This window comes from Ixodes scapularis, unplaced genomic scaffold (assembly GCF_016920785.2).
Source record: "Ixodes scapularis isolate PalLabHiFi unplaced genomic scaffold, ASM1692078v2 PGA_scaffold5__190_contigs__length_132052651, whole genome shotgun sequence".
Lineage (NCBI taxonomy): Eukaryota > Metazoa > Arthropoda > Arachnida > Ixodida > Ixodidae > Ixodes > Ixodes scapularis.
The window spans coordinates 72,055,391-72,178,094 of record NW_024609880.1 but is presented as its reverse complement, the minus strand read 5'-3'; the positions used below and the strand labels follow the sequence as shown (position 1 = coordinate 72,178,094).

The 122,704-nt window shown below is 45.7% G+C and overlaps 1 protein-coding gene across 1 annotated transcript; it reads left to right on the top strand.

The window, feature by feature from the left end:
• The first annotated feature begins 1,629 nt into the window (after window positions 1-1,629).
• On the top strand, window positions 1,630-101,283 carry LOC8032675 (zinc finger protein ZIC 4). Its single transcript, XM_042293901.1, has 2 exons — window positions 1,630-2,619; window positions 96,766-101,283. The coding sequence occupies exons 1-2, from the start codon at window positions 1,638-1,640 to the stop codon at window positions 97,287-97,289; spliced, it is 1,506 nt and encodes a 501-aa protein (XP_042149835.1). The 5' UTR covers window positions 1,630-1,637; the 3' UTR covers window positions 97,290-101,283.
• Window positions 101,284-122,704: the final 21,421 nt, after the last annotated feature.

The window sequence follows — 122,704 nt, the reverse complement described above, 5'->3', positions numbered from 1 at the left end:
AATCGACGACACGTGACCCATAGGTTAACTCAGTTTCCCTGCTCAATTTAGAGCAAAAGGTGACGTCTTGTGGCCAAAATAAAATTTCAGTTTCCCCTTAAAGTTAGCGGGAAATTGACGTAACGGGACCATGTACACCAATTCAGTTTCCCACTAAATTCAGAGGGAAAAATTTACGTTACGTGAGACACCAATTTCCAACAACAAATTTCATACATTGTAGGACTTCAAAAATGAAAGGTCGCTGTCATTAATTTTTTTTTTCTTTTTCTACTTGACTTTGCCCGAGAAAAAAAAAAAAGGAGGGGGTGAGGGTATACGCTTTGAGCCGCACTTGGCCACGCGAAGGGCCCCAAGCGATTCGCGAGTCGCAGTTTAGTAACCCCTAATTATAGACGATAACGACTGTTGCACACAGCTAAAAGAGGAATGCGATCCTGTGCCAGCCCCGGTTTCAGCCATAGGTAATCGAGGAATGCGAGGTTGTTTTTTTCATACAGACTATTTCATTATTTCACTTCTGAGGCGTAGCCATCATTCAGGAGCCCTATACGCTTGATCTATCCGTCCCGCAAATCTCTGTGTGCTGGCTCACACACACTTCGTTCGCACTTTGTTATCTTCATATGTGCTAATAGTTCACACACTTGCGTGTGTTCGACCGAGTGTGACTGCAACGGCTTGCGACGATAATCCCTTTACGGGGTGCCATGGCAACGGGGTTTTAAGCCGCTTACAAAGCGGCTTCCGCAAACGTAAGCCCACGCAAATGACAACCTTTAGCAAAAAGCAACTCACGGAAATGTGTGGACCAACCTTTAGTTTCCTACTCTACCGCAGTATGCATTCGTGTGCATCGCCTTCGCAAGCCGGCACAAGAGCGTAGTTGTTCAAACACCTTTATTGGCGCGAACACTCGCTCGAAGAAAAGGTGCTCAAAAACTAAAGAGACACGTTAGACAACGCAGCGTTTCATACCAACGACGAGTACCACAGATCGTCGCCACATCGGCCACTCTTTGAAAACGAGTATCCGGCTTAAATCGAGAGTTGAGACTTATTCTCGGCGACCTCGCTAAGACGTCCTAATCACTGCCGAGGTCTTTTGTGTAGCCATCAAACAATCAACCGAGCAGCGACCGTGTCTTTCGGGCTATTAAGGATGATCCTCGATACGTCTCCTTCGCGCTTCCAGCTTCCGCATCGTCTACTCCGCGCACTAAAGTCGCAATCAGGAGCGTCCCATAGCGCGATACGACGAGACTCCTTTCTCAACAAGTCGGTCTCCGCCCGAGCCCCAAGTCGGGGCAACAAGCGAGACGGCAGTCCGAGTGGCGACGCGGACCCGTTTTTCCTTTTCATTCCGTAATTCCCGGTCACACGAGTGCCGTCGTAGTAATTCTAATCCGCGCAATAGCACCACCCCTCCACAAAAACGACGCGCTAACGCAGCGCCCAGCAGCGTGCTCGCGCAACACCGCAGCACTCCGCCACGCACGGCCGAGCGGCGCGTAAGCGCCAAGGGGCGGAGCTCGCGACGTCAATCACGCCGAAATAGGCGGTGCCTTCTAAAGGCTCCGCCACCCGAAAGGCTGTTCCCGCTGCGGGCAGCGCCCCCACCTCGCCGCGCGGGCTCGATGGTGGCGGTGGGGGGAGTTGGACCGGCTCCCGGCGGGGGTGCCTTTAGTATTCGAAAGAGCAGCGCCCGCGATGCGACGACGCCCCGCCGCCGCCGCGCCGACGACGCCGACGCCGACGCGATGATGGAAAGCGGCAGCAGCCTGGGCAGGCCTCGCGGCGCCGCGGTGTCGAGCTCGGCGGCCGCCGCAGCGGCAGCCGCGGCCGCCGCGGCCGCGGCCGCCCGCCTAGACCCCTTCGACCAGGAGATGAACGCCGCCGAAGCGCCGCACTTCCAGAACGGCTTCGGGATGCACCACCATCACCCCAACTACACGGCCGCCGTCGCGAGGGACTTTCTGCTGCGGGGAGCCACGGAGCTACCGCCTCCGCCGCACCACCATCACCACCCGACCCCCGAGAGCATGTTCGTTCACCACCATCATCACCATCACCATCACCCGACGGCCGGGGAACTGTACCCTTCCAGGCTACCGCTGACCGCGGCCGACGTCTACCGGGAACCCTTCCAGCCGAGGCCCGAACCTGTGTACGCGTCGCCGGCCATGGGGGGCCACCCCCACGGCGCCTTCTTCCGCTACATGCGGCAGCCCGTGAAGCAGGAACTCACGTGCTTGTGGGTGGAACCGCACGTGCACCATCCGCATCACCCGCACCACCCGGCGCTGCACCAGCAGCACGTGCATCACTCGATGGGCGGATCGCTGAGCCCCCGGAAACCGTGCGGCAAGAGCTTCTCGTCGATGCACGAGATTGTGACCCACCTGACCGTGGAGCACGTGGGGGGTCCCGAGTGCACTAACCACGCGTGCTTCTGGCAGGAGTGCGCCCGCAACGGGCGGCCCTTCAAGGCCAAGTACAAGCTGGTGAACCACATCCGCGTGCACACCGGCGAGAAGCCCTTTCCCTGCCCGTTTCCGGGCTGCGGCAAGGTGTTCGCGCGTTCCGAGAACCTCAAGATCCACAAGAGGACGCATACAGGTCAGTGCCAACCCATGCGCGGGCGAACCGATCGCCGAGGGAATATCTTGTGTCGAAGGGCCTTGCTTGCTCTGTTGTTGACGTGGGCGGGTCAGCGGAATGGGCAGGTTAACCGGCCCCCGGGAGACAGCAGGTAGTGCGTGCGCGTCAAAACACAGGAGAGCTTTGAAGCCCGGCGATCCGCCGCTACATCTCTGCAGCATAACTCCGACCACGAAGCGAAAGAAGTATACAGTATCTAGTTATTTTGCTGGGATCTTAAAGCTTGGAAGATTTCAAGCTTTCTAAACTAGGATTCCCGCCTCGTGAATGATCACCACATGGGAGACACTGAGCTTCACCGCACATCGTAGGTGACCGTTGATATATTTTTGTTATATTGTACTTTAATTAAAACAATTATTGAGGCAGCGCCTATGGGCTTCAGCGAATGTCATGCGTGTCGTTACTAGAGACCTCGTGAAATGGTTGAACCGAGCTAGCCTATACAACGACAGTTCTTTTTTGTTGCAAACGTCATACGTCCCGAGGAATGCTCCCGCGTGTGTACTTTCCCGCAGAGCATTCGGTGAACCAATCAACGTTGTGCTCAGTGTTACATTGCAGGCTTAATTTTTATGTCGAAACAGATTTCCGATTGCTCTGATTGGCGCTCCGAGTGCTCTGCAGGAAAGCTAGACGCAGAGGCATTGTTTAGAATGCAGTGATATTGCATGTATAGCAGTCAAACTAAACCAAAAAATCGCTTATTCAGAACAGGAACCAGCCTAACATAATCTCAGGCCGGTCCCTCCACCCCCCCCCCCCCACCCCCCCCCCCCCCCCCCCCCCCCTCCGGCCCGCCAATTGACTAAACATTCAACTCTATAGTTTTTTTGTTTTTTTTTTCATTTGTAAAGTCGCATAGCTAACTGAAGGATTACATACATGCACGGTCCTTACTATACAATGCGTTTTGCTATCTTCGTTTTTTTCTATTTATATTATAAACAATGCTATTACACGGCGGTACTTACTTTCCACACACCCTCATCCACCTTTTCATGCACACTAGATTAATGCGGAGTATATTCGCTTGATGCACAAAGTGCACCGTCATTAGAAAAAGACCCTCTTGGCTTGGTGCTCCGCACTCACCCAATTTCGATGACGTTTGTGACTGTGAATGATACACAATTTTTTTTTTAGAGCGCAGCTCTTAGGCGCTCGTTTCTGGCTTTTTGACTGCCTGATATAGTGATGCAATCAGAATATCAAGAGCTACAGCTTTCTAAGATTCGAACAGTTGTCATATATTAGCTTGAGACTGTATTTGCAATGTTATACTATCGAGAAGAGAAAAAGACGAGAAAACGCGGGAATCTGAGAACGTCGAGCTCTGACTGGAAGGATCTTTGTGTATCCATCTTTTCCACAAGGGCGCAGCCATCTTGAATGTCGTCACTTCTGGCATGCGTCAAACATCGTTTTGGCCGCTGGAAGGTGTTCAGCGAAAAAGGCGTGACTGCCACACACTCTTGTTTCGCCTCACCTTTATTTTCTTGCAAATTCCAGGCTGAAATGTTTTATTGTTTTTGCGTTTCGCACACCAGACAAGGAACCCACATGGCTGAGAACGAAAGAGAACGAAAAACGTCTATAGACGCAAAGCTATAGCTGCCTCTGTCTCAACCCGGTGTTCGAAAGCGTTCTAACACGAACGCCAAACGCCCAACGCCAGCGTTCGGCAATCAGACGCGTTTGAATAGTGAGTAGAGAGAGACTAGAACAACAAAACATGCTTTGCACTGACGTCACATCGTTCATTTCGCATCACCACGGAGACGAGCGAGAGGGAAAAGCTGCTTTTGTACGAATATTAAGTGACGGGTTCATTGTCTATATATAATTTTCTTGAGGAAGAATAGCGACGTTTGGGCACGTCTGGGGCACACAAACGAGTCCCGTTGAGGGGAGAGTTCCTCCTTCCCCTCTTGTTTAGTGGTGGCCGGAGAGCTGACGCGATGACGTCAGGTGCAAAGCATGCATAGCTTTGCACCTACCCACTAATCATTCCAACCAGAACACGGCGTTTCGGCGCTTTCTCGTGTCCTCCTGTGCACGACATGCACGTCTCAACGGCGCCGAATAAGGAAAACTGCGTGTTAAGGATCACCGCGTGACCCTCCATGCAGCTGGCATCCAAGGTTTGGAATTGCGCGATACCATACCGGCGCAACAAATCCTTGAGCTCCTCTCAATATGTGTATACACGAGTACTTCTATAGTCATTGTCATGTCTTAGAAACGGCAGGGCTTGGCGAATGCCTTATTATCATGGCTCTGGAGTCCACAGCCAATGAGATCCCGCTATTAGGTGACTAGGACGCCGAAACACAAATTACGAAGAAAAAAATAAAGGAACACATTACACGCCACGATCTGCATTCCTGTATTTGCTGTCAGTGTACTATAGTGGCCTACATACAGATATGGAGGCATTAGTCAAAAAGGTGCTGTAATTACATTGGCACGTAGTATGGGACTCGCTACGAAACCTCCTCTCACATCTTGGCTAGATGCACCCGGGGCTAGGGGAAGGGGGATCTTTGAAACACTGCCATTTTAACTCCCCCCCCCCCCCCCCCTTTCAAGAAAAAGAAAAAAGAAAAGGGTTCTGTGGGAATTATGGGTAATCAGAAGAGAGGAAACCCTACAAATTGCTTCGAGGATTAACCCATGTATTGCGCAGGGTCCTAGACCTTGTCCATACTCTCCTTTCGGGCAAAACGGAGGTAAGAATGCCAGAAAGAGGGGTAAGGCCGACACTGGGAAAAAGCATTCTGCTGGGCATAAAACGATCTCGCTGAACGGTTCATGTATGCAATAGCAAAGAAAAAAAAAAAAAAAACGATCATGGTGAGTGCACGTTTGTGTCAGGTCGATCTTGTAATGGTTGATTCCGATGGCGGCTTCAACATGGAAGATTAAAACTTGGGTTTGGGCAAGTTGGTTCATACTGATTTAAAAAGTTTTAAAATTCGCAAACAAAACAAGGACCATAAAGGCACAAAAACGACAGGACGCGTTAGAACGCGGAACGCTGGCGCCCGGCGTTTGACTTTCGCAATCGAACGCGTTAATTTTATACGAATGCAATGCAGACAAAAGCAGCTATAGCTTTAGGTCTACCCACTAATCACTCGAAGCGGAGCTCGGCTTTCTGAAGTCCCCTCTCGTATCCTCCTCTCCCTCAGGTTCTTATCGCATAGCACGCTCATGGTGGCGTAGAAAAGCTACCACCAAATTCGAAGACCCCGAAAGCATAGCATATAAACATCCACTTGTATACGTCACGGCAGGGCGGTGGCGCTGGACTCTCAGGCGATGTAAAGGCGCAAAAGCTTCGTTCTCTAAAAGCTATGATAACTGCGCATGCCTCTTATTTGCGGCTGCACGACACCAGATTTTCTTGTTGTATAAACAGTTAGTATCGTATACGCGTTTCTGTAGGTGGTTACGCTCCATTTCAGCATAACTTGGGAAAGGGCGAAAACTACGACCCTCGAGAAACAATGGAGGTAATTGTGCGTGAGAGCTGTCCCCATGCGCTTTGATGGAATCAGACTTGTACGTAACACGTTACAAGTCATGGATTACTTGTAATCGATTACATTTTAATGTAATTTTGTAACGCTTCAATTACTACCTTTAAGGAGTAACGATCCTTGTTATTCAATTACTTTTTTGCGGTAATCAATTACAAAATTACGCATTACAATTTTTCTCTTGTAATTTATTTAATTATTTTGGGGGGGGGGGGGGGGGGGCGGCTGGGTACGTATCCTGGATTCACTCAGATCTAGTAAGCAACGGTCAATTTTTTTTTTTTTTTCCTTTTTCGAAACCACTAAGCACGGGACCTCGAGGATTAGTAAGCCACTCTACAATGTTTTGTTTCCTGGGTACATTTTTTTTTTTTTTTTTGCAGACGGGAGTCTATATCCGGGTATAAAAAATGACCTTATCCAGCCTCTTGTGAGTAATGAATTTAAATAGCGCTCTTTTTTATTTTATTTATTTATTGACGAGAGGAATTGGGTGTGTTTGCGTAACTCACTCAGCTCTAAACAAAAACGGTCTAGGCTTTTTTTTTTTTTGTTTCGAACAACTGAGCGCGAGATTTCAAGGATTATGCTACAGTAATAAAAAAAAAAAAAGTTAAATGAAAAGTAACGTGGGCAGTAATCGATTACTCTAGAGTAATTTTTCAATTACGTTTCTGAGGTTGTAATTGTAATTCTAATCGGTTACTTTTTACAGTGAAGTAATTGTAATTGTAATCGGTTACTTCTTTTCAGTAACGTCTACAAGTCTGGATGGCATACACGTTGTCACGTGCATCGCTGTAATGCTCTGATTGCCTCGCTGGTGGTCGTAGCTCTCACCGCCGTTCGCCAAGTTAGCCTGAAACGAAGCATGCTGCGAACGCAACTTACAATTTGCAAGAGGGCGCACGATGCGAGTAAAACAGTGATTTAATAGACCTTACGTCTCATGAGTGGTTGGAATACCAAAGTGCATTCTCGCGTTTGTGTTGTCACACCTAGAACCTATTTGCGCTTATAACACTGGGAAGGGGAGGAAGGGAACCAAGAACACATGTAACTTCGCACATACACTTATCAGCTCCCTAATTGAGTAATTTACTCGAAACCTTACTTAAGGAGCTTACATGCCGCGGGTGAGCATGCAAGCCCAACATGCTTCTTGAAGCTCCTTTCATCTAGCCAAAGGTCGAATTGTTATTATTAGTATACGCTTTGCTTTGAAACGTATTGATTAATTGACCAAAGCAGTGGGCACCATTATTAGTACGAAAATGCTAGTTTCTCTGACTGCAACTTTATTAGTGGCCTGTAACTTTTTGAAACGATCTATGTCGGACTGGGTTCACTTAATAAATCAGATGGCGCGGTCGCACACATGCGGAATCCCCATTCGCATGCATCGTTCCGGTTTTGTAACTCTCTGTCGACACGCCCGCGCTACCGTCTGATGAACGCAGCTGCGCTACATATACATTGGTGACTACTTAGATTTATTTTATTAGGAACTAAACGGTAAAAAGCACGCACATGTCACCACACTAGTTCAAGCTCACGGCCTCGCAACGACTGTGTGCGTGTTGTCGGAAAAGGACGAAGGCGAAAAATTCGAGGAAAAATCGAGCAACGCGGATTTAATGTGTGGTACAAACCGCACTCGTTATGAATTCGAATTTTCGATGTGACTATGGAAAAATTGAGGCTTAATAATTGAATGATATAATCTTTAGTCCCTCACAGCGCAACATTTATTATAATCGCGTGCTACACAATACAACGGAATCTCCCGTGTTCGAGCGTGAAGCTCGGGAAAGCTATTCAGTAAGGGTGCGATTTCATTTCAAATCGTGTACGAAAAAGAAATTATGTCTCGAAGACCTTTGGAAAAAAAAAAAAAAAAAAGTAGGTATGGTGGGCAAATTTTTACTAGGACGAAACTGAAAGCCGTTTTCACGTCATATTTTTAGTTTTCAATTGTTTTTGATACACACAGGCCGCGTATTTAAGAGCTTCTCCAGGCTCAGATACCTTCCGCACAACAACAAAATTTTTACACTGATTTTTAAGCTACATTAAAAGAGCAAGATATCCATAAAATGTATTGCTGTTTTATTTATTGATGTAAAAAAAAATCCCGAACCTTTCCTTTTTGAAGGTAATTTATCAGGTTTGAATTATGATAACGTTAATAACAAGGAATTTTATGACAGAAGCTAAACATCAAATGGAAGCTTAAATAAATACTTATTTAACAAGCACGATATAATTATAATCAAATGCGGTTATTTTCGCGAAAAACGCCTTTGAATACAAGAGAAAACTCTAAAAGTACAAATTTGACCGCCAATTTTCTCAAAAAAGTATTATTTTTTTTAGATATGCTCGTGTTTTTTTTTGTATGAAGATCCCTTGGTATAATCTGAAACATGATACATCCAATAAAAATCAGATGTAATATATGTGGTTTGGACATACAAATCCACACATTTAAAAAGACAAAATGTTTCAAGTTCTATTTTAAAATGAGAAACTTGGTCGTTGTCATTTTTATGCCTATTTATTTATTAATTCTTGGTACTTTGTTAGAGTATTTGTTGACTTTGATCCAACACACAATTAAATAAAGTAAGACTGATTCGTAGACGGAACGTTATGTTTAATATATTAGGCTTTTCTTACACATGTCCAATTTATTCACTTTAAGAAGATGAGAATCACAATCAAATTAATTCCTCCAACCAACTCCTTCAAGAGACAGCTCGTGTTGCCTCGTGCTTTGCTCGCGCAGACCCACGGCGGGATCTTCGCGCGTGCCGAAAGACTACAGTCCCCACGATGTCTGTAATACTCACCCTAACACTTTATGGAGGGAAGTATCTAAGATATTAATTCTCATGGTCTCTCATGAAATTGAAAAGCTTATAAATGCTTCCCTCCAAAAAGTGTTATATTATGAACGATACGAAAAAGTTGCCTCTTATGGACGATATGAGAGGCACAGCGAATTGTTATGCCCTGTGCTGCACTCGGTATCTGGTGAGGCTCTTGGGACCCACGGGTTCTTTCTCCATAATTTTCAAGGGCACACAATTCTCACTCCAACACCCAAAGACCCAGGCAAACTAAAAGCCGTCAGTTCAATTGCTCCAGCCTCCTTGTAATGATGGCCTACAAGATTTGTACTAAAACTTCGGACCAGTCACACGGCCAGAATCTTTATAATAACTTATGCCCCCGTGTGTGACAGAGATTGTTGGAATTTACAGTGGTAAAAAAAACGTGATTTTGAACAGTAATTATGCTGTGTGGAATGACCAATTAATTATTGCTTCTCAATGCATCACTTTGGTGAAGAATTACTGTGGATAGGTGATTACTGTGAACGAGCATAAAAAACTGACCCCTCGTGTGATGTTTCAGAATTAATACGTCGGGTGGCCGGTTGCAGACCCCTATTATTGTACCATACTGAAAGTTCTAAAAAAGAAAGAAAAGAAATGAACTTTTTTTTGAAGTTGATGTTGAAATTTTTGTTTCTAGAGTTTCCTCTTGTATTCAAAGGCGTTTTTCACCAAGTTAACTATTTTAATGTAACGATATTGTGCTTGTTGAATACGTATTTGTTTAAGCTTGCATGCAACTTATCATCTATGTCATAAAATTTATCGTTAAAAAAAGTTATCCCTCAAACCTCGTAAATTATCGTCAAAGATCAAGTTCAGGATAAAAAACAAAACAAAAAACATTAGGTAAAAATATTGCGTTTTAATATAATTTAAAATACAATGTAAAGAGTGATTTAAATATTTTTTTTTCTTGCGTGAAATTTGAGTTGAGCCTGGAGAAGCTCTAAGATACGCGACCTGTGACGATCGCCCCACCCCAACCACAAAATCCGTATTTGGTTCTTTAAACGACAAAAACGCGAAAACTAAAAACATGGCGCAAAAATAAAAGGCTTTTTCAGTCTCTTCTTAGCCAAGAATTTGACAAGCATTTATATTTTCTTTCCTCAGCTTTCTTGTATATATATATATATAACCCCTTTTCCCTGCTCGATTTGAAATGAAATCGTCCTATGGAAATCTACTTTAACCTACGATCTGGCGCATTAATTTCCACTAGATTTTACTTCTCTCTTAATAGTTTTTCGTCTCTCGCTCTCTCTCTATATATATATATATATATATTCACAAAATATTTGCCCTTAAAGGAGATGGTCGTCCAAGGTCGCCAAAAAAGTGATCTGCAGATACGTTTCGAGCCTGGTAGGCTCTTCGACAGTCAAAACGAGAACACTTCGCTTCCCTTTTCTTTCAATCAAAGAAAAAACGGCCGAAAAGATGAAAAAGTAATTGGAAAAATGCTTACCATTTAGCGGGTATCTACTCAACTAATTTCTCGCTTAAAAGTTTAATATATATATATATTGGTGAGTGCAGGTAGTTTCGCCGAGTGCATTCCTCATGTCGCTAAGATGTAATAATAATAATTAAAAAACTCATGAATGTTGTTATGAAGTATAGTAACGAACATGTTGGCTTCCCCGTTTTTAAGAATTTCATTCTCTCTTTCCCTCTTTATTTCTCCCCTTTATTTTTATCACCAATTCAGCGCAGCACCTTTGATATTATATTATCCCTTCCAGTTTGTTTATTGTCTGTTCGTTTTCCTTAGCCTCTTAATTAATAAAAGATCGACATAAAGATCTGCACGTACACTTCCCCGAGCAAGTCGCGCCACTGATCCCATCTCTGCCCCTTTAGGGTCCCGACTTTCGCATTACATCGGTGGTTCGGTATCTATATTACACATCTTCCCACACGTTCTAAACTCGCTTGCTCGCCCATATAGGCACCCGCACGCTGAAAAGAAGAAACAACAACAAACAAGACAAACTGGAGCGTCCTAGTTCAATTAATTTATCTTTTTGTTACGACGTTTAATAGCATGGTTTCCATTGCACGGTGGGAGCTTTTTTTTCTGTCTTATATCTTGCTTTCGCGTAGTATTCTGAATTTTAATACTGTACCTGCTGGAAACCAGTCGCGTATTTACTGCGGTGTTTCTATCGGTCACGTACGGTTGCTTTAAATTCCTTGATGATTATGAATAGGTCATTAGTTAATAAACTTCAGGAGTCACTCGCACGCACGCTGTTTTCATATAGTAAGTGCAAATCAAGCTGCAAGAACAAACAAACAAACAGACAAATCAGGTTCCACGTGTATAATGTTCTCAAAATGCTCATCAGCAAAGTAAATTGTCAAGAGAAAGACTGATTTTCTGTTTATTAATCTTTTTGGCGACCTTTAACACTTCAGGCCCTTTAAAGGAGTCAGACTTTATAAACGTTAAACCTTCAAGAGGAAAAAACTTTTTTTTTTTTTTAATATTTTCTTTAAGAGAAAACTGCATCATCCATGCTGTGGAATGAAAGTAGGGTCTGGAGGTATAGTCGAGGCTATAGTCGAGGCCTTTGCTGCGGAAACGTATCGGTCTGTTTACATCCGTAAATTGTAAACAAAGACACACACACACACACAAAAATAAAACAAGAATCATGTCGAATGCAAGAAACGTGATACATGCCCAACACAATAAGGTGCAGAGACGTACGAATATTACCAACTACAGATGAGATAATGCGCAGCACGTAGTGACGACAGTATCTAGTGACGACGTATACATTTATAGATGGCGCATTGTTAACTCATTTTTGCATCACGAGTCATATGTGACACACATCAGTGAAGTAAATATAAAGTATTTCTCCAATTGTTTTCGCTCAAACTGCATGAAGATCCAGATATGGCACAAATATACACTTCCAATGTCAGGCAAGAAGTGCCAGCTATCCTTTGTGTTTTCCAGTTTGAGCCGAATCATTTCGGTTTTCAGTTTGCCTCTCACGTGAGCTTTTTATGCCAAACTTCATTGGAAATACGAAACATTCGTCTATGTAACTTACTTCCGAAATTCAGAAGCTGTGTAATATTTTTGGGATGTCCCCGGCAAGGAAAGTGTTATGTTTTATCACGCATGTTGTTTGCATTATACTCATTTGAGTATGCGCCCGATGTGGTGCAGCATACAGTCTGCTGTAGATGGTAAAATATTGTAATCAAGCTTAGAGTCAGTCAAGTATCATAGAGCTATCTCATGGGCGAAGACCTTCTTGACTTAATGTTGCGTTTTACAAGGTCGATATAGGACCAACGAAGAAATATAATGATATTCTTTCATCCCCTAGAGGTCACATTATACCAAACTCCTGGCTGCTTTGCAGGTGAAGTAAGCAGAACGTCAGCCAGTAGCTTGAACACAGCTGGACAATCTGCTGAAATGAACTGAGGACGTTTCAGCAATCGAGTAGCTTAGCTCGTTAAGAAGAATTGCGACTTAGTCCAGAAGCTGCAGATGCTAAAAAAAAAAAAATTTACCTGAAAAAAAAAAAAAAACACTTGCCATTTTTTTATTTTGAGCAGATCTTTGACACGGTGCAATTTCCCAAAATCCAAAGTGAAATCCTTTTTCGCATGTCAAAAAAGCAACAACGCTTTCTGCCCTAAATGAAAAGAGCTCTTTGGATTTCTTTTTGTAAAATGTTCCGCATTATACATTTTATGGCATGTTATTTTGAACAGGAGACAGTCATTCAAGGCAGTGGCTTCATCTATATGAACTTATAAAAACAATGTTGGCTATACAACGCATATAGTAAAAAATATATAAATTTAATATAGATTTTTTTTAAATTGAGTTACCATTGCGTGTATATGTATCGTGCGCCATAAAAGGCACAGATTGATGTTTGATAGAAATCTCACATTTCCCAGTGAAATTTAGAAAACAAATTTTAAGCACCAAAACCTATATATGGTGAAATTATTTTTTTTTTTTGTGGTCAAAGTAGAAAAGAAATAGTCATTCGTTAGAGGTGTTATTATTTCGTATTTCGCGAGCCGCACATTTAAAAAAAAAGGAGAGATAGTGGGCGTGTAGAAGTTGCTAATCATGCACTGTAAAGAAAAAAGAGAGAAAGAAAAACTGATGCGTTAATTTTTTGGCAAACCACGTGGGAGTGTGAGTTGCAGTGAGAGAGTTCGGCATGCGACGAGGATGAAAACTTGTTTACCACTAAAACAACAAACTACGCTGTAACACTCTTTCACAGGCTTATGTCACGTAGGATGTCACAGCACTGGCTACATATTTTTTGGGGTCTGAAAATACTTTGGGCTTCATCCTTCGCCGAGCACCCTCCATGTAAGATCGCAGCGGTTGGCTCTCCCAAATTTCTTTATGGGGGAGTAGACGTAATAGATTTCTCAGAGCCAGGGAACTCTCTAATGGGCCTTGTATGTACAAATAGTTGACACTTGAACCAATGCCGCCCCATTTCAAATATGTTGGGGAGACATACGTTTCAATACTGTTGATTCATTCCGTTCATTATGTCAGCGACCGAGATGGAGTCGTCTTTTTTTTTTTTTTTAAGGCAGACAAAATTGTTTTACAACCCTTGAAGGGAAATTAAAACAACAACCGCTAAAACCGGTTATACTCGTAGTTATTGCACTCTAGAAAGTGACACCTACAATCCCGTATATAAAGCGCGGGAGCTCCAAACAAACTCCAAAAAATCATTATTGAGCTAAATCTTGAAAGACAGAGTATAAAAAAAATCGTTGGTTTGTTTCGTCGCTCACACTGACGAAAATTACGAGCTATACACTTAATAAACAGAATCCCGTCGTCCTGGGATCAGTTTGATCCCTGTTCATGGGTTCCCCCGTGGGTTCCCCCGAACTAAGGACCGAAATGGTCCCGAAACGTCGGCATAGCGTTAATAAAATATATGGTTAGTGTTCGTAATTTCGTTCTGTACGTCACTTCAGTTGGAAGAAATCCTACTTAAAACGTTAATATGAAAGTTTCGCCAATTGTGGAAGGTCAATCACAGCGACGCGTTTGGTTGTGAACGTCACCAATAGCCGCAAATCGGCAAACGCGTAAGCAGACACACCAGGGTCGCCAATAGCACGACGCAGTTGCACAGCGTCGCAAGCGAACGCGCGTTTAGTTCACCTGACTATTTCTCTAAGGCAGTGGTTCGCAGCCATTGATGTTTCGCGAACCCCTTGTGGGTCAGCAAAGATGATGAGGGACCCCGTTCGTGGTGTTGGCAAGGGAGAGGTATATAGGGTAATTACGATAATGATTCATTAAATGGATATAACGAAGGGCTAGTGTGAAGCAGATTTCTCTCATTGACATTCACACGAAAAACTCGCCAGAAAATCAAAACGTTTCTTCTTAAGGCTTATTCACACTGCCTTGTTTTTTTAGGTTACTTTACGTTACGGAATCTTACGTGCAAGTCACCGGGACATCTGTGCTTCATATTAAGCCAGGCTACCAGTTCAAGGAGAAAGCATGACACGAGACATTCGAGACACGAATGTTTCGGTGAGTTATACGTAACGTAACTTAACGTACGAAAATATGGCAGTGTAAACCAACCTTCATTCCGAAAAAAAGAAAAATAATAATTTTAATTGCCGAGCTTGACTGATGACGGAGGCTTCGCGGACCCCCATTCGAGAGCCAATGCTCTAATGCGTCCTTCTATTGACGGCCGACGAGATGTTTTGATGGCGCTACCTCGCGGGCGCTCTCATGTGACACAGCGAGTGCGATTCGAGCAGACGACGTGCTAAGTAATTGAACGGAGTGGTCACCTCAGTTCGCTTCTCAATTCATAGCATTACATTTTTTTTTTAACAGAAGTACGGCGTGTTTAGGAGTTTTTTTTTTTCCTGCTGAATAACGGTATCTCCGAGTCACTTTTAAAATATACAATAGGGGGTTTTAAGGAACCGTGCTTGCACATCCGATACGGTGCGATGGGCCCTCCGGTACGAACTGAGCATGCGCGGACTATACTTGCTTACAAGTTAAAAATTTACCCGCTGCAGGCTATCTGCAAGAGCGGGCGATACAAGAATATTATTTTCTAGATACTTCACTGTGACAAGACCAGATGGATTTGATGAATAAGAATAACATAGTATATTAATGCTGACTTATGCATGATGCAAGCTTCTTTGTGAGCTAATACACCATACATTTGTGAAGGAGTGCTGTGCATGATAATTGTTACGTTCGGATTAAGCACTGAGTCCATATACTATGCGCGGCGTGCGGACTACGCACCGGGTGTAGACTATCTAAGCAAAATTATTTATTTTTGACCCCAGATTAACCCTTGCGGACTATACACAGGGTGCGCACTATTCACCGGAAAATACGGCAATTATTCTTTTGCAGCCAGCTTGTCTCTCAAATGGAATGTGTGGCAAAGAAGTTTGCGGCATCGCAACTGCTGCTCGCTGGACTTGCTGAAATTTCCGGAACGTTTTGAATATGCCGGGTTTGGTCCGACAAATTGGGACAGTTAAGTAATTGGTTTTCTCCGATCTTTATTAAGGATGGACTATAAATTTAAAAGTTCTCGGTCAGAAGCGCACCACATACTCTGCACAAATATTATTTTGGTCCCCAAAAACAAACATACTAAAATTCGTAATCCATAACAGGTGTTTAACTTATTTTGGGACGTCCAAGTGTCATCGACTAATTAGATTTTACAGGTGTCGATTGCGTGGGGGGTTTTGCCCGTTTTGCGTCGTACGGGATAATAAGCAGGCATTTAGTTGAAACGACTGTGGGAGTCAGCCACCGCCTCTTCCAGCCAGTTGATAAAGAAAACATGCTTATTAGTCTGCAAAATACTAAAAAAGTCAACTTGCAACTTTAAAGAGACCATAACTCACAGAACACAATGGAACCAATGGTGTGCACGATGTCATTTTCATTAAAGTATTTCCTACATGCGCGATAGGTTTGCGAGTTTGGTTTGCCGTTTACAGCTCGACGAGCCATTCCTTCCTCATTTTCCTCCCTGTAGAATAGCATAAAAATTACTCCCTGTTCCGAAGTAACCGTTGTACCCAAGTAAAGCGCTGGATATTATATCTGTATTGTCTATCGCTTCAGTACTGGGATAGAGAAAAGTATACTTTCACCATTCCGGCGCTTCGACACTTTAGCACCAAAAGTGTGTTTGCTTCGCAAGCTATGATAGCTATAATAAAATGTCACGCCACAAATATCATTAAAAAAAAAAAACGCGTGAAGCAGCGTGAAGCATGCAAACAACGCAAGGAGTGAGCTGATGAGCCGAGGATTCTGATGCTCCGCCGTCTGCTCTCCCTCCTACCCGCTACGTCAAAGACGATGATGTTGATAGCCATGCAGGAAAGCTCCTCTACATAGTTAGCGCGCGCAACCACTATACTCCACTTCACTCCAAGTCCAAGCCTGCAGCCGACGCTACCGTCCGACGGAGCCAATGAAGCAGCGCCAAAACTGTGACGTCATCAACGACGTCAAAACTGTGACGTCACTGTGGCGTCACCTTTGTGCGTTTGATATATACGCTTTACGCACGCGCCAAGTTGAGCCGCCATTGCTGACCTTCTCTTGTCTTACCGAGATGCCGAGCCACTGAAGCGGACGTTGACGAGCCTCCACAAAGGCCTATGCTGAGAAGAAGGACATAGTAGCACTTAAAGTGGCAATAACCTGCCCTGCTGTGGTAACGATGAAGTGAAGCGAATGGAATAAGAGGGAACCAAAATTGAAGGTCGGTTATGGCGGCGCCCATGCACAGCTGCCTGAGAGCGTCTATATCACCGACTGAACCAGTCACGCACAGCAAAAGCCTTCACGGCGCATTCATTGTGTACATGATTTGTTTAGCCGTTGATTGCGAACGCACACGAGGGCCGTTACAATACACTTTTAATTAGCACTACGCATTGATTGTCTGTATCAGCTCGTAGCGTTGTGGCTGCACAGGGGCTTAATGTGAAACGGAGTCGGTCATGATCGCGTACAGAGAGATTATTACAGACGGTAGTTTAGCGAGCGGAGCGCGCAACACTGTCACGAATCGGCGCCGTCCGTGCTGCTACAATGTACGGGAGTGTCTATAGAAACAGCTGCGAAGCGACGCGCTACTGCATACGGGCGACGCTGAGGCCGACGTCTGAACAGCGACATAAATCTGTCGGCTGCAAGACAATGCAAAGCTCTCTCTCTCTTAATCTTTCTCTCTGGTTCGCAGTCGGAGAACAGCTTTCGAGGCCAGTTTGTATCGGAGTGTCTTTTATTGGCTTTCTCCGGGCTAGATGTTGCCGCCGAGAACGGCGAATGGCGCGGGGGAGTTGGGGGTTCTTTTCTTCTGCACGCCGAGTCCGTATAACGTGTTGTGTATTTCTGCCTCGATTGTCGCTCAGCATTCCGCTGTGCGTGGCGCACAGGTAGGTACGATGGTGGCATTACGGGACGTATTTGGGGACATCGCAAACATCCGGTGGTCTAGGGAAAAAGAAAAGAAAAAAAGAAAAAAAAATGACCGCATCTCCACGTGGTGAATGATGTTGATTGGGGTGAAGCTCTGGTGGTGCTGATGATACTGATTTTGTTGTTCACGGGTAGTGCTGATGGTGCTGATTTTTTTTTTATTGCTCATAGGTAGTGCTGAATTCCGGGTTGCCGTTTCGACTTCATTATTACTGCTTTGTGGTCGGTGAAATGCAGAGCCAGTGGTTCTTCTAGCGGATGAGCTTGGATCCGCTAGAAGCCATGGGAACGCCTCTCCACCGCTTAAGTCAACGGTCCATGTCAGAAAGAGAATGTGGGCTATGGATCGTGATTAAATACGCAGTTGAGCATTTGACCGCAGCGCCCTCTCGTCTAAAACGTTGAGCCAATGCATGCAAAGTTTAACGCGATTATGTACGCATTTCACCGCAGCGCCCTCTCCTGTATAGACGTTGAGCGGCTACATGCAACGTTCCATCCATGACAGAAACCCCAGCTCTTGAGTTACTGCCACATCTCAGAGCCTCCTACTCGGACCGGAGTCGTGGCCGAGTGGTTAAGGCGATGGGCTAGAAAACCATTGGGGCCTCCCCGCACAGGTTCGAATCCTGTCGACGGACGGACGGACAGGCGGACAAGGCTCGACCCTAAAGAGCTACGCCCTTTAAAAAAAAAAAAAGGAAAGGTTCACATAGACGTTTGCAAGTATACGGCATCGGAGCGCCGGCCATTTTGCTGCTGATCAAGCACTGCTGAAGCGTACCCAGGGCCTCAGCAATGCGAACCGGCCATGGGTATGCCTCAGCATTGCTGAGGTGTACCCACGACCTCAGCCCTAGATATATATTCTATAGATCCTCAATGTCCGCAAAAGCGTGTTCTGACTGCCAACAAATGACATGCAGACTTATGTGCACCGTAATATTTTTGCTTTGAAGAACAAACAAAAAGTTCCTAAATATTCAATATGATGTTTATTTTCTCTTGCATTTTATAATTTATATTACTGTAAATCATTGTACATATGCTTTCATCGCGCAATCGCTAATTCTGTAAGCACTTGTGATTTCTATGTCTACGTCAATAGTTCGATCATTGGTAATTGTAGTTGATATATTGTGCATACCATCCAATTTTTGAGTTTGAAGTAGCCGGTCCCAGAATATTGGAGCACTTTCTTGACTTCGTCAAATAAACATTAAATTTATGTTTTTGAATTTATCAAGTTTGTCAGCTTACTGGACATTGCAACGGACGGGAGGCCAGTCAGCCGTACAATGGACTCTCTTCCCAGGGACAATCTGGCAAAGTGTGCGGTACTGGTGCTAACACTGCGACAATGGAGTGTCATTAACCTGCTCCATGATTACACTGCCACGCGGGCACAGCACCATTCATATTTTTCGTCAACTGGAAACGGCGTACAAATAACGAAGACAATTGAGGTGTAGACAGGACAAGCGCTGGACTTCAACTGAATATTTCACGGATGGAAAATCATCGAACTAACAATCCACATCACTGTCGTTCCCGCACGCGCTTCCAGAAAGCCACCTCATTTTTTTGTAAACAAACGGAAGTTTGACCGGCGCACGTTGCACCTTCCTTTCCTTTCTCACAAGCTTCCAGAGTTCTCGTGCAGTTCTACCAATCCCTTTCCCCAAAATCGTGCGATACAGTCAAAATGTGACTTGCACATGCAAGTCATACAGTGAGAAAAAGGTAGGAAAGGATGGCACAACACGCGTCAGTGAAAACATCGGCCTGTTTACATAAAAATGAAATATCTTTCTTTTCTTTTTTTTTTTTTGAGGCACGTGTCGGCGCGATAGTGATGTGGATTGTAAACTCGATTGTTTTGTTTGTTGTGGATGGTTAGCTAGAGTTGAAGTCCAGCGCTTGTGCTGTCTGCACCCGCCTTGCCTTCGTTATTTGTGCGATGTTTCAATCGCATCATTAACCTACTCGCCTGCATGGCCACTTTGATCTATATTATCCTAGTTCATATAATTTTTCTTTGTGTAATGAAGAAGGAAATTCGTTTTTATTTTAACTTCATCATGTATTCAAGTTTGTATAGAGCGCAATTCAGCTATATGGTCCGCCTAGTTGGCAGTACAGAATCAGAATTTGTACCGCATGTTACACAGACGGAACCGAACAGCACGGTCTGCGCGCTTCTACTCCGTGTATACTGGTACTAGCACATTGTAATTCTTTCGCGAACGGTTTGCACGGCCATCACTGACATCGGGGAGAAACTTACGGAGATGATAAAAAGCCGGACCAATAAATAAAGATGGAAAAAAAAAAAAAAACCGACGTAAAAGCACCTCGGCAAGTATGAATGCATTCGTTGTCCAAGCGCGCGCCCCTAGGAAAGCAAGAAAAAGAGACAAACAAACACACCAATACACACCCTTCTCGTAGTTTACGCTACGCATGCAAAAGTCAATTGACGCAGCTGAACGAACACAGCGATTCATACACAGACAACAAAACAAACCGAGCAAGTATATAAAAAAAAAGAAGGCTAAGGCGTGTCCGAGAGAAACTTCCATTCATCTGGACGAGAAGCGAACCAGCGTACAAGTTATTTTGTTTTTCTCGTATTTGTTTCCCTCTCGCCCCACACCCGTGCAAGCGGTCGGCGGCGTGCCTGCGCAGGAGCGAGCGGGCCTCCCCATTTAATGGGGCGCCAAACCGCAGCGCGAGACAGGACCCCTCAATTTGGCCATCTCCGCGCTGCCCGGAGCGAGGAACATGGCGCTCGCACGTGGACGATCGAACGACGTTCCATTACACACACCTCGGCCCGTCCGCCCCTTCCGGCCCCACCTGTTGCTACCGCGGTCCCCCCGGGGCCTCGACGTCGGTCCCTCCCTCCGCTGATCAGTGACCCCCCGCGCCCACTTTAAAACTTGGGGGCAGGGGAGGAGAGGATCTGCGTGTCGTCGTTGTTGCCGCTTGAGGAGAGCCCAAACTTCCCGTTTGCTGGGTGTCTGCCCCAAACATTTGTGATCGGTATGCGTTCACTATATGTAGATCATGTGAGAGAGTGGTCCCTGCAGTCAGTAGCTTTTGAAACTTTGCGAGGCTCCGAGTTGCGCCTGAGGCGTATGTTTGCTTCGTAAATAGGTAGGCTTCGAAGATGTCGGCAGAGATGTATTTTTGCATGACCAATGTGACCGTCACACAGGGAAGAAACGCGCCTAAGACATTAGGGAGTTTTAGGGAACCGTTTTCGCACATCCGATATGGGATGCGATGGGTCCTCCGGTACGAACTGCGCATGCGCTATACCACAGAGGACTCCCATATGTGCACTTCGTACCGGAGGGCCCATCGTGCCGTATCGGATGTGCAAAAACGGTTCCCTGAAACTCCCCAGTGTCTGCAGACTGTTTCTCGTATGTTGTATGCGCAGTGTGACCGCTTCTTTAGGGTCCGTGTATCTAACGGTTCCAGCAAGTGCGCGTACGACATTCAGTGTAATGGTTAATGGTTCAGTGTAGTGGCACTTGTAAATGTAACGGTTTTCTCTTGGCGGCTTGCCGGCTTTCCGTAATGCGTTTCGCGCACGATGGAAACACCCAAGGGTTTCCAGCATGATGGAAAGCTGGTAGTTTCCATCGTGACGGTGAAAAACGTACGATGGAAATCTGACAGTTTCCGTTATGAGCGCGAGCATGGGGGATTTAGCAAATTTCGAAGCGTATATTTATTGACGCGATGCTTTTTGCTCCTAGGCTCACCTTGCGACTTGGTACAGCTATACGTCTGGTATAACTATTGATACTTGATATGACATTTCCCGGAGCCGAGTGTCCTCAACTGTTTCCTTACTGGTGGCATGACAGTACGCACAGTTGTGGTTCGGCATTGGGAGGTTCATGCAAGCGGATCAGTGTCTTTTTCTGCTCACTATACATTATTCCCCAGCAAATCTGAGACTCTACAATTATTTTCGCAAGTTGTAAGACTCCTAATGGCAGCAACTTAGGCTGCGTTTCAGTGTGCTACACAAAGGCGTTCTCAGAAGTCTGCGAAGATATATGAAATAGACGTTGTATGCCTGTGCCTCAGGGCAACCCTACTTGTGTATACTCAGTGGCATGGCACTGATCTATCTTTATACTGTTCATGTAGGTTAACGGGATACTGCAGACAACATGTGTCACAATAATCCTCAGCCAAATGAGGTTACGTCCACTTATATATTCACCTTTCCATCGCGTATCACCCAGGCTAAAACTGCCGAGTCACTGTGTTATGGACGCATGCTCGGCGTCTGCTATTCCGCAGAAGAGAGCTCTTGCTGCGAATGTTCAGAACACGTTCCACAGTGCAGCAGTGAGAGATGGCAGCGCGCTGAAATTGAATAGTGGAACGGTCGAGACTAGTGCTTTCCAAACCCTGTTTGTTACCTTGCGACCCATCAAAAATGTAAAACATCGCTCCGGGACCTCCCACCCACAGCTTTCCGCGACGACACGAGCTTTAAAATTCACCTGACTGAGTAATACAAAAACAAAATGAGTCAGAAATTTTATTTGAAGGTTAACATAGTAAGAATGAATCAGATAAACTAGAAAGAATCGTAAAGAGAGAGAGCGAGAGACGCGTGTTTGGAGACATGACTGTTTCTAGTGGCTATAGAAAGTGAGCATGAACCTCTCACGGCCCCCTTATGGGGTCGCGACCCACAGTTTGGCAAGCACTGGTCTACTCTACACTCAAACATTCGTTCCCGATATTTTTGAGGAGTCCGTGCGGCTTGTCGCGCTGGCACCTACGGCACACGCGAGCCACCGTATCAACGCCGTGTCGTAACACTTGGACCCGGTCGCTCTGAACGAGACGTTCACTCTCAGCTGTGCCGCGTTTGGGCGTGTACACAGTGACGGGGACGAACGCGCGAGCAGCCACGGCCAGACTGGTTCCCCCCTAGAGGACCCGCAGGAGTGCGGCTACCTGGCGGACCACCGGGCTGTCACTCACACGCTCCCCTTGGCGTTTCTCCCTCCTCCCGCCCGTCGCTTTCTTTTATGTCTCCGCGGAAGAAGCCACAGGTGACTTGCCCCGGGCAACGGCGGACGCGCGCACCCGCTTCGCGCTCTCCTCCGGGGGATCGAACTTGGTGACCCTCCGACGGGGGCTCCCGTAGTACCGAATTTTCTCTTATCTACGGGGAGGCGCTCGAGTGTAATTCCTCATCAGCAGCGCAGAGGTGTGCGCGGTCTTATCTCGAAGACACGGGAGCGAGAACGCGGTTACGCGTTACGGGTAGATTGCACGAGCAAGGAGCGGAATCGAAGCTGCCATGGTGGCTTCTTCCCATGCGACAGACAGGGCCGGCCTTGACACCATCAAGCGCCCTGGACAAACTCCGGCCGTGGCGCAACCCCCCCCCCCCCCCCCCCCTTTCCTCCCTTTTTATACGCGCATAATCTACTAGCCACGACACCACGTTGTTAACAAACATGTGAGAACACGAGCGTTTGACAGCCGAGAACCGGATTCCAAAACGAACGGCCATTGAGAATATAGCGTCGTATCGAGCACTGTGTTAAAAAACAAAGGGGGTGGGGGGGGGGGGGGGGGGGGGGGTGGGGGGGGGAGGGGGGGATAGGTAGTAGGTATTCAGTGCGATTGCCCAGTGCGATCGCCCAGGGCGCACCCACCAGTAAAGCCGGTACTGGCATACAGACATAGTAGATTTTGTTTACATTTAATTAGATTTGAAGTTTTTTTTTTACACGCACAACGAACCCCCATTCTTCCCCCCCCCCCCCCCCTCTCCCTCAGGAAACAGCAACACACACATAAAAAGCATACGAAACACTCACAAAAAAAGAGGCCTTATTATGGCGTCTCCTTGTGTTTTTGTTTTGTTTTGTGTCAGCAATATTTTGTAAAAAGCACATTGTTGATGCGCTGTTTTCAGTGCTCCAATAAACAGGGTGTCACAAAAAAAAAAAAATTACAGTTTTTTTTTTTTTATTGCAAAAATCAACTAGGCATCGCCGAACGCTCATTCTCCGCCCATAGGTAGCGCGATGCCGAAGTTTCAGCCCGATTTGATACCTGATTCAAAAGTATAAGTTATTTTCTGAAAATTTCGATGGGAAAATGGAGCCCATTTTTGCCCGTTTTCGGTTTCTGGTACCATAGAGCCCCATGTATTCGAAAACTCCGTCGGCCGCCATTTCTCCATTGAAATTTTCAGAAAATCGCTTATAACTTTTGATTAAGTTATCGGATCGGGGTGAAGCTTTGGCATCTGGTTGTGACCTCTAGCGCAACCTTTGGGCAGAGAATGAGCGTTCGATGGACGTCTAGTTTATTTTTGCGGTAAAGAAGAGCCTGTAAATTTTTTTTTTGTGACAGCCTGTATATATATTATTCTAACAATGATGATAACTTATAAACCGTACGCTTTTTTCACAATACTATATTGGAAAAAAAAGTGAGTTCCATAATTTAATATTTCAGCGTACCATGAAAGTTGTAAAGGTGATATTTAAATCTATCACTGCGGACTTTATATAATGGAGACTTCCTAGTATTCGTGACTGTCGAGAAAAATTAAAGAAAAAAATACACACACATTTCAACGGCCCGATAAACTGCGCGCGCGCAGGGTCACGCAGATACAAATCTCACGCAAACTCGAAACAGTGGCGATTTTTATCGTCTCCTCCAACCTCCCTCCTCGACAATTAAAGAGGAAGGCAAACAGAGTCGGGAGCAGCGACGCGCCCCGAACGAAACTTTCCGGTTCAATCTATTGCTGGCCGGCCGCAGCGATCAGAGCAAACGAAGCAGCCTCCGCCCCGCATGTGGTGCGGTAGGTCGGCACAACTCTCGGCGCAGGGCGAGCGAGCGACGGTTCAGTGTTTGTCTTTCGCGGTCGCCTTCCCCTCCCCTAATTTCAGGGTCAAGTGATTTGGTCAACAAAAACCGCGTCGTGCTCCGCTCTTGTGGCGGGACCCCACGGCAGGCTCAAAGATTACTACACAAAAACGTCGAAGCGAGCGCGGCGCTCCAACTATACAATCATGTATCGTTAATACGGACTCCGTTAATACGGATTCCCCGCTCTGTACTATGCAGCGTGCACACTAACGCTTCGATCCCCACTTGGGACGCTCTTCATAAACCGGGTTCTTAACGTGTCGTGCTTAGTTTTTACTACAGAGGTTTCCGAAGGTGGTGGAAGCTTTCACTAAAATTGTCGAAAGAACACTAAAATTGTCCATTCCGCACATTATATTTCTCCTCGAGCCAATCATTCCCGTAATGTACAGCAATACCAGTCAGACATATATTCCTTTCTGTTTTCACCCTTAATATTATCGATTACAGAATGGAATAACTTGCCAGACCAGATGGTTGCCAACAAAAATCCCGTTGAATTTAAAGCAAAGTGCGAGCGCCTATGGTATGAATAGTGCACGTACGTGCTTATGTCTTGTGTTCACTTCCTGTTTCCCCATATAGAAATTATTATTTTATACATAGTTACTTCCAGTTCAAAATTGATATTGTGTACGTATACATCGCGACACTGTTAGCGCGAACACGACATCGGTGCATTTTCGCATTTTACGTCAAAATAGTATTAGCGAGCACGAAATTGTATCGCTTTAATTATAGAAGTAAATGAGCTCTTTCCGTAGCAATAAGAACTTAGATGACACCCCTTGGTTTCAAAGAGGAAAACGGGAAAAACCGGCGATCGCTTGTTCCCGTTTACAATGTCGCCCTCTGTACCATGTCCCTTCTCTTTTGTAAGCTATGTTGGACGGATTGCGTTTATTTTGTTACTTTGCAATATAATGACTGTGATTGGAAAATTGAGGGATTATGTTTTTACGAATGCACGCACCACCTACCCCCCCCCCCCCCCCCTTTCTTGTAATGCGTCCTCAAGGACGCCCTTGAGGTAAATAGATGAGAGAAAAAAAAAAAAGAAAAAGAAATGAAGTTGGCTAACCGGAGTAAAACAAGAAATAATAAAAACAATGTCTTCCCTATACTTGGCATGTACATTTTCATAAAATTTGCGTCAATCTGTCGCGTATTTGTGCCAAATGGAGTGAAAAATAGGTAAGCCAACTGTACTTTTTTTTTCTTTTCATTTCCCCGATTTTTTATTCTAGTGAACGCCACAATAGCCCAAAATAATTTTAATAATATAAAAAAAAGGCTTAACGATAATTCTTTTAAAAACAAAACCAGCTTTTATTTTATTTTTCTTTCTTTGGCTCCGGAGGTTTCGTACATTTATACTCTCAATTAACGAATGCTCCACCTTTGGGAACTTCTGTAGTAAATCCCGTGGCGCGATACGTTGAGAAACTGATTTTTGCGGACCATCCAAGGTGGGATCCAACTCAAAAGCGTATAGTGTACTCGCGGAACGAAAGCAATAGGGTGTGATAGAATCGGGGGCCCCTCTCCATAACATGTTGGAGTGTCGCACTACGCATGCGCGGAATCATTGCGCATGCGCAGCGCGACGCCCAAAGCCCTTTGCGGCCTCATATTATAAAACTCTCTATTTCTGGGGATGAACTGCGCGAATGCACGCATTTTGGTCTCGTTATTACGGACAACTCACATTATGCACGCTTTTCCGGGGACAACGGACGTGTCTGTATTAACGAGACATCACTGCGTGTACGCTCAGGAAAGTATGGGCTGCCGCATAAGCGGTGGCGCGATGTAACGAAACGAAAGCGCAGCAAGTCAAAGCGTATTTCTTTTCTGTTTCTCTTGGACGTTGCGATGCGCGCACTTGGGGCCGGAGAAAGCAAGTTTGCGCAACTTGAACTTAACGTTTTCTTTTGTGCGCTCTGCGGAGGTTATCTTTTAATGATGCGGTTGTGCTTGCCACCATTCTTTTGAGAAACCTTTTTATGTTATCATTAAGCAAACGTTTCCTTTTTCTCCCTCGCGTGCACTCGCAACCAGTTTGTTATTGTCTGCTCGAAGTCTATTATTCGTGCGGAGTTTATCTTTCCGTTTATTTTCGTTATTCAGAGTCTTTTGTGGCGTGTGGTACCCCTGTGCCACCCATCGCTTGTTTGCACTTGAAGCCGTTCAAGCGAAACTTAAATAACGAAAACAATATATATAAAAAAAGGCCGTCGTAAGAATGGCCAAGGGCGCGCATACCGCGCTCTTGTTGAACACTTCGGACCTCCCGTTTATGACATGGGAGGAAACGCTCCACGCAGATAGCAATGAATGAGTCTCCATAAAAGAATAAAAAATTAAAAAGTTGCGCAAAACTTAGTTTATAAGCGGGGGCTTTATTTTCCTTAGTTCCGTAAAGGCTTTTTGGTTAGGTTGAGCAGGTAGACCTTCAGCCTTAATTTTTTTTTTATTATTTCCAGGTGTAGTCAATAAGCAATTACGGAATCTAGTTATATTTGATATACTTAATTCAGAATCGCCGTGAAGCGAAATCAATCAGACAATTGCGTTCAAGCCATTAAAAAAAGATGTTTTGTCAGACAAAATATCAAAAGTGGCAAGAAATCAAACGAGCGCAGCCACAGAACGCATTTGCACTCGCATGGCGCTAAAAAGACAAACCTAGCAGTAAACAAATGGTGCAAAATCATACTCATAGAGGATCCTTCTTGCCTAGCGGTCAAGACAAGTACAAAAGGTGTACGTAAAGTATGTTCTATCGTAATGGCCCGGTATTCTAGTTTTTTTGTAGGAATTGACAGTACAGTTGATGGTCCACACGTCTTTAAGGGCCAGCCACTCGATTTCTTTCTCTTCTCCCTCCCCCTTATCTTTTCCCACAATCTTTTTCTTTCGTTAATATATATATTTTTTTTAATACCTGCCGATGTGCACGTTTATACGTTCCCGGCGCATTTCAATAGACTTCAATCCGCTCTCAAGGTTCTTGTGTGGGCCGCTGTCCTTGCCAAACAGAGAGTAGCCACAATCCATAGTCTGCTAACTGCGTGTCGTTGCACCAGCACCGAACCTATATTAGTTTCGTTCGTATTTCATTTTAATTTTTTCCCCCTATACTTGGCAGAGTTTCAACGGCAAAGTTCACCTTCGATCGTAGCACAATGTCATCTGCGCTTCTTTTCGCAGCAACAAATTTATCTTGCATCTCTGTTCACGAATGAAGCAGCTTAGATTACATTGTCTCGTACTTGACCATCAATTTATCAATAGTAAGCGTACACAATGAGGATTGCTCGTTTGAATAAATTGGCGATGACGTGTCGGTTACAAGTGCACGCGGTGTGAATTTCTGCGTTTTACCTTTTCGCCGTGGGCTGATGAATAGACGCCGTACCTTACGCTTTTGTGCATGCTGCCTACGCGTCCTAAAATCGTTTTTTTTTTTTTTACATGGTGCTTCCGGAAACACTTGCACTTAACAAACTCAATTGATACAAGAAGCATTCAAGGTTAACGCAAAGTACGGTCAGCTCTGCCAAGTCGTTTGCGAAATTCTCCTTGTGTGCAGAAGGCATGTGGATTACCACGGAACTCATTTAATAGCGACGACTGGAAGCTGACCTTTCGGTCGATGGTGTACGGCGAAGCTACACGTCAAACTGGGCGGAGGAGTGAACAGTCAAAAGGAGGTAATATGTCCTTAGCTTTTGGTGTACGTATAAGTACCCAACGGGTTGGCGCGGATCTATGTACGTATTGTGTTGTGTCTTGATGTGTATATTTCTATTCCAGCTAACCAAGGATATGTTCATAAGCCATAAGCACCCGGTGCTCTATGAAGAGGACTTGTTAAAGTGAGACGAAAGTTTAAAGCGAAACCTCGCAATATTCATGACATGCACCCCTGTCTGACATTGTAGAGATCCGGAAAGATTTTGCACGACAGTGAAATGAAAATTTGGGAAGCAATCATACTCGTACTTTTGTGGTGTGCTGGCACGCCGAGGTTTTGTCCAATTCTGATAGTGAACTCCGTCCAGATGCAAGTTTCAGCGAGCAGGAAGCTCTAATTTCCTCGTTGGCAAGTGTCCCTTAAATTCATTCATTTACAAACCCATCCAATAACAATTACAATATGCATACACTGGGTTCAGTTCGTAAGCAATTACTTGAAATTAAGGACTCTTCTTTTCTTTCAGTATGGTTCAAGTTGCCTCAGACGGCGCGAGGCGCCGCCCGTGAATAAGTTTCACAATATTCCAACCTAATGAAAACGCTATACGTTTAATTGGCATGAAAATGCCTCTCATGGATACTGTGGGTCATACTAACTTGAAGTGCAGGTGTCAAAGCTTGGAACTTTTTAAATATTCAGATAATAATTTATAATTTTAATTGTAATTGTAATTCTGTTGTGTGTATGCTTATACAGCCGAAAGTTAGTCACACCTATGGGCGTGTATGGTGTCTCAGTTGTAGATGAGCAATTTAGCCAGTGCAGTACAACCGCGAGCCTGGGGGTCCTTATTTTTAACGTGCACCACGCAGAGTGATACACGACAGCACGCCGGTACGATGCTCATCCAGATCGAAACGTGCAAAGGTGGGGATTGAGCCCAGGACCCCAGGGTTTCGTAGCGCGAGTTCTCGCACCACGTGCTCCGAGCTGGTGTGCACTACCCACTCGGCCACCGATCTCCCAGATAATCATTTATTTCATACATATATGTTTATATAATATTGAACTAACAAAAAAAAAAAAAAAAGGAACAGGCGAATTTTGGGAGGGCGTGTTTGTATTATATCATATAAGAGAAACACTCCCTCCTAAAGGGGTATTCACACGAGGGAGAAATCCCGGAGATTTCTCCACGGCACTCGCATCCTGCGACGAAAACGTCAGGCTTTGCGATGTGCAAAAGCCTCGCGTTTTCGTGTTGTAATGCGCGCGCGCCGGGGAGCAATCCCCGGGATTTCTCCCTCGTGTGAATACGCCTTAAAGCCCTTTTTTTTTTTTTTTAAGAATAATTTATATGCATTAAAATTCTGGTCGTATGTGAATCCTGTGCGGGACATTTTAACGGAACTGGAAAACCCAAGCCCAACTGTGAAAACATGATGCTGACAGCGAATTAGTTATATTCTTACATGGAAATACAGAACCTTGTACCGACAACCCCAGCAAAACACAATCCTCGCGTCAAAACGTTTCCTCGACAACGGTCGTCAATAAACGACGGTGGCAAAACACAAAGCAAAACCAGAGTAAAACATAGAACAGGCCTGCCGCGAAAACGAAACAGAAATGTATTGAAGGGCGGCGCGGACCCACGCCCAAGTCGTCCATATTTTACGATTCTCGACCTCGCTTCCCCCACCTTTTTCCTTCCACCAACACAGGCACACTCGCACACTGGCATACGTGTGCTGCACATACACGAGCACGCGCAAACTTCGGCAGAAGAGCCAAGCGGAGCACCAACAGGTGTACACGTATGCATGCAGCAAGGCAGTCCTTAGACTCCGCTCCTCCGCACTGAGCTGACAGTGCGACGAAAGCTGCGCGCTGGGCGAACCAATCAGCCGCCTTCCTTTCGTCTCCTTTCCCCGCTCTCCCCACGCGCTTGGGAATGGCCAGGAGCGTGATCACGTGGCGAAAAGATAGACGCATGACTGGTGTAACGGGGAACTTACACCTTCCACCGCACTGTCAGTGTGGGGCTGGCAGAGAATAGCACGAGAAGCCGGTGGGGAGGGCGAGCGAAAAGAGCTTCAGCTTGGAAGCGTGCACGCGGAGAGCGGCGAATGACCGCCGAGAAAGCGGGTTAAAGGGATCACGAAAGGGGGGGAAAGTGGAGTCGTAAAAAGGAGGAACGTTTCACGGACAACGCTGGCGGCGTAAGTTCGGTGTTTCCATTTTGTGGCATGCGCGCGCGCGAACGCCGTGTGGCACGCGCCTGAAAGCACGCGATGGGGGGTCCACGCTCCTGGAGCTACTAAATATACACGCTGCGACTAGCGAATATTTGAAGTCACGAGAATTGTGACGTCATCGGGGTGAGATTGAGGACGACGCTGATTGGTCACGAATGCTGCTTCGGCGTTTGGCTGGGTCCTCGCGTCCAGTCAATGCGGAGATGGACGCTCGGCATTGCGTTCAATGGAGGAAGAGGAGGACGATCGCAGGCATTAGCTCTTCCATACTCGTGTTCAACCCAAAACCGTAAGAAAAGATAAAAAAAAAAAAGAAGTTTCGCTTTTTGCGGAGTGTTACAAATTTCCCCCTTCATGTGATGGATTAAGATTTTGTAAAACCCTTTATTTTCGCGACCCCGATTTTTCGCGAATTGGACAGCGGAGTCATATTCGCGACCATATATATTCCGCGAATTCTAAAGGCTTGAATTGGCCTCTACAGACAGTAGAAATATTCGTGCCCACTAAAGTTCGCGAAATTTACAAGGGCTCGAGAACATTAAGCGTTTTACACTATGCAGGTTCATCCATGTAATCTTAATACCATTTTAGTCGTGCACGCTCAAACACAAAAGAAAGAAACATTGTTTCTTCCGTCGAAATTTTGTGAGAACTACTTCGCCAGCGCATTAATAATACGCCAAATTTAATGTTTTTTTTCATAATGTGACTACGAGTATAGGTGATGTTCGTCTAGAGCGTGCCTAATGTGCAATATTTATGATTCGTTAATCCGACTTCTTGAGCTTCAGGTACGGTATTCTGAAAAATCGAGCGATGTGGTTTTCGTCCGTCGCGAACTGCATTTAAATATCTTTGGAGGACGAAAGAGCGGAATACTAGAGAGGCTTTAGGGGAGTCTCGGCTCATTTGCGAAACTCCTTAATTTTATGGTCACTGAAAAGATGAGAACGGCAGGGCGTCTGCTTTGGATGGCCGGCCTCCATCATGCCCTCATAGCCTTAGATCGTGCTTGGCTGCGAGTGCACGCTCGAAGATCACGAACCGCCGAAGCGTTACCAAAGGCAGAAAGCTCGTATCGTTCTAACCCTATCAGTAAGAAGGTACAGTCAATAGCGCATAGAAGACAAAGCCTGCGCATCACGTCATCGTAACTCATATTCATATAGTACACTCGAAAAATAAAAGGAAAATAAAAGTTATCAAAATCTTTTTCGTAATCTCATGTATATGATTCCTCACCTGTTTTCGTTCAACATCGAGTAAATCTGAGACATTATTGTCAACTGACCGGAATGCAATAATACACGAACGAATTGCCGTCCCAAAAAATACTTTTCTTGTTTTTCCTTTAGGCAGATCAGATGAGGATACGGAAAAAAAGATTCTGCGAATCCCGATATAAATCATCGAGCGAAAGACCTGGGTCGAGCTCTTGTACCTCCTCCATCTTCGCCGAACCCGCGACCTTTTTGCTCCTCTCGTATTCCTTAATGGAGTTCCCTTCCTCTCCACTCAAACGGCGCACGCACGCACGTACGACGCTTTCACACTGAAACTGGAACGCTTTGTGATCAAAGGCAACTTTTCATCCCGTAAAAAAAACATAAAAAAAAAAAGACACGGCTCTCACCGATACCGGCAGCAGCGACACGTAAACGGTCCGACGGCGAACGCACGCTCGAACGCGACGACGAAAAAAAGCGATAATAATAAAAGGAGAAATCCGGAGATAAAAAGCGAACCGCCCCTTCTTATCTCAAACGCGCATCGCATTATGCTAAGTCGTCATTCCCAGCTTCGCCCAACATACGCTCGCACCTCGCTCCGTACACCGCCGCCGGGACCAGCAGCACCGTTCAAGAACGAAAGCGAACGAACAACACCAACAAAAATCGATAACGAAACAGAACACAAGAAACACCGAGATCAGGCGTTCCCCCAATCCACCCAACCAGCGGAGAGCAGCCAGCGATATCGATCCAAAGCGAGATTTCGGCGCCCGATGCACCGCACTAACACAACTGCAGCAGAAAGCAGAAAAAAAAAAAAAAAGGGCTTCGTTGGTGCAACGTCCGGGTCCTCCATCCGTTGGCCGGCGCGCACAGCGCGGCTGGCCTCGGGCGCAAAGTTGCCCCCCCCCCCCCCCCCCCCCCCCCCCCGAAAAACCAGCGAAGGAACCCCCGTGTCCGTGTGTACACACAGCAGCGACTTGTCGCGCGCACGTGTGTGTGGACCACTCCGCGAAAGTCGCAAAGGTATTCGTGCGATACGCGACGCGATAAGCGACGCGACCGCGCAAACTACCGACCAACCAAGTCCTGCGCACGTGCCACCGCGCAACACTCCCGACGGCGGCGTGCGCCGCGCGCTCTCGATGGTGTTTTTGTGTCGGGGTACCGCGTTTATCGCGACATCGAATTCGTCTATAGGGTCGATAGTGGAACTCCCCCCCTCCCCCCTTTCCCTCAATATAAAAAAATAACAATAAAGAAGCATGGCCTGTCTGACTTTTTGCCATCGAATACAGACATATATCCGGGGGCTTGTGGAGAGATATATGCCTTCGCAGACCAAATGCGGGTGTTCGCTCGTGCGTTGAGTTTGGCCTTATGGTTGGTGCGCCGTGAGTCTGCAGTGTCTTCGAGATGTAAGGATAGAAGCGGGTTCGAGATGCTCGTCGCTTCGATAAGTGTGCTGATAAGAGTTGCTCGCGGTGGCTTTAACGCCGTGCTTGAGTATGTTCGCGTGCGCACTGCCGTGCGCTTTCGGCTGGCGGGTTTGCGGGGATACTGGTATTCCATTCGTCACTGAGGCGCATAGATGGGGAATGCCGATAACGGGTATGACAAGTAAGACGTATGGTTCTCGGTAAATTGTAATGGCGAAGTCCAGAAGAAGTATATCTGTGTAGAGTCGTGGAAAAGGGCCATAAACAATTCCAAGTATTGCAGTTTTTTTTTGTCAATGTTAGAAACGAATTTGTTTTTGCATTTGTGTTGTTGTGGCCCCTTTCCCAGAGTTGTTTTTGTGGTTACGATGTGCTTGCCGATGTCATCGATTTTGTTCGTTCTCGAGAAAGAGACGAGAAGTGCGATGTTATCTTAAATCGTGGAAGAAAGTAGGCTGGAAGCTTCAAACAATCATATAAAATAAAACGGAACGTTTTGAGCCATGTCTTTTCAAGAACTGCACTACAAACCGCTTCCTTGTTTCTGATTTGGTGCTCCAGCATGGAAAGAGAGGTAAACAATTAGAAAATGTTGACGAATCGTCACAAAGGTATCGACTTTTAGAGCGTCCCCACCCGCGTGTGTGTAGACTAACAGAAAATGGTTTTCACATTTCTTTTCATATTAGATAGCGGACAATGCCGAGCGCAAGCTCGTCTGCATCTTTCACAGGGGCAGCGATGATGTCACAATGCCAGACTCTTATCGGCCGATTGAAAAAAAAAAAATATAGTGGGTAGATGTTAAGGCATTTAGCATGGAGATCTGCCCACTATCCTTCCAATCAAAACTAATCAGAACTCAGAATCGCTGTGACGTCATTGTAACCCCTCTACGCAAAGAGCAGACGACTTGCTCTCCGTATAATTTGACCCAAATAGAATATTTTGCCCTTTTTGTGTTCCATTCGAAATATCCTAAACCCCGCTCTCGTGATTATTATTTTGCCGAATTTTGGATTATTCGGAAAGGGAGGACGCGGCGAGTTCGGAGATTCTTAATATCACTCTATAGCCAATCAGGTTAGGGCGTTGACGGATCAAAAACGCCGGAAGACCAATCACAAAGCGCGAAAAAGCGTTACCATAATTAGCCACGCCCCGCGCTTCTTAAGTCGCCGATGACCATGTGCACATGCGCACCCGCGTAAAGTAAGACCCATGTACACGCCGGAGTGTACACAGTGTACAACACGCAGACTCCGTGGTTCGCGGCGTGTAGAAGACGGGAGAGCGGTTGTCACGGGAAACGGTGCTCCTTTCTTACCCTTTTTTTTTTTCCCCATCCTTCTCCAAAACGGTTATTTCCTCTTCCCCACCCCGGAAAGGCTTTCCCTCGGCCCTGCTCTTCCCATCCTCCACTCCGGCGCTTTAGCAAATCCTTTTTTCGGCTTTCCCCTTTTCCATTCACCGGGATTGACTGCTAAAAATAAGCAAAGAGGCGTCGTTTTCGCCGGCGCGGACCGTCGTCGACATCGACTGACAGTCGCAGGAGCTCCCCTCCCTTTTACTTTCCCCTCTTCCCTTTTCCTATCCTCCCCACCAGCGCGCACTCCTTGCTTCGTAAAAATGGGGTCCGAACCCTGGTCAGAAAACTCAGTCTTGAAGGGTCACGTTTAGTATATATAAAGTCTGCGGATGTGTTCCTGCGATGTAACGAACGGTGTTTAAAGTAACGAAATTAAAGGGTTAGATCTTTACCTAATAGTACCGCCCAATATTTTTATGTAGTGGTAGCGCGTTAGATTTTTATCTAATGGCAACGCATTAGGCCTTCCTCTAATAGCAACGGCTGAGATATTTATCTAATGGTAACGCGACATGTATTCATTTGTTGGTAACGCGTACGTTCTTTTTTTTTCGTAGCGCTTTAGATATTTATCTAATGGTAACGCGTTAGATCTTCATTTAATAGCGTACGCCTTACATCTTTATGCAGTGGTAGCGCGTTACATTTTTTTTATAATGGCAACGCTTCAGATCTTCCTCTAATAGTAACGCGTTAGATATTCCTCTAATGGTAACGCGTTAGATCTTTATCTAATGGTAGAGCGTTTGATCCTCATTTATTGGTAATGCGTTAGATCTTTAGCCAACATACTTTACACAAGTTAGAATACTTTATGACTAACAAACCCCATATTGCCGTTACCATTTTACTGTACCATATATTAAATTACCCACACCAATATTATAAAGTGGGATCGACCGTTGTCAGCGAACGTAGTATCCGTTCGATGATGTATGCTCGGCATAAGTTATATCCATTCCACCTGTGCCCCGGAAGAGATGACATAAAATAAAACCGACGCAATGCAGCTGCCGCACTTGACACTGTCTTGCTTCCAGCGCAGCGATCGAGTCGGCAATGCATGCAGTGACCGCGACGATCTTCCGCTTCGACCTTCAGACTGCACAAAAGTTGGCTTTTACAGAATTTATTTTTATGCTCGGTCCCATTTGGCATTCTTAATGGCTCTCAACTGTCCAGACTCGCTTACTCCGAATAATTCGACCCGAAGGGTATATTGCAGAGAGAATGTAAACGTGCATATTAAGATCCTGCCAAGCTGTCCGCATATTGGTATTGGACTGATTTATTTGCTTCACTGATTACATAAAAACTTATTCAATCGATATCTTTTGTTTTATTTCTGTTTCTCCGTTCCTCGCAACATTTACCGCATTTCTTTGCGGGCGACGTGCAGCTCTGTATAGTTTGGCTCGTCTTTGTTCGCCCGTATCGACGACAATTATTTCAGAGATTCAATTCGCGACTGGCTCCGGTGGTATCATTATCAATTTGGCGGTCAATCGGGCTCCAGTACAATCCGACAACAGAAAGCGGCTGAATCTATGACAAGCGTCTGATTTTCCGCAATTTTCCGATTGGTGCTGTCTAATGAGACAACTTGGCGAACGACTGTCTACTAGACCAAACTCACCCCTCTGACGTCACTCCACTGCGGTGGCGTTACTGTCGGCACTGCGCATGCGCAGATGCTTCGCCTCAGGCGAATCTGGTTTCTGCGCACCCCTCTTTTCTCTCTCAGTTTCTCGTGACTCGATAGCGCCGCACCTTTAGTGTCACGCACGCGTAGAATGCGGAAGCGCAATATGCGCGTCGATGCCGCCATGTCGTATATTATTAGACCGCAAAACAATTCCGTTCAAAAATAAAGTTTTCTTCGCGCTATTTTTTGGCACGTTCCTTTTTTTTTTTTTTAATGGATTTTTATGTTATAAATTAGGTCGCACGATTCTGCGCGAAGGACCTTCTTATTCCATATTTTCATTTTCTAGTTTTCGTCAAAAACTACTAGTAGAAAGTTTTAGGGTAGCATTGCTACACAATACTCAAGGGTATTGGGCAGGAGATCGAACTATAGGGGGCGCTCTGACCCGTTTGTTTTCCCCACGCTTGGTGTTTACTCAACACAAGGCCTGTGCACGTGCCGACAGGCCTTATGGGCATGGCCATGTCATCTTCTACAATAGAGCGCGGGGCGCAGTTTAATGCAAAAAATACTAACAATCGACGAAGCGACGTTAAGTGCCGGATCTATCCTCAAAGAATGCGAGCTTGACCCACTTCGGCTTTTGTGCTGAGCTGGGATCGTGCATGCTGCATTGTTCATGCAGGCCGAGTGGAAACAAAAGAGCCCCTCCTCCCCCTCGCCGGAGAACACGAACTCCAGCCGAACGCTGACGCCGCGTTCGGTTATGTCGGCCGAACGCTGCGTCATTGTATTTGTTGTCCCCATCCATGTAGTTGTTAGGTTAACCGCTTGGGGCGTCACGGTCTGTCCTCCTCCCCAATAGCGTACGCTAATAAAGACCTGCTCGGACCGACTTTAGTTGTACGCTACGTTGCTGAGTGAACACCTCGCATGATCTCGGTTAAATTCGCCAGAGCCGTAGAATTCCACGTCTTTAGAGCGCGCCCATGTTCCTCAAAAGAAGTATTGAAAATGAAAACTTTTCTAATAATCTTATCTTAAATTAAACCAAGCCGCAGCTGCCTGGTCGAACACGCTTTTCTGAGGGGTACGGAGGCTACGAGTACAAGTGCGTATCCAAGTCCGATCACGGAGCCTCCGTCAATTGTCCCGTGGAAACGGCACCTTTTGTCTATGTTATCGAGGGAAGAAATCCATCATCTACTGATGTCCAGTGCACAGCGACAGCTTGGGCGATTTTTTTGAAGAGGTGTTCGTCGGTCGGGCGATGAACTGCGCGAACAGGCTAAGCGTTGAGCTGCTCGCAGTGTTCGCGCGCATTGCGAGCGGGTAACCATTTTCACTGTGCACTCATTCAGCTGCACGGCGATTTTACTCGACCGCCGTATCTCGGAAAAAATCGCCGAGCTGAACAGCACGCAATTTCACGTAACACTGAACTCCGCGAACACCACGTCGCTCTTGCTACGGCTTTCGAAGTAACCGCCCTGTTCAAACTGGTCCTCTCGCCGGGCCCGAGATCTCTCGAGAGCGTCCCGCAAAGCCCGCTAGCCCGCAACGCAAACTCCCCAGCGTTGCGTGCGTGCGCAATACGCTAGCCATCCTTGTGCGTTCTGCGCATGCGCACTCCCGATCCGCAATTTCTTTGCCTGCGCGAAGCTCTAGCGTACGGTCCAATAAAACTGTCTAATAGCTGGTTAAAACGCAAAAAAGAGCTAAGTACCGTCACCAAAACTATTGCATTAAACTAATTGCGCTTTACATAAAAAAAAAAAAAAAATTGGCAGTGACATTTTCCTTCAAAGTCTTATAATGTGCAATGCAGTTTTTAGGACCGATTACTATTTCAATTGTTTGGAAGACAGTAGGAAGTTTTCGTAGTTGGCAACGCACTCCTCAACCCTTCACGATGCCCGGAACCCGACGGTCAAGGCCGTCGGCGCGCAGGCGCAGTAGCTGCTACTGCGCCTGCGGTCTACGCGGTCTACGAAAACTCTCCATTAAACAGTCGTTACGGTAGTGAAGAACCTGTACTTTTATAAATTTGAGGAAACTAAACTTTTGTGTTGCGTGACAAGGAGGGGGGAAGGGCACTGTAGGAGGAGGAAGGAATGAGGAGAGGGAAAGGGGTGAAAGGGAGGAAGGAGGATGAGGGAGGGGATGTGGGGCAGATCGGGAGAGGGGAAAGATACGGTAGGGGGGTCAGAAGAGGGATTGGGAGAGTGGGAGAGGGAAAGCGGGAGAATGTAATAGGGAGAGGGAATTTGGGGTCATAATGTATATCTCCCCGCTAATTTAGCGGAGAAACTAAATTGGTGTCTCACATGACCAAGGATTGGGAGGGAGAAGTGCTCCGTAGGAAAATGGGAGATGGATGGGGAGAGAAGAAGAAGGAGAGTGGAGGTAGGTGGGGAGGGAGGGTGAGAGGGATGGGGAGGACGCACTAGGAGCAAGATCACCTGTTGGTGACAGGTTAAAAGTTCAGGGGAAACTCCTCCCACCTCTTTCCACTTTAACGGAGAGGACGCTGGAGAGGAGCACGAACTGTAGGGTTATCTAGGAGGCGTTGCGAAGAGGGGCGGGGGGACTAAAAAAGGTGGGGGGGGGGGGGGAAGGGGGAGAGGGATGGGTTGAGAGAATCGTGTTTCACGTGACATACATTTGCACGCCAAACCTAGAAAAACTAAGTCTAGTGGAACTTTCCGCTAAATCTAGCGGGAAATGCATTTCATATAAAAAAAAATATACAATGCAAGGTTTGCTATTGTGAAAGGTGCGATTAGCCTGGTTTTAACAAACATAGAGTTAACTTTCCAAGGGAGCAGCTACTGTGCTCGAGTATGCGCAGATAACCGAATCGAGTTTATTAACAGAGCACCACCGAACCCCTAACGCTAATGCTACATGGCTCTCACAGATGGCGCTCGTGGCGGCGCACGTGACCCGCAGTCACCATCGCAATTATCATCATCACCACCTCGTATTTGAAACCAGCGCGAAAGCGAAACTGCGATGGCGATCAACTCAAGCAAGCACCGTTAGCCCTGCCACATGCGGCTTTGCTTCTCTTTTTTTTTTATATATATACATATATATGCAGCTTTGGCCGGTAACGACGCGCCGAAAGAAGCAATGGGGTGTAAATATAAATTACTGCCGGCTGTTTTTCGGATCGACTAACCGAGCCGCTCATTCGGTATACAGGGGGTCGCGCGCTCGGCCGCGCGATAACGACGATTGTTTTTTAACGAGCCACGTTTATCGAAGGTCGAATCAGTAGTTTGGCAGTAGTGTTTATGGCACGGGGCTACCCCCACGAGAGTGGGTTGTTCTACTTGCGTGCTGCCGTCTGCGAAGATAAATAGGAAACCGCTAAATCATTATCAAATAGAAAGAGGGGGTGGGGGGGGGGGGGGGGGGGGGGGAGGGTGGAGGACTTCGTCTATAGTTCAGAGCGAGCTGTATGCGCGTTATATTACGCCATTATGTTGACTCGTAGCCTTCGCTCTAAAGAAACTTGGTTCTACTTTTTAAGAATGTTCGGATAGTATACTGTCACTATGTACGTCAAAGGCCGAACGGGATAAAAACCGTGCCGTAATTCCAAGACTGTACTTTTTTTTTTAATGTACTGATTACCAGAAGTGTGACTACAGTTAAGTGATCTGCCTTCTAAACAAATAATTAGACACAAGACGAAGAGAGAGAGAGAAAGAAAGAAGGGGTGGGGATGGCTGTAGAAGTAGGCTATGGTCTCCGACAGCTTAAAAAAGGCAGGGCGTCATTAATTCGCAACTTTAACGGCCTATAGGGGGCGCACTAATTCCTCTCAAAATGGCTGCCATCAGGATGATCGTCGTGGAACAGCCGTACGGGGTTAGGTCTGCAATGCGTGACTAGTTCGAATTTTGTGAAACAAGAGGGATGTAAGAGCCGTACCTGACACTTCCACGTCAGGAAGGGATAAGCAAGCACCTGCATTCGGAAGCCCAGGAGCTGGGGAGCCTGATTCTCACACCGCGGTACCACCACCGCTGAAAGAGGCGAACGCAGTTAACCCATCTTAGTACTTGATGATTTGTTCATCTGCGTTCTCATAAGCTCATGCCGACACCTCCTTGGCGAAGCTGTGATTATAAACCCGTCCAAAATCCTCCCCAGCGATAAAAGAGTGGGAAATAATAATCTCAAACGCAGGCTCTTCCAAAGAAAAGCGCTGCACACAAAACAAGATCTTTGCATGGCACTCTTGGCATCAGTGCTGTTCTTGGGGGTTCGTGGCTATGCACTTCTGACGTTCTTTCACTACAATACGTGCAAAGGTTTATAAAAAAGAATCGGAGTTTTGCAAAAATTGCAGTTGCCCCTATTGTGTCAGCATAAGCAAACATGGCCGGCGCCCATGAAACAGCGCACACACTTGTATATAAAATGATAAAGACTACGTTCTGCGATTTATTTTATTTTTTTGTTTGCTTGTTTTGATATTGATTAATACAGATAAATGAAAACTAGACATTTTTTAGTCTGGAGTTGATCACCTGTTCCTGTAATCAGTTTGTATATACCGTAAATCAAGCATCTTCGAGAGAAAAAAAAAGATTCATCTATAGCTTACAGGAGGTAACACTAAGCTGTGATTGAAACCGAAATGATAGTCCGAATATTGGACTGGGTTGCTTTTTGTTGGCGGTTAGCATGTAGTTAAAAGTTGGCCATCTATTTATGGGTCGACGATCGTGATTTGAAATGGGGTAGGTCGTTACCGTGGAAGCAAAAAGAGATCGTCCATAATGTAACATGTATAATCGTACCCGTAACAAAAAAAATAATTGAAAGCAGGAGTAAACAATCATCTTGCTGGCTAGAACATAGATGGGTGGTTATTGGTATTCCATGTGCAAACCTCGCGCAGTAACCGAGCGGAGATGAAAAACGTCTTCTCCGTGTTTGCTAGGGAGCCCCCCGGAGCGATTTATTTTTAGGTTGTTACTCTTAGCGTCTGCAAATTAATTGAGTTTTTTTCTAAATTCTTGTTTGTCGTTTAGTGAGGAACGAGCATTGCTGATTTTCGGCACGTGTTTCCGAACACGAGCTGCTTCCTGTTTTAAACGCCAGGCGTTGCGAACATAATTCATGCGACCGTGGCGAGCGAACCTACCAGGTTAGCTTTGTGGTCTACTCCCGTTCATTTGGAGGTAGACGCTATCTTTACGTGTTAAAGTGTTTGCACTGAGCTACAATTTCAACGCGACGTCTATATTGAGTGGACGACTTTTCTGTGTGTGGTAGCAGCTAAACTACAACTATGCCCTAATTTTGCAGTCACCACCGATTTGTTTTTTACAGTGCGATTTATTTGTAGTTCTACGGCTTAATTGGCAAAATTTATGGAGGTGTAAAACAGACTTGTATCATCCGAAGGGGCTTGTTTACTCTGTGTCGGGGAAGAGGCGCATTTCATCTTCCTATATATTCGTGTTTTTCACAGATTGGAGTGTCTTGTTTGTTTTCGTGCTTTAGGTGTTTTTCTTTTCTAGTAATATTAGGTTAAGTTAGGTTGGTGTTACGGCAGCATAATAAAGAGGGGGTAAATGTTATACTGTCAATTATTTAGCGCATCTTTCCTTGTAACGACATAAAACAGATTGATTCACTGAATCACTGATTTGAGAATTTGGTGGTTTTGATATTTTGACGCATGCCACTGCACCAGTCGGCATGATGACACGTTCCAGAGAAGAAAAAAAAAGATAAAACCGAAACGTTTGTTATTGCATCCCTCTTTCTATTTTATTTATTCCTTACTTTATAATAAAAGCAATATTTACACGAAACGTTTGTTCAAAACGTCACTAAACTAAAATTACTTGACACTGCGCGTTCACAGCAAGACACAGTGTCTTGAAACCATCACAGGAAAAGAAAAATTAAGTTCTAAGTTAAGGGGGTGCTGCAATCCATTACCTTTTGTAATACCGAACGCCTGGCAATGGAGTCATCGCACAAAACAGCCACCAGATAAAAAGAAAAAAAGAAAATAGAGACATTTTTTTTTGGCACCACACATTCTTTTTTTTTTTTTGGCAGGTATGACGGTACAGTATAATTGTCCTAACACAGAAACTAAATCAACAACTGTGCAATTTGATGCTATACAGCATCGGCATGCTCCTTCCCTACTTATGTACTTGCAACGTCCCCGTGTACTCTACGTACACGTGTGCCAGGCAGAAACTCCGACGGCAATTAAAAAGCGATGGCGGCGAACTGTGACGCGACGCATGCGCGAAGCACCGACGCTGCCTCGGTTGTTGCCGCGGAGGCACAAGACGTGTGATTGACGTCTGCTTGTCTCGGCGTGACGAAGCCCCTTGTTTGCGACAGTCTCGAGTCGACCGCGAACGGGCCTCGGGGCCTGTATACTCCATTTCGCCTTGTGAGGGACCGCGGGCGATGCTACGAGCCACCTGAGGCAATCCAGTGCCGTGTGCAGTGTCACGTGGCCTTAGGGAGGGTGCAGCAATGGACGGGGTCCATAGTCACCTGATGCGTTCACGGCGTTTGATTGGCTGGGATGGCTCCTAGCGTCTACTGCGGTCCATTGTAAAGTATTCTGCCCCCCCCCCCCCCCCCCCCCCCCTTTTCTCCCCTGGGCGTCGACATAATTTTGTTTCTGCATGTGTATGCGCGACGGCCGCCATTTTAAACTCAACTCGGAGGTAAACGGAAGGGTGGTTTTACGTTTTGCAGTTGAGGCAATGTTACGGCGAGCGATAAGATAGCGACGCAGGAAGAACGATCCAATGTCAAGATTCAATAGTCAAGAGCTCCGATATAGGTCAAAAGGTCAAACGAATTCAGAGGTCCTTATGAGTCAGGAGACTCAACGAGCCAATAGCTTCAATATTTGATCTTTTGACTCGGTGGATTTTTTGACTGGTTCCCTATAATGACTATAATTATATATACGTTTGTAGTACCATCGTTGACTCGTTGTATGAAGATTCTTTCGTTGCTGTCGCGATGCCCGTTGAGCAGATCCAGAGTGTTCGTTTTTCTTTTAGTGATGAAGGCTGATGCAATAACTCAGACGTGTATATATATACATATATACGTCTGAGTTATTGTATATCTCTGGTACACACACACACACACACACACACACACACACACACACACACACACACACACACACACACATATATATATATATATATATAAACACTCTTCATTCTCATAAGCTATAAGGCTTCTGCCCTAAGAATATCTAATCGGTTCTCAACTTAAACTCAGTTGCTGAAATATCACTCTCGGTGTCACTGACTGGAAATCTCACCTTCCAACTCCCCTACTTAAACTCATAATGCTTCTCTATGAAGGTATGTCGCTCGACTCTCTCTACTCATTCTCCCGCTCAGAAACTTCGTCTGAAGTTCCTCCCTGGAGTGACTCTTCGGCTCCAAGTCTCCTTTCTCTCCCAACGCCTCCGTGTTTCATTTTCAAACTCTATCAGCCGAAGGCCTCTCTTACTCTCCCTCTCTTCTTCAAGCACCTTGTGTCACTCCAATGTCACGTTCTTTTCACTCCTGGGTGGCCGTTGTGGTAAGTACCCTACGCTCATATATGGCGAAAAACTCGCGTCGCCATTTCAAAGTTGACAGGGCCACGACCACTTTCAGATGTCCGCGTAGATGTGCGTCGCCCGACCGAACCGTCAGTGACCGCAGACCGGGCGACCACATTCCCCAGCCTTGATAAAGGCGCTTATACGCACATAATCCGAAGAGACCATCGGCTTGACAATGACAAACTTCTCAATAGTCGAACTGCGCGGACACATAAACCGGCCGAGGTCCGCCTTCCGTTAGGCACCCCCAGACGGTCGGACTCAGATCTTCCGCTTACCCGCGCCGGCAGGGTCCCCGTAGAGCTCATCCGTCGTCTCCGAGCAAAAGTACCAAACATAAAAAAATAAAGAAGCGTGGTGACAGCGTGAACCATGTGCCTGTTGTAAACGAAAGAGAGGTGCTACACTAACCAAAGATGCATGCCTCATCAGAACGTGACCACAACACATCTGTTTCTTCAGATCGTGAACACAACCTAGTCCAGAGATCCAACGAGTTCGGAGGTCCAATGAGTTAAGGGATCCAACGAGTCAAGGGGTGCGATATTGGATCTTCCGAGTCGTTGGATCTCTTGATTCGCTGGACCTCTCGGGTCGGAATCGAGAAAATTGTCTGTTCGTCTGGAAATAACGGTGTAGAATAGGCGAAAGCCAGACTGGGAACGATCAAGCGGAACGAAAGAGGGCACCGTGTGTTGAAAGTTGACACACGTGTTGTAATGGACATCCACGTAGGTTGGTTTGTCTACCGTTCCCATTATTGATAATCAAAGAAATCAATTCAATTGTCTAAGCTTGTAGCCGCCTTCAGAACTTTTCTTTATTTCTGCTTGCTATTCTCACGCCTTTACGACTCCGTGAGTTCTGTGGCGCCTCCGACGTTTTTCTTTTTGTTGCTTTCAATGAGTCTCAAGCCAGTGGCCATAGACCTTTTCCGTATAGTCGTCGCCATCTTGAACTGTGTAACTCCCCGCACGGGGGAAAACATTGCTTTGCACTCGCCACGCAACAAGAATGCAGTTAGATAAAAACTAAAAACAAATGCTATGCGTGCTGGGACAATGGGCATGATGTTTCACTCGCGCCTTGTTCATGCTGAGCACATCGGCATTTTCAGATCTAGTAGTCGTATTCTGAGCATCGTTATTCGCTGGAATCATTTTTGTTTTGACTGTTCTATGTTATTTTACTCAATCCAGGTTGTAATGTTTTGCTTTTTTTTTCTTTTTTTTTGCTTCTTTTTTGTCGCCCATACCGGATGTGTGAACTACGTGGCTAAGGGACGAGGGTAAACAGGAAAGGTCTATGCGGAGCTCACATTCCTCTGCTTCTTGTACAGCTGGCTGTTTGAAAAAAATAAAAAAATAGCGGGTAGACCTTGAGGCACCTAGCAATAAGGTATACCCACCAATCAGAGCCAATCAGAGTTCAGCTTCGTTCTGACGTCACCGCAATTCCTGCGCAAGAAGCAAACGACTTGCTCTCCGCATAGGTAAGTTTTCCCGGCACCAACCAATCGCGTATAGATCCGTCCATAACGCCGTTCAATCCCCCAATGCCAAAAATGGTCCTCACATCGCCGGATATAGAAAGAGCCCGAATCATCCAACAATGTTGTCTTTCTGGTTACGACGCCGCTTACGAGCGCACTTTTCATCGCTCTACCGATTAAATAACGAACACAAGAGCAATGACAACAACAATCTCTGGTTATTCTCTACACACACTCTAAGCACACACATCTTGTTTTCCTGTATATATAAAAAAAAAGAAGTAAACTAAGCCAAGGTACTTTTACGTAATGTACATCACCGTGGAGGCTTTGACGAGGGTCGCGGCGGGCTCGTTATTTCTTTTTTTTTTGTCTCGATCCGGGATAAACAAGGATCGGCGGTGAAACAAGGGGCCGGTCGCGCAATAACACAGCGGGAGTGCATTGTTTGCGAGGGGCGACCTGCGCCGACGGGCCCGTCTATAAACCCTGTTTCAGGTGCTCCGTAAAGGTCGACGCGACGTTATTTATAGCGGCGAGCGGGGCGCTCGCTTTCATTCACTCACTCTTCGCGCAACCGCACGCGCGTCTGGGACGGGGGTTGAGAGACAATGTCGGGCCGCGCTCAGATGTTCTTCGGTGAGCTCGCGATGCAGGTGGCCGCTGAAGGCGAGTTCGATTGCGCAAACGCCGAAATTATCGCGTCGGCCCTTGTTCGGAGTTGGTTGGATTACTTAAGCGTGAATATAATAAGGCATTCTCTGCGTTTCTTCAGTTATCATGGAAGCTGCAGATGGAGTTATACCTTCAATCAGCATAGAATTACACCCCCTTCTCTCTTTCTCTCTCTTTTGCTTTGTGGAGTAGCCGGTGTGATTAATAAGACTACCCATTTCTGCAATTACGCAGCATCTTTCACTTCTCTCAAATTCTCTCTCCCCTCCTTTCTTTCCTTTTTTCTGCGGCGGCTTCTTCGTGCAAAATGCAGCCCGGCAGAAATGCATCACCAAGAATCTGATCAACTCATTAGCAGCCTAAAAAAAAAAAAAACGCATTTCCACGTGGTGAATGATGTTGATAGGGGCGAAGCTCTGGTCACGGCCGCTCGATCCTCCCAAGGGGAGTCCTAATCGAGTGGCCGTGCCCTGGTGGTGCTTGCCTGCGTAGACGCTGAACCGCAGCATGCCGAGCCTTTCATTCGTTTTCATCTATGTCACGCTGCGGTCAAATGCTCAAATGCAATGACCACGTTCCATACCACACATTCTCTTTCTGACATGGATGAAAACGAACGAAAGGCTCGGCATGCTGCGGTTCACCGTCTACGCAGATAAGCACCACCAGAGCTTCGCCACATTCAACATCATTCACCACGTGGAGATGCGTTTTTTTTTTTTTTGCCCTACACGAGCACGGGAGCTCGTGCTCACGTTCTCGTGAGCACGTGAGCTCGTGAGCTCACGAGCAGGAGCACGTGCGCCCGACGGCGGACGGGCACACGGACATGGCTGGTCCCTAACACGGTGTAAGATAATACTCTTCAGGCGAGGACAGCGCGCTCCTCGCGAAGTGCCGGATAAAGTTCTCTCTTCACTCTCACTATGGTTTCAAGCGGCGCCGGCAGGTGGCTAGTCGACCGGTGGGCACGTACAAGACGGCTCGTGCCGCCTCATGCTCCACACACGCAGAGCTCCAGCGGGGTTGTCGCACGTGCAGAAAGACCCCGGTGTACCGGTGTCTCATGGCAACGAGATAATTTTTTTTCGCTCTCACACAGTTTCGCCGTTTGGACGCCGGCGACACTGTCAGCCGCGGGCACGGTGGCAGCGGAATGATGCAGCCTTTCGGATGCCCGTGGAACGAACACTATCTGATTCCTCGCACCGCGCGTTCAGCCCCGCCGTGTCCTCACCTAAAGAGTGTATCTTGCACCGTGGCCCCTAAGGAGCTTTGCCCCTAAAAAACCGTGTACACAGTCACTCGGAGGAGGCAAGAGTTCATTGTTTTAGATACAATATCTAGTCAATGCAGTGTAGACTATTTAGAAGTGAGACGTGAATCTCGAAACCTATAAAACGATTTAGATTCCTGAGGGAGAGGGGGGGCCAGTTGTGTAGCGAGACTTCTCTGCCAAGCCTCGGCGACAGTTTTTGACCACGCCTCGTGACAACGACATGCATTATATAAAGCCACCGGGTTTCAGTACATCAGTTCTCCACGCATTGCCAGAGATGCCGGCCCGACTGTGATTGGCGATGCCCGTGTCCGTAACAAACATGAGCTAAGAGATGCCATCTGGTTCGAGCATATAAAAGCGGAGTGAGGTGACCGACAGAGACCCTGTGCCACAATCTCAAAGAGTCTTAAAATGCTGGTTTTAATCACCGACAGTACAAGAAACGCCGTGGGTGGCTTGTTATAGTTCAACGAGGTAGAGGTCCTTAGAGCGATCAACTGGCAGCTGAAAGTGACCCCCAATTGGCCGCCGCTATGTTGCACATTTTTTTTACCACTAGACACGTGACCTAGGTAGTTTTACGTCTAGATTTTAACGAAGTACCGCACACAAATAATTGCTTATTGATCTTTAATAACAGTACCGACGAAATAAGTTATGTTTCGTTTGTATAAGTCCAAAATGTGCTTTTTTTTTTTTTTGACAAAAACTCGGGCAGCTTTGCATCGGCGGCGCTAGATGCCGTCAGCAGCGGTGCTGTATTTTGGATTTTTATCGGAGCTAGACACATGATCTCTGCGGCTAACAGTATTAAAAAAAAAAGTTAGCATTTTTTTTTTTTTTTTTTTTTTTTACAGCGATCGAAATACAAATTTCTGTTCAGTTTTGCGTAAAGGGATTTGGTATGGTCACGTCTCTAGTGGTCAAAAACATGGCGATAGCCAAGTAGGGGTCATTTTTGCCTGGTGAAGGGGATACCAGTTCATCACTCCAAGCCCCTGTACCTCGTTGTTATAGTTGCACTTTCTGCCTCTTGATATGTCATCTGGTGTGTCATATATCTGCTAACGCCTCAATATGTTTGGCTGCAGACCACTAGTGAGGATGCTTGAGAAGTGGCAAGTTTAAATCACCAGGAAAGAATGTCGTTGAGTTCGCTTTCCCGTAAAACACGGGGTCAGCCAATCACTACGAAAAACGGAAGGATCCTACTGAATGACAAAGCTTAAAATACAATTAGAGAAACAACATTAAAAAAGAATGCGTTGCGCGAAGGGACAATGGACATGACATTTCACTCGTTCCTTGTCCCTGCGTACATCGCCATTTTTAGGTCTAATCGCACTCTGAGCATCGTGATTTGCAGAAAATATACGCCGTGATTGACTCTCTCAATGTCAGACTGGAAAGTGAATTCAGACAACTGTTTTCTTAAGGCCGGTTCTCACATGCAGCGAAGCGCTGATGTAGCGCTCCTCACGTGCCGTCAGCTACCTATCGTCAACCATGAGAAACAGTTTTGACGGTGGGATACAAAGCTGGTGAACGCTCCCGACAGCACACGCTTAGCGCGAGGTAAGCGCTATGCTTGTAGCGCTCCGCTGCATGTGTGAACAGGCCTTTAGAGTACGTGACTGATACGTACAAGATCCCACGTTCCTTGAAGCGTCCGCGCCAAGTGTGCCGCGGGACCTTCGACCTTGAGTTTGTGCGAGCCTTCATAATGCGCGTGTCACACGGTCTCTGCGCTGGCCGCGAAACAAAGAATGGGAGTTGTGCGGACATGCCGTCTTGTTTACTAGTCTCCCTCTTCCAAGAAGAGCCGTGGGTCGCATTCTTTTTCTCGTCGAATCGTTCTTCGTTTCTTTTCTTCGTTTGATCGATTGTTGGCTTCCGGCTACGCATGTTTTTTTCTCACGCCAGAGAGCACCCGTGAACACGGGAATCGGCTTTCTGCCGTTGCATGCTCCCATCCGCCCGCGTGCTTGAGTTTGCTGTTAGCCGCGTCATTCCGACGAAACGTGTCAGTCAGTCGCCAGCAGGAACAACAACCTTGGAAGCGAAAGGAGTGCGCCGCCCTCCGGTTCTTCTCTGTTCTTTTCCCCTCCGACCTGACTCGGTCCTATGCACTACCTACTCCGTTTCAAGATGGACCACAGAGGACCCTACGAGCCGTCGCAGCCAGTCCAGCGCTGTGAATAAATATGTCACGTTACTACGCTCTCCGCGCTTTGCTGCGGCCCTCTAAGAGATAATGTGACCCTTACACGGCATTGAAATGACTTCATTGGCCCGTAGCATTCTCTTCGGTTCATCGTAAGGTGAAACAGACTCTAGTCACCGAACTAGACACATCATCCTGCTGCTACAAGACCATCATGACTGCACGGGATGCAAGTATACAATACGACGCACGACCGAGGCGATACAAACCGTGTTTTCGCATATAGCCGTATCAATACATTGCTGGCAGTCTTCAAAGCTGAGCAGTTCGACCCTTGGTGAAAGCTATTGGGGAATCTCTTTACCCAAATCAGCAAATCTGTACCTAAAAGAAGGAAACCTGCGCTTAGCTTAGACGTCTATACAGTCGTGGTTACCGAAAGCAAATAAAGGTCAACGCCATAGTTGACTATACTCAATTTCACCTCACGATGGACAACAGGGGACGCTACGAATCGTCTCGGCCAATCCACCGTTGTGTGCGCATGAGGTGACTATGAACACCCATTCGTCGCTGCTCCCTTTCCGGAGCTCAGGTGACGCTCACACGACATTAGATCGGCTTCGATATGGCTCCCTTCGCGGTCCATCACCAGGTGAAACGGAGTCTAGTGAAGCTTGCGTTTGTTCTTTATTAATAAAATGAAGTCGGTCCCTGGGTCTCCTGAGGAACTCCCCTGATGCGCAAAGCACGCGCACATTCTACATCTTACAATTTGAATGCATGTATAGTTATATTAAAAAGAGCACAAGCGCGTTTGCTTCGTTCGCGAAAGAAAGCACGCTTACACCTACGCGCTCGGTTCATATACCTCTGCGACACATTCTTAAGACGGGGTACATGTAGTGGCACACCCAGGTATTCTCCATTAAGAGCGATGGCAACTGCAGCAAACATCATAATTCTCTTACTGATCAGACTATAAGCATATGAACATCTGTTCATATGCACCGTCCTCTCGGCGCACGGGAATGAAGGCCAAGAAATCGGCATTTTCCAGAATAAACTAAGTTGCTTTAACACCACTGGGCGAACTTTTTTCCGGCAAAAACCGCTTTCGCAACGCCACGCACCGGATCACAATCATCATCGCCATTTCTCAACGCCAACGATGATCACGAGGAAAATAAAGAAGAAGAAAAAAACCACATAACTTGGTAGCACGGATAGAATGAGAGAGTTCGGAATTCGAGTTCCATCTCCGTGGATCTGTCCGTTTGTGCTTGTTCTTTTCTTTTTGTTTCATCGCTCGGTGGTACGCACGAACCCTGCGCGCACGCGAAAGTCTGCTGTTCCGGAGATGGAGGGGGGAGAGGGGCAAACCCCTCCCCGAAGTGCTCCATCACCGGAGCTTGACGTCGGAGGTCGAGGGGTTAAGCGGCGGGCAATGGGACTCCCTCACGGAGCAGCGGCGAACGAGCGCTACACGAGCGCAGTTCTCTCGCGTCCCGTTCACCCCTAAGCTGACAGTGCGGTGGAAGTTGCGTGCTCGTTGGACCAGGCATTAAAGTCTGTTTTTCTCCACGTGATCACACTCCTCCCGCCCATACTCACGCGCTGAGATCAGGGTCGCGTGATGAAAGGGAGGCAGCTGATTGGTCCTGCGAGCGTGTAGCTTCCGCTGCACTGTCAGCTTAGGGGTGAACGGACTCTACCTGGCTCGCTCGCTCGCCTAGCTTGTCCCTGAACGGCCGGCGGCGACGGCCGGGCTGGGCTGCAGTCTCTCGAATCGCCAACGAAGGCTCGCTCGCTCACGTGTCCATGGCGCACGGTCACCGCAATGCAATTTTTGAGCGACGAACAACAGGCCGCTCGCAAACGTGCCCGATACACCCTTCAACAAGCTCATTTTTTAAAATATATCTTTAAGCGCCCCTAACTGGGCACTACTTGCCATGTTTGTGAGAGCCAGCGAAAGATTGCTGGTAGTCGAAAAGGTGACTTATGTTTGCCGGTGGACATAGACTGGCGTTCACCTTGCCATAGTGGAAGAAGAACCGAAATTGAGTCACTTTATGAGGCACCTGGAGCCAAAAGTTAGACAAATTTTTTTTTTTATCGTCTCTGCGCGATATGGGAAAGACGTTCTGGACAACGCCGTATGGTTGTGAGTGGAGTATCGTGTCGATAACTTGCGAACGAAGCCTATGAGCTGCTAATTCAAAGTGGTATTTTTAGAGTGTGCCCCCTTAAAGGACTTCTGAAAAGAAAAAAAGAAGTCATTTTTTGAGAGCCTGATTGGGACGCGCTTGTCAAGAAATTAATTTTACGTAAAAAAAAAAAAAAGTTTAGAGCAATATTGACGGGGCGAGATGCGATTTAGGCGGCAGTCACGCCCTTTCCACTTGTTTTCTCTCTCGGTATTTCGGGCGCGTGGAGGAGGGGAGGATCGGCTTCGCCTTCACGACCGAGATGGTAATTCTGGAATGACCCGTGACGTCATGGACTTCGCGCGCAGAATTCCAAAGAAATCTCTCGGCGTCAAAATTGCTCTCATAATTTTTTTCGTGTAAAATTTATTTCTTAGCACGCGTGTCCTACCAGAATGTTAAAAAAAAAAATTTGTTTTTTTATTTTAAGGGTCTTTTAAGGGCTCAGAAATGTTGCAGGTTTCCATGAACCATTTCACGAGTTCTCTCCTCGCTCGTCTGCGCAAAACCACGTACAGCGCCTCGAACCCTTCGCGAATTCCGCGACAAACTTGCCCAAAAGTGTAGTCCCCCACCTCTTCCTGCGTACATTGTCGTGCCTCGCTAACATGGAGACGTCCGCCCCCCGCCCCTCCCCCCCCCCTCGCCCCTCAAAAAAAAAAGAAGAAGAAAAGAATTGTTTGTAATGCGAGCTGTCTATAATAACGAGAAAAATCGCATGTATGCACCCAGCTGAACCCGGAAAATGTTGTCTATATAGCCAGCAGGGTATTCATTTTCACGGGGTCCATATTAACGAGACCCCCATTCCTATTTCTCTCCTTTCTCTGAACATCGACGAAAAAGGAAGTATAGATGATCCTAAGTACTGTTCCTCGGAGCCGCCATCTTGCTTCACGTCGCTTGATCGTCTGCTAAGGCGTGCCCACATTTGCCAGACTGGCGCCTAAACAAAGCGTTTTCCATCCACGGTGGCCAGACTGGCGTTTGAAGCGCTGCCGTTTGCAAACGGCTATAGACCGACAACGTAGCAGCGAACTCTACAGTTTCTAGGAATTCCCCGTCACTTAGCAACAATAAAAATATCCACCAATGACTTTAGAAACATTAAGAATGTTTCCTGAGGAGGTTGACCAAATTGAACGATTGTGACTTAATTATTAACGCGTGCTAAAGTCGGCTTAATCGACACACATATATTTATTTATATTACAGTGTTTTGTGTTTAGGCACGAGTGTATTCAATGACACGGCGTCATGCCTTCCTGTGCGAGGACATTTGTGCATTTCATAAGTGTCTTACCCTCGAACCTCAGCATGCCATCAGTTACGCCGTGCGCTTAAACTTCATGACTTCTGACTGAAATCTTTATTTAAGAACATGTTAACTGTTCGTACATTTTTCTACGCCTATACATTGATCAGCCAAAACATTTTGGCAATCCACCTAATACCGTGTGGCTCCACCTTTGGTACGCCAAACACTTGCAACCCATCTTGCCATGGATTCTACAAGACCTTGGTAAGTGCCTTGAGTAAGATGGTACCAGATTTTTTGAACAGTTGGTCGCGCGATTCCTGTAGATTATGAGGAGGTGATTTTTTAGCTCTGAGCTAGTTCCGATAAGATCGCCGATGTGTTCAATAGTATTAATATCTGAGGAGTTTGGGGGCCAGGCCATCAACTGGAATACATCATCAGGGTCTTCAATCCACTGTAGCACAATTCTGGCCTGATGACATATGGAGCGTTGTCCTGTTGGAATATTTTAGTTCCGGTGGGGGCGAGACAAGTCACAAATGAGCGTAACTGCTACGCAGCGATCTTGACATCACGATCTCGTTTCTCAGAGTCGCTTAAGTCAGCAGCCTTTCCCATTACACGCACAACACGTAGTCAACAAAATGATCCCTCTGTATGCTTGGCAGCCGTTATCTACCATCCGCGTTTTTTAAAGACACGTCAGCTGCGCGCGCTCATTCATTCTCACAATGTATAGGTGGTCATAAAGTTTTGGCTGATCAGTGTAAGCTGTGTGCATTATAATTCAACCCTTCAATCCTCTTCCCTTTCCCATGCAGAATAGCCTGCCAATGTTCATGCTAACCACTCTATTCTGTTTCTCGAAGGAGTAAAATGAAGCAGCGCGGGATACGGTACCTTTGGTATCATAAAACTTTGAAACTTACTTTGAACGTCATTGCAAAGATCGTTCTAGAGATTGTTTTTCATAGATAACGCATTTGCGAAGTCGCCAAGGCATTGCCATATCCCATTTATCGGGGGGATGATAGATTAAGCTGACCGCCCGATACAAAGGGCAGAGCTACTACAATCCATTCATTTTTCTTATCTAACTATGATGTTGATGCCTGTGCGATTTCAAAATCACTTAGTGTGAAACGGCTTTTCATATTGAGGTTTAATTTTTTTTTTCTGTGGGTGAGAATAGTACTTTTCGTGAAGACGCTTGACCGCTTTTCTTACAGTAGGATCGATGAAAAGAACGACAGTTTCGACGATTAACTGACTACGAAACTATCCGTAAAAATCAGAAATGTGACGCGAACTTGCGGGGAAGGAGGGGGGGGGGAGGAAAAAAGAAAGGAAAGGTGGTAGAAAGAAGTTAGGGGGTTTCTCAACAATATCTCACAACTCAAACGAAAGTGAAGAGACAGTAATGTCGCAACGGGGCGAATAAATCATATTGATCAACGTTTGACAGCGGCGGCTTGTGCAAAAGCGCCTCTGTCGTGCACGCAATGTCAGGTCAAGAATTTGCGCTTTTTGTTTTCTTCCAGGGTTTTCTGGAAACTTTCGCAATGTTGCTCTCTTTTCAAGAAAAAAAAAAGCGTTCTTGAAATCCGAGTGTATGCAAATAATGTAGGCTAGAGAAAACTTATGAAACCCAAATATTCTTAGAAATAATAACAGAAAAACACACAAATTCCGCTCCAGAAAGTACTTTCAGCGCTATATTTTTGAAGGCAATGAAAGTGGGTTCTTAAATGCGAAGCTTTCATCGAATCAAGCTGTTTAGAATGTATTGCACATGTAATATTCAGAGGGCAATACATGATTACAAAAGATTCAGTATATTTCGCGGTTTCGTGATTTCCCAGGAAGAACATGAACTCAAGCATATTTCAAAGTTAATGCCACATTTTTTTTTTACTCTCTTTTTTGTTTGAACTAAGTTGTTTTCATTTTATCCGAAAGCTCTTTTTATAATAAAGAATGCGGCCCCGTTATCAGGAAGAGGAAGTATACGCTTACATCTAAACATGATAGTTCTTTTACATTAAATGCCTAATAGTACGGGCGACACATGTGAGAATCTAGACTCCACAATCTGTCAAGTTATGTCGAACGCATGTATCATGCACTGCTTACACCATGCAGTCCTTCCTTTGAAAGTTCCTTACACGTGTTATAGGGCGCGAATTTTTCGTATATTTTGTCTCTTAAAACTAAAAGTATGTCATCACAACTTGTATAGTGATGGTATAGTGATGTGGAATGTTCTACACTATAAAAGAAATTTGGTCGTAACAACTTTTAGGTGCTTGCACATTTTTTGCTCCCTAAAAAGTTATTTTAATCACCCACCAAAAGGGTTCTTCGTGAAAAACCCCTTAAGGGTTCTTTTAAGCTCTTTTTTTTATGCGTAACAGTACTTTATTGCCCAGTTGCCTTTCTAGCGTGCCATACGGGGCAATAGTACTTGACGCGAAACCATTCTTCACGAGCTGAAAGAGATCTTGGGGCGTTAAAAAGCCTGAACAACGAATTATTAATATTTTTTTAGGGTGTAGGGTTGGGCACCGACTTTAGAGATACAATATTGGCGTCCGTCAAAAAACATATCTAATCAAAACGTGACAAAAAAAAAAACAACAACCGAAGTCGTGTTTGCGACAATTGTGCCGCGCTGTGTACGACACAAGTTCCAACAAACTTGTTAAAGACTTTAACTGGCACTGCTCTTATGCTATTCGAGAAGATGCCGCGAAGCCGCACGCTTATTAGTAAACAAAAGCTTAAAAAAAAAAAAATCCTCAAGGCGTGGATTACTGTGGTCGGGCTTCTCGCTTCGTGATTGGATGTCGAGCAGGAACTATCGGCAAACGCTGAGACATCATTGGCTGGGAAGTGGCAATGAGATGTTCGGGAAACACCACGCTCTCCGTTCCTTAAGGTCTCAGTGACTGATCAGAAACGTTTTTTGACAAAGTATACCCTGGAGCGACGGGAAGAAGCGACAAACACGGAACTCTTAAGACTGCACACTCTCACTTTAGTTTTATTAACTTTTAACTCCCCTATTTTATAAACAGGAACAGCCATACAACAGGATCGTTGTAAACAACGATCTTGTTGTTACAACAACAGGATCGTTGTTGGACAGGATCGGATAAACAGGATAGTTCGTCCCAATTTCCACTTCAAATGCAAAGCAACTTTATATATATATATATATATATATATATATATATATATATATATATATATATATATATATATATATATATATATATATATATATATATATATATATATATATATATATATATATTGTAACGGACAAGGAAAAGGAAGAAAAGAAGAAGAAGACGAGGTCGTGTGGAGAATGGGGGACTGAATTCTGGGTTGCCCGTTTAGCCCATGAACTGAGACGCCCGCAACATTTGGTGGCAGCGGTGGGATTACGAAATGGCAACCCAATCGGAGGCAAGTGGCGTCATCTCAACTTCCGCGGCGATGCAAATCACGGAGCGGTTAGCTAATCTGCTCGCCGAAAGGAGTGCTACGGACATTGTGAACCCGCTTGGAACCCTCGACGATTGCCTCGCAACCCGCCTGTCTCTGCTGGAATCTGCAGTCGAACGTCAGGTTGCCGATGTAGGGCAACGCCTCAATGACGGCCTTTCGTCCGTGGAATCTCGAATTCGACTGCCTGTGCACCACGGACCGCCACTCAAGCTGCCGACATTCGATGGGCAGTCGTCATGGCAAGCCTTTATCATCCAATTCGAAACGGTTGCGGACTTTTACGGGTTCGACTCAACGTCCAGAGCTCGTGCAATGGTGGCCCAGTTAAGGGGGAACGCTGCTGAATGTTTGGAGAGCATGTCTGCCACAAGTCGTTCCTCATATCAACTACTCATAGAAGCTCTAAAGTCCCGCTTTGGTGATGAACATCTCCAGCAATTTCACCTGACTGCTTTAAAGCACCACCGCCAAGGCACGGACACACTCCAGGAGCTAGCTGACGTAATCCAGAGGATGGCGAGAAGAGCGCTCGTCGGATGTACGGAAGTCGACTTGGAGCAGATAGCAACCACTGCTTTCATCGACGCAATCGAAGACACCGACATCCAGCTTCTTGTGCGACTCGCCCACCCAACCACGACTCGTGCAGCACTGGCTCGCGCACTCGAAGTTCAAGCAGCCAACAAAGCAATGGACATGGTGTTGACATCTGGAATCAAGCTTTCACGGGTGGCTCACCGATCTTCTCCGGTACGTTCAAGTAAACGTCGTTGCTTCACGTGTGGTGACATTGGGCACTTAGCTCGATCCTGCCCAAATCACTTGGCCCCGTGCAAAATGCAACCTATCCCAACGCCAAACGTTTCAAGTGACAGTGAGCCTGGCATGGTTGAGTCTCATGTAGTGCATCATGTTCCTCTGGTGACAACGCCAGTGCGCACCTCGCCAACGCCATGTCTTTCAGTTCATCTTCATGAGTTGGGACAACATGTGAATGCTATCGTGGACACTGGAGCTGCAGTAAGTCTAATCGATTATGCATTACTGCAATCAGCAAAGTGTACCACGCCCAAGACACTTCCTGGTACCGTCTGTCTTATATCAGCCGACGGTTCTACAATCGAACAAGAAGGACAGATCTCGTTGACTGTAGAAACTTTAGGAACAACAGTCAACCTCCCCTTTGTAATTGTGCGCAAGCTACAATGGTCAATGATACTCGGCCGTGACTGGTGTTCAAACGTCCAACTCTCCCTATCGTTTCGAGGAGGTGAACATTGTTTGTCAGCCGTACCAACTTTCAGCACTGGCGATCAGTCCAGTTGTTCTGCGACAGAGTTGCCCCAAGGAGATAGCGGGGGAAGCAAAGAAGCAATTTCCTGGAATTTTGAGAACTTATTCGATGGATTTATCCTAGCGTGGTCCAGCTTGAAAAACCTGACGAAGACCGCGGCAGCCCAAGTGTGTTCTACCGTCGCAACTGCTACGACATTTGTGTCTACACTAATGGCACCGGTGGTCAATCGAAAACCACAGAAGGTCTTCCGTATGGTCGCAGCATCGGACATTGTTGTACCTAAGTTATCTGCAGTTTGGGCTACAGCAATAATTCCAGGTTCAATGACGTCAAGAGATATCCTAGTTGAATCACTGCTACAATCTCGTCCTGGGATGGAGTTTGCTATACCTCGCTGCCTTGTTTCCTGCGAGAAGGGGAGTTTGATGCTTCCAGTTTTAAACCTGACGAATGGTGACCTGCTCCTGAAATCCGGTGAAGACTTCGGACCTGTGACATTTGCCCTGTCACATGCCACTGTCGCAACAATTAGTGCGGCACCAGCAATGTCTGTCCCGCAAGATTGCCTTGAAAAAGCTAGTGACCTTCCATGGTCGGAATTTAATTTCGGCCACAACTTAACAGAACAACAAAAGGCACAGATACAAGAACTGCTCTTGGACTTTCGGCAGTGCATTGCTATTACACCAGAAGAGCTAGGGTGCACACCGCTTGTGCGCCACACCATCAATACTGGTGATCACGCTCCAGTACATCACAATCCAAGACGTGTTTCGATGAGAGAACGGGAGGAGATAAACCACCAGGTAGACGACATGCTTCAAAGGGACATTATAACTAGCTCCAACAGTCCTTGGTCGTCACCAGTTGTCCTGGTTAGGAAAAAAGACGGTTCTACAAGATTCTGCGTGGACTACCGGAAACTTAACAGCATAACAAAACCAGACGTGTATCCTTTGCCACGACTTGATGATGCCCTTGATCGCCTTCATGGTGCCAGCTACTTTACTACTCTGGATCTCATGTCCGGATATTGGCAAGTGGAGCTGGAGCCGAAAGATTCCGAAAAAACTGCCTTTGTGACTCCTGACGGATTGTTCCAGTTTAACCGTCTTCCATTCGGACTCTGCAATGCACCTGCGACCTTCCAACGCCTTATGGATAGGGTGCTTGGACACCTGAAGTGGACGATGGCGTTAGTTTATCTGGATGATGTCATCGTATACGCTGACACTTTTGAAGAACACCAGCACCGTCTGCGTCTAGTGCTGAATGCCCTCACCAATGCGCATCTCCGTCTGAAACCATCGAAATGCTTCTTCGGATGCGACACAGTCATTTACTTAGGGCATGTTGTCAACAAAGAGGGTATTCGCCCGGATCCAACGAAGCTGGCAGCGCTAGCCAATATTCCTGAGCCTACTACCACAAAGCAGTTGAAAAGCTTTTTAGGCTTTGCGTCCTATTTTCGTCGATTTGTAAGAAACTTCTCTCTAAGAGCTGCTCCACTGACTGAGCTTCTTAAAAAAGACACCAAGTGGCGTTGGTCCGCAAAAGAACAAGCTTCTTTTGCTGATATCAAAAGAGCACTTCTTGAACCACCAACCCTGGCTCATTTTTCAGAAGAAGCACCGACGTTCATTCACACTGATGCCAGTGGCGAAGGGCTTGGCGCTGTTCTTCTCCAGAGAGACAATGCAGGAGTAGAACATCCCGTATTATACGCAAGCCGCAAACTTAGCGAACCAGAAAGTCGATGCCATTCTTCAGAACTCGAGTGCCTCGCTGTTGTTTGGGCAGTGGAAAAGTTCCGTCCATACATCTACGGCAAGCATTTTACAGTCGTGACAGATAACTCTGCTCTCCGTTGGCTTCAGTCAAAAAACGATCTAACTCCAAAATTGACTCGGTGGGCAATGAAACTGCAAGAGTTGGACTTCTCGATCGTTCATAGAAGTGGGAAACAGCACCAAGACGCCGACTTCCTCTCACGGCACCCCATCGAAGACGCCAGAGTTGCTCCTGTACTCGCACTCCTAGATTTGCAGTCAGCGCAAGCAGAAGAATGTGACACATACAACATAATCCAGTTGCTTTCTGACGAAGTGAACGGGAGACCGCGACTTTCAGAACGTCGCTTACGGCGTCTACGAGCGTACTACCAGCTTCGGGACGGTCTGCTGTGTCATCGAGCACATCCCTCAGGAGCGTGGCTCCCCGTAGTTCCCCCCAAAATGCGTCGGAACGTTCTTGAGATGTGCCACGATGCTCCAACTGCAGGTCACCTCGGGCAACACCGGACGCTCGACAAAGTCGCCAAGAGATTTTGGTGGCCGCACCTCAAGACGGATGTCCGCCAGTACGTCGCGTCTTGCGCAACATGCCAACTGCGGAAAACACCACCGCACCCGGCGAAGATCGAACTACAGCAAATACCACCTCCAGGCAGCCCGTTTGAGGTAGTTGGAATCGATCACCTGGGGCCCTTTCCAAAATCTGATGATGGAAACAAGTACGTCATTGTCGCAACAGACTACCTGACGAAGTGGGTCGAAGTGGAGGCGGTCCCCGACACTTCAGCTGTGCATCTCGTCGCCTTCGTCAACAAACACCTTGTATTGAGGCATGGCACACCCCGCCGGATAATATCTGACAGGGGAACGTCATTTATGTCCCATACTTTCAGTTGTGCTCTGCGAGATTACGGAATTGAACATGCGGCCGCTTCACCCTACCATCCTCAAACGAATGGCCTAGTAGAGCGCACCAACCGCAGCATTGGAGATATATTAGCTGCGTTCGTCAATAAATCTCACAAGAACTGGGACACATTCATTGGTACAGCGGCGTTCGCTTTGAACACTTCACAACAGGAAGTGACCGCCAAATCTCCATTTGAGCTTGTTTACGGAAGACTCCCGACGCTTCCGCAGGAATCATCGATGGGCGCTGCGTGGACCCGTCGGGCGCGAGAGTATGAAGAGAACTTCGCTGAACGACTAAGTGAAGCCAGAAAACTGGCCCGGCTGGCTATTCTAAATAAGCAATCAAAGTTGGCCGAACGTCACAACAGGGAAACCTCATTGCCGTCGTTTTCACCAGGTGATGTGGTGCTTCTTCGAAGGAACCTAAGATGTCCACAGCACTCGGAAAAGCTTTTGCCCAGGTACTGTGGACCTTTCAAGATTAGCAGGCAACTTGGACCCGTAACATACCGTCTCGAACACCTTGACAGCCTGCCTCAGCGTGGGCGACGCCGCACTTTGACAGCCCATTCAAGCCATCTGAAACTTTATGTCACACGTGGTGACTATCTTAGCATCGTCCGGGACGGACTTCCGAACGGGGAGGGGCGAGTGTAACGGACAAGGAAAAGGAAGAAAAGAAGAAGAAGACGAGGTCGTGTGGAGAATGGGGGACTGAATTCTGGGTTGCCCGTTTAGCCCATGAACTGAGACGCCCGCAACAATATATATATATATATATATATATATATGTAAAGCAAAACGAGCATGAGCAGATTAGAGGGCAAGCAGAACGCAGAACAAGAAGGTAATCGCTTAGGGTATCGGCACTCCATTACGCGATTTTCTGTTTGGACGTCGCGAGTTTGGTGCACGTTAGCGCAAAGCGAGCGCATCTCGATCGTTGCGATTCGGGAATCCTACTTGGTGAGGTTTAGAATCGGTGTCAGGATGCGCAGGCGATATCGTTTAGTTCCGTCGCGAACCGTTTGACCGTTTCTGGAGGACGGAAAACCGTTTCCCGCACCGATCTCGGACAAATCTTTCAATAACTGGCAACACTGAACTTTAGTATCAAGATAGTCGAAGTGTCGTTAGTCTGAATAGCGTAGCCTATTTAGTGGCTCTACGACGCAGGCACCGCGATACATTTTCAAAACCTGAGGGTGAGGATTTCAGCGCAAAAAGCCGTTTTCTTCGAACCGGTGGATGAAAGGAACCGAAAAGACGTCGACGGTGGTGTCAAATTTAGAACTCTGGAGGGTGAACGAAGTTGCTCGCCTCCAAATCCCAATTCAGCTTGGTCGTATTCCGCTGAGTCGTAACTCACGAGTGCTGTTTGTTGACGTGGTCGTGCTGTGATGCGACGCAGACTTCTGCGAATCAAGTCCGCGATCTGCTGGTCTCTTTCAGATTTCTCCCGTGACATTTTTATTGGCTTTATTATTATTATTTTATATATTTTTTTGTTGAAGCTCCTATTTCCGATTTACTTTCACTGGGTGTTGTTTGAGTTTCCGGGCAATTCGGTTTTTCTCAAGAGTTTCAGCTGTTTTCTTTAAATCTTCATATACTGCTCTATGTGATTGTAGCTAATATATTAAACTCACTTTACACGACCTCATTCAGGTTTAACGCAGTCGTCTGAAACACTTATCCTAGTTTAACTAAATACTGTTTGGAGTTAATAACAGGGTGGCTTACAGAAAGAGAAATAAGTTGGGCCTGAAGAGTGAGCCCTGCCTAGCACGTGAGCTGAGTAAAGGGCGATTCACACACTTGCGTTGAGCCCGACCGCGCGTGCGAAGGTTGCTATAGCAACAGCTGCGTCGGCTCCCTCAAAACCGGTTTTACCCCGTCTTGTTGAAGCCAACGCAGCTCTTCTTGCCATAGAAATGAATGGCGCTTAAAGGGGTGTTGTAACTACTTTTCGACTGGTCTTTAATTGGCACCGAACCTGAGCCTACTGAACGCAGTAATATAGTGAAGCTTTTCTTTACTCGAAATTCGCTTTATGTTAAAAAAGTTATAGGCAAATTAAAATTACAAGAACAAGCACGAAATATCCTCCTTCATGACGTCCCTGGTCCTGGTTTGGGTGGCCAATGGAAGAATAAGCGAAGCCGACTGGCAAGTCGGTTGTGGCTAACGTTGATGGCTGCTTCCCCTGCAGCCGCGTGCGCATCAACGGCCCGTTGCTTGCGTCAGCCCTCCACCGTGCTTGTGGGCATGAATTCACCGGGTCTGTCGGAGTTGGGGCTCCGAATCCTCGATAGAAGTGCGGAGTTGGGAGTAGCAAGCGCCCTGAGAGCGCTGACGAAGCCTCTCGGCCCCAACTCGGCCCCAAATCGACGACGCTCAAGTTCCGGGCAAGTTGAGGGCGGGTCTCCTCTCACGGGGGAAACAATTTGTACCTTCGCTTCTTGCAAAATGTGCCACCGGCTTCGTGCGTCGTCTGCTAGGATCCGCGGGCATGACTCATCTCCGAGGCCATGCGCGGGGGGGGGGGGGGGGGGGGGGGGGGCTGCGCCGTTTTTTTTATTGCTTGCTGGCGGGTATGTCGACGGGCCGTTTCTTGTTTCCGTGCTTTCTAAACTGCCTTTGTTTCTTTTCTCATCTGAAATACCGTACAAAAACTACTTCATAAATAATTAAAACTGTTTGCGTCACTTCACTTATATTTTGTATTTAGAATTTAAAAGAAGATGTTAGCGGCTCTGACCAGTCGTAAGGCAGGAGGTGACCGGGACCGACGACGTCACGAATTCGTCACATGCCGCGCGCGTTCGGCACCACGGGGCGTTCCCGTAGGAGGAGTTTTCCGCGTCGTCCGGTTAAAGCATGATGCAGTGATATTTAGTGACTCTCTCCGTGCTCGCTGGGTTGCCCGAACCACAAGAGATGTGGAAACCGCAAACAAGGGCAGACGCTTAAATAAGATTGCAAGGCCCCTTTAAGACGCAAAGCCTTCGTGTCTCGTGCGGTCGTGCGCTCTCCCCAGCTTTGGCAGTGCTTTCTTTTGAGCCTGTCTTAAATAAGGCCAGCTGAATTCATTTGGTACAAACGGACCCTAATGTTGTCACTCTTAGAAATCTAGTGCGTCCACGTTCCCGCTAAACGCACTTAAAAAACAAAACTAAAAACGGCGCGTAAAAAAAAGATTGTTTTATGACACCGTGTATGGCTAAATGTGATGCTCTATACCGAGCTCAACGCAGAGTCCCCTTCGTAAAGGTTGCAGCGAATGGATCTTCCATGTGCTTTGCAAAAAACATTCAACGAACCCGATTTCTTAAGCCGCGGGGGGCGGCCACACTGTTAATGCATCATACAAAAGACTTAGGCTAGGTGGCGCAAGCTACCACCCGTTACGAAAGTTATAGCCATTAAATCCATCCATCCATCCAGTCTGCCGACACTGTCTGAGGCGTGTTCCTTCCTTGCACGATGACGGCCCTGTGTTACACTGGTGGTACAAACACCGTCTGCAGACCTGTTTGAAGCACACATATACGTGCGAAGCAACCATATGTGCTTCAAAGACGCTTGAGGCGTGCCCGAGAGATAATTATATCAACTTGCCTGCAGAGAACACCGACGTGTCTTTTGTATAATATACGAGCAGTGCGACTCCGGCTTGAAGGAGGGAAGTATAGACGTTTCTTGGCTAAATCAACAAGTGCAGTCGGCCGTGTTGCTCCCGGCACTTGTTTAAAAAACAAATAAGAAAAAAAAAACATAATAAGAGATTAAAAAAAAAACTTTACAAAGGGAGTAGAAAAAAGAAGGGTACTCAACGAAAATCACATTCTTGGCTTATTGCCCTTATCTGATGGCATCATCTCCTGCGCCACTATGCGAATCAGGTAATACAATTTGAGCTGAGTATAATTTTCTTGAACCTTTCATTGAATTACCCAACACAATTATGTTTCTATTTTTTCCCCCTTGAAGTTTGTATCCAGCAGCGATTCTTAACCTATATACAGGGTGTTTTTTTTTTTTTTTAGGCTTAACAGATTTGTTTAAAAAAAGCCGTGAAAGTTACACTTATGCCGCTTGTGGAGGTGACTTATACGGCCAGGGGGACATATTTTAGCGGGTTAATTGTAACGATCAGTCGTCGAATTAATTAGAATTCGTTAATTAACTTTTTAATTAATGAAAATAGACATATGGTTCCAATTAGAAACTTGCTCAGCGTCATCGAAAACCAATAAATCAGTCATTTTCAGAAAGACTCTGAGCGCGTGAAAAGCGTAGTATTGTACTAAAGTTACCACTCGTGGAGCAGGTACAAGGCTGGGGCTAGATAAGAGACTGAAAAATCGCGCGGGCGTCTTATCACAACCGCTAGCTTTGAACCTGCTCCAGGAGTGGTAACTTTAGTGCACTACTACGCTTCTCACGCGCTCAAAGTCTTTATGAAAATGACTGATTTAGTGGTTTTCGATGACGCTGAGCAAGTTTCTAATTGGAACCATATGTTTATTTTCACTCATTAAAAGTTAATTAACGAATTTTAATTAATTAGCCGACTGATCGTTACGATTAGCCCCCTATAATATGTCCCCCCTGGCCGCATAACTCACTTCCACAAGCGGCATAAGTGTAACTTTCACGGCTTTTTTAAACAAATCTGATAAACTTTAAAAAAACACCCCATATATATATATATATATATGTATATGTATATATATATATATACATGTATATTATATATATATATATATATATATATATAAATGCGTGTGTGTGTGTGTGTATAGTATATTCATCTTTGATAGGGCAGAACCATAAATATTTGCTGCAGGATGCAAAGTCAGCTTTCGTTTCAATGAATATCTTCAAAGCAATGCTAGACAGTGGTGATGGCAATGATAATAGCTGCAATGTGTTTTGCAGACTGACGAATATGAGTACAATGCTCACTAAACTCACGTGGAACACGGGTTCTGCGTGTGGTTTCACGTGGCAGCGCTATCCTGCGAGAAGCTGAACAACGGCGCCTTGACGTAGCGCTTCAGGATTGTTGGATATACGTCAAAAAAAAAAAAAAAAAAATCACTCGGCTGCATCAGGATAGCGCTCCGACGAGGAAAGACTGAGTTCGCGTGTTCCGCTTAAGTTTGGAGAGCACCGTACAGTATAGAGTACACTACATTTTACCCCTCCCCGCCGATTCGTGATCATCGTACAATTCGTACCAAACGTGTCGCTCTGTAGGAGTGATTTTAAACCGACAAATCGACGTAGCGCCGAGTCGAATCGCGCGGCGTCGTGGAGCGCGCTTACCGTCCCGCTGAATTAATTCCGTTACGAAAGCGGCAAGACGCGTGCATAACCTTCAGCTACGTCGCACTCGTCTCAGCCAGTGTCACGCATCGGCGCTGCTCGCGTGAGTCAACCCGTCTCGACAAGTGCACGGTAGTCGCGGATCATCGACCCACATGGGCGAGCGGACGTTCCGGCGAGATCGTGATTGCGTCGCTAAACATCGCGAGTATTGGGAAACAGGACGGCATATACGGGAAAGCGTAACCCCGCACCCACATGTTTTTTTTTTTTTTTTGTGTTTTTATTTTGCCTCGCAGCGGAGGTATTGCGCGGAGGGTACTGACCGAGTTGTAATGCGCGCAGTTAATGACAATAATTAATTTTGGATTTGCTTGCTTCGCAGAAAAGCAAACGCGCGAGTCTATTTAAAAACTGCGATACCCATAATGAACAGATATGAGATTTAAATTACCAGATCTGGCCGTTCTCAATGGTGTACCCGTTCAAAAGACGAGAATTGTTTGCACCCATCAATGGGCGAAAAAAAAAATCTTAATTATCTTATTCGATTTTTTTTTACTCCGAAAACTAACACGAAACACACATTTTAGCTCGAGTGGAAAATATAGAGAACACCTACACAACTCGGCCTTTTGTGCCGGCATTATTGAACAATTTACGGGCGTTCTTCACGAACCACGAAAGGAAAACCTGAGCGTAATAATAATAGTAATTGGGGTTTCGTGGATATTTATACAGCGTGCAGCTGGTCAGCCGTTGCAAAGTTGTGGCGAGCCACTCGCTGTAGATGAGCAATTTAGTCAGTGCGGTACAACCGCTAGCCTGGGGTCTTTAACGTGCACCACGCAGTAATGATACACGACCGCACGCCGGTACGATGCTCATCCAGACCGAAACGGGCAGGGGTGGGGACTGAGCCCAGGATCACTGGGTTCTGCAGCGCCAGCTTTCGCTCCACGTGCTCCGAGCTGGTGTGCGTCAGCCCACTCGGCCACCGATCCCCCAACGCGAACGTACCCAACATCACTGGGCGCCATATTTATGGGTGCTGTCTAGAGCCCACGCTCAGAACGAGCCCACATTAATAGGCGGCCAAGACCGGCAATCCTGATGGTGTGGAATGCACGTTGCAAAAGAACCGTGGAAGCTCGCCATCAGCACGCGCTCAGCAGTCGCGCATACAACTATGGCTTCTAGTGAATACTTCCTATAGACGCTTTACAGCAGGTGTGCATGGGCGCCGCCATAACTGACCTTCAGTTTTTGTTCCCTCTTATTCCGTTCGCTTCACATCATCATTACCCCAGCAGGACAGGTTATTGCCATTTTAAGTGTTACTGTGTCCTCCCTAGCATAGGCCCCTGTGGAGACTCGTCAACGCCAGCTTCAGTGGCTCGGCATCTCGGTAAGACAAGAGAAGGGCGGCTATGGCAGCGGCTCAATCTGGCGCGTGTGTAAAGCGTCTATAGGCACCAAGGCCGACGTCACCAAAAGAAGGCCAACGTGGGGTATAGAACTGGTGTGGGAGTGCTGCCTCAGGGTTTGGCTGACCATAACACAAACAGCAGAAGGGTCAGTCATCAACACGGGTTCTGCGAACGAAAAGAAGCTTCTCCCAGAGCAGAAAAGAGAGCGCTCCATTTAGCGGTTTGAGTCGTGCTCCGTCACGCCTCCGCTCCTCTCCGCCCTCCTTCCTCCTTCCTCCACACTTCTCACCCTCGGGGCGCGTGCGAACGAACGGGAGCAAGTGCGTGAGTCCCGAATTACAGGGGCCACTTGGTGATGAGCGGGCCCGCCTTTGAACGGCGCAGCAGGCAGAGCGGTTTGGGTTTCAGGCGTGCACCCGCCTATTACGCGGCTTTGTGTATATAGCTATACACTGAGGTGTACAAGAGGTTAATTGCCTCTTAACGTGTATTTCTGTGTGTGTGTGTGAGCGCGCGCGCGTGTCTCTCTCTAATATCCGTGCGTACGTGCTGCGTCGGATCGGGACAAAGGAGGAAGATATCTAAGGGTTGACGATGTAAACTTATCGAAAATAGTTTTTTTTCCTTTGTAGGCAAGATACATCTTATGTAGAATCAGGACTGACACTTTGATAGATCCACGCTCTCAAGTGTCACGACTCAGCAATCGTAGCAGTGATCACACATTCCCTGTGAAATTAAGAGAAAATAAAATTATAGCGGACAGATGGCGTCAACATTTTCGTGATATTTTATTTATTAAAGAAAACGGAAAGAGTGCTAACATCGCCCGTCGAAGCGTGCTCTTTGTGTACAACTCGACTAAATCGAAAGCACGTGACCCTGTCACGTGTTTGAGTGGCGGGTTTCCTCTTCACCGGCGAACAAACAAGAGGAAGCTGAAATGCGATGCAGCAACAACGTTGAACGCAAACTCCATACTCGAAACCTACAGTATTTTACCCGTAGAGTAGGGCTGGACGTGGATTAAAAATTTTAACCCGATTAATCGCCACCCTTTAGTCGATTAATTAATCGATTCATTGGTCTCGTTCGTAAGTAAAAATGAAACACACACACACACACACACACACACACACACACACACACACACACACACACACATAATCTTTTGTTTCCTTGTGCTGAATTTTTTATGAAGGTCTTAAAATACAATGTTGATTAAAGATCAGCTTCGATAAGTAGTTGAGAACAGTTCAAAGGCAATCACTCACAGATTGTTACTTCCGCTGCATGAGGGGAAGAAGTTCGTTGATAATATCTGGCAAGAGCATTGTTTTTTTTACGTTCACAACAGTTCCTACTGCGCTAAACGGACATTCGCACGGCGTTCAAGCGGCCGGGACACGTGTAAGGCTTGGACCTAGTCTGGGTTTACGAGTCTCGCCCTTACAGTTTACTTTAGGTTAAAGTTTCACCTAACATTTTCCCTATATATGTGTAGTCATCCATTTTATTTTTTTTTTATTTTGGTTTCTAAAATTTTACCGATTAACCGGTTAAAAAATTAATCGCGATTAAAGCATTAATCAATCCATTGTCCAGCCGTAGCTCGAATACACGCCTCTCGCTCCCTTTCTATTTTTTTTTCGTGGCTTTCTCCTTTCCTAGTGAAGATTAGGAAACCATGTTTTCTGCAGCCTTCCAACGCACCCCCGCTCGGGGAAAGTGCGCTTGCGCAGTTTGCAAGGCTGGCAGCCTCCGCGCCCGGTGTGCGTCTCAGCGTTTTCTGACCGAAAACAATCGCACGAAAAACGATTCCGCACATAAGAGTTTCTATATATACTATTAATGTTACGTAATTGTTCCGCTACGCGGAGGAGATCTTCGAGCTTCTAGCTAAACGACGTTGCACTCGTTTCCTCGGAAGCAACGCATTCACTTTTGATAACACGGTGTGCAAGAAGAAGAACACGGCGCTAATAGTCGGGTGAAATTCTCAACACCTCGGGGGCAAATAATCCAGCCAGGACAAAAGGCGGGAAAGAAGAGCACGTCTAGCACACCGAGGCGTTCCCCGCGGCGTCTCCAGCTCCGAGTAGAGCGATCGCTAGACAATGGACAAAGCGGGCCGGGGGTTCGCCAACAGGTCTGCGCCCGCAGAGCGACCCCCGGCGACTCCGCAGCAGGCGTCGGGGCCATTCAACGCTCCAGAGACAGCAAGCTGCCGGCGGGGGCCCACAGCGTGCAACCATCGCGGGGGCCGCTGATCGCTGACAGCGGACAGATGGCCGCACGTCGGCAGCACGGAAAAGCGAGCGCGCGCGCGCGCTCTCGCTACAACGCGCGACTCTGCCAAAAAGAAAGAAATGAAAAAACAATAAGTGCCGAGAAGAGGGTGGATCGGTGACGACAACGCGAGATTTGCGACGGCGGCGCGCTTTGTACGGTTTCCGTTTACGAGGAAACATTCCGCGACGGAAATTCGTTATGTTGTGCGATCCAGAAAGTGAAATTAGGTTTTTTTGCGGACCGCATAAATGAGCTATACGTACCGCAGAAAGCAGAAACTCCGTGAGAATGGGACGATAGCGGCGGTGATCAAATGCGAAAATTCGAGCAGATGACATCCCCTGGATCAAAAGATACAAAAGGAAAATTCTCTATGAGCCGATGTCCTGCATAAGCCTAAGATTCCTCAAATTTTAAATTTGAGATTGTGGTCGCGTGTAGCAATTAAGCCAGTGAAAATTTTTACCAACAAGAAAGAAAACAACATTGTCCTTTTAAGTAACAAGATTTTTTTTTTTACTGAATTTATTGTTGCACTTTAAAAAGAGCGAGGGTGTCTACTTTCCCGCATAACACTCGGAGAGTCAATCACCGCAACTTACGGAGGCAACTGCTTCTGTAAGTTGCGGTGATTGGCTCTCCAAATGTAGAAGCAGTGGCTATTTTTAAAGTGTACATGCTCTTAGAATTTCAGATATCCGTATTGTCAAAATTAGGCTTAGAGCTGGAGCGTGTCCCAGAGAAATTTTTTGTTTGTCTTTTGTACTTTTTATTTATCTAGGTAACGGCATTTACACACATTTTCGCATTTTATCCCCATCGCTAGCGTCCCTTTTTCGCGGAGTTTTAGCTCTTTGCGATGCGTCGTTTATTTATGCGAAATGAAACAACGGGTTTCATTTTCACGATCTCACCCTGTAGATAGCCCCTCAGACGATTCTGCTCCGTTAACACGACAAATCCGCAAAATTTTTATTTTGCAAAAAAAAAAAAAAAAAAGATTAACTTAGACATTTGTGGTTAGACAGCCTGTGCCTGTCTGTCTTTGACGTATGCCAACACTGGTTTACGCTGTAGATCAGAAATGTATCCAGTGCAGTACGACTGCTAGCCTGAGGTCTTTGACGTGCATCACGAGATATACACGACCGCACGCCCGTACGATGCTGCATGGTTGCTATGACGCCAGGCCCTTCATAAGCGATCCATATTACCGCCTTGTTTCTGCTATAGCAGCTAACAAGAAGCCTAGCAAGACAGGCTCGAGCCTGCAGTAAGTCTAACTTTTTTTTTTTTACCCGTGAAAATCTTTTTTTTTAATTATTTTTTTATTAAGTACCTTTAAGGGCATCTATATTTCGGTTTGTATTCTAGAATAAAAATAAATACGTAAAATAATGAGAGATAATGAAGATGGGGCGATTAGAACAACTTCCTACTTTCAACTTCATTGTTTCGCTCCAAATAGCAGATTTGTGCAGCTTGACTTGGCGTCTCCTCCCGACAAAACAGTCCTGGATTCTTTACTCCAGCTGCAGCATCAGATGAAGCGAAGAAGCTGCCTACGTAATGTCAAGAGCATGCGACCGGAAGGACTCAAATGTGGGACATGTTTGATGAAGTGGTCTGCTGGGAAATCGAAAGCATCTGATTTCTTTGTTCTGGTGTTCATGTGACCAAAAATTTGTTGGAAGCTTCATGGCGTCTCGTACCTGTTTCTTTGACGGCATACACTGTTCAGAACCTGCAAGGTGGAGGGGGCCAGAATACATATATGAGAAATTAATTTTAGAATAGCACAGGTCGTCGAACGTGCATTGTGTTCAATCAAACTTGCCACGATTTGGGGAGTCTGTGCATGGGGCGGTGACGTTAAGAAAAATATAAATAAAATTTAAGCTTACAGGCATCGCAAACATGTATTCCTGCTCAGAAAGAAAAGTACTTTTTTTCTAGTTTTTAGGGTACAAATACTTCTCCTGCTATTGTATGGGTATTACAAATAAAAGTAACACCAACATATTTGTGCGTACTCCTATTTATTTGGAGAAACGCTACGAAGCGGCTATACGCTTCGACACCTTGTCTTGCAGATTCCTTCAGTACATAGTTGCGCTTCCGCGCGCAATCCGCATTCAAGTCTCATTCACTGTTTTGTTGTCGCCATTTTAGGATGTCTTTCTAGTGAATTCTCTTCTTCCAAGCATGTGCCCTAAAGCCGGGGTCACACTGCTTAGACATCGTACAAAAGACAGTCTGCATACATATTCGAGAGCGAGTCACCGCAAGATCCGTGCTTCGAATGCCGCAAGGCAATGGGTTGAAGGAGAAAACTTGGCACGCGGCATTCGAACCACGGATATTTCTATATTCATATTCTTTATTTCAGCTCTTTATGAGAGCCGGGCAGTGCAGAAGGCCAATGTCCCATTCCAGAAGGTTTCGGTGGGTCGTGTTTGCAGACCGTCGTTTATATGATGTTTGAGCAGTGTGACCCCGGCTTTTACTATACATTGAGGTACATTGAATAAGACAAGCAGTCTCTTAAAAAAGTTGTGATATTTTACATATATTTTTTCCTGTGCCTGTGAACCCACTAGTTCAAAACTTCGTGGCCGTTCCAGGGCACCAAATAAATAAAAAAAGAAATAACAATATTAATTATTTTACTTTTAATAGTATATTTCACAATCTAATCGGCAAAGAACCCCAATGCCTTTCCGTGCATGACATAAACAGCCAGTAGTCGAATTTTGCGCGTTGTTTATGTCCTCATCACTGGTGAATGAAGACCCTAGATGACACAATAATAATCCTTTCTAAATACCATCGGCGATGCGAGAAACGAGGACTTGAGCGCGGCCTATATGTCTGTTATACCCCGTTCAACGCACAAGCTAACACGTGTCACAAATAACTACCTTCTGGTGGTAACTCTTGGCGACACGTTAAGAATGCTGTACATGGTTCACCTCCAGCACGCGCTCGTTACATGCTGTCGGACTTTCGGCCGCGCGTGCGACGCCGCGTTGTCAAAGAAGCTCGCACTAAGCGAAGCATCTACTAAACTCTTAATCTGTCACCGTTTATAGTTAACGTTCAGGCTGGCACCAGGCGATCACTCTCTCTGTTCTTTTACTCGCGCGCAGAAAGTAAGGCCAGGCGATTAAAGTCAGGCGATTGATTGGACCGTCGAGCACGCAGGCTGGACCGACCTGTCAGTGAACGAAGTGCAGTCATACGTTGACACAGCACAAAAACAGAACGACACCAGTCGCGCTGCGGCAAGGACAAGTCCCCTGTTCAGCGACCAAGAAGCACCAAACACATGCACTCGAAAGACTCAAGCAACACCGAACCGATAAGTGAACAATCGACACCTGTAGACGAGGAACCCTCGAAAGACAAGCTCATCCACCGCCAAGACATTTACAAGTCGGGGCGTCGATGACGAACCCAAAATTGCCTTCTGGCCGTTCTGCTTTTCCCGCCGTACCCATCATCGTGGGGCCCTGCCCGCCACCAGGCCCTCTCTGCCACGCGTCTTGGCTTCATCTACCTTGTGTGTGTGTGTGTGTCCATCCGCTCGAAAGAAGCTTCGCCCATTCATCAAAGTCGTTCCGCTGATGGGATCTCGGACAGGTGGCGCGCGGGTGTGTCCTCCGCCATGATGGCTCTTGGCGAGGAGCTCCCTAGCCACGCGGCCAATCAAGCGGGCTGCCCCGCAGCACACCGGCCGCTAGTGGTGAGGGGGTGCTTGTTATGGAGGGGTCGTGTGTTCTATAATTGCTGCGACCACCGCACCACGCGGGCGTACCTTATAAGCTTTTGTTAGATGAGTGACGCAAATTTGTGTCGGTGAATGTGCGGCGGTGCTCCTTCTGGATGAACGCAAATTGTCGTGAGGAGACTGTCGCAGTCGATGCCGGCTTGGCGGTATGCGCTCTATACATGCCGTGGAAGCAGGTGTCATTGAGTGTGTAGTCGCAATTCGACTCAAGAGCAGCAGTAATTTCGAATACAAAAAAATAAAAAAAGTAAAACGCAGAAGTGTGTATTTATGTGAATCGAATATATATGTAATTGGACAGAGCTTGAAAGCGTCAGGAGCACAACCAAAAAATACCACATTGCATCAGCAATAGGCATAGCTTTGGCTCCAGTTGAGTAATACTGTACACATGTAGTGCGCGCTTAACAAACTTCTTGGCACCTATCTTCCACATTACTCCGAAATATAAACACAAACCACCTCAAAGGTGGTTTGTGTTTATATTTCAATAACACGGGTTATTGAAAGGTGACGGCACTTTAGATAACAGGAATTTGCAAATATTTTGTAGCTCAACACGAATTCTGAAAGATTGAGACAACAAGGGAATGAAGCTACACTGTATCCGTTGAACGGACTAATTACTTCATATTTACGAACGAAAAGATCGCCATTGACTTCATACCTGACGTGATAATCTCTATAGCCATTGAAAGTCTAATGGCGCGATCTGATGGTGCGAAAATGAAATTGTCAGTGACCATGACATGACTTTCACGACTTAAATGAAAGCTCATAAACATATATCGCGCAGAGCCATATACTTGCACCGCGCTCGTGATCCATAAATTCGCCTTATCGAGTTCTGTGTGTTTCGGAAACTACGTGTTATAGTCGAGTCAGTACATCTTAAGAACACGATACCCGCCCATGACGTCATCATTTGTGAGATCCCGATCCGCCCCAAATGGCAAAGACGCTGAAGCTCGACGAGAATACATCGCAAAGCTGTAGACGCATCCGTCTGGCGTCGCCGTGCGCTATAGAGTCGCGTCATTGGGAAACTCTCCAAGCCGTGCTAGCGGCGACGCTGCGTTGGACCACTACTGATGACGTTTGGGGGGATTGGGGGGAGGGGGGGGGGGAGGGGGCAGGCGTTTTTTTTAGATGCTATTGGTAAAGTACGATCTGCGGTACTTGGATGCGTTCACTCGAACAAGTTCAAGGTTGCGTGTGACATTCGTCGAACACACCAGTTTCGCGCTCGCCGCACGTTAGATCGAGAAGTCATCAATTACTCCGGTGTGAAATGGCGAATGCAGGCCCTGATCACACACCCCCGCGTGAAGCCTCTTGTCCTCCATTTATCCTTTTTTTTTTTTTTTTTTGTCCATCGAAAAACAATTTTTCACTCTCTTATACGAGCTTAGAATGTGGGATCGATGCAGCGAGAACTACGGTGCACAAAGCACGGAAAGGTTATCCTCCCGGCGCCGAGGTATATTGTTAGCCTTAACTGTATGGAAAGGTTATCTCGCGCAGGTTTTATTACCAGTTCTAACGGCGCAGCGGCTGGGGAGCAGAATGCAAAGAAAAACCGAGGAAAAAAAAGTTACGAGCTCGACGAGCCCTGCAGATATTCTCTGTTTTTCCTTCCATGATTTTTATTCTCATCTTTTTCACGACGTGGCAAAGCACACTAGTCAAAAATAAAGATGGCCGATTTCATCGTTTAATACAGTTCCCTTTCTATCTTTATCTTTCCGAAAGAAAGTGGCAAAACCTTCCGTCTTGAACTCTGCGCAAAACACGCGTCGTTTCTCGTTCTTTATTTGGTCACAGATCGAGTGTTTGTGAAATCGCATGTGGCAGAACGGAAACGTCCGGCAGTGCGGGCCTTCACGGAGTTAGTTTTATTATATAAGACGATATATTTATGCATTTCGGGGCAGTCAATCCCGTTAGAAACCCTTGTACCTCCAATAAAATCAGGCAGAGGAAAAAAGAGGGCGTCATGTACTAATGTTTTAGCTGAGAGACAAGTCGCAAGTCGCCCGTTGATGCAGAGTAAGTCCAGGGTATGTAAACATATCCGCACCCCAATTCCAGCTCCTGCGTTGTGTAGTAAAATGCACTCGCGAGCTAATTCTCGAACATGATGACAATGTTTATATAGACTCTCTCCACATGTTGCACATGGGTGATTACCGGCCACATCTTCGCCGAACGTAAACTGTAACTATAATATCAAGCGCTATATAAAGTTCGCTTCACGGGGACTTGCACTGATATCATAATCTGCTTATTTATATAATTTCTTTTTTTTTTGCGTCGCAAGGTTAAATAGATGTTTATGAAGGATATTTTTTTTTTTTTTTGTCTTTTGACAAGAGGTTTAGAGCGTTCCTCTTTTTGTATGTCTATCCGCATGTGAAAGGCTTCAGTATGTTGATTGTGTGCGGTCAGGTTTCTGGGTTTACTCTGCTAGCACACGTGGTAACAATTGTCGCGCTTGTATGGAGGAGGCCATGGCTTGTCTTATCCTCTATTCCCTTCTCCTTTTTCATTTCCCCCCACACGCTTCCCCAACCCAGATTTGCCAGCCAACGAGGCCCGTTCCTGCCTCGCCTCTTTGTTTTGGTTTTTTCTCATCCCTCTCTTTTCTTTCTCTTTCTCACTTCCTCTCCCTTTTGAAACGGTTGGCAATAAAATAAACTGGGAAAGATAAATTGCGATAAAAAATAGATAAAAAAAGAACGCGAGAAGGGAGAGTAAAAGATAGAGAAACGGCCGGTAAAGCCATGGCAAAGGAGGATCCAGGTATACCCTCATTGCAGATGCGACGGAAGGAAGGAAAATCGTCGTTTGTCACTCGCCGTAACGAGTGTCGGGGATGGCATCTGCCGCCCCGTGGCTCGCAGCTAGCGGCTTCCCTCGGCTCGCGTCGGACTGGATTGGCTCGTCCGCAAAGCGCGCAGCGAGCGTCCGCATGGCCGACCAAGCGGTCGCGCAGACGAGCTCAGGCCTAACGTCGCGTTCCGCGACGAAGAAAAAGTCCTCCGTCCAATTAGCGAAGAGCAGGGCAGATCCGCTTTCCTTATCTCTCTCGCTGCGCGTATGAGTTTAACTTTCGGGGGTAGTCAACATTGTTGTTAGTTTTTATTTTCTTCCCGGTTTCTTTAAACAAAAGCTAGGCAGGGAGACGTCGCGATGGTATCTTCGATGGCGTTATACATACCTGTGAAAAATCGAATTTTTATTCAGTGTTCCAAGACAAATATTGTTCTCTGCGCTCCTCTGTTTTAGTATAACAGAGAAAGGTGAAAGGAAGCGAGAACTGACCCTATATTTGTTTTGTAAAGTGGCGTAAATTAAAAAAAAAGCAATGTATATTTTTAATTAATATTCGTTAACTTTGTGTCATTGGGCGGGTGCAATATTGCAGTCACAACGAGAACCACAGTCTGGAAGTTCGTTAGCACAGCTGTGTGTTCTTGCCGCGGCGCGGAGGTGTATTGTTTACGGGGCTTTTAAGAAAAAGGCCATCACTGAGCTCCGCCCACGAAGTTCTGGAAGTGCATTTACCAACTGTGTGGGCATGGCTCAATAATGGACTCCCACTAGTTTGTAAAAATACACCTATTTTGTTCGCACGCCATTTTTTCTTTTGACTCGTGCATTTTTGACGCTGCCGCTTAATTATTACCACAATCGCTCTTTTGAGGCCAACGGGTGGCGTTCAGTTGTTACAAAGAAGTTGCTTGACAAGACGTAAAACATCGATAGGTGCTTCCCCTTTTTTGTTGTTTTTTTTTGTTTAGGGTTTTCGAATATTTTTGGCTAAAGGGCCAGATCAGGAATCTATCGCAGTGTTGAGGGCCGAAAAAGAAGAGTAATTGTGAAAGAGGAATAACTCAATAAACAAGCCTAGATAAGCCTCTCAACACGAAAAGTTATTGTTATAGTAAGTGTTAAAAACAGCACCCTAAGTTAGACAAATGCGTATACTTCGATACTTAAAATTTAAATTTAATATTTAGCTAATTATGACCTTACACGAAACATTTTTGACCGAGAAAACTTACCAGGCATAAATTGAAGTGGATGGGAAATTCGGCACATTGGCCCGGTGGAAAAGACTAATGAGAATGGTAAAACTAATGCAGACAATGTGCAATAGTTGTGACGAAGTACGCTAAGCACAATGTACAGGAAAACGGAAAACTTTTTTAAACAAAGTTACACAGACACGATGCAGGGGACGAAGACTGGCGAAGCTGGTGACGACAATCTTCAATTAATATTACGGCGAGAGTACCCGCGTTACAATGCAATTTCTCTCGTCCTTTCTGGTATCTTCGCTCGCGCATTTGGAGCGCGTCATAGTGCCGTTTCTTTACCTGCACTTCATTTTGCGCCGGTAGCAGCGGGTCTGCTGCTAGCGGGCCGTGGGCTTTATTGGAAAGACCTCGGCCGGTAGCGCGCGGGCCGTTTGGAAGACTTTCGTGGGCCGAATCTGCAGGCCGCGGGCAGGCGCAACTTGTAAACGTTCGTGATCTCAGTTCACTATCGATTGACGTAAAAAACAAACAAAAAGTAGTCGGAATATTTTCTTTGCAGACGTCCTCAACTTAACCCGATATCGCCGAAGCGATGGTAAAATAATAGGCACTGCATGTGTCATTCGAGCTATGGTATGGTTTCCACGGGTACATTGATAGCAAACAATTAGGTGATTCCCGACGAAGATTAGTAGAAATTAAATGTTTAATTGCTTCAAAATACAGATACGGAGATATGATAAAAGTCCGTTCGCACTCTTGCAACTGAGTACGACTGAGAGAGACCAGACCGGTTTTTAAGCCTCTTGCGACGTCTCAGGACCAGCTCTGCTGCAGCGGAGCTGGAAGACCCGATGCGGAACCGTAGCGGATGGTATAGAAGACCCGATGCAACCATCGGTGATTTCATTTATATTCTCAGCATGCTTCTATTGTCCACTTTAAATACATACAAAAAGTGTGGAAAAAAAGACATCTGTGGCTCACTGTAGTAATATACTAACTCGTCTTAGCCGGCTTCTTTTTTAATTTTTTTTTTACAGTTATAGTGTTACTCTTTTTGTCTCCCTTAGCGTTTAAGAAAATACCAATAATTTAAAAGAGAGGCGCCACCTAGTAGCAAATGCATTACTTTCTTTTTTTTTCTTTTTTTTTTTGAGGACAAAGCTTCGAAAATAGGTGACTATAATTTGGTTGATTGTGTAGCATTGTACCGTCGGTAGCTAGTTGTTTCTCGACTGATTAAAATGAAAAGACCGTGAATGCGCAGTCGAGCTGGTGCCAGTTAATCGGGATGTTTAAAAACCCCAAACTGTGGTGGCGGAGAAATAGGAAACTTTGAAGTCAAAGAAAAAAACATGCACAGGAGACGACGTCTCGATCCAATAAAGCGAGTGACAATTTCGCCCCACGCCCCTCACGTCACAAACGAACCTCAACGACAAACACCGCACAAGCGCGGTCTGAACGCTTTTCCACCTATTACGCCCGCATTATCATAGCCAAAAGCTAATTTCGCTTCCCCATGCAGCGACGCTTCAACGCCTTGTTATACCGCGGGGCCTATTATTAGAGAGCCACCCCCTTTCCCCGCTGTCCAAAAGCGGCGGCCGCCAGGCCGTGTAGGATAAATGATCGCGGCCTACCCGCGTACGCCACGGCGAATACGGTGGCGTGGTGTATGTATATATACCGGTGCGGTGAACCTCCAACAGCCTCGGTCGTTATGGGAACGGGACGCGCATGCGCAATGCGGTCACGACGACCATCGGGCTGGCTGGAGTCACGTCCTAACACTCCTCCTTCCTTCGTGCTCACCAACAGGACCGGTTCGGGACCGGGCAGAAAACCATGCTGGTCCCAGCGATGGCCATATACTAAGAGCCCAACGCAATACTAAAAAAAGGCAAAAAAGAAAACGAAACAAAAAAGATGAAAAGATGAAAGCAGCACTGGGCTCATCTCGCCGATTAACATTGCAGTAAGAGATGGAGGGTGCGGAATGAAAGCAGGGAGCATAACGAAAGAGAGAGAGAGAGAGAGATATGATGTAGTATGAGACTGCGTTTTGTTTTCTGGACTAAATCGAGTCGGGAACGGTCGAACGCAGACGTTTTTCTTTTTTATTTTTCCTCAACGTTTCGCGTTGACCAGGTTCCCCTGTTAGAAGGAAAGTAGTAGCATATCGACCTTAAGTGAGTCAGGTTCAAGTGATAAATATACACTGTGCGACACTGTTTACCCGAACAAAGCGATCGCCGATATTTCCTGCTTTTCTCTTAAAATTGAATGGCTGGCATAGGCAAGCATACCAGTGCGTAGGAAAGTCCTTATCGAAGGGAGTAAACTAATTGGTAAAATTTGGCTCCCGCCAATCTTCTATGTGAAAAAAACTCGGCAAAAAACGTCAGTGTCGTGTTAAAGCTAATTGTCGCTCAGTGTATACGGATGTGATTGCTGTTAATACGATCGTGAACAGTCCGCCGAGCTTAATTTGGCGTACTCGCTAGCTAAAAACAACATCCACAACAAAAGGCTTTGGCTCAGACTGGGGTTAGCACTTTGACAAATCGGAAGGTAAACACAAAGAAATTGTGTATTTTGTTAAGAGTACCTTTTTTTCAGAATCACAATAAATATGTCTGAATGCGAGCTCTATGTGCTCTTCCTCTATACTGACGTGTCTTGAAATGTTCAAGCAAGGTTTGCAAGTGAAATTAAAGTATAAAATAGATATAAAATCATTTGTTGAACTTCACCAAATCACGATAAAAGAAAAATGTCAGAATTTGCCACGTCTTTCAAATTGCGAGGCACCACACAAGTAAGTGACTTCGGTGCATTAAATATCATGATATTCACTCGCTTGGTCATCGATCTATTAGAGACGACTTGTAACACAATAAAATATGTAAGATGATAAAGAGAAAGTCGCAGTCGTGTAACATGAAAGGGGCACAAGCCTATATTCTACTTGAAAAGCAGCGGAATCATCGTACTGAAAGCTTTGAATAGCAAAAACGAAGAAAGTTTGAGACTCACATACTCACGAAAAGGGTTGAACCCACCCAATTTTCTCTATCGCTTCGTGCTTCGCTCAGTATCAGTTACATTTTTCCCTTTTTTGTTTGAAAATACGCGATACGCCTTCTGACTGTTCGTTTTTGGGGGTACAAAAAACAATACAGGAAGTTATGCCGAAATCAAATCAGTTGCGAGTCTTATTCCATAAAGGTGATACGTAAAGCTAAAAACGAATAAATCATTCTAACAGTCACCCTGATTTGTTGACAACATGGAGTTCTCATGCCGCCAATTCGTCAATACTCCTTGCCTCCAAGCTGACGGGGCTATATGGCTTTTACATCGGCCGTTCACCAACACCAACGCTATTGGATTACTTTTATTGATAAAGATAATCATTGAGAAATGTTAAGGCACGATGATATGACAGTTATCCTTGAACATGATAGGTAACGCGGGATCATGTGCAACATCACGTGCCTGTTAACAAATTGGCGCACTTTTTGCAATTCGTTGTAAAAGAAAGTCTCATAGCAAGCTTAGGAACCACACGTAAAAACAAGAATATTCTATTTGAACCAATTATTTTTACACCACCTACACTTCCTATAGTTTTGATAATTTTAAACGCGCAATACCGTTTCTAGCTTGGTTTAAGTTTGTCTGAAAGTTGACTTGAGGTACTTATAGGAGAGAAGTGGTCTCACAGTCCAGGACCCCAGCAGCAATATATGCATTTATGCAAACAAAACAAAATATTTTAAATAAATTACTTTCCCCAGACTTAACACCACGCACGGCCGGCATTCTTTCGAAATAAAACGCGGAAGGTCAGAGACTTTGCGAATGTCTAAAGGGTGCCAGGGTCGCATACGAATGCAAGTCCGAAAACACGACATGCCAATCATTAACGTTTCAATTCAAATATACAAAATACAACCGAAAAGCTTTGCCGGTGATAACGCAGAGTAAAAGTACATTGTCGAGGGATAGCAGAATTGTAACAACGTGTTGCTCCAAATACAAAGCGCGGTTCCTACTTTTTAGCCACTTACTCATATTCAGAGCCATAATCTGACATTAAGCCACAAACTAAATGTTTCTGGGCGTGCGCACTCTTACACAGTGCACTCCACGGAGAATAAAAAACCTGAACACGAACTATAGAGAACCCCGCATAGCTGTTCGGACTGACTCTCGGCACGCCCAGAATAGACGAACAACTATGCGTGACTCGTGAACTATATACTAAAGCTAAATAGAGCTACGTGCAGTGTTTCGTAAACGTATCACGTAAGGGGTGGATATGTGTGTCCCGAAAAAAAAAGGAGTAAAAAAAGCGTTATGCTATTTTTTTTCTATTGTATAGCCAATAAGACAGACTTTGTGCTTCATTTCACGCAAGCGCACAATCAATTCAAGCGAATATGGCACGCACATGAAAAGTTGGATGATGCTGAGTTTGCATGAAAAACGGGATACGGCGATGAGGCGATTTGACAAAATTCAGACTACTAACTAGTAGCTAAACATATAGCCAGGGTTCTAGAACACCGGCTAGGTGGAACGAGTTCTACAGACCAAACCAGTGCATTTGAACACTTGCTATAGTTGGCGGAAGACGCCGTCCGATCGAAAAGATTCAGCCGTGTGCATCTGTTCATCCACCCAGACAAGGTGAGAGACTCAGTGCATACACTGCAAGTTGGGTATGGGCAGGGTCTAATGACGTCACCAATCTTCAACACTACCACTTGTTCACAACCAGACTCTAAAAAGAAATAATGTGAGTTCCCTTTTCTGTAGACCACGCAGGTAAACAATTACTATGAACGACTCGAGAGAATGGCGAAGTTCAGAATAGGATTAGACACGAAAAATAGAGCGTACACACTTTGGAAGGCAGAATGACCGTTTCATTCGCTCGTTGTTTTTTTCGCATAACGCTTTTACAGGTGTGATTCTACCCTGAGATTTGTCATTACCTGTCAACCGTCGGATGTTCGCAGAGATTGGCTGCACACGTGCTCTGCAAAAAGGGAACTCAATTTTTTTTTTTATCTTTTGTGTTTTGCGGAAAAGAAAACGCTCCATGCATTTTTTTGTTTGTCGAACAACGTAAAACAATTTATAACGCGAAAACATTGGCGCAAAGTGTTTATTCGTCAGTAGGCGCAAAACCAAAGTACGCAAATGGTGGACCGGTACGGTTGACAATTTCACTGCGCATTTGTTACCCTCTAACACAATTACAATTAGATAAAAATGTAAATAAAATGCCTAACCCTTTTTTTGCGTACATTTTTTTAAGCGTGTATCCGGGGAACCATTTAGAATATATGCTGTTAGTTTGTGGGCGCTATAATATTAATACATAAAACATAAACCAAAGAAAATTAACGCCCGTGTTATTCAATTCATAAAAGGAAAACGCGGTTCAAAAATGCAACTTAAAGCTGCCAGGTTAAAAAAAAGGGGAAAAAAAAACGCAATCAATTTTTGAAATTACTGAGGGAACGAAGCTGAAAACTTTCTCGGTGCGTTTCAACTTTTTCTTGCAGACACAAATTGCTTCCCGTTCAAACGAGGCGTACTGCGCTAATTTGCACACGACAACTACTCATGGTGCGGTTCGAGCGTAGCGAAGGGTTTAATAGCCGTCCGCGATACCAATCGTCGCTCGAACCGGCGCCGATAAACTGAACGGTATAAACGAGCGCTTCCTTCGACTGCCGACAGCCCGTCTTTCATACCCCCTCAGCCCACTTCAATGAGCCCTTGTATCGACGTGCGAATAGCGAATCCTAGCCGACAGGTTACAGCGATATCAAAGCAACAGTCACACGTCAATATATAGATATATAAATGAGAAAGAAAGAGAATTATTGAAGGAATGAAAAAGAGAGAAGAGACAGAGAAAGAAGGGGAACAAGAAATAAGAAAGCACAACCCGCGAAGGCATTCCACAACTAGATGCTACGGAGGACGAGAGACGAGGTGCTTAGAAAGATGGCTCCCCATCCCCGCGGTGACCATTTGTCAAGCGAAATCCGGATCTCACACGAACTCAAGACCGGTTTCCTCAGGTTAGATTCCTTCAGAGCACACACACACACACACAGACACACAGGCGCACGCGCATACGCACACACAAACACAATCAGCGTCGGGGAGTGACTAGAATATGCCCCGCCGCACAAGCACGCACATTGCGACGAATAACGAATCCGCGCAATGCACACTGGATGCTTACCGACCCGCGGCAGAAAGCTCGGTCTGAATTTGGGGGGTGGAAAGCGCACCCTCTCGTGCGCATGCGCCGAACAGAAACAATGACGCCCTCCGACAATCGAGGCAGACGGTCCCGAACGATGGCCAGACTGCAATACCACCCAGAGAAGACAAGGCCTGCTCACGACGTCATCGTCAGTGAACCTCCGACCTGGCTCAAGCGGCAAACACGCTGAAGCATACAATCTCGGCGGCGCTGCGTAGATACATGAATGATGACGTTTGAGAAGCAAAGGCGCAGGCCTTGACTTCGAGGTGGTATGTGTGGGCTGGACTGATGCTCGAGGAGATTGAGTGAGAGAAAGAGGGAGACAAAAAACACACACCAAACGAACAACGATGCTCTGTAAAAACGATATCGGCGAATAAAACAAAGATGTAGGCGAGCGAAAGGCGTCCGTAATACAAACCAATAAATTTTCACTCTCCGGTCGCGGAGATCTGTCCGCTTCTCGATCCCAGTTGAAGCCATTTCGCTTCGGTGTCCTTCTCTCGGGTGAGTCGATAAAAATCTGCTTTTATGCCCCCTCCTCAGAGCCGTTTTAAATGCCTGCGTTCCCTGGTCTCTAATCTTGTTCCTGTCGCTTCTTTGCGATTCGCGTCGTCTCGAAAACTTGCTTCTGTCGCGCGATACCCGGACACAGGTGTGTGTACCCATGTATTCTCGGGATCGTAGATGAGCGTGTCGATTGTGTTGACCGCGCTTTATCTGTTCAACGTGCGCCGAGTGCTCGGGCGGCTTTTGGCCGCTCGTTTGGGTCACAGCGGTGCGTCGCACTTTAGATATACGACAAAAATGATAAAAGATATGTCAGCTACGCGTTATCTTTCTGTAAAGCTTTTTTAAAATCGTGGCTTTCATGTTTCCTTTCGTCCATCAAGTATAATTCTATTTAAACAAAAAAACAAAATGTTTTCCCCTTCAAAAGCTGTTTGCGTGCGGATTAGTGTTACTTAATTTTGCACGAATGCTTATCGATTTAACAATACGTGTACACCCACGGTCCCGGACCGTTCATTAATAAGTGTACTTTCGTATTTACGGCTTCGTTTAATTATCCAAATATTGGTGGACATTTTGCGTTGTTACCATGGCGTCAAAAATCGCGTGGGCTTTCTGGAACAAAGTTAGATGTGCGTGAAAGGATTAAAGTTGACAAGGAGCTACGCTATTTTCTTTTTAAATCTGCTAGCCGCCCGCTTAAGCAGTGTGCTTTTAACGTCCTGTAATAATAAAAAAAAGATCGATCAGTGTGTTACAATACAGAAGCTTTTGTATAATATTTGTTTCATTTATTAGGGATTTCATTTCAATATGTCCACAATACCGTTTAAACTAATGACAAAGTGACAGATTTGTTTTTGTGTGTGTAAAAATTTACTATTTACTACATCTTGCTTTTCCGAATTTATTTCGCCATTTTTCTTCAAAACAAATTCTTAAAAAAAAAATTAACGTACATTAATACGAACGTGCGCGTCGTTATCCATGTTCGTAAAGATAAGCATGACTTCGGTAAGCAACGCAGACAGTTGTCATTTCACCGGTTAGAGACTATGACACAGCAAAGCTATGACATTGTTTACTGCGCAGCCAACCTAGTAAAGCACACGTTGTTATAGCACCAATCCACGACCCACGAACACGCACTGACATGAAGAATATGAACTACAACAGTCCTTCGGGCTTCTTTAGCCCACCGGCTGCTTTCTGAGAAAGATTTGCTTCGGTCTAGCGATGGAACGGAAACTTTAGCTCCCATTCTTCAGTCTCTTTGACCTATCTAAAGGTTGTGGCAACCGCGGATGCAAAAAAAAAAGAAAGAGAAAATAAATCGGATTGGGTGTTGCAACTTATATTGTTCGCGGGGGTATAGGCCGCATACATTGCGTATTTTTTTCTCTGCATTCGATATAGTTAGCCCAATGAGTCAAAGCCGCCGGTCGTCGTAAATTCTGATATGAATCCGCGGAGAATTTTTTTTTAATGAACGTGCACGAGTTTACGCTATTTCAGTTAAAATCGCTTGGAAACCTGCTAAATGTGTTTTCCAATATTTAGTCACAGACAAACACAGCGCCAGGGTTATTATCTTCACGCGCCGCCCACTTTGCTACGCGCGCAAGTAGATCGTCTGATAGTCAAGCCCACTGATCTCAATTGCTATTTTCCATATCACGTTTGCCTGCTCCGCGAATTCGGCTATTGGCGATCTTTTTGGCAGAGTTATATTACCTCTAGCCAATGTACAACTGCTGCAGCCACTATCATCCATCTATGGCAGACAGCATTGTGGCAGTTGTGGTGGCAGGCTGCCATAAAAATAGCCGTGGGTGATATTTTGTTCTTGATTGAAATTTTTCGACGAAATATATTGTCGAAACCCGGCGTGAACGGTAGCCCGATATTTGAGGACCCGCTTAAAGTTTCACGGAATCGCAGCAATAGGGAAAAGCAGCACAGCACGTACCGAAAATAGCATCGGAAGCAGATGCCGGTACGGCGTCTGCTTTCGATGCGAGCTGCGCTGCTTTCCCCCGGTGCTGCGCTTTCATAGAACTTTCGCCGGGTCCTCGAAGATGAGGCTACCGTTCACGTCGGGTTTCAAGAATCTGCTTCGTCGAACAACTTCAATCAAGCACGAAATATCACCCACGGTACAGTGTGCTATAAACCCACGGCTACTTTTATGGCAACCTGCCTCCATAGTGCTGCCCGCCATATTAGCCTCTATGATGGCTAGAGATAATATAACTCTACCAAAGAGATGGCCGACCGTGGCCGCATTCCCGTCCAGGCGGAACTGGTCAAACGCGATCCAGCAAATAAACATAGAGATCAGTGGTTAAGCTATGGTGCCTGGAACGCGTCTCCGACTGGTGTGTTTACCGTGGCCAAAAAAGTGGTCCCTCGATTTCCGCCTGATGACGTCATAGAAGTGTCATGCTGTCGCCGGTCGCGACCCTGGCGGCGTCCGAACAGCTGTGGCGTATGTAGCAGATGCCTGCTCTGCTGCAGGTCGCTTTCGACTGTGACAGTTCACGGAAGCTAGAGCAGCCGGAGTTGGGACGCCTAAAGGGACGCCGTGACGACAGCGACACTCGCGTTCGCTCGTGCTTTTCGCCAGCATTTCTACGGCCAACCGCCAGGATCGCGACAGGCAACAGCATGACACTCGCGTCATTTGTTGCCACATCGGGATCACTTTTGATGTATGGGCGGGATAGGACGCTAAACACACCAGTCAAAGACGCGATCCAGGCACCATAGTTAAGCCTCGCTAAGGCGTGTCCAGGGTTGGCAGACTGTTGCTCAAACAAAGCTGTTTTCATCCACGGTGGACAGACAAGATTTCGAAGCATGGCTGTTCGCCAACGTGTATAGACAGATTTTTGTGGACTACGTTTCAGCTTAGGTTTCAGACGCAGCCACGCTGCGAGGTAATGGGACAAATAAAGCAGCGTCAAAAGCACAAGTCACTGTGTCTTTTCTGTTTACGACTTGTTCAGCGATGATAGCACACGTACAGACGACGAATACCATGATGGTGAGGTTTTAACGCTGTCTGATTGGTCTATCAGCTCGTAGCGTCGGCTGCGTCTGGCCTTAAAGGCCGACGACCAGACTCGAGATTCTGCAAGGCAGAAGATCCTCCTCACCTTGGGGGAGGGGGAAAACAGGCAACGGTGGCCAGGGTAGAAAGGGGGGAGAAAAGGAAGCGAGAGAAAAGTGGAAAGCGCGAACTGATCGTCGTCGGCCTTTAAGCCCCAAACACACCGGGAGTTTTCTCATGCGTCTCGCTCGCGTCAGCGTCGCCGCTCGTCGCTCAAGGTCACCCGCAACAATGCGTTACGTTGACCCAACGCCGAAATCTGGCGGGGACAGATATCGGCAGGAAGCGCCGCGCGCTGACGTGAGGTGGCGCTGACGCGGGCGAAGCGCGTGAGAAACGTCCCATGTGGATGGGCCTTTAAAGTGAAATGAAGTATGGACGGTCGGCGGCCGGAGTTTATGGGGTATACTTATATACTCCCTGGACGCAATATTTCAGGTCGTTATTATCACTGCGCGTGCTCAGAGATACCTCTTATGTACCGTCCACCAAAGACAACGATCCTGATTGAGTGAAATGCAGGGGGAACGTGCAGAAACGTGCATTCCTTCCAAGCGAGATGTTTGTCCTTGGCAGACGATAAATGGGAGTTAGTTATGAGCACGTACTGCGAATAACGACCTCGAGTATGGCGTCCAGTGAATGTTTCTCATAGCTTGTTTGATGTATTCAATGTCGATTGCGCACTTGAGATGTTGGCGATCAATGCACAGTCCATGGGATCACGCTACTCAATCACGAGGACAGAAAGTATTGCGGGCAAGCTGGTTAGGAAACATAATCATCTAAACTCTGAGCTGCAGGAAGATATAAAATAACGGACGAGACGACAGAAAATCTCGGCTCCTATTTGAATTGCTTTCTTTCGAAGAAAGGTTCTACATGTTTTAATGTAGCGTTTGATGACGTTGTCTTACTTTCACGGCGAACGGGACAGATTGGTTAAAACGAAAACGTTTTGTAAAAAAAGAAGACAGAACACTAAGTTGCGTGACGTGGCCATCTACGCAAGAAATTGGGTGAATGACGAGGCTGAAAAGGTAAACACACACACACACACTCACACGCGCACGCACGCACACGCACACGCACACGCACACACAGACAAAAGAATTCGCCATGACATTCCAGCATGACGGAAGCATGTGGAAACGTCATTCTCACTGTTACGGCGCGGAGTGTTTTGGCGGGGGGTGAACATATTTCCAGCCTCTTGATTGGCCGACCTCCCTTCGTAGATTGCAGTGATTGGCTCGCTCAGGTGCTTGGTTGGAAAATAGACGCACCAGGTTTCTTAGAGGCGCGACACAATAATTTACCAGTAATCGAGACCCGATCCAAAGCTCCTCTCTCTACGACCCGCCAGTCTCGAGTACCAAATTTAGTGCCAGACACGTTGGATGCGAGCGAAGCCCGAAGAGCTTCCAACCACATTTGCATGTGGTCCGATTGGCTCGCGTATACGCTCAAAAGAAAGCAAAGTGTTTATTTTGTGATTTTGTTTTTGTTTACGTATTACTATTTTTTTATTCGTTTCTAGAACTCGCATCGCATTAGCGCGAACACGGATGTTAATACACTCAATCTTTAAATAAAAATAGAGGTGCACGAAAGGCCCGTTCATTACTTTTCGTGGTCAGCCTTCCTTTTCGAACGAGCCTGCTTGTATAAAAGAAGCCGCCGACAAGGCACGTTTGGCACATACAAATGCGCGCAGGCGTTTTGCGCAGAGGGCATCGTGGCCGTTCGCAAAAGAAAAGAAAAGAAAACGACTCAAGCCGAGTTTTTCGGCACTAAGTAAACCGGAGGCGGATACGGCAAAGCGAGCGACTGCGCGGTGCCATCGTCGGCCGAATGACTGAATGACCAGTTCTCACCTTGACCTTGGAGCTGATCTTTCGTTCCATGCACACCGTGGCGGGTCGCCACCCCTAAAGGTCACCCCGAAAAAAAAACAAAAAAACATATTGGTCCCGACGGTTTTTTCGGCGCGAACACGGGTGGAGAACACCACCGAAACGGGCCGTTGCCGATGACACTCGTTGAAATATGGAGTCTTCAACGGGCGGTAATCATTTATGGCCTCGCAGGAATGCACCCGAGCAACACCATCTTTAAACTGTCTCGCCGCTGTTTCTTTTTCTTCTTCTTTTTTCCCATACTGAATTGATTTGAATGTGCGCTGGTTGCAGCGTTTCAATGCGACTCTTCACACCGCGTTCTCTCAGGCTCACCCCGGCATAGGAGAAACCAAAATAAAGGAGTAAAGTCATATGTCAGAAAACTATGCGGAGTGCAAGTTCACCTTTAAATCGTCTGCTAGAACTCGGCGGTACACTTGCGCCATGTCTGCTTGTTGAGCAGGTTTTGGCGGTGACGTCAGAATGCCGAGCTCTGAGTGGCCCTGATTGGAGAAATAGTGGGTAGATATCGGCGCTAGCTGCCCTGAAGTCTACCCACGTTCCAATCAAAGCCTGTCAGAGCTCAACGTTCTGACGTCACCGCCACCCCTGCCCAAGAAACATACGGACTTGCGCTCCGTACAGTCACGGAGAGTTTAAGAAACATAGGGCTCCACTTACCATGTCCCCGCTTCTTCTTGCATAGCCAACTTTCTTGGACATCGACGCCTCGACGTATACGCGCTAAAATTTGATTTTCCACTGAACAACGGCAATCATCGCAATCTTCCCCGGGAATATTTTAGATGGCAGTAATAAGATATAAATAAGCAGTAATTAATCTTTTGGAAGCGTCTAGTTTTTATTCCACGGCTCTACACAGTTTTTTTTTTTTTTTTCATTGAATCCTATGGGCCATATTCATAAAATTATCAATTTCTGCTTTTCTTGACAAGAGATCGCAATGTTCCCAGGACTGTAACCGCCTGGGTATAATAGAACGCAAATCAATTATAATGTCGATATTTTTTTGAAAACGTTTTATTCCGCTGAATGTCCCAGAAGGTTGATCATGTTTGAACTTGGGCGCTTTTATTAGCCAGTGCCGCAATATCGCTAGCTTCGAAGCCATGATAAGGTGACCTGACTCTCCACGCTTTACGTTTCTGAATATGCCAATAACTAAAAAACCACAATCATATTAAGAAAAATACGGATCAGCAATATTAAAATAACTTCTTCAATACGCAACTAGTACCAAAATTACGACCAGAATTTGGTGCAGGTTCAAAAACTGACGCCAGAAGCGCCACTGTTCCGAAGGAGTCATTTTCGTTTGGTCACCCCTCAGTGAGCAACTTTCAAGTTCAAAGCTACAAGTAAAAAAAAAAAAGAAAAAGAAATATATATATATATATATATATATATATATATATATATATATATATATATATATATATATATATATATTCCTTCATAGTGGCCAGATGCGGTCGAGCGAATGAGGAAATAGTCGTCCACAACCAAGCCCCAAAAAAGCGGCGTGACCTTCGTGAAGAAGCCCAAAAGAAGTGGAAGTTCAATAAAAGTGCACATTCTTGAAAATAGTTTATAAATAATAAAATACCAAAGAGAACTGGCTCAAATACGAAGGCGAACTCGCTCAAATACGAAGTCAGCGTGCCATGCCACTATCCGCCGTATAGTGGCATGGCACGCTGAGTAATATGCTATTGAGCCTCCCTATAACATGCCAGCTTGAGCTCCATGCAGTTCTGGTATCGTTCTTGGAGGCGACGACTTGGTATAGCCCATGGTAGTCAAACGTGCACCGGTAAGTGGCCGAGAGTTCCTCACGTGTGTTTTTGTTGTTGCCATGTGCTGAACGAGGTCGGCGTAATGAGCGAGGATCTCCCACTTGCACGCTGCTTTCTTATCGTCTCCGGTGACTGGTCGCAGCCAGTCCTTAAGCTGTGTTTCCTTTTCCCACTCTTTACAATATCTTTTGCCATACTTCGACAACTTCGAAGCCATTTTGTGCAAAATACAATGGCAACTAAACACGACGATCGCGACTGCCGAGTGGCAAGATGGGCAAGGCGCCAAAACATTTGTGAATGGATAGTAATTGTTTTGTACTTTGTGACGGACGGTAGCTCGCGCCACCTAACCGCGGCGCCAAACGGTCATGCTGTTTTTCGCGTTTTTGACGACAAACGCGCTGTCAATGAGCATGACGAGCAATCAAATAACAATATCTGCGGGAAAAAAAGGCGAATAAGCCCAAAAAACGCGACAAGCGACTGGAAAAACCTACCAGCGACTCCGTGAAACAAGAAGCCCAAATCCGCTTATTTGATCGCTATAAGCGATATATCGTTATATCTGGCATCGTTATAAGTGGATTACACTGTAATAAGCGGAACTGGCCACCCTGTATTCTTTGTACAGCGATTTTTTTTTGTTTGGAATGTCTGTAATTGATCACTGTAGGCTAACATCGGATTCTTTATTGATGGGTTCTAACGGAACTTACAAATATGTGATTGGTTGTAAATTGCATTCGAGTTGCCCGTGTGGCACGGGTATTAGCCCCTAGTCGACGCTAGCGCCGCGCGTGGTCTCGTACCAAGCTATCCCATCGCGTTACGGAGAAGTTCCGTCACCAGTGGCATATAATAAATGACTCTGCTAATACTAACTATAAAAAAAAAACACGTTCACAACGTCTACGTTTTTCAAGTTTCGTTTGGGACTTGTACTACATACCCGCGAAAGTAGGGAAAATTAAACGAATGAAAAATAAAACGCAGGCTTTTTTTTATTATTCGTTAATTGTTTTAACTAGAGTTCTAACTTCGTTTTTTATACTATAGCAACTCCTATCAGATTCGGACATATACTCCGGGAAAATAAAGCAAGTTCAGATACTCCTCGTCCCAGAATAGGGGTAACCTGCCTAGCGTGTATCCGTTATGAAAACCTCGCACAGACCTAAGCAAAACAATATGAGCATCCACGTCGACTAAAAGTAAAAGAAGAAAACAGTACAGACAGAATGTTTCGTCTTCTAGAAACCTGCTACCCAGCTTGTCTACTATATTTTATTCTTCTACTATACACTTGAAAAGCTCAACTTTGTTCCCCTGGCAGATTTTTTTATTTTTTTTTCATGGTATGCGTATTTCTTGTTTTCGTTAGTCTTGGATGGGAACCCTCCCTGACCCATCCCAGGGCTTTTCTTTTATCTCGATCCAGGTGTCTCTCGGAAACTTGCACGTGTTCGCGTTGATAGTTTCTTTTCTCTCTCTTCTTTTTCTCTCTCTCTCTTTCTTTATGTATCTTATATATATATATATGTATATACGTAACTTCCCGCATGCATGTATACATATATGTCGGCTTTTGGTAGAACTGTTGTGGGTTGGCGGTTTGCGAAGACTCACCTCAAATCTAGTTTTACTTTATTTTATCTCTGCACACACACACACACACACAAAAAAAAAAGTTAAAGGAATAGAAAAAAAAAAAAAAAGACCGCGCCTTGTTTTTATAATATAATGCAAAAACCAAACGTTCAGTGTTGAGGTTGCTAGAGGTCGTTCGTTTTTGTTTATTGTCTTTTGTGTCGTTGTTCAATGCCTGCATCTTCTTTTGGTGTGCTTTTTATTTTTTATTTGTTTTATTGTATATTCGTACTCTCCAGTGTTAGTCCTGTAGTTCCGGCTCCGACGTCGATGCTTTTTGGTTTCTTTCGGTGCCATCTTGCTTCTTTCTTTTCGGGGAGGGGGGAATCGGGCGCGGGGTGAGGGAGGAGGTTTGCTATGACGACGATGACCGTTATAAATATTCTTTGTTCCGTCGTGCCGTTAATGCCTCAATGTCGTTAATAACAGGGCTGTTTCATATCTTTTCTGATTTTTTTCTTACTGCCACATACGGTTCGCTGAAAGCCAACAAAAATAATAACAATGAGCAAACGCGTGGCGGATGAAAGCATTATAGCGAAACATTCTTGGAACGTCTCGGCAAACCTTGAGAAGGCGCATTTTTCCCTTGTCTAGGTTCCATGCGTGAGCGCACATAAAATAATATTTAAAAAAAGGCAACGTGAATATCGTTTTAAGACGTTATAACGAAACACGTGCCAGTTCTGTTACACTCTCGAATACACTCTTATCGTTCATCCAAATGCGATAGTCTTTTTATTGCATTACTTTTGTGTTTTGATTTCTATACTCAATCTATAAAACCCTGCTTTCTTTTCAAGCTCACGTAATACATAAAAAAAAAAAGCCGTAAGATCGCTTTTCTCAAGAAATTGCGTTTCTTGGGTGCACACTCTTACCAGTGCATTCCAAGCATTTTCACATCTGTCGTGTCTTGATCGGTATGAGTGAATAAAAAAACCCAGTCGAGCGAATCGTTGTCTCGGGGTCGCATGCCAAAATTGAACCGCGATCCCGTGTACCATTTTCCTTTTATTTACTCAAAATTGGCGTAATTGGATAGATGGCTATTCTGGGGGATGTTCTGCATATACTATTGGTGATTCCAGCAAATTTGACGGCACCCAGCGACTGGAGCAGAAATCAGGTTTTTGCGCCAGCCTTCTGGAGCGAATAAGGTATTTACAGCGCTTGATAATCTGAAGACCAAGCCATGAAAATAGGTTCGAAAACACGTGGCGAAAATCGCCAATACGGTAAGATATTAGGCAAAATAAGTATAGGGCACTTTGACCATCTATTCTTCAAACCATGTTGATCGATGTACCGAACCGGGACATTTAAATACATGCCCTATTGAAAAAACCAGCTTAAGCTGGTCCCAGCTTCAAGCTGGGTTATTGCCCCAGCATGCCCAGCTTGGCATGCTGGTCATGCTGGTTGATCTGGTCATACTGGTCATGATGGTTGATCTGGTCCCAGCTTCAAGCTGGGTTATTGCCCCAGCATGCCCAGTTTGGCATGCTGGTCATGCTGTTAAACTGGTCATGCTGGTGAACTTCCCAACCAGTTTAACCTGTTTAAATTAATACACAGAATAAAAAAGCCAAGCTCGTCAGAAAAGCCAACTCGGCATCCAATTTATTATTTTCGTACTTGCGGCAGCCTCACATGAACTCAAATGCTACACATCCTCGGCGCTGACACAGTACTAACCGACGCACAGATTCTCGGTGCAAATTGTCTACAATGTTAATAAAACCAGATTGCTTATCTCTCAACACGAAAAAAATACTAGACACAGGCCAAAAACAGGCAATAGCAGACGAAAATACTACACGGACGAGAGAAGCGAACCTGGGTCCCGCCAGCGATGGGGGCGAAGCGGCAACTTGCGTGGTCGGCAGAGGCGAGGAAATCCGTGTGGCTTGGATGGCATTGGCGATACTCCTCGGCACCGCCGTCATTCTTGGGCACACACACGTTCGAAGACACGAAGCGACGCCGCAGTCGGGACGTCTGACATCTTCCCGCACTGAACGGACTGCCGCTCGCTGTCTTCTCAAAACCCGCTTCGCTTGCACCGTCGTTCAACTAGTCTCCAAACAACGCGCACACAGCCGTCCCTTCGATCTGCCCTCTGCCCAAGCTATCCAAACGCGTCTTCGATTCTCCGTTTCTACCACTCTCTCTCTCTCTCTCTCTTTTCTCGCACACAAAGGTAGCTTGCAGCGCGCCTGACGCGCCCGGTGGTCTACCAAAAACGAGAGGACAAAGAACAGGACGTGGCCTCGTTCCAGCAGCCGACCTTGTCGCGCGCGCTCCCAGCAATGCCAGTTCGGCTATCTCTAGCCGACCTTGGCGTGCGCGCTCCCAGCATGACCAGCTTGACCACCACGATTATTATTTCGACCAGATTCACCAGCTTGTCTCCCAGCATGACCAGCTCGTCTCCCAGCTTGACCACATTGGCTCCATGGAAAACCAGTTTGACCAGTTAAGACCAGACTGGCTCCCAGCTACACCAGATTGAATCTAAAACCAGATTCGAGTGAGACCATGCTGGTCTTTACTTAGACCAGACTGACCAGCTTAAATTCCAGCTTGCCCAGCTTAAACCAGCTTGATTGCCAGCTAAACCAGTTTAATTACCACATTGACCAGTTTGACCACCTTGATTACCAGCTTGACCACCTTAATTACCAGCATGACCAGTTTGATTTTCATGCTGGTTTTTCCAATAGGGTGGGTAGGTACCTGCATCTAATGTATGTTTTAGATAGAGATCTAAAACAACTGACGTATCATCAAGAGCTAAGACGACTTGGCATTCGATATAGCTATAGAGTTCTAATGCCTCTAAGAAATCCTTCGATGCTTCCGGCGGATAGATGATCCTAGACTTCTTTGTTCACTTTATATACTAGAGTGTTCATAGTGGATCAAATATACGCAAGGAACTTGCGTAGCAATAACCTTTGGGAGTGCACTGACAAAGTAATTACTATATATCGCTAACAAGTCTTACTCCCGTACTCGTCGTGTTGCGGCAAGATGGCAAAAGAAACGAGGCTTAAATACAGCTAGCCCTACCTTTCTGCCTCAAGAATATTTATACCTTTTAACTCATGAGACTAGTCTACGCAAATAGTTGGCATAATATACTGGGCTACCTTGTTCTCTTGGAGGAAAGGGAACTAACTATCCGCGAACTTCAATTACATCTATGATTGACTCCGTAAGCCGCCGGAACAGCGGTGCGGCAGTAACTGGAACATAAATCATTGCAGAAATTACCTGTAGGCTCCAGCTGGGCACCACCGAATAGCAGCGCTATTATTGTCTTTCTCACTGTGTAGCCCAATGTGCGGGATATAACGCTGTGTAATGGTCCGCCGACAAATTATTGAGCCGTATAAGGCATGAGACGTTGACATCACCTTAATAACAAGCCTACCCGTCATCGATAGAATCTGCGACTTAATATTGCTTGTGCGACTATGTGCATTCGAAACGTACGGCGTTAGATAATTTGCATATTAGGAACTCTAAGTAGACCAGAGCGTTGCAAGCCAGAGCTCGTGCTTGCACTTTGAGGCGTGGGTTGAGCTTATACGGTCTACTAAAACTTTCTATTAGCGTTTAAATTATCCATCTATAATATTGTTGTTTAAAACACTCGAAATTTATAAGGCTGTGAAATGTGTAACATTTCAAATATAGCGATTTGATATCAATCTATTTACAATGTTCAAATAAAAAAAAAATAAAAAAGTATTTCGCTTAATTTTGTGACATTACGAAGTACCAAACGTTAAAACACTCAAATGGGAAGCTCCAATGTATAATATATATTCAATATAAACAAAAAAACAAGGCTGAAAGCTAGCTGGTGGAGGTTAAACACGCGGTGAACTTACCCGAAAATATTAGTCCTAGCACATTCTAAACATTCAGAGCAAGCACAAAATTTGGACACTGCCATTAGATGTGGCGCCGCAGGCCTTCATGGTATGGGCCACTTGCCTTTCTGTGGCGCCGCGGTTCTCCTGAACCAAATAAGTATTATTATTATTATTATTATTCCTGTCAAAGCATCCCTAACCCGCTCCTTCTCTCCCTCTCTTCCCTGCAGGCGAGAAGCCGTTCAAGTGCGAGTTCGAAGGCTGCGACCGAAGGTTCGCCAACAGCTCGGACCGCAAGAAGCACTCGCACGTACACACTTCGGACAAGCCGTACAACTGCAGGATCCGTGGCTGCGACAAGAGCTACACGCATCCGAGCTCCCTGCGCAAGCACATGAAGGTCCACGGCAAGTCGCCGCCGCCGTCCCCCTCCTCATCGTCGGCCTCGGGCTACGAGAGCGACCAGGGCAACCACGGCGGCAACGGCGGCTCCGTCGGCGGACATCAGCAGCAAGGGACGCTCGGTACCATGACGGGCTCTTCCAACGCCGCGAATCCTGCGATTGGGACGGCCCTCAGCTCCCAGGGTGCGCCGCCCAGCCTCGAGCAGCTCGTGTCTTCGGCCCAGCTGGGGCCCGGGACGACTGGACTGAACGAGTGGTACGTCTGCCAGACCGGGGGAATGCCCACGCCGCCCAGTAACGAGCACTCTCCGCTGGGCGGGCCGCACCATCACCTGCCGCCGCCCTACTGACCTCGGCTGCAGGGGGCATCGGTGGCATTCTGAGCAGCCCCCCGCTTTGGGGAACGCCTGGAAGGGGTTGGACTCCGTCTCCAACGCACGGAACTCTTCGTTGACCCCCCTCGGCCGAAACCAAACTCCGCCTTCGATACCACCTGTTAAACCCGAGCGTGTGATGCCGGGTTCGAGGGGTTTTCGTTGGCGAAAAACCAACTGTGGACAATGGACACGTGTGGACCTGACGTCCGATCCCACCTCGTCCCGTTTTGGGGAAGCGTCTCTGGGTTGGGGGAAAAACTTGCTTCGAAGCTGCCCGAGAGACCCGGCTCTTCTCTTTCGGTTGGGGTTCGTGTGTGAAATCTGTTGTTAAGAAGCGTTGCCAAACTAAGCCAACAGTTTAGAAATGTGACGTAAATTTATATCGACGGTTTGGGATAAGATTGGGAGAGTCACTTGGCAGCCCTCCACAGGCCACTACACAAAGTAATGCGAAAGTGTCCCAAAGGCTATTCCAAGTACCGCCGCGAACAATATGAGCTGCGACACGCAATGCGGCTTTTTTCTGCTATTGCAATACCAGCAACTTTTCATATTCCTCGATTTTTTACGTACTGGGACCTAAGCTTTGCGTCCCATCAAACAGTTTGGACGCATCCTTTTCTTAGAAACCGCTAGGTACGCCAGGAAAAAAAGTGAAGGGCTGTTGCAGCTCAGATTGTTGGCCATAGTACCATTTCACTTCTCTCAATGCCCGGGTGCTAACATTGACGCATTATGAGCGGTGTTTTATGAGGTACCTCTCAAACCGTAGTGGCCTACGTGTCTAACACCTTTCGTGGAAAATAATACCTTACATTTTTATCTGGTCATACCTAACTGAAGCTGCCATATGATTCAGATCGCCAAAACTCGCGCCTATACCAGAGGTCTAGTACCAAACTGCAGGCCATCGAAAGAGGAGAGGTTCGGAAATAGCAGCGGATAAGGCAGATACAAGGTGCACTACCTCAAGCAAGACATCGAGCTGTCGTGAGCCTCGAAAGCTCAACAAATCGTACTTTGCTTCACGAGCCGATAGCTTTTGTGATGCAGAACTCGCATGACGCGTATACTTTACGTCTCTAAGTACTGCGCTCTGTCTTTAGAAGAAACGATGCCCAACGTGAGTGACGAGGCACATTTTGTTTCATGAAGAGCATGGGCGTCTTTCAACTCATTCCGCTCATATGTACAGCTTTCCAGCGGTTATCACCCGGGCAAAAAATGTTGAATCATAGGACTGTGGACGCATTCGCCGCGCCTGATATTTGGAGGAAGTAGGCCCCCGCGCATGCCCAGAAGGCGTTCCACAGCCTAGCTGGCAAAGGTGGCACCGCACGGAAGGCTCTATAGGCCGCCATGTTTTTTTCCTAAACCTCTACAGCGTCACGCGAGTCAGTGCCGCAAAAAGAATGTCGCTACTCGTATACAAGCGCCAAATTCAACCTTGATCTTGGAACTTTATTCACAGCCACCCTGCTCGTGATATATGTGTTTGCCTACATACGAACAATAGCTCTATGGCGGAACCAGTACAATAACCCGAGTCGGGAACAGATCATCGTCGCGTAAAGTTGGTACGCCGCCAAGTGCCCCTCAAGAAAAAAAAAATATATATAGTGTTTTTTTTTTCGTCACAAAATTAAATTACACATTGCCTAACGCTCATTCTCTGCCTAAATGCACATTCTCCGTCGAAATGTAGCGCGATCGGTTTGAACCAGGTGCGAAAGTTTCAGCACTAACCATTATCTTATTAAAAAAAATTCTAAGTGATTTTCTGATCCTTGGAGCACAGCTCCAACCAGTAATATGATTTTCTGAAAATTTCAATGGAAAAATGGGGCCCATTTTCACTCCTTTTTCGATAACTGGTACCATAGAACTTCCTGTATTCGAAAGTTCTGTCGGTCGTCATTTTCCACTGAACATTTCAGGAAATCACGTATGACTTTTAAATAAAATAACGGTTAGTGTTTTTAATTCTGACACCTGTTTCGGACCGCTAGCAGCGCTACATTTGAGCGGAGAATGAGAGTTTGGCAATGCGTAATTCATTTACTGTAAAGAGAAAAAAGTTTTTTCGGGAACATCTTGTACATCTCCTCCACAAAGGTCTTGCTGAACAGAGTGTTCGAAAATGTGGCTGTATAGGGTTTCTGGAGCTCGTTATTTTCGTAGTCATCCGTGCTGGGCAAAAGCGGAATTTAGCGACGCGCTTCTAATTTTCAGAGGAACTAGCCAGAAGCATACCTACGGCTAAGCAAATAACAGGAACATCATGAAGGCGTTCAAATCATCTAAGGAATCTCCAATCCAAAGTACAGTGTTTGTTATTAGAGGCGGGAGGCGAGGAAAGCCTGTTCGCTTTAGCATGTGCGTGTGGCATATCAAACACACAAAAACAAAAAGAAAGAACAACAAACAAAAACAAAAAAAGACGCAAAACGACGGACACTAACATTTGTATTCAGATCACTTTCTATGAAAGACGAAACACGAACGAAAATTCCTTTTTAAAAGAAAACAAAACAAAAAATCTTATCAAGCTGGGAGATAAGGAAGAAATTTGCAAAATGTTCTTTTATAATATTTCGAAACGCGAAACGACTGCGCTATTTAGCCAGCGATTTGCGCTCTCGACCAAATTATTTTGAAAGTTACTTAATTTAAGTTAATAACGATGAATGAAAATTCCTCCTTAATGTGAAGTCCAACGAGAATCACACACCATATTCTGTTTGTTAGCTGGATAACTTAAAACAATTACTTTCAAAAGTCATTCAGGCGCATGAGTACACTTCTGGCATAGCCAGGTAGTGCCGTTGTGATCATTTGAACGCAAGGTTTGGCAGAACAAGGGTGGTTTGCACGCGAAAAAAGTATGGCCATCTCTAAGGTACGACATCACTGGAGAGTGTTTTCAATTTTAGAAATTAACAGCGAAAAAACAACAGGAACCAAGAATTAGAGGTCAAAGCGCTCAAATAGCGTGCTTCTTGAACACTCCGTCCCCTTGTCCTTTTTTTTACGTTATTATATTTTTAGATTGTTTTGCTACATAGCCAACCTTCGTGCTTCTCATCTTCGATTGCACTGTTTTAATATTTATTATTAGGACTCAAAGTGATGCCTCGTAGCTTGTACGGTGCAATGTATAAACTACTTATAAATATGTGTCAATTGATGGAAACGCCGCGCTTTCGGCAACGCTGCACATAAAATTTCGCCACAGTGCTCGATGACTACGGAAAATTGTCACATTTCTACTTCTCTTGCTATGACGCCTGAATCGATTGCGTTTGAGAAACATTGAAAAAACCTGTAACGCAGTGCTGTATTTTTAATCATCGGCGAATTGGGCTGCAGATGTCGTACTACCTCGGGCACGACGCTTATAGCTCCACGGGAACAGATGTGATTGGTCAAGCTCTCTCAGAGACGAACTTCAGACGGCGGCTCCCCCGAACTACGACGCCTGTGCTCGCAATTGATCACCCAAAGTGACGCTTCAGGACGTTTCTTCGAGTTCTTCAACTTCACAGACTTGTACCATAGATTTCCTCCCGTGTCCCCATCTTCATTCACCGTGCGTGCATGAGCGACTGTATGGTGCGTGAGTGTGTGTTGTGATGCGTCCTGCTTGAAACTTCCACAGGAACTGACGTCAGAACTTCCGTTTGTGGACTGTGAGACGCGTCTGTGTCTTGGCGGCTTGACTACTGGTGAGCCGTAAAGCACCGACAGAAACAAGCAGCAGTGCTTTGATTCGCAGACGCACGCGTGAGTAGAAAGTTGTGTGTACATTTCGAGTTCTATTTTATTAACGCGACGAGTGCCGAAGGAGTGGACAAAACACAAACAAATCCCGCCGACATCAAAGATCCTCTACCCTGTCATCTTCTATTTTTACAATGATTGCAACGAAACGTCGTATTAAAATGTGGCGAGAAACTCTCGAAGAAAACACTTGTCAGTGTCCTCTTCCTTTTTGGCCTCCGATACACAACTTATTCGCAAGACCCATCCTGCCGGAGGGCGCCTCCATGGTCTCGCTCGTTTCTAAGTTTCAGGGTGGAAATGTAATTCATATCATCGAATGTTGCTAAGATACAAAGGCATATCGAGTGGCAAAATAGAAACCAGGCGCTGACCAAACTAACATGGTCTCCCCAAAGAACAAAAAACGACATGGTGTCTAAAAAAAATTAAAAAAAAAAGCTTACGAGTGTAAAATGAGCAGCGCTCGGACAATGTTGTTACCCTGACACATGACAGTGAAAAACGCGGATGATTAATCATTATAATGCAAAGGTGCAAGCGAGCTGGACAAGAATGATGAAAATAATCCCTGGAGAAGGGGAACAAGAGGTCCCGGGTTCGATACCCGGACCAGGCGGATTTTTTCGGTCGCTCACCAGTTACCTAGCTGTGTTTGGAGATTTATGTTTGTCCTTTGTCCCTCTTGTTCCCCTCCTCCAAGGATTATTTTCATCATGGATGATTAAGTTGTTTTAGCGTATTACAAAATCCAATTGGTGTGGGCTGGCGTGGGCATCCGATAACTCCGCATTGCAACAAGTTATATAAAATATCTAAAACTCCAGAAAAAAAAAAAAGTTTGTCACGCTTTATTTTTTCAATAAGTGGGATTTACGCGCTTCTTTAAATTATCGTTTTATATGGTCGTAAATAACTAGCTTCAACTATTTCGACATCATTGGGCTTTTGTAGTTTTTTGTTTTGTTTTTTTTGTATAATATCAGAAAGACGGCAGACGCATGAATTTATTTCTGAACTCACCATAAGTTTCACTATACGCCTGGCGTCCGAAATGTATTGTGGCGTTTAAATAGTTAGTTGAGGTGCTTGGCTAATCGAAGAGACCGCACGCCCTCAAGCAAAACAAACAAAATAATAAAAACGCAAACGAAGAAATTTCACAGGGCAAACTCGCAACGTTTTGTTTAAACATTCACTTGAATTTTGTTGGAATAGGAGCACCAGCTCTAACCAATCCGTATTCTCTGCAAGAAAAAAAAAATCCTTATAAAGGAGGGCCAACGGATTCACAGACGCATCTATCACGACCCCTTGACTTGAATGATGATAGTAGTGTAGTCCGGAAAGAAGTTTTACTGTAACCTGGCCATCTTAGAAGACGAAGTCACACTCACTAGGCGCGCCACCGCGGGCCTCTGAGGTACGGGCTGTCGCCTTTCCGCGGTGCCGTAGCTCTCCCGAGTCATTAAAAATGATTATGATTATAAGTTTTCGTTGACGAGAATTATATTCAGATTTATATAATAACCCTGCTGATCCCGAATCTGAAACGCCACATTCTCTCGTGTGAACAGCAAGCCTACACTACACTGAGCTTTAGCTTGCGTCAGAGCAGTGTTGCGAGGCCAAAGCTGCTAGAGGGCGTTGACCAAGCATGCTTACTGGTTGTGCCCTAAAATCATGCTCTAGAGCCAGAAGCCAAGTTATACTAGTTCTAGCTTTCCCGGTGTTCCGCCTCATTCCTGTGGGCATTGTCTTTCCCTGCGGTGGGAGCACAATAGATTCTACGGCCATCGGAAAAACGATTAAGCAAAAACCCGACTTCACACTACAGGAGCTGGTATTCAAGGTCAGAAGCGGTCGAGTCGTCTTTTTTTTTTTTGGAATACGTTGTTAACTAAAACTGAATAAGATTAAAAGTTACCTGATAGAGTGTGCTCCATGGCCTAGTGAAACACCAAACATTGTAGCGCGTGCTTACAAAAGTGTACTTTTAAGGGCAGTTGAAAACAAAATTTTTTTAACAAGGTGTATCGTGGTCTCTGTGAGCAGGATTTCTTCTTTGTAGCTAATTGATTGGCAGGAGATATACTGAAAATACTATTTTTTTACTTTTATAAAGCAAAACAAATACACATGAATTGTGTAATTAGAATATTCTGCAAGATACTTTTGATGCCTGGATATATGCTTTAAATTAATATATTTTCAGTATATTTTTTGTTTCAGGAGTGCCATACGCGCTCCGGAAACATAGGCGTCGAGGCACACTCAAAGCATATATTTTGTATACACTATTCGTACCTAAAAATTCGTAGACTAGAATATGAAAACTAATACCGTACTTTCCAAAGTTTTTAATTAAGATACGAAGTTAATATAGTACATATATAGTGTATTACTTTTTATAAAATGAATAGGACAATGCCTTCTCACGGGTGACCTTGGTCAAGTTTCATAAAGTTTAACGTGTTAGAAATCAGTCAATGTGTCTCGGTGAGGCACCCAAATCGTTTCCACCGACTGCTTGCAACGTTCGGCCGCCTAAAGGTCAAGCCTATTTCACGACTAGCTGGATGGGTGAGTCGAGTTTCTTGTGAGATATGACCTACTGGACCCAACCAATGGTATGGGCTGCCTGCGAAGACATTAGCATCTGTTCTTAAATCACATTGCGAACCTCCAGGGTACTGATTCTAAGCGCGTACGCTTGCGATCAATCTCAAGTTTAACGCTGGGTTTAACGCAATAGAAATGGCTCGACGCAAATTAGGAGTAAAGTATCGCTAAATATGCATATGGCGATGCGTCTTTCACCTGTAGTTTTTCATCAAAAGGTTTCATTGTTCTGACAGGGTTCAAGCGATAGTGTAGACTTATCGCAAGCCACAGCATCTTTGTGATGATACAGACTTTCTGTTGACTCTGGCGCTTTCCAGGGCTCTGTGCTCAAACCTCTCATTTTCTTGTTGTTTAATAATGATACAGTACAAGATGTTTCGGTAAAAACCGGGTTATACGCTGATAATTGCATAATTTACTCAGAAATCGCTAGTGCTTTCGATCAAATTTTTTTATATATAGCTTTTAAAAAAATCACGGGATGGTGTACGACGTGGCAAATTACTATTAACTTTGAAAAAAAGGTTTTCATGAGAATTACACGCAAAAAAAAATCCTTTGAAGTTTGTTTACAATACTAATAATATTCTTCTGTCAGAAGAAACACAGTATAAATACCTTGGACTATGGATCACTCATAATCCTACTTGGACAAAACAGATTGATTACGTAACATCAAATGCTCTTCGAAAGTTATTCTTTCTTACAAGGACGCTAAGACTTTCTACCCATTCCTTGCGTCTTCTAACATATAAAATTATAGACTTGCCAAGATTACACTACGCGGCTATCATTTGAGATCCTTTCACCAAACTAAACATTAACAAGCTCGATTATGTGCAGAAAAAGACAGCTCGCTACATTGATAATAGCTTTGGACGTACCTCTATAACCGAACTTTTAACCAGAGCTAACTTAAAGTCATTATCTCTCAAAAATTGGAATTCTCGACTAAAATATTTGTATCAATTAATAAATGGACATTATAGGATGGATGTGACTCACTTAATAAACTTCTCATCAGGCTACGTTACTCTACGGAGGCATGCGCTAACAATCACTCCTTTTCGATCCCATAAGAATTGCTTCAAGCACTCTTTTTTCCGCGAACGGTGACTGATTAAAATAGCCTTTCTGAAAGTGTCGTTATGCAGCCATCATTGTCTTTATTTGAATCCCTCCTAAATTAGTTTTGTCCCTCTGTAAAATATTTGTTCTTTTGTTTTGATATTTTGTATGCCTGCATGTCTTGTCAATCAAATGTACCCACGTGCTAAAATCCCTGTCCGGGATTGCAGTATAAATAAATAAATAAATAGTACACTGATTCTGATCAAAATTTTGTTTCTTAAAAGTCGAAGGTGTACGATTAGATAATCATTTCTTTCCAAATACAAAATTTTAAAAATGATAATCAGGCTGCTCTAGTTGGCCGATCACATTTTCAAGGTATACCGTGAATACCCGTGATATGAAGCTAATTTTTACAAAAGCGATTCCCGCGTTTACCTTCCGAGCAGATATGTGGAGTGCCGATCACCGTTATCTACAAAAGGGTCAGCACATTTCAGTGAAGCGATAGTGTTTTGGCTGAAGAGAGTAGAGTCTGAAACATTAGGCGCTAATAATTTTTTAAAAAATCTGTTATTACCCCGTCATTCGCCCCGTCAATCGTTACTCTTATAGGGACCCTGTGTTAAATTTTTTTTTTTCTGCCTGTTTCAATCTGGATGAGCATCGCATCCGCGTGCAGTCGTCTCATCGGCTTGCATCTGCGTGTGGCTGTCTGTATCGGTGTCGCGCGTCGAAATTCCCAGGCTAAGACAGGGGAGGATATAAGGGGGAAGGGGTACTTTTACAATGAAATCGTTGATATGCACCAGCCAAAAGTTTAGTTTTTGGCGACATAGCAGATATTTGGTCAACATAATAGACCTGGGCAACGTTTCGACCGTGTTCTATCTCCGCAGACTCCACCCCCCCCCCCCCCCCCCCACGCCCTGGGCCGAAGGCCTAAAGCCCCCGCTCCCTTCCCCGCCCCCCCCCCCCCCCCCCTTTCCCCTCCAGGCCTGACCCATAAATGCGCCCCTGGGCTAAGAGTCGTACTGAACTAACTCGATTTGACTCGACCAAGCAAAAAGATCAGACGCCCGATGTCTAAACTTTCACCGGAAAATTAACGTACTTTTATTGTCATAAATCAGACTGACCGACTTTCGTATCAGTTGCTGTGAAGAAAAAGCGTAGATTTTGATTCGGTAAATCTCATTGTGTAGATAGAAGAATTTACGATAATTACGCCATCGGTAGTTGTAATACACTGTTTTGTAAATAGGAAAGCCAGATTGCGTAACGGCATGAAACAGGCGGGCTTCCCAGTTGCAATTTATATACAAAAATATGACGACCACGGCCTAATCGCCAACCTTGAGTTTTTAACGGAGCAGTATACTGAAAGCTTTAGGCATACTGCATTACTGCGCATTACCTATATTTTAACCGATATGATGCATCCCAAATAAATGTAGAAAAATCACTGTACCGACGAAACCTGAGCTAACATCAGCAAGACAACCACCGAAGACATGCGGCACCGAGCACTTTGAAACGACCCTGCTCAGCACCATAACGCAGTCTATTTTTTTTTAGGTTTTATTTTATTATTAGCTCCGTGAATCGCAGTTGCTTGCAGCGATTAGAGAGTTTTGGTAGGCCGTTCCGATCACCCGCGAGAAGGACGTATGCACAAAATGCGGCGTCGGCGAAGTATCGGGTATCGTTATCGGAGTCGGCGGCACGATAAACTGAAACTGACTATGCAGAGCGCGAGTTCGTCTGCTTCTTGCGGAGGGGTTGCGATGACGTCAGAACACCGAGCTCTTATTGACTGATTGAAAAAAAGAAAACAAACGAATAGTGGGTAGACCTCAAGGCATTTAACATTGAGGTATACCCACTATACTTCCGATCAAAGCCAATCAGAGCTCGCCGTCGTTCTGACGTCACTGCAACTCCTGCTCGAAAAGCAGACGAACTTGCGCTCCGCCTTGACTCTCCCAAATGCTCTGCGAGAGTCGCAGACGCTCTGGATTTTTTAGAGTGTCTAGTCACCGACAACCCGAGAAACGCGGGACGTGGAAAAAGTGCCGAGCATCTCGTTATTGATCCGCAGCCAATCAGATGGCATTATTGCTTGTTAAGAAAATCCGAAGAACCAATCACAGACCAAGAAGCGCGTGAACATCATAAGACACGCCCTGCGTTTCTTAAGATGTCGGTGACGATGACTTCCTTATACGTACACGCATATCTCTACAGGACACGACAAATAAAAAAATACCGGCCCCCTCCTAAAAAGAAAAACGAGAGTAAGACACAATGAAACTTTGGTTGCGTCTATGGTTGGTTCGTATCATTTAAAATGTTAAAAAGGCGCCTGTCATTGTCGTACGTGTTTCTTATATTGTCCAGGATTTCAGTTCGCGCTTTATAAGAAATTAAAGTAGAGTATAAGACGATCTACGGATTTCCAACCGAGTTGGAGACGCACCCGGCCGCATAGAATCAATTTACTTCGTGTACAAACCGCCAAAGACGACTGTCCGGCCGTTCTCTACAACGACCTGTAGTCAGCCCGTTCGCTTTTTTAACCTACTTTTGCGTTTCCATCGTGTCAATTGTGCGTGGGAATGCAAGAACAAAAAGAGCGTCAAACATACCACGCTCGCTCCTTCTAAAGTCAGAATGAAAACAATAGAACAAATTAAAGTAAGATCCGTTGGTCAATCCTTAGAGAATGCGTTAGCATGACCCTTGGAAAACGCCACGCACGTCCCCTTTTGGGAAACGCTCACACTGACCTCTTCACTTTTCTTTTTTGACTTTCTCTTTTGCTTCCTCAATGTTTTGCTGCCTCTTTCTGACTTCGTTACGGGGTCAGCGTTAGCGTTTCCCGAAGGCGGACGCGTGTGGCGTTTCTCAAGGGTCACGCTAACGCTTTCCCTTCTCTAAAGGCTCGTTTACACAGTTGCATTCGAGTGCACTGCAATCACTTGCCCCTCGTTAAGACTGCTTGAGTCGAGATGTTGCTATGACGACACTTACGACGAGCCTAATGGGGAAACGCTGTGCAGCACGACGCAGCGCAGCGCAGCGCAACGCAGTCGACGCAAGTGTGTGACCGCCACCAATGCCCGCATCGCCCCATATGCCTCTGTCGCACGCAGACCCGCGTCGGCTTGCCGCCTCTTGCGCCGCATTTCGGCCAGACGAGCTAGGCGCATGGTTGGTTGTAGAAACTTGATTTACATGGGGTGTGTGTCATTGAGTCACGTGGTCGCACTCGGTCCCCTAGTCCTGGGCCCCGCGCTGCTTTCGCTGTTCACCGGTTTTCCGCGCGCGCATTGGCTTCCACCCCATGACGTCGCCTCCCTCTCGCCCTTGTCCTTCACCACTCTCCTCCTCTCTACTCGGAGCGCTTCCCTTTCCACTGTTTTGTCCGCGGACGGACGGCGTCAGCTTTTCGCTGTCATGTAGGTACCAACGCATTAGTAATGAGAAAAGTTCCTGAATCCCAAAGAGCTGGTCATCACGGCATACCGTTTTGTTTTCTTCCGTCAATATTGAAAAAAGCGACAGCAGTAAAGCGGCGATCGCAAATCGTGCACTCGGTCCTAGGGGTGGTTGCAAAATAGTCGGAAGAGGGGGCGCGTACCCACACAGCCGATGCCGCAAGATTCTGGAAGCTCGTTTATTAGCATGTATAGGCCCGTGCAAGCTCGCGACATCTCGTTCGTGACTCTTGTCAAAAGCGCACTCTAAAGAAAGAAATAAAAAAAAAACACTCACCCACACGTAACATAGTGACTTGGGAAAGTCGCCTATCCGCGCCACAGCGGTAACCCAGAGAGATATTGTGGACTCTCACAAAATGAAGCAACAACATACATCGACTTTTGAACAATGCACGAATCTCTTACAGAGCAGGGTGATTACAAAGGACTCTTCGACGACGCTTGGCGCTCTTCTTTTTTTTCTTTTTCTTCTTTATCGTCTCTGTCCGTTTTCATTAATATCGGTCACGACTTGTCCTTCGGACTGCCTACTCGGTCTGCTGGCGCCTGAGCGGACGGTATGTCTGTCCGTCCCCGCGGTGGTGTATCAAATACGCTGCGGCGGCGGCGGCAGCGGCTGCTGTTGCGTATTGTTGCGCAAGCCCCAGTCATTTCTGAATGCTCGCATATGCAAATCATACTACCGCGCGAAGCGCTGTATACGATATTCCACGCTCGTGACACTCGATCGGACTTTGTGGGTCGGCCGTTCGTGGTCGAAAATATAAAATAAATAAAACGTCCCGAAAGCGCGGGCTGACTGAGTTTTGTTACGTGACTCCGTCGTGCTAAACGTTTGTCAGGCGGGGGCCCCAGCCGACACGTACGTGAAGAAACGTTCTCACGTTCTCGTGTCAATGTGGAAGCGTGTGCGTGCGGTTTTACATTCCCCTCGAAGCGCTCGTGCGAAAAAACAAATTGATGAGCATTCGTGCAGCAACTATTTTGCATATTAGCGCGTACGAAGCCCCCGACTAAACCAAGGATGGGTCCTTTTCCGAAACGATTTTCAGGGTGGTGTGAATATGTCGCTGAATTCAACACCCGAGGAAACAACGACAGTGGGTGCATAATTTGGTACTTGTCGATATTCATGGAGGAAAAAAAATATATCAGACGGAGAATTTGGTTATAGTCTCAGACAAGACGAGAACGACAGGGAGGTTCTTCAGTTTTCCTGCCTCCAGCGCGAGCTTCGTACCTTTCCTATAACGCCTTGGCGTCTCGTAAGTCTGGAGCGTACAAGCGCAGCCAAAGCACGACGGAAGGCAACAAATCCGTGGTTGAAGGCCGGGCATTTGAAAGAGACGCCCTGCTATTTTCATCCTGTGTAACTTGCCTTTTTCAAGGAATGTAATTTCTTGTTTTTGACAGTGCATCCGCTATAGCGCTAGAGGTTAGCTATAATGATAAGATCGACTTAGGGAATTTGGAACAATTTAAGAGCATTCCAGTTTCGCGCTTTCAATTGACCAATGAATGTCCTGCTTACATGTACCACAAAAGGCACCGAAGAAAAGGGATTCGAGAGTGCATCAAATCCACCAGTTGAAGTTGCCATCTTCTCCAGCACTCGAGACATTCACCTCTTGAGCCCCCTCTACAAAGTTCTAGGCAAAACTTTGTAAAACAGAGTTAGGTTGTCAGTGGGGGGTAGTCAGTTACAACTAACGAACAAAAAATACCGCGCGAAAGGAAAGCAGGGACAAAGTAAAAGTGCACACAGAACTAGCGCTGACTCTTTACTGAATTTTAATAAATAAATAACAAAATTAGCAGCACCGAACACATCACAGGGGTGTCAGTCAACATATGTATGAAAATGCAATCGCTTTGCTGTGCAAATTCAGCGACGTCTGGCTGACGCATTTCGAACCTTCTTTTTTAATCGCATGGGCTTGAAACCTTTCTCTAGTCATTCGGTCTCTGCAATTGCCAGTAACTTCTGCCTTTTAAATAATGGGTTGAAACCCACAACTATCAGAATGAAAAAGTAAGTGCATCCCATCGCTGCCACTTCTGACTGTAACGGCAGGTCATGCTCACATAATCTGTGCTTAACGCACCTGCCCGTCTGACCAATATAAGATTTTTACACTTAACCGGAATTTTATGGACAACTCCCACTTTGCACTCAACATGTTGATTTTTGTGCCTTACCGAGGAGGTAAGGCACTACCTTTCTTATTTACCACTCTAGGGCAAAGTTGCTCCAACTTGCAGGCGGCGAACAACACCAAAAACGTATTGTACCGCAGCGCAACTTGTTTTCAACTTGTGCGAAATCTTGTGTAGGTACGGAATGACAAGCGGTCTTCTGCTTGGCCTTTCCCTTTGGGGGCAAGGTACTCCCTTTAGTTTTCTCAACAAGGCCTCCGCAATGCTCATTAAAACCGATGTTGGGAAACCCGCCGCTGTCATCCGTTCCACCTGCCACTCAAATCTATCGTTAACCACATGGTGACACGACTTATCAGGGCGGCCTGAAGGCAAGAAGTTATACTTCTTTTTACTGATTTGGAGGGAGACGAATCAAATGGGAAAGAACCCTTCTTCGAACGTGGGTGATAAGACCAGGAGACGTGTCTGGTCGTGAATTCCATTCTAAAATCCAAAAGTTGTAGAAAATCCCTATCCTTAAGTTCATTAGTGAACGTGAGCCCCTCCGACTTTTGTGTGAAAACTTTAATACAAACTTGACGACACTAGCCTCAGATATACGCTCAAACTTATTAAACAAAACCTAGAAATCATCGATGTGACGAAATACTTTTAAAAGACGCTCGTCATTCAGAGTGTCAGAAATGGCCCTCTCGCACTTGGCTAAAACCAAAACACAAGGCACAGGCGCCACAGACGAGCCTGTACAAATTCCTTTCATACGTAAACCGTGCCGTCATACAGGGTGAAGGTAAAGGTAAAAAACCCGTCAGTACGCACGCCGCTAGCATTCTGGAAGCTTATTTCGCCGATTCCTTGAGTACATTCATGTACCGAAACAAACCTGGCCTTATAAAGTCTAGAGTATGAAAGATCTTCAACATCTATGAAAACACACACACACACACACACACACACACAAAAAAAAAAACACATCTGCGAATGTACCAGTGCTGAGGTAATCTAAGACATACTGCGAGTTGCGCCCCAAATTCAGATCAAAGGTCTCTAACCTTCTCAGGTGCTCCTGCAGAAATCGGCTGACCTGTCTTTGCCACGTACCCCTCTCTGTTACAATGGCCCGCAAGGATGCATCCACCTTATGGGCCTTTACAGGAAAGAAGACATCACAAGATTTTCAATCCAGAGGAGGTCAAAAGTGCGGCTGCTAAGCTGTGGAAGGAATTTCAACTTTTCAAACCAGAAAAAGACATTGGAAAGAGCAAAAAAGGAAATCATGTCTTCTTTTCCGAAAAGACCCGTAAGGTTGATGCACCCTTGCGGGCCATTGGAACCAAGAGGGGTACAAAACAGGTCAACCGATTCTTGCAGTGTCTGAGTGCGTTAGATACCTTTGATCAGTATTTGAAACGCAACTTGAAGTTTGTCTTGGTTTATTATAACACTGGTATATTCACAGATGCGTTTTTTTTTTCATCTTTTTCTTTTTTTACTCCATCCCTCATAAGGCCATGTCTGTCTCGGTAGGTGAATGTATTGAAAGAAATGGCGAGATAGGCTCCAGAACGATAGAGGCGTGTGTACTGACGGGTTCTTGGAGCGGCTAAAGTTTTATTTGGAGTCAACGTTTATCCTACATGACGGCAAACTTTACGTGCAGAGGGAAATAACCGGTATAGGCTCGTGTGTGGCGCCCGTGCTTGTGATATTTTGTTTTTAGTTAAGTGCAATAAGCCATTTCTGACAATCTGGATGACGATCATGTTTTTAAAGTGTTTCGTTATGTCAATAATTTCTTGGTTTTGTTTAATAGGTCTGAGAGTATTTCTGAGGCAAGCGTTGTCAACTCTGGTTTAGAAGTTTTCACAAAAAAATCGGAAAGCTCACGTTCACTAATGCACTTAAGAATAGGGAGTTTCTACAATTTTTGGACTTGAGATTGGAATTCATGGCTAGACACGTCTGCTGGTCCTATCACTCACGTTCGAAGAAGGGTCTTCTCCCATTTGATTCCTCGCATTCAAAAATTAGTGAAAAAAAGTACAGCATCTTCTTGCCTACAGGTCGCCCTCGAGCGATGTGCTACCATGTGGCTAACGATAACTTTGACCGGCAGGTAGAACTGCTTACACGGCGGGTTTCCCAACTTCGGTTTAATTGAGCGTTGCGGAGGCCTTGTTAAGGACACTAAAGGGAGCACCTCGCTGCCAGAGGGAAAGGCCGAGCAGAAGACCGCTTTGTCATTCCGTACCTACACAAGATTTCACGCAACTTGAAAAAAGTTGCGCTCCGGTACGATGCGCCCTTGGTGTTTTCGGCCCTCTGCAAGGTTGCGCAAATTTGACCTAGAGTGGCGAATAAGAGGGGTAAACCCGCTTGGGTAAGGCACGAAAATCAATATATTGACTGCAAGGTGGGAGTTGCTTGTAAACTCCCGCTCACGTGTAACAGAGCCTATATTGGTCAGACGGGCAGATTAGTTACCCACAGATTGCGGTAGCATGACCTGCCGCAACAGTCAGAAGTGGGAGCGGGGAGGGGGGGGGGGGAGGTGCACGTATTCCTTTATTGTGCTAGCTGTGGGAGTCAACTCATCTTCAAGAAGGCAGATATTAGCGGCAAGGGCGGAGACCGAATGACTAGGGAAATTTTAGAATTCTATGCGATTAAAAAGAAGGTACAAAATGCGTTATCCAGACGTCGCTGAATTCCCACAGCAAGGATATTGCATGTTTAGACACATGTTGATTCACCATCCTATGAAGCGTTCGGTGCTGCTGATTTTTTTAAAAGTTAAAGTTTAGTTGAGAGTCAGCGCTTGTCCTCTGTGCATTTCTACTTCGGCCGTTTTTTGCGCGCTGCTTGTCTTTTGTCCGTAAAACAGTTGATGTTAGCCGAACAACTGTATAAATCGTAATATTCCCTAGATTAATAATAAACGACAATAATAATTATTAAAGATTAGAAACTCAGAAGCGGGCACTTTATATTCCATGGCTCGATAAGTTTGTTTACGTCGGCTGCCAAATAGCCCGAAGAAAGTTAAAAATTTCTGCTCGTTATATTAAAGAAACGTAATAATCCTCATGAGTTTAATAGCGTGAGGCTAATTGGATGTACAAAAACCAAATTTTACAGTTCTTAGAATATTTTTGTTTATTCCTAGGAAACGCTTCTCTATTGACCACATTATTATCACCTTTAAATCTACCATTTCAGTGTAGTGTACTACACCGTGCATTGAAGGCAAACAACCTTTACAAACGCACGTGGACATCGTAAGATCGATATATAGGGCGTCTGTATACAAACGCCCCATATATAATGTTATAACAGTAATAATTTTATGACATTATTAATATTTAGGCGCCACGTGGGGCATTCCAGTGAAGCTAAAAGAGAATGTCTCGCAACGTTGGTCATGCAAACTACGAGCACGGAGTGTTTTCTGTCGTAGATTGTGAGCACTCTCGGTCTACGACTGGAACTTGCCAGAAGTTCAAGTTTGTTTTATATATTAGAGGTCAATCTCGACTTTTTTGTTTTTTTTTCTAAGTGAATTTGGAACTATTTTGTTCGTCGAAAAAACGTTTCACCAAACAAGTTCTAAGAGCACATATGTTTCGACACGTTTCTGCAGGGTGGCTATCATACAATCTATGCACACCAGCTCGAAGGTGGTGACGGACAAAGGCCGTACTTGCAAAAGTCTATAGCGTCCACAATCTTTGCCAGAATTTCTACATTTCGATGAACGAAACCCAAATAATCCTGCTGTCATTTTTGATAGGCTGTTAAAAAGTATATTTACTTTTGCCTCTAAAAACGTTTTACACGTTTTACACTCAGTGGTGTCTTCTTGTGGATGAAGGTGCACCACTTCTAGAAAGAATGTCCTGATACCCTGAAGAAAAAAGAGCCAAAGGGCAAACGACGGATGTCCCGGACTTCGGTGCTTACGGTTTCACTCAAACGCTTCAAAGAAGGTTTATAACGGAGCTTGGGGTAGTTTCTTTCCAACCAAGGCAATCTATACGTAAGTCTGGAATAAATCTAGAAATTTAATGACTAGCACCTGGCTCAACTCGTACAATCCATAAAAACACGAAAGAATGGCCAACTCCTGTTTCTTACACTCCAATAAAAAAAAAAAAAAAAATCAGGAAAAAACTAAACGCACGTCAACATTAACATAAAAAAATAACCAAGATTAAAGCAGAGAATAAAAACAAAAATGACGACAACAACATTTGTAAAATGGAATGCGAAAGACCAACTGTGGAATCCCGGTCCAGGCGACGCTTTCCTTTTTTACAGAAATGAAACACACACAAACAACCTTCCTTCATCGCCAAAGGTAGCTCGTAAACGAAACCTATTGCCTCCCCCTTCACCCGTCTTCATGTTTGACATCGCTCTTCTCCAAGTTTTATTTTAAGATGTTTGTTTTTTCTTTCTTTTACCTGCGAAAGAACATGCGTTCGTTAACTACGCTTGTTTCCTCCCAACAGCGTACCCTCAGTTCAAACGGCTGTCCTCAGCAACAACAGCAGCAGCAGCAGCAGCAAGAAATCCCAAGATGAAGAGCGGGCGCCCGGAGGGCTGCACAGACCCAAAACGGTCAAACACCCACCAACAAAACGGCGAAAGTAACGAGCGCCGGAGACAACACCTCCTACTACCATTCCCGTTTCCCTTTTTTTGGTTGTCATTATTGTTATTGTTATTATTTTCTTTTCAGGTTTGTGTTTTTGAGAAGGTGGCGAGGAGACGAGACAGCCCCCTTCTCTTGCCTTTGTTCAGTTTAACGTCTTCGGGGTAGAGTCGATCTGTCGCCCCCCGGGGTAACCTAGGGGATTGGGTTTAGGCAGTTTTTCGTGAAATGGGACGAGCAACGGGAGAAAAGGTCGCATAATAAAAACGGGACTGACTGACCGTCCGGCCGCCGTGTTTTTCGTCGAGATGCAGCCAGCCACAATGCGAGCACAGCAAAACGAAGGCAACGTACGTAGGCACGCGGAGGCGAAGAAGATACAATGGGTGGGGCGGGGGGGGGGGGGGGGGGATGTTTTGGGGAGGGGAACTCTGCTGCGTGGACGAGAGAAAAAGAAGAAGCATAGCGGGGAAATAGGGGAACGGAAGAAACACGTCGTAAACAAGCTCTCAAGAAAGTAAAAGGAAGAGGCAAAGCATGGATGGAGAAAAATAGGCGATTTCGCGCTTCGCGCAAAAACCGCAAGACGACCCCCCCTTCGAAACCGAAACGATCTACGAGCTACCCGTAACGAGGGAGGTGGAGGAGGGGAAGTGGGACCGACTAGAGAGAGAGAGAGGAGAGGAGACAGACAAGAGGTTCTTCTTGAAGTCGTCGTCGTCGTCGTAAATGAAAACCAGATTCTCACGAAGTCTTCTTCAAAGCGAAAGTCGAAAGAAAGATGCATCGAGGTAGGTAGGTAGGTAGTCGCGCAGACGTCAGTGGGTGACGGAAGAGCGGAACTGAGGTAGAATACGGAAAGAAAAAGAGAATCTTGTCATTTGAAAGACAGACAATGTTGAAGTACAAGAGGAACGTTTCCATTGTCTTTCTGTGGAGAACAATAAATGCAAAGGATAGTGCGGTAGGCAAGTGCTGCGACATGACATTTGCGACCCTTTTTAAGTTGTCACCCGTTCTCGCCCTAACCCCGCCAACCAAACAACGGAGAGCGAAGCTGTGCCTACACTCGCGAGGCTATCAGCGGATCATAGGGAACATTTCTGCAGAACACTCAGAGAGACAACTTGTCATCACTCTCTATTGAAGGAGTCCAGTGACATTGCGCAGGTTGTCAAAGCAGTTACGTTCAGCCCAGCTGCAATATTTTTTTTATTTTTTTTATTTAAAGGGGGGGGGGGGGTTAAGGATCTTATTTGGGATTTGCTATTGTCTACCACCTACGTCAGACCGCGACCATTCCCAATCTTCAGCGACGATGGTACCGCGGTGCGACAACCGAGTTCACTATTTCATGGGTGACCGCTGCATACCCCTTTTGCACAGGAAAATATATGGTTAAGCTTTAATAACAGCTCATATCTGGCAAACGTAGGATTTCTTACTTTGTACATCACAAAATGCATCGACCTACTTACGTTCCACGTTGATCCGATCCAATTACCTTCACTTTGCGGACTACGTGTCTTTGTGTGGTCGACAGACAATGGCTGCGCGTGATACACAACCAGATGTACTGCATAGCCACGATATTTAATTAATCTGATACTTGATTAACTGTATCGTACCGCTACAAAAATGCGGGTCAGTCTACTCTCCCGCAGTACATTTGAAGAGACAATCACTAATACATACAATCAAAGCTCTCAGCGAATGGCGAGGAAAAAAGTATTCAAAGAAAATCAATTGCAACGTAGCATTTATTATGACGTGGGTTTAAGAAAAACAACATTATCAGTAATCACATTGCAGACATCATTCTCCCGTACAAAAGGTTTTAGAGCATCGAGATTCGTCGACGGTGCGCTCAGTGAGTTTTAGTGTTCTGCAGGAGCATTGACGCACGGGCATTACTATTAGAGACTATGGTCGTTGCGACCTTAATAAACGCAGGATCGTGGCAAGTCCCAAGATCTTATTATCGCTCCGCCAACCAATCAGATGGCGGCATTAGCTGATAAGAGCCCCAAAGAATCACTCACAATGCGAGAAGTGAGCGGTCTCAAACTTAGCTCAGCTAAGTTTGAGACCAGTGGTCTCAAACTTAGCTGAGCGTGGGGGCCAGATAGCCTGCACTGGGAAGGCCGAGGGCCAACGTTGAAAGGGGGGGGGGGGGGGGGGAGGTCAAACGGTTTGAAAGAGAAGAGACCTCTTGCCTTTGCATTGTGTATGCTTAGTTTCACCAGGGGCATTTCTACATTTGATTTGTTTATATGAATACTTTGGGCCCTGACCTGATGTGATAGAAATAATTAAAATGACACCGCCCCGCCAACCTGCTCGCATTTTGATAGAACAAGAGAGCAAGTACACGTCGTTTTCGTTGCTCAATCCACTCGGGTATTAACCAAGCTCAATATGTCTCTAAAAACAATAACTTAATTTGCCACTTCTTGCTTTTCTGACAATTTCTATTACGACAACCATACTTGTATTTTAATAGTGATATTTGTTTAAGGCGAGAATTTTGAGTTCGTAGCTATTTCTGCGGCAGTTTCTCTTGCTGATCGAGAGTTCGCGCAGCCAAAATGCATACTTCATCAAAGAGCTCGCGCCTGCAGCCTAGTAGCGGAATCGGTGTACATTACAAAAAACTGGGAAGCAAAACATTGAGGGAAACAAAGTGCACATGAACAAAAATAAGTAAAAATAATGTGAATACGTTAAAAGAGCGGAGCAAATTTCGAGCGAAAATGAATCGGCGAAATGAGATCACGATGGCGCATGCTATTTCTAGCGCTCAAGACATGGAAATTGGGTCTCGTAGCCGGTTCACAGCGGGCCGCGTCCCGACGAGTCGCGGGCCGCATGCGGCCCGCGGGCCGAGTGTTTGAGACCCCTTTTATAGACCATGCCCTGCGGTTCGTAGGATTTAGGTGAGTAGGGAATCTGAATCTTTGAGATGTGAGACTAGATAACTGTACAAAACTTTCTCAGCGCCTCTTACTCAAGCATAAATAAACAAAAAAAGCAAAAGAAAAACAAAACAGCTACAATAAAAATGAGGGGATAAACAGTTACGTGGGAGGCGGAAACATTGAACGATTTGCCGGAACCCGAACTCGCTCGGTCTACTAGTAGAATAGTCTGCACCAGTTTCGCACGAACAAAACCATAAAAGCCACGCGTGGCGTGCACGTAAGTGACACCGCACCTGACGATTCAAGGGAACACGCTGAACAACGAGACGAGACATCAACTAAAGCGACTGTTCCGACCGGGCACTAACCCAAGAAAACGAGGCGACAAGCAAAATAGTGCCAGGCTCGCACGCACGCGCGCACGCCCGAGACGCAAAGAGTGCGAGACTGCCAATAATATGCATCCTCTCCGGACAAACGAGCGACGACCAAAACAAGCGAGCTAGCGCGCACGCACCAAAGTGTCCAAACAAGAACTTTCTAATTACGAAGCGAAAGGTCCATCTCCGCGAACAGGTGCGTTGTCAATTTCCCTTCACTCCCCTCTCCCGCCGGACAGCACCGCGCGAGCAACAAGCTCCCTCCACTCCAAAGAACACGACAACTTCGAAACAAGAAAAAGGTGAGCAAGGAGTCTCTTTCTCAGGGTGTGTCCGTCCGTCGTTGGAAAGCGAATCTTGTCCGCAGAGAAGAACAGTCCCTTGGCCGCCCGCTCGGTCCCCCCACCGCCACCACCTCACACGCTCAAGCAAACAGAAACAAAAGAAGGCAGTGAACGAAGCTCCCTGCCCCTGTCGAAGACTGCTTCCACTTCTTGGTACTTGTTCCTGCAGCACTGTTCGCTTTGAAAAATCACCGGCCCCTTCTCTCTCTCGGGGTGTGTCGATTTTTATTTGAGCAGTTGTGTTGGTCTCGATGCCGGTTGGTAGGCGAGTCCTTGAAGTGCCAGTCGCTCCGGCATTCCCAATGCCTTCTTCGGCGAGCTTCCATACCTCGTTTTTTTTTCTTTTTCCTTTAGATGTTTGGTGGTCGTCGGGGTACGGTGGCGGTGGCGGCGGCAGCGCAGCGCACGATGCGGCATGCGGTCGGTCGCTGTTTCGTTGTGTTGGTGTTGTGTCTTGCTGCTCGCCCGCTGCCCCGGTGCACGGGGCAGACACATTCCACGCGTGTTTTCCGATCTCTTCCAGTGGCAGCGTCAGTTCGGACAGTCAGTCGGTCGCGAAGGCTCCTTTTTCCCGCCCACCGTTCGCCCCCTCCGCGTGTACCTGATTGCCTCCGTGCGAAACCGCCTTCGAAGAGGAACCAATTTTACCGTTTAGGTTGCTGCGAGGTACATAGCGTCCAACATGACGAGTGAGGTATGTTACGATCGGGCAAGGCGTACCTGCCACCGTCGCGGCGGTAATTAATTACGAAGCGGAAAGTGAAGCAGGGTAATCTTTCGCTATTTGCGCGAGACACGCGATGGCGACGGGTATTTCATCCGGTTGCTAGTTAGCCGACCGCCGTTTACTCATCGGAGATTTCGTTTTTTTGCTTGACGCTGGCCTCGTAGAAACGTGCAGGCTTAGGTGCTAAGTTCACCGATGGCGGAAGCTAGCCAATCCGAAAAGTTTTGTGACACAAGAAAAGGTACTTAGGCCTTAAAAATTACGCATCAGTACTTCGTTGGTGCGCCCCCTAGTGCCTTTAGATAATCTAACACGCAAACCCTCTGACAAAAACGTTTATGACAAGAGGGGCTCATTATCTGCAGTGTTTACTTGTTCTTTAATCTTTGTACGTATTTCCTGTTGGTCCAGTACTGCAGTGTAAGGTGTCCTCGTGTCCTCGTTGGAAAATCGCAATTCTCTTATGAAGGAGCGGCCAACGTATTTATCTCTTTATATTTTTATGATATAATAAAACGACGCTCGGAACGTTGCTCTTCTTTGTAAGACTTCAGTTGTTCTATATTTTCTTATCGTTTCCGTATCCTGGGCCTCAGATAATTTACCTCTCCGGAATATATATGTCCGAAAATCAAACGGCGCCGTCAAGTTCGAAAATATTCATATGAATAGCAATAACCCAAAACACATATTAAAAATTAAAAAAAACGTAATCAAATGACTTAGCACGCGATAAATTAAAACGTCGAAGCATCGATATCCTTTAGCGCGCAAGGTCGAGCTACTTTAATGGTGAATTCCGTTCGCAGATCTGGAGCGCTCCAAAAGCGCTCTATTTGGAGCGTGCATATTCCGCTCGCAGATCTGGCTCGAGCTGGTCATCTTCCTCTCGTTGATCTCTGGCAGCACCCATTTCACAGACCTTTCCGGAAGTTGATAGAGCGCCCTACGTCATTTCCTTCTAAATTGGCAGTGCGCGTGCGCGGCGAGGTCGGCGAGGTCGGCGGGCCGGCCGGGCCACGGTCGGGTCGTCGAGTTGGATTTGTTCGGGTGTTTCGGTTGTTTACGCAGGATTGTGACGGCTCGAACACTTCTACCTCGCATAGATCAGGGATACAAAGCCGGGACTGCGGAGCGTGGCAAATCGTAAGCGCTGACATCTGTGATCGTGAGAGGAAGAACGAGAAGAAGAACGACAGAAAAGCCGGAGGAAGACGCAAGGTTAGGCCTGTTCATTCTGCAGCCAATGATTGTTTACCTTTTTACACTGAATTCCGCCGGCGTTTTGCCGTGCAATAAAGCAAGAAGAGATTAGGCAACGGCCGTGCAAGTGATGGTTTGTTACCTCTGTGTTTATTAAAGTCTTACCAGAAATCTAAGCTCCACCGCTGGCAATCGCTGTCCGTGCCCCGCCGCTTCGAGGTGGCCGAAAGGTATACGTGACGGTGCCAAACTATGTAATTCCATTCGGACAACAGTCACATCGAATGATCCAAGACGACTTATGCTGACTTTTAGCGATATTTCGTAACAGCTGCCAATAGATGGCCTTAGGGAACCGCTTTTGCATCCGATACGCTACGACGGGCCCTCCCGTACGAACTGCTCATATGGGAGTCTTCTGCGGTATGGGATGTGCAAAAACGCTTCCCTAAAACCCCCTACTAATACACCAACGCTACCATGCTGTGCACTTTCGCATCAATATGTCTAGATGAGTTGGTTCATTATTCATCGCGATCCTTACACCCCCAAAAGACTTGTCCAGATATGTTATATGAAGGTATTAACGAAGCAAGAGAAACTCTCTGTTGCAAAAATGTAAAAAGAAGCGCATGACGACTTCAGATCTTGGTGCTGCTGGTGCGGCATCCCCCGTGTATGTGAATGAGCACCTGACTCGACAAAGCAAACAGAATCTGGGAGCAGCGATCGCCCGAAAACGTGTCGTAGGATGGAAATTTGTTTGGTCATCGGGAGGAAGGGTATACGCACGAAAAAATGAAACCTCACCTACTATCAGAATTGCTGACCTCGACGACGTAGAAAAAATGACGGGGTAATCTCGGTTATTCCCTAGATCTTATTTCAACTACAATTTATATTTTTAATGGATGAAACATATCCGATAGAATGTAGATATTTTGACGACTCATCATTTAATCTCACGTTCCGCAACTTTGAGGGTAGTTTTTCTGCAATCCACGTTAACACCAGGAGTATCAATAACAAACGTGACGACCTGGAAATTTTTTTTGAATCTTTGAGCATGCGCTTTGACGCACTACTTTTTTCTGAGACCTGGATTCCCGAAAATGCTGAACCACCTTACTTTAATGATTATAAATGTGCCAGTTTAGGCAGAGAAAATAAAAGAGGAGGGGGTGTTGCTATCTATTTAAAACAAAATATTTTTTGGTATGTTGTTGAAAATTTCTCTGTGATCACAGCTGATGTTGAGTGCCTTGTTTTAGATGCCAAAACTGTTATTATTGCTGTTATTTATAGACCCCCCACTGGTAGTAAGGAAGATTTTTTAATTTTTTTGGAAGACTTACTATCTTTTCTTGGATCGACCTCCAAACCATTTTTAATTATGGGTGATACAAACATCGACCTACTAAAATGTAATAGTTACGTAATAGAGATGAATAATCTCTTATCTGCTTGGGGATGTACTAACGCTGTGACACTGCCCACCCGAGTGACTTTAGAAACTTCTAGTTCAATAGATATATGTATAACTAATCTCAACGCTAGGGAAGCCACATCTGGCATATTTACACAAAATATAAGCGACCACATGCCAGTTTTCTGTCTGACATCTTTCTATCGTGGCAAAAATACACCGAAACGCGATACTTACCCTTACCGACGCATAAATGAAGAATCGCTGGAAATTTTTTTTTGTCCTGCTCGAGCAAACAAACTGGGAGAACGTCCTTTTGGAACGTGACCCCAACCTTGCGTATGCACTTTTTTCTAACAAATTTAAGCTTTGTTATGACGTCGCTTTTCCCCTTATTCAAGTAAATAATCGTCAAAACCATGTACGAAAACCTTGGATTACAAATGACTTATACAGGCGTATTAAGATAAAAGATAGGATGTACCATAATTTTATTAAAGATAGGCACCAAAATCTTCTCATCGAATTTAAAAAAACAAGAAATAAATTGAACTCCGACCTTAAAAAGGCTAAATCCGAATATTATCAAAATAT

Coding starts and splice junctions, on each gene's coding strand:
- LOC8032675 (XM_042293901.1), top strand. CDS start 1,638: ATGGTGGCGGTGGGGGGAGTTGGACCGGCTCCCGGCGGGGGTGCCTTT. Junction 2,620..96,765: donor CCACAAGAGGACGCATACAG/GTCAGTGCCAAC, acceptor TCTTCCCTGCAG/GCGAGAAGCCGTTCAAGTGC.